The sequence below is a fragment of the Mya arenaria genome, chromosome 9 (assembly GCF_026914265.1).
Source record: "Mya arenaria isolate MELC-2E11 chromosome 9, ASM2691426v1".
Classification (NCBI taxonomy): Eukaryota; Metazoa; Mollusca; class Bivalvia; order Myida; family Myidae; genus Mya; species Mya arenaria.
The window spans coordinates 24,200,631-24,313,293 of record NC_069130.1 but is presented as its reverse complement, the minus strand read 5'-3'; the positions used below and the strand labels follow the sequence as shown (position 1 = coordinate 24,313,293).

The 112,663-nt window shown below is 34.7% G+C and overlaps 5 protein-coding genes and 4 non-coding genes across 17 annotated transcripts; 6 read left to right on the top strand and 3 right to left on the bottom strand.

Annotated features, from left to right (window-relative positions):
* The first annotated feature begins 5,820 nt into the window (after positions 1 to 5,820).
* On the top strand, positions 5,821 to 37,872 carry LOC128203162 (uncharacterized). Of its 4 annotated transcripts, none has more exons than XM_052904457.1 (6): positions 5,821 to 5,837; positions 31,820 to 31,904; positions 32,355 to 32,609; positions 32,916 to 33,180; positions 33,945 to 34,225; positions 34,707 to 37,872. In XM_052904457.1, exons 2-6 carry the CDS (start codon positions 31,839 to 31,841, stop codon positions 34,926 to 34,928), a joined length of 1,089 nt encoding a protein of 362 aa, XP_052760417.1. In that variant the 5' UTR covers positions 5,821 to 5,837; positions 31,820 to 31,838; the 3' UTR covers positions 34,929 to 37,872. The 4 variants fall into 4 exon arrangements, with proteins under 4 accessions (XP_052760417.1, XP_052760416.1, XP_052760413.1 ...); XM_052904456.1 differs by lacking the exon at positions 5,821 to 5,837 and adding an exon at positions 15,081 to 15,178 and having other exon boundaries at positions 31,822 to 31,904; XM_052904453.1 differs by lacking the exon at positions 5,821 to 5,837 and adding an exon at positions 15,227 to 15,398.
* Positions 37,873 to 42,306: 4,434 nt separating this feature from the next.
* LOC128203161 (uncharacterized) lies at positions 42,307 to 50,857 on the top strand. 4 transcript variants are annotated; one of them, XM_052904450.1, is made up of 6 exons: positions 42,307 to 42,456; positions 46,874 to 46,956; positions 47,564 to 47,818; positions 48,123 to 48,387; positions 48,739 to 49,019; positions 49,508 to 50,857. In XM_052904450.1, the coding sequence occupies exons 2-6, from the start codon at positions 46,891 to 46,893 to the stop codon at positions 49,727 to 49,729; spliced, it is 1,089 nt and encodes a 362-aa protein (XP_052760410.1). In that variant the 5' UTR covers positions 42,307 to 42,456; positions 46,874 to 46,890; the 3' UTR covers positions 49,730 to 50,857. The 4 variants fall into 4 exon arrangements, with proteins under 4 accessions (XP_052760410.1, XP_052760411.1, XP_052760409.1 ...); XM_052904451.1 differs by lacking the exon at positions 42,307 to 42,456 and adding an exon at positions 44,478 to 44,644; XM_052904449.1 differs by lacking the exon at positions 42,307 to 42,456 and having other exon boundaries at positions 46,580 to 46,956.
* A 555-nt stretch (positions 50,858 to 51,412) lies between these two features.
* On the top strand, positions 51,413 to 64,025 carry LOC128203518 (uncharacterized). Of its 3 annotated transcripts, none has more exons than XM_052904964.1 (6): positions 51,413 to 51,521; positions 60,193 to 60,275; positions 60,892 to 61,146; positions 61,970 to 62,234; positions 62,893 to 63,173; positions 63,614 to 64,025. In XM_052904964.1, exons 2-6 carry the CDS (start codon positions 60,210 to 60,212, stop codon positions 63,833 to 63,835), a joined length of 1,089 nt encoding a protein of 362 aa, XP_052760924.1. In that variant the 5' UTR covers positions 51,413 to 51,521; positions 60,193 to 60,209; the 3' UTR covers positions 63,836 to 64,025. The 3 variants fall into 3 exon arrangements, with proteins under 3 accessions (XP_052760924.1, XP_052760922.1, XP_052760923.1); XM_052904962.1 differs by lacking the exon at positions 51,413 to 51,521 and adding an exon at positions 55,802 to 56,116; XM_052904963.1 differs by lacking the exon at positions 51,413 to 51,521 and having other exon boundaries at positions 59,836 to 60,275.
* Positions 64,026 to 66,578: 2,553 nt separating this feature from the next.
* On the top strand, positions 66,579 to 77,597 carry LOC128203744 (uncharacterized). Its single transcript, XM_052905273.1, has 4 exons — positions 66,579 to 66,893; positions 68,777 to 68,836; positions 75,432 to 75,575; positions 76,129 to 77,597. The coding sequence occupies exons 1-4, from the start codon at positions 66,677 to 66,679 to the stop codon at positions 76,449 to 76,451; spliced, it is 744 nt and encodes a 247-aa protein (XP_052761233.1). The 5' UTR covers positions 66,579 to 66,676; the 3' UTR covers positions 76,452 to 77,597.
* An 834-nt stretch (positions 77,598 to 78,431) lies between these two features.
* Positions 78,432 to 78,513, bottom strand: Trnal-uag (transfer RNA leucine (anticodon UAG)). The gene has a single exon. It is a non-coding gene; the product is annotated as a tRNA-Leu (tRNA).
* A 131-nt stretch (positions 78,514 to 78,644) lies between these two features.
* On the top strand, positions 78,645 to 78,726 carry Trnal-aag (transfer RNA leucine (anticodon AAG)). The gene has a single exon. It is a non-coding gene; the product is annotated as a tRNA-Leu (tRNA).
* A 1,856-nt stretch (positions 78,727 to 80,582) lies between these two features.
* Trnal-uag (transfer RNA leucine (anticodon UAG)) lies at positions 80,583 to 80,664 on the bottom strand. Its single transcript has one exon. It is a non-coding gene; the product is annotated as a tRNA-Leu (tRNA).
* Positions 80,665 to 82,595: 1,931 nt separating this feature from the next.
* Positions 82,596 to 82,677, top strand: Trnal-aag (transfer RNA leucine (anticodon AAG)). Its single transcript has one exon. It is a non-coding gene; the product is annotated as a tRNA-Leu (tRNA).
* A 12,008-nt stretch (positions 82,678 to 94,685) lies between these two features.
* Positions 94,686 to 105,151, bottom strand: LOC128245870 (potassium voltage-gated channel subfamily B member 2-like). Its single transcript, XM_052964091.1, has 4 exons — positions 104,894 to 105,151; positions 103,905 to 104,053; positions 99,241 to 99,400; positions 94,686 to 95,921 (listed from the first exon to the last, which is right to left on the bottom strand). Exons 1-4 carry the CDS (start codon positions 105,149 to 105,151, stop codon positions 94,686 to 94,688), a joined length of 1,803 nt encoding a protein of 600 aa, XP_052820051.1.
* Between the last annotated feature and the right edge of the window lie 7,512 nt (positions 105,152 to 112,663).

Here is a 112,663-nt window from a genome sequence, read left to right as displayed (position 1 = left end):
GGGGTTCCAGCTAGAAACAGCACCCTGAGAAATATACAAGTCATCGGTCTGAAGCTCAACTGAGGACCAAGAATGTCGGAGGCTCAACCAATGACTTTGTAGTTTTCCAGAATCTTCCTCTACCAGACCAAGAGCATCATCTAATCATCTTGCTAGTCTCAGGTTATTGTATATCTCGAAGCTGCTTTATGCCAGTACATCATAGACCTGTTTGTGATACAAAAGTCTTGTATATCAGCCTTCAGGTAGACAGGTCCAGAGCCAAATCGCTGATATGTACTGAGCTGTGTGTCTCATAACACACACGTTCGAAGCTATATCTCTCTCCCTCGGAACAATAATAGGAGACAAGTCTCCGATCTATGGCTAGTCCCTTTCTGTGAAAGGTCTTGAGATCATACTATACTCCCAAACCGTACTACATTATATTCAGTTAAGTGATTCTTTTGTAAGAAGCCAAGCAGCTAGCTTTGGCTAATCATTTTATTTTGATTGATCACCATCCACCCATAGTAGCGGATCAATATCCACCCATAGTAGTGGATCACCATCCACCCATAGTAGTGGATTATCTACCACTGACAGTGGCTCATACCACATCGACATATTTTATTTATATTCAATGCCCAATCATGTGTCTAATCACCAGCAGAAAGCAGCTACCAAAGGAATATTCATATATCATTATTATTCAGTTCTGTGCGTCTTAAGCAACAAGACGTAACATCCAGATTAAAAGTCTATATATAACTGTCATATAACTGTCACATATTTACCACGTATTATGCATAATGCTATTCCAGAAGTAGTTGAATTGAACATACGCTTTAATGCTACAGTCACAAATAAAACGGGCGCCGTCCGATTTTTACAAGCAGCTTTGGGGATCGGAAAGGCGCCGGACGATTTTGAAGCTCTTTGTTGACGCGGTCACACATCGGACGGGCACCGAACGGCCTTCTTTGATGGATATGCCGTGCGGGCAGTTTTCAAATATGACAGGCGCCGGACAGTGATCACGCGGCGCCCGTTCGGAACAAAAAGAAAACCGGACGGACATGTTTCAAGTCTGGTGGCACCCGGCCGATTACCGGGCGATGACCGGACGATCGCAATGACGGCTATAAATCTTACTGCCATCGCAACAACTGCTTCCATCACATGTTAAACCACAGAATTACCACCACCATCATCATCTATAACATGCCACAATTCGGTCAATTAGTCAGTTTCAAAACAATAGATGAAATGGTTTCGATGAAAAATGGACAACCGGATTATGGATAATTTCGAGGTCAAAAAGGGACATAAAATTTTCAGACAAATTCGTTGACAAGTGCTATGTACTTTGTCTGCATATGTAAGTATTGATGGTAAAGAAGTGAAGTTTCCAAGCCAGATGTGAACTGAGGACTGGTGTGAAAAACCGAACTCAAATTCAGGATAAATTCTAAGTTGAAAATGGCCCTAATTCAGCAAGAATCCTTAAAGGAGGTATGCTTTTTTGCCTACTGATCGAGGTCATGACGGTTATCCAATTGTCAAAGTTTGTTTCGATATCCGAAATGGTTTTAACCAGCTATCCCTCTGGATAACTAACCTGCTCCAAGGAGGAGACCCCAAGTGCATATCAATTACTCTTTGGTTTGGGTAGGGGTGTCTTTGTGTATGTGTGTGCTCCTTTTTCTTTGTGTTGTCTTGCCTGTATATGTGTGTGTTTCAGGTCTGGGGTGGTGGTATGCCTCGTGTCTGTGATTTTCCTGTAGCTGACTGTTTTTGTTGTAGCTGTCGATGGGTGTCATAATAGTGAACAAGTACTCAAAGCTTTAATGCCATGTCTTTAAAATTAAAGAGATACATTGGACTGGTATGAACAACTTAATCATGATGTGACGGAAAAGCTGACACCGACACCAATGCCGACGCCGTGGTAAACAGGATACCTTTCCTTATTCTTCGAATGGTCATAAGCGCAAACATTATATGTGAAAGTAGGAGAAATAAATTTACACTGTAAAACACACAAATAAAAATATATCAATGCTGCCACTTGTTATGAAATAACAGTACAAAAATGTATCAGGGAACATATCAAATCGTAGCATAATATAATGCATATATCATGCAACTAGTTTTAAGTAAATTACCTTTAGTACAGAGGCCAGTTACCTTTGGTGCAGATGTAAATTGTGTTACCTTTGGTGTCGCGGATTGTTACCTTTAGTGCAGGTTGTAACCTTTGGTGTCGCAAAAGTGTTACCTTTTGTGCAGGGTGTTACCTTTAGTGCAGGTGTTACCTTTAGGGTTGCTACAATCGTAACGTCATTGACTTTCTCCTTATGTTTACATTATGCAGACATGTATACAACATGTAAACGGCTTAGAAAGTACGTGATATATGCGTGCAGTTCAACTACGCCTTGATCATTAGATGTATAGATGTATAACTTAACCTTAAAATAATATTTTGTTTAACTTCTAGGAAGGTCAGCGTTTCAGTTAATGACAAACCGGCTGAAAAGTACTCCCTGATACGCGAGTCTAATTCGTCTTCCATGTTTACGCATGTCCAAACGGAAGGCGAAAGTGCGATATTAAAATATCGTGTTTTCGCCGTCGAGGTCAGTAGGGCGAAAACGCGAAAACACGATACAAGATCGCGAAAACACGATGCGAAAAATATCGCGATTAATATCGTGTTTTCGCGTTTTCGCCCTACTGACCGCGAATGCGAAAACACGAAAACACGATGGGAGATCGAGGGCGAAAACGCGAAACCACGATATTAATAGCGCGAAAACGCGATATTTTTCGCATCGTGTTTTCGCGATATTGTAACGTGTTTTCGCGTCAATGCATCGTGTTTTCGCGATTTCGCCCTTACGGCGACAGCGCGAAACCACGATGGCCCTAACGGAATTCCGTATGGAAAAGACTTTAGGCAGGCGGCTCCAATCTTGGGCTAAAAAACATCGAAATCGTCTGGCAGACACTCGGACGAATATCCATTAAACAATTTATACATGCAATGTCTTCTTGCTAAACGATGGGGTTCACCAGCACTACCTTCTCGCACATTGCGGGCCTATGATATAGGTCGGGGTTAAATTTTCGATATTATTTCCGAGCTTGATAAACTGTTGGAATTAAAAAAATAGCAGCTGCCCAGAACTTTTAAGACATGGAGTCCGTCCGCAAAAGGCAATGGCTATGCTGTAAAAATTTTCATTGGAATCTGGTGGCCATTGTTTAAAACGCACAGAATTTAAAGTTAACATCCCTCTCATTACCCTAAGGACAGAGTCCATCTGACCAATCTAGGTTAAGACTTGCTGTTAATGAAATTTTAGCAGCTTTGTACAAAGTCATACGTATTGGTTCGCCTGTTTGCCTTTAATTGTGAGAAGTATTTGAAACGTTACCAAATTCATCTATGGCTACACTAATCTTAGCTGTTTTTTATTTTATATTATTCAATGCACGGCATCTTTCGGCATAACGACCGCCCACCAAGGTATATTAGAGGGCGTTCAGGGATCCCATTACGGCATTAACCATGGCAGTTTCGATATGCCAATATATTTTACATAAATGAGAAACCGGAAAGTCCGGTACCGATGATTACCAAGGTCCGCTGCGGACGGTGATTCTTAGTTTAAATATGTTTGTTATATTGTGATCGGTTGTGTACTGTTGTAAATGCATTTTTTCAATGTGTTTTAATTTCTACAAACGTTGTTTTTTCCTATACCGGCTGTTTTTCGTGCTCCATTTTCTTGACGATTTATGACAACTCTTGTTTCCATAGCAACCACTACTTGCGCCCTAACTGCATTCATAGTGCCTGTTTCAAATCACCCGATCGTTGAAAAATATAAAGCAACAAACTGTTTTGCATTTGTTTAACATAAATATTTTGTGATAAAATAAACATTGTGTGTGGACGGGGGTGCTTGCGTGCGTGAGTGCGAGCTTACGTTATTCCTTGCGTGCGTGTGTGCGTGCGTGTGTGCGTGCGTGCGTGCGTGCGTGCGTGCGTGCGTGCGTGCGTGCGTGCGTGCGTGCGTGCGTGTTCTTTAATCAGCCTAATTATATACGAAAAAAGGAAATGTTTTTAAATTGATATAAAACATTAACAATTTACCCGTATGCATGATATATGTATTTAAAATAAGAGTATTAATCTTAAATTAATAACTTCATATAATAGCCGGGTATCTTTGCACCCAGTTTATATTAAACGTGAATACGACCAGGTGGAAATCCTCAAATGCATACCATTGTTAACAATGCTAAACCCTTTAAATTCAGACAGACAATTTTTTGAAAATAACGTGTTATTAAACCAATGATTCGTACTTAAACCCGGAACTAATACAATGAATACCAATCACCACAAAGTGATTATTTTCAATGGAAAAGAGCAACCGCCACGCGACCCATCTCTATAATTGACCCACAGCTGTCTATCGTAAAGACTTTTTGGTTAAATAAGGGACAGTTCAGATGTGCTTATTAGCTCAATTCACCGTCGTAATTACAATAACCGGGGACAACATAATTTTACAAGTCGTATTCATAATATGGTCTGGTTTGTATGGGAAGCTAATACTTGTCAGGATGGGTTTTAAATATAATACCAAGGTTTAACTTAGTGAAATGCCAAATGAAACCCAAAATGAAAACTTCAATAAAAGTTCAATAGCGATATGGTACATAAAACAAATACAATATTATGATGAATTCAATCATGTTGTATGTTGTGCATTTACACATCGTTAATTTTAAAATATATTAGCAAGTACGAACTGACATTACATATTAACGACTTGGGTTAATATCTTTAATAAACTTACCTCTTAAAACAAATGATTTTATTAAATGTTTTGATACTAATTATTACATTGTTTAATTGAGTTTGACATCAACTCTTAGAATATATAATACCAAATGTGTGCATTTTACTGATATTATACCAGGAAATTTCCAATACGAATTCTCTAATAATTGAATGATCTTTTATAATGCGAAAAAACGGCACGTTTAAATTTTAACCTCAAGTGCATTGTTTACTCTCGTACTCACTTATATTAACAAGTTAACCATTGAAATCGTAAACTTTAAACACGTTAATGGTTTTTACGATATTCTGCTGAAACTCGTATGCTGTAACACTCACTTCCTTGAACAATTCTAGTAAAATGTATTGACTGAATTATGATATTTCGTTCAAATGAAATGTTTCAATTTAAGCCTCTAGGGCATATCTCACGCTCGATTAAATTATTAACAAGTTAAGCATTGAAGTCGCAAACCATAAACACGGAAAATGCCATAAAACAAAGATGATTGTGCTAAATTCAGTATGCTGTAACCCGCAACAACTTGAACAGTCTAGTAATAATAATTGACTATATTCCCAAAACGCGTCAACAAAATTTTGGCTGAATTCTAATATTTCGTTAACAAAGACATGTTTCCTTTTAAATCGCAAGGACATTGTAAATCTCACGCTGTTTTAAATTATAAACCAGTTAAGCCTCCTTAAATACCGGCAGCTGAAGTCATTTTCACTGTGACAGATGGCAAACGTGATTATGTTCCGCAATTATTGGCAATGCTTCGGTGATCGCCGCTTCACTTTGGTACAATTACGAGATAGGCTTCGTGAATGGTCGTTTATCCTCGGAAAAAAGGACAATTGTACTCCCTGGGAAACGGATTGTTCATGTTTTGATTTCGTCTGCAGAAGAAAGCAATGGTTTAGATAGAGGACTTGTTTTGATAAAATATCATCCACTGAGGATATCTGTTTATCGGATATATGTAAATTAAATGTAAGTTGTTGTATATTTTATTTTTAAATTTCTTCAGAGCATTTTAAAGTTTTGTTTACTTTTGAAGCAGTGTCTGTGTATAATTTGTACAAAAAAAGGTTTTGCAAATAAATTATCGATAAGGACAAAGATGTTTAGTTTAATTGGACTGTTTTTCATTGAATTCATGTCATAGTTTATTTCAATATGTAGTCAGTATCAGTCAGGGATTGTCAAATATTCTTAAAATTTATAACTCAGATATGATTTTTTTTTCATTAGAGAAGTAAGCCAAAGAATTTAATGAAGTATTTGCTAAGGGTATATTCGCTTTTGAAGGAAGTGTGTTAAATTCATTTTATTGTGAAAGAATTAATACAGTATTACTTATACATTAAGTATTTGTGTAAAAACCGGCCCTGGTTTCAGGTGCAGGACTTGTTTTTGGTGTTTCTTTTGCATAATAGAAAGGTTGCATTAGAACGTGGTTCTTTGTTTGACGTCAATGGGCAGGGAGTTTTGGTCACTCACCCTTCTCATTCCCTTACAACAACCACAACAAAAGCAAAAATAACAAAATCAAAACTACAAAACACAACTTAAGAAACAAATCATTGCTACGATAATTTGATTGCGGCACTAAAGTGATTATGTAACAGGTTAAGAAGCCTTAAAAAAACATTAAAAAATAGTTATTAATGAACGTTAGAGTTGATATAATTCGCATTGTCGTATTACGTTTTCAAGTGTCTGCTGTTCCATCTTTATAAAATCGATTGAAATAAGTATGATACAATGGTTTATTTCTCGACATTTGAATTTGTTCTGCCTGCAAGGTTGGTTCTAAAATATGACAATGACGCTAAACTAACAAATTAATTTCGTAATGCCTCATTGAAAAAAAATCATGGTATTTGTATACAGCAATAAAACAAGTTTGAACTATACTTTAACAAAATTAAAGCATGTTCTTGTTTAATAACACAAGTTCAAATTCAGGTGAGTGCTGCAGACGTCGGAACTTTTTTTGCATATAAATAGAATCGTTTTGGACGTTGTGTTTTCTTCTTTATTATTCATAGCATCTAAATATGAAGAAGTCCAGCACCGATCCCATTAAAATACGAGACACGTTTCCTAGAGGCTTTATATTATTAATGGCTCATATTGGGTTATTTCATTTTCCCCTAAAACTTCCAATTTCTCTCCGGAGCGTAATCAAGTTAGAAATAAATGGATTATGTCTGATTAAAGGGATCTTTTTTCTGGGAGAAATGAGATGTTCTTAGTCTGGCAGGACTGGCTGCTTTTCCGCTCGAACAATCATCGCTGAATATAAAGGTGATGAATTATAGTTGTACCGAATCATACAGACGACATATTAAGAAGAAACGATAGTTACTTGACGCGCCTCGGTGATTCCGGGAATGAGCGTAAATTGTATTAATTGTGTTAAGCATGTTAGAAAATCATTTGCTTGAGAGCGATAACATACAAACTGTTCGTGCCGCAATGCTTATGTTGTATTTATAACGAACCTTTTTTCTAGCCAAGTAAGGACATCAAATAGTATAAGAAAAATATAGTGCACCTACAAAAGGAGTTGGTGGAATCGAGGATAATTTCAATCACGTGAATAGAGGACAAATTTACTGGTTTTTACCTTGTTGTCATATACAACATTTAATAACTAGCGTGCGTATCAGTGATTAGCGTTTTAATGTATCTACACGATTGTTATAGCACAGTGTAGCTCCGCCTTCGTGTTACCGTTCCGATATAGGAGTTTATGTAAAGGTATAAAACGAAAACTGTCTTGAACAACTTAGAACAATGAACTTCTAGTTTATCAATTAATCAACATCATATGTTTAAACACGTTTAGAAAGAACAGTGTTCTACTGCAAAAACATATAATTTGACTGATGGTGACCTCATTAAACAGCAAACGTGTCTGAACGTGTACCGCATTCAAAATACTTCATTACTACCATAGGTGGGGTGAATATGTACAAGTTCTGAATGACGAGACAATCGGATTAATGAATGTTGTGCGTAGTATTTGGGCCTGCATGACTCAATCGATTCATTGATCGGAACGTGACATAATACTTCAAACTTGGATATCTTATTTTAACGAGATCCTATACGTCGCAATCGCTTGCTTTGATTCTATTCGTTTAATGTTTGGCCTATATGATAACACACAGTTAGAGCTAGTGTGCTTTCTCATCTCGTTATGTAAGATTTGTTCCTGCTGTTAAAGACCAGTCTGGTCCGATCAATAAAATAGGCAAATAATTTTGAGAGAGCACGCGGTATGATTCAGAAAATGTGCAATAAACTTATTCCGTCAGATGAAATGCGTGTACTTGTAAAAAACGATATTTTACTCCCTGGAGAGATATATGATTTAGCGAAGATCCCTTGGGTGATATTGATTGATAATTATACTGAAAGTTATATACCGTATTTTAGTATAATTTATAATAACAAAAAACATGAAAGCGAGAAGTATTTAAGTACACCCTCAAACATTAAATTACACTTCTCTAAAATCAAGTGCAAATCCGTTATACTATCTTATAAAATTACTTTAATCTTATACTTCAGTATCAAGTACTTTCTGAAAGATTGTACTAACGTTTCCAGCAATGAACCTGTCCAAATATTCTAGGGTATATAGCTGTTACGCAAATTAAACAAGAATGTTTTTTTAGAGATAAGGTTAGTTAACATGTGGGAAGAAACTTTTAATAAAATTATATAAATAACCGCTATCGGCCGACTGCCAGTTCTTGATGGTGTCCGGAAAACGTCATCAAACTGGATAGAGTCCGCGGTTCCCCAGACTCTCGCGCAACATCGTGCCAACGAGCTTGGTGTTAAATAACTTAGTTTAACTTTCTTAACACTCGTTGATAAATAAACAAAACATAACTAATTGTCCTAATTAATATTGAAAATAAACATGACCTGCTCACAAACATTGACATACTGGATAGCGAATCCTTGAACTACAGTTTTATAAATAGTAAGTCCGAAGGACGTGAATTTTGCTATTTGTGCTCTACTTTTTAGTATTTGTAGCGTTCATAAAGCGAAAAGGGCTGTGAAAGCTTTTGAAGAAAACATCGCAATCGGCGGGCTTAAAACTACGTATACCTTAGTTTGCTTGTGGTATGTATTTAAATTAATTTATGTGAAAATAGCAACCTAGCAACCGTTGTAAACAGAAGAAAGCAATGCCAATTTAATCGTGATGTTGGTGTGCGTTCTTTATTCAGGCCAAATACATACGAAAAAGGGAAATGCTTTTATATTAATATAAACACTGTGCCTATGATATGTATCTGATACATGTATTTAATATGAGAGAATAAATTTAAAATCATACTGGAATATTAAAGCCGGGTGTCTTTTTCCCAGTTGTTATTGAACGTACATATGGCCAGGTGGTTATCGTGAAATGCATGCCAATTTTTGAACAATGTTAAACGCTTTAAATTCAAACAAATCATTTTTGAAATGATAACTGAACGTGATATTAAACCAACAATTTCTACTTTAAACCGGAACTAATGGGTTGAATAGCAATACCGCACAATGATTATTTTCAATAGATAAAAGCAATCGCCACGCGACCAAGATATCTGTAATTGATCCCCAGCTGTCAATCATAAAGATCTTTTGGTTAAATAAGGAACCGTTTAGATGTGTTTATTATCTCTATTCACCGTCGTTATTACATCACTCGGGGCAGCATAATTATACAGGTCATTATGCAGAGCCGCGTATTCTCAATACGGCCTGGTTTGTATGAATGCACAAAGCTTATTCTCGCCCGGATGGGTTTACAGCATTATAATGGGTTTAACGCAGTGAAAGTCTTCCAACCCCAAATTAAATTTCAATTAAAAATCAATAGCGATATATATAACACATGCAAAAATGATAAATGTTGTTTGTTTACTTATCTTTGCGTTTAAAAATAAAAGATATTTAATTTAGAATACATCTTTACAGCAATATATTAATAACTTTAATTTACTGGTTTCCTAATCCAAGTGCTTTTGATGGATGTTTAGATATACCAGATATGCATTTTTTAACTACGCTTGTCATCATTTCATAGAATATATCATAACAAATATTTTCATTTATACGGATATAAATTCCATGAGGAAACAAAAAAAAAATCTCTTTTTATTGACTGATGTCTTACAATGCGTAAAAACGACATGTTTAAGTTTGAACCTTAAAGGTGAACTGAAATGTAATTTCTACTTCCTTATTTTATTCATTCTTTCTACTAAACGCGCTCAAATTTAATATTCAAAGCGTAAATTTTGCTTCTACGGTCTACCGTTTCCACGGAATCTGGCCTCTGTTCTGCCCATTATATGGTTGCTAGATGAATTAATGCCCTTGAAATGAGTGGAGACTGTGTTGTCTCCCTTTGTTTTAAGTGCGCATGCCCAGCAAGTACCACAATGCATTGCACCATTTATCACAATGCATTGCTTTAATTTCCCGGAAAATGTTAGATATTTCTGGGTTTCTGATATCGCCAACATATTGATATAAGAATTATATCTAAAGAATCTACGATGTCGGTTTGAATAGCGACACGAAGTGTTTTATATGAAGTCAGTCTGTATCCTTGCGATAAATATAAACGTGTTACTTCCCTTGGATTAAAATAAGCCATTTAAAATGGAGGCCATGGCAGCACTACTTTCAGAAACCGTCAATGACAGACAAGTCAGTGGCACAAAATAAGGTCGCGATAATGAAATGCAGACGATCTTAAAATTCTACGACCGTGCTCGTATGTTGGAACAGCTGGTTAAAACGGATTGATTTACCAAACAATAATTGCAGTGTCATTTAATTGTACTTGTGAGGACTTGGACAGGTTATAAAAATTGGATATTTTTTGACACAAGGAAATTGGATCAACCAACACTCCATAATATTGCTTTACATTTGGCTGTTTTACGGGAACCTGGTCAAATAGCCCGCAAGTCAAATAGCCCCCAAGTCAAATAGCCCCCATTTTGGTCAAATAGCCCCCACACATTTGGTCAAATAGCCCCCACTGCGAAAAAAAATGTCAAAACGTCCCCAATTTGGTCAAAACGCCCCCATTTTGGTCGAATAGCCCGTAGGTCGAAGGTAAGTTGTAATATTTCTAATAGTTGAATGTAAGTTGTAATATGTTTAAGATATCTGAATGTATATTTGAAGGTAAGGCCAAAAAAAAGTTGTTTCTGGTCACCCGACCGACCGTACTTGTTTTGCCCCAAAATCGATTTTTGTAGACCCGTGTCCCGGAAGAACGATATTGGATACGAAAACAACAACATGCATCCGACAAGGATATTTAAACAGGGCTTTCAATGGACCCTAGCTCTCGTGAGATATCGTCAGTGACCCGAAGTTCGGAAGTAAGTGTCACCTTTGACCCGAGAAAATTTCAGTGCAAGAGTCGTTAGTCCTGAAACTGAAGATCAATGGGGCCGCAAACCATGTGCTGAATATTTGTTTATTCAATTATTTGACACCGGCTTGCTAAAAAACATTTCATCTACATATGTGCACACCGTCCCAAAAACAAAGAAACAGAAGCATAGTGACAACTGCATAAGGATAATAAATTTGGAACATGCCGATTTTTGCGAAAATGCATGGAAACCAGTTATATAAGAATGCTGACCAAAAAATAGATCGCAGATTTTTATATTCAAGTTAAAAAATTGATGTTTTAAGCATTTCGGTTTTAGCCATAAAATGTTAATTTTCGAACTGAAAAATGAAAATCTGCAACCTGATCTTTTGTCACCAATATTTTAGCACTGGTTTGCAGATATTTACGCAAAATTGCTCTTTCTAAGACAAAAAATAAAAAAAAAGTTTTCAAAACGGTAAATCTGTGAGAGTGCAGCTTTAAGTTTGATGCTTAATCAATATTAAATGAAAGAAAAAAAAAACAAAAACCAAATACCTTATGACTTAAAAAGTTTAACAATCAAAATGTAGATTTGATGTTATAATATATTATTTATAAGTGATATTTTAAAACGTTTGTTATTCTTACTTGGTAAAATTTTCAGATTTATTAATATATACAAAAAATAATAATGTTAATTGCACTTCAATTTGTAAAAATAAAGGTTAAAAAGTGTTTTGAAATGATATAAGTATGCAAACATACATATAATTTTTTTATAAAAAGTGGGGGGCATTTTTTGTGGGCTATTTGACCAATTTCAAAATGTGAGTGGGGGCTATTTGACCTTAGGAAGATAAAATTGTGAGTGATAAAGGTGAGTGATTTGATAATTACTTACGTACATTTGTATTTTATCAAAGAATGACCTCCACAATTACAGTTAACAGTAAATCTTTCAGGAAAAGTGGGCCCAATGATGGGCTCGAACCTATGGTCACTAAAACACTAACTGATGCCCCATGTTCGTATGGGATTACCCACAAACTTCACCCCTCTCCCTTTTATCTAAAGACTTATCATGACACCCTTGCATTTAACAAAGTAAACCTTGGATGAACAGTGCATCCGGTGTTGGACCCAATAATGGGTTTTTTCAAGACATTATCTAAATCTGCGCTAAAAGTAGTAATAGAAGAAATTTATTATCATATCATAAAATTAAAACTGCACTATCACAGATCCAACGTTTTGACAACTTTTTATTTTTTTCTTGAAACAAACCAATTTTTGTGAAAATGGCCTGAAACTAATTATATAAAACGGCTGACAAAAAAATATACTCAGATTTTTATATTTAAGTTCAAAAATTGATGTATTATGAATTTTTCTTAAACCGTTAGTAACCATTTAAGCCATAAAACATGATTTTTCAAATGGAAATATGAAGTTCTATGATCTGATCTTTTGTCAGCAATCTTTTATCATATATTTGCAGATACTTACGCAAAAATTTGCTCTTTCCAAGACAAAGAATTAAAAAGTTGTTAAAACGCTGTGTGAGAGTTCAGCTTTAACATCAGTCTTAACCACTTTGTTGTTTAGACTCTAGACTTGCAAGTTTGTCCTTAATCTTCCAACATGACTTCATTCTTTGAAATCGTATTACACTTACCATAATTTATCTAGTATTTGTATAACTCTGTCAGATTCCGTGAATGGCAGATTGTGACTAAGCATCCCATAGACTATAAATGCACTGCTTTTTGCCAGTGCATAGTACATTCATGGCAATTTCCTATGTAGAGAATACATGTCTTTGGTCAAAACCAGCGTGAACCATGATGAAGTTATCTCACCTTTAGAATGAACAACATTATGCATGCGCTTCTTTCCATATTTCACAATAGATAGTTTTGCAAAATTAATGTCATAAATAGATGCATACATTTGAAGTTTCTGCTAAATGATTTAACATTTTGTGCAGGTTTTATCTAGCTAACCTTCATGTAAAATTTGGTTGACATTTGAGAACTTCTTCTTAGCAAATCATCTATTCCATGGCTAATTTAAATAAAAGGGATGTTACTCTTTAGTCAAGCCTACGGTTAGAAACGGCCTTTTTTTAAATACAAACTTTGTCTTTGATAGTACTCGATTGATAAATACCTAGGTTTTTGAAGCTACTTTTGTTGTAACATAGCACGACAAGTAGACATTCCTTTTGTCAGTCAAATGACTGCCACTAAATCAGCTTGGCATTGCCATTGTTTTGTGTGTCACTACTGTTATGCCAAGTTTTTCATGAGCATTTAAGTGACTAAATTTTTGATGGCAAGCAATGTTTTTCTTGTTCTTTTCAACATCACATCTGCTCAAGGGAGTGGATTGGACAGAGGCAAAGCTGTTGCCTATTTGGGGTACATAGGGGTAACACACCTAGCCCCAATTGAAATTCTAGAACTGCCCCTGCATATTAGACTGATACTGGTACACTAAATTATTCACAGATTCAGACTTCCGGCGGTTCAGGAACACATGATTTATCGTCAGTTTGAAACTGTTTCAAACTTTCAGTGTAAGACTTGGTTGAACTTATTGATTTGTTCCATTTCCTTCTGTTAACTTTCAAATTAAAAGCGTCTACTTCGGAAGATTTAAGCAGAATCCATATGTTTTACTCGTTATTTTGGTGATAAAACCATGTTAGTGGACTGGAAACCTCGAAAAGTCCATGTTTTTTTACTGAAGTTTCGCGGACGCGGAAGTTGACGTGTCGTTTGACTGGCTCCCGTTTCATCTTCATTCTCTATCAAAACCGAGAGACAGTACCAAGGGAAGCAACTACGCGCGTAAAGCAACAAACGTTAAGCATCAAATCGCAAACTATCAACACGGAAATGCTTTTAACGATAATCTGCTGAAATCCATATGCTGTAACACTCACTTGAATAATTCTAGTAAAATTTACTGGCTGAATTATGTTATTTCGTTAATAAGACAAGTTTCAATATAAGCCTCTAGTGCATTGTATTTCTCGAACTCGCTTTAATTATTAACAAGGTAAGCATTAAAAAAAACATGGACACGGAAAATGCTTCAACATTTAATAATCGTGTGCTAAAATGATGGAAGTAACACCATTTACTGGTATAACTTTAGTGAAATTTATTGGCTGAATTCTCATATTTCGTTAAAAAGACATATATTGATTTAAACCACTAGTGAATTGTATATCTCACGCTCGCTTCAACTTAAAACAAATTAAGCATTGAAACCAAAGACCAATAACACAGAAGATGCCTTAATAAAAATGTGCTAAAATCAGTATGCTGCAACATTCACTTACTTGCAAATCACTTGTAAAAATAATTGCCTGATTTCTCATATGGCATAAGAAAAGACGAGTTCGTTTTAAATCTCAAGGACTTAGTATATCTCATGTTCGCTTAAACTATAAATAAGTATAGCATTAGTATCGAAAACCATTAACGCTAAAATGATTGTAACGAAAATTGCTAAAATCAGCACTAACAACACCCACTAACTTCAAAATTCTAGTAAAATACCTTGCTTTAATTCCTATAACGCGTAAAAAGACATGTTTACTTTTAAACCGCAAGGGCATTGTACATCTCACGCTGGTTTAAATAAAAAACAAGTTAAGCATTGAAAACCATGATATCGGAAAATTCTTTTATCGATAATAAGCGATCATCTGCTTGAAATGTAGTAAAATTGTTCCACATTTAACCGTGAAAGCTGTCAATACTCAACAGACACTGTTTTGAAAACCCCACACGAAGAAATGCAATTTCCCTGAGTTTCTAGTCAGATCTCTTGAAATACCGGCAGCTGAAATCCTTTCACTGTGACAGATGGCATACGGATATATGTTCGGCATTTATCGGTAATGCTTCGTTTAATTCCGTTTTACTTGGTACAATAACGAGATAGGCTTCGTAAACGGTCGTTAATCCTCGGAAATAATGATAATTGCACTCCCTGGGAAACGGATATTCTAATGTTTTGATTTCGTCTGCTGAAGAAAGAAGTGGATTAGGTGGAAGACTTTCTGATAGTAAATCATCCACTGAGGATATCTGTTCATAGGATATATGTAAAGTAAAGTAAGTTGTTATTTATTTCAATTTGAAATTTCTTCTGAGCGTTTAAAAAGTATGGTTAGCTTTTGAAAATAGTGTCTGTGTAATTCATATTAAAATCAAATGTAGCAAGAGTTTGCAAATGAAACGTTTCCAGTACTCTCGAGAAATTGCGCTTTCGTCATGATAGTATTGTACAGTCGCGTTATCATCATCGTACTATCTTGTTTTCGTTATCGTTATGTCGTGATTTAGCATTTTCATCATTGTTCTATCGAGGATCACGTTTCAGATCAACATCATTTCATTCTATATTCTAGAGCAAGGAAATTGCTTAATTATTAATTAGACTGTTAAAAGATTGTTGCTGAGGATGTTTTTTTTTTCAAAAGAAAACTGGCCAAATAAATTTGTGAATATATGCGAGGAGGAGTAAACTTGTTTGTGAAATAAATGAAACAAAATCATGCATTGAGATTAATTCAGTTGAGATTGAGATTGGGAAATGACTAAAGTATTGGTGTAATATGAGTGCTTGGTTTTGGGTGCTGGGCGTATTCATGTAGTTTCTATTGCATGTTAATCCGATTCTATTTTTAACGTCATCGGAATGGAAGGTTTTGGGGTTTTACCCTTCCCCTTTTGGGGGGCATAAGAAGAAGAACAACATCAACCACAACAACAACATCTACCACAACAACAAAATAGGCCACCAAAACAACAACAACATCGACCAAACAACTTCAAAAACACTGTTTTAGAATTGAAAAGATTGCAAACAATAGATATAGACGCAAATCTAGTAAATCCACTGGGTAGGAAGTGCATAACAAACAATAAAACACAGATACCAAAGGCATTTATAAATTTGCAGGTGCTGCTGGTGTTTAGTTTGCCGTATTGCTTTTCTAAGCGCCAGCTGTTTCATCTCAGAAATCGGTTGAATTAAGTATGTTTGATGGGTTTCGTTTCTCGACACTATTTTGATCGGTTTTGTTTCTTGTAGGAAGGTTTTCAAATTGGAACCTTATTTTTAAATCACTGTAGTTGTATGATGTTATAAAGCAAGCTCGAAATATACTTAAAGCATGCACTTGTTTTTAAAAACACGAGTTCAAATTTAGATTGTTGCCGTAGACGTGTGAACCTTTCCTGAATATTTTTATTATCCTTTTGGACTTCTTTACTATTCATAGTATTTACATATAAAGAAGTTTAGCACCGGTCCCCTTGATATAAGAGACGCGCATTCTAGAGCCTTAATATAAATGCAATGGCTTATGTTTGGTTTATGTGATTTTCCCCTAAAACTTTCCATTTCTCTCCTGCGTATAATCAAGTTAGAAATGAATGTATTGAGTCTAATTATAGCGATATTCCTCTCTCAGAAATAAGACGTTCCTAGTAAGTGTAAAAGGACTGGCAGCTTTGCCGCCAGGAAAATCGTCGCTGGATAATAATGTGATAACTTATAGTTGTACCGAATCATAAAGATAACATATTATGCAGACACGATAGCTACTGAACGTGCCTCGGTGGTAATGGAAATACCTATCTAATCAGTGAATAGCGTTTTAATATATATACACGATTGTTATGGCATGGTTCGTCTCAGCCTTTATGTTACCGTTCCGATAAGGCAAAAGGAATAGTGTTCTGTTGCAACAGCATATAGTTACTTTGAGTGGTAGACAGGTCGGTGTTCTAGGGCGTTCAGTTTATCATCGTTTCTGTTAAAGTTATTTCAATGTATTTTTGACATCATTACACGGCAAAGGACTTCAAATTAGTGCCGAATTTTAATCATAACGACAATATGAAGGATGAAAACGGTCAGGTTCCAGACGACAAGCCAATCACAGTAAAGTATGTCGTGCATGGCATTCGGGTAATTGGCCGTCATGGCTTACATGAATTTCAACGATAAACTGTACGTCGCTGTTGCTTCCATAGGTTAAATTTTTTTTATACTATGTAATATTTATACTGTCAAACAAATAAACCCAGTTTGCTATCAAATCTCGTTATGTAAGATTATTCTTGCTGTTAAAGACCAGTCTGGTCTGATCAATAAAGTTGGAAGATCATTTTTACAGATACATTTAATACTTGGACGTGGAATGGTTCAGGAAATGTGCAATAAACTTGTTCCGTCAGATAAAATGCTTGCACTTTTATAGAACGAGTTGATATTCCCCACAAAGATAATTTGATTTAGCAAGGATTTCATGAGTGATACTGTTGTTAATTATACTGGAAATTAGGCCAGTATAAATAAATTGCTAGATTTTCATCTCTGCATGCCCCCTCTTTTTCGGCGCCCCTGACATTGTATTGACTCAATTAAAACAGTTAAACTATGGGCGTTTCGGTTCGGTACTGTACTCGAACGGTGTTTATTCATACCTATGGTGTCGATGTATAAGATTAGAATGTAAACAGAGATAATTATTTAGCTCATAACGTCGTTCGTCTAAAAACATACTATGCACGACATACTTTACTTTGATTGGCTTGTCATTTTGGACAAGCGTTTTCTGTGCATTATTTTCAAAAGGAAAAATGAATTGTTGAACTGATGAAGGTAAACAATTGAAGAAAATTGGTCAAATTCAAAATGCTTGTGTATACATGTACGCGGTAAAAGTTTGTAGGAAGAAATGATCTATCAACTCTATTACTAGCACATGTGGCCAAGTAAATATTCAACCGATACCTACCAAGAGGCCACAGAAATCAAACAAAATTTACTCCAGCGGGGATATATTGAAAAAACACGATATATGCATGAAATAAAAAGAAAATTTGTTGAATTCAGTGTAAGATCGTATTTTATTTCACGAATGGTACGCCACTCGTGAAATACAATACGATCTTACACTGAATTCAACAAATATCCTCTTTATCATTCATCACACAGTGAATAATTGTCAATGGATAAAAGCACGCGCCACGCGACCCAGATCATTGTTATTGATACACAGCTGTCAATAATAACGACTTTTCTGCTAAATAAGGGACCGTTAAGATGTGCTTATTAGCTTAGTTTAGGTTTTCAGTATATTATCATGGTTTAACGCAGTGACAGGGATCCGGCCCAAAATGAAAAGCGATATGGTATATCAAACAAATAAAATACTATTATGCATTCAATGATGTTGTATGTTGTAAAATTACACTTCAACATTTAAACAACAAGGGTTTATAACTTGAATGAACTCGCTTCTTAATCCAAATGTTTTATAGATATATCATTGAAACTTTATTTAACTGAGCTTGACATCAAGTCATAGAATATATCATAACAAGTATTTGCATTTATACGGATATAAATACCATGAGAAAACCAAAACAAGTTATCTAATTATTGACTGAGTGTTTATAATGCGTAAAAACGACATGTTAAATTTAAATCTCAATTTTTCATGTTTCGTTAAGAAGACATGTTTCAATTTAAGCCGCTAGTGCGTTATATATCTCGAACTCGGTTTAATTATTAACAAGGTAAGCATTGAAATCGAAAACCATGGCCACGGAAAATGCTTTAACATTTAGCAATCGTCTGCTAAAATGATGGTTGTTACACTATTTTCTTGTATAACTCTAGTGAAATTTATTGGCTGAATTCTCATATTTCGTTAAAAAGACATGTTTTAAATAAAACCACTAGTGAATTGTATATCTCACGCTCACTTCAACTTTAAACAAGTTAAGCACAAGTAAAAAATACTTGATCTTTTTAAATCGCAAGGACATAGTATATATCATGCTCTCTTATACTATAAATAAGTGGAGCATTGGTATCGAAAACCATTAACGCAAAAAATGCTTCTAACGAAATGTGCTAAAATCAATATGGTGTATTGCTTTAATTCCTGTAATGCGTAAAAAAAGCGTTTAATTTTAAACCACAAGGGCATTGGAAAGCTCACGCTGGTTCAAATTATCAACAAGTTCAGCAATGAAAACTATGATAACGGAAAACGCTCGATAATAAGCAAAACATTAAGCTCAGGCGATCATCTGCATGAACTGTAGTGAAATTGTTACACATTTTAACAGGAAAGCTGTCAATAGTCCACAGACACTGTCCTAAAAATCACACACAAAGCAAAGCAATTTCCCTGAGTTTAACGTCAGATCTCTTAAAATACCGGCAGCTGGAATCCTTTCACTGTGACAGATGTCATACGTGGTTATGTTCGGCATTTATCGGTAATGCTTCGGTGATTTCCGTTTGACTTCGGCTCAATAACGAGATAGGCTTCGTAAATGGTCATTGATCCTCGGAAATAATGATAATTGCACTCCTTGGGAAACGGATATTTAAATGTTTTGATTTCGCCCGCCGAAGAAAGAAGTGGATTAGGTAAAAGACTTTCTGATAATAAATCATGCACTGAAGATATCTGTTTATGGGATATATGTAATTTAAAGAAAGTTGTTATTTATTTCAATTTGAAATTTGTTATGAGAGTTTAAAAGTTTTGGAGGAGTTTTGCAAATGAAACGTTTTCAGTTATTTCGTGATATCGCATTTTCGTAATCATAATACTGTATTGTCGCGTTATCATCATCGTACTATCGCGTTTTCGTTATCGTGTGTTTCATGATTTAGCGTTTTCATCATCGTTCTATCGAGGATCGCGTTTTAGATGAACATCATTACTTTCTATGCTCTAGAGCAAAGAAATAACTTCAATAATAGTAACAAAATAAAATAATTAAACTGTTGAACGATATTTGCTGAGGATGATTTTTTTTATAAGAAAATAGTTTTGAGAATACATGCGAGGAGTAGTAAATATTTAAATAAATGAAAAAATAATAATCATGCATTGAGGTTAATTCAGTTGAGATTGAGAATGGGAAATGACTAAAGTATTTGTGTAATATATGTGGGCTTGGTTTCGGGTGCTGGGCGTGTTCATGTATTTTTAATTGCACGACAGGAATGTAAACCCGATGCCATGTTTAACGTCATCGAAATGGTAGGTTTAGGGTTTCCACCCTTCCGCTTGGGGGCAGAACAAGAACAATACAACAACAACCACAAAAACAACTTCTACAACAACAACAAACTAAGTCACCAAAACAACAACAACATCGACAAAACAACTTCAAAAACACAGTGTTAGAATTAAAAAGATTGCCAAAAAATAGATATAGACGCTAATCTAATAAAAACGCAGGTTAAGAAGTGCATAACAAACTATGAAATGGAGATACCAAAGGCATACGTGTGAACCTTTCCTGGATATTTATAAAATCTTTTTAGACGTTGAGTTTACTCCTTTACTATTCATAGTATCTACATATAAAGACGTCTAGCACCGATCTCATTAATATACCTGACACACATCTTAGAGCCTATATATTAATGCAATGGCTCATTTTTGGTAATGTCATTTCCCCCTAAAACGTTCCATTTCTCTACTGCGTATAATTAATTTAGAAATGAATGTATTAAGTCTGATTATAGCGATTTTTCTCTCTGAGAAATAAGAAGTTCTTAGAAAAGTGTGACAGGACTGGCAGCTTTGCCGCCAGGAAAATCGTCTCTGAATATTAATGTGATAAATTATAATTGTACCGAATCGTACAGACAACAAATTATGCAGACATAATAGCTACTGAACGTGCCTCGGTGGTATTGGAAATATCGTTAGATGATTTGAATTTTCTAGACAAAATACAGCATATCTTCTTCATTTTGGATGTTAAAGGGCGTGTTTACATCGCATGAACCATTTACCGCATGAGCGTGGGTTTGAATTTGATGAGAGATCATTGCGACAGAGCGATAAATACCGCAGTGGCATGCGATAATGCTAGTTGAATTCGTAACGAACCTTGTTTCTAGTTAAATAAGGAAATAACCTATTAAGAAGTAAACGTCTAAGTAATAGATACTGCACCAACAGCCCATCTTGGTGGAAAAGAAGCGCTCAAGTTTATTATTTCAATCACGAGGGTTGAGGCCGAAGTAAATGTTTTGTACCCTGTTGTCATTGACAGCATTTAATAACTAGCTAGCGTATAAATGAACAGCGCTTTCATATTAATACATGAAGTTATTCTTTTGAGTTTTAGACAGATCGGTGTTCAGTTTATTATCGTTTCTGTCAAATAACTTTAATGTATAATGATTTGGTGCAAAGATGTTCGAATGAGTGCCTTATTCTAATCATTTCCACAATATGAGGGATGAAAACGGTCAGGTTCCAGATTACAAGCCAATCGGAGTAAAGTATGTTGTGCATAGTATTTGAGTAAGGGGCCTTCATGGCTTACATGAATTTCAACGATATACTGTGCGTCGATATTGCTCTCTTGGGTTAAATTTGTTTAATAATATGTCACATTTATACTCACAAACGAATAAAGCCAGTTTGCTATCACATCTCGTGATGTAAGATTATTCTTGCTGTTAAAGACCAGTCTGGTCCGATCAATAAACGAGGAAATTCATTTTGACAGATGCATTTAATACTTGCACGCGGAATGATTCAGGAAATGTGCAATAAACTTGTTCCGTCAGATAAAATGCTTGCACTTTTAAAGGACGAGTTGATACTCCCTACAAAGTATATTTGACTTAGGAAGGATTTCATGGTGATGCTGTTGTTAATTATACTGGAAGTTAGGCGAGTATAAATTAATTGCTAGATTTTCATCGCCGCCTGCCCCCTCTTTTTTCTTCGCCCTTGAATTTGTATTGACTAAATTAAAAATGTTGAAAACATTTGTTTAATAATATGTAATATTTATACTTACAAACGAATAAAGCCAGTTTGCTATCACATTTCGGTATGTAAGATCGTTTTGCTGTAAACGATCAGTCTGGTCCGTTCAATAAACGAGGAAACTCATTTTGACAGATACATTTAATTCTTGCACGCGGAATGGTTCAGGAAATGTGCAATAAACTTGTTCCGTCAGATAAAATGCATGCACTTTTAAAGGAATAGTTGATACTCCCTTCAAAGATGATTTGATTTCATGAGTGATACTGTTGTTACTTATACTGGGAGTTAGGCGAATTATATAAATTGATTGCTAGATTTTCTTTCCCGCCTGTCCCCTCTTTTTCAGCGCCCCTGAAATTGTATTGATTCAATTAAAATAATGAACTATATTCCTTATTTGGGTACCGGTCCGGTATTGTACGGGAACGGTGTTTATTCATACCGATGATGTCGATGTATAACATTCAAAAGTAAATAAGGAGAATTGTTAATATCGTTACGTCGTTCGTCTAGAAACACATATGGCTTGGAACAATTAATCAAATCACCAACAAGAATTTCAAAAAATAACTCTACTATAATAGATCATTTATATACGAATATGAGTAATCATGTAACTGAATGGTGTGTGTTTCACTTATCACTAAGTGACCACTTTCCCGTTTGTTTCACACATTCTATTACAGACAAATTACCAAAATTGGCCCCTAATAGCCATACAGTTATACAATATAGATCTTTTAAGAAATTTGAAAAAGAAGCTTTTCAGGCAGAATTGATGTTTTCAGGACTGGATGAAATAGACTCATTGTCAAATTCCAATGATGCACTGAAAAGATTTTATGAAATTCTAAATGGCATTTTATCTAAACATGCCCCAGTCAAAGATAAACGTGTGAAACGCGAGAATCAGCCTGATTGGTTTACTGAGGAAATTATATCTATAATAAATCACAGGGATAAATGCCGAAAAACTGGCAACATAGACCAGTATAAAATACTTAGAAATAAAGTCACTTCTATGATAAAGAAAAGTAAAAAGAATTTTTTCAACAATGCAATAAAAGACAATAAAAATCCGACATATTTATGGAAAAATCTAAAAGATATTTCACATTTGAATCAATCAACTGTGACAGCATTACCTCATAAAATGACATTTAATGAATTTCCGGTTGAAGATCCGTCAAATATTGTAAACGAATTAAACAGTCATTTTGTAAGCATTTCAAACATTATAAATAAAACAAAGTTTTTGAATACAAATTTTAGAAACTTAAAACATATTCTAGATACAAAACTAGGTACAAATAGGTTTGAGATTAAACATATTACCCCTTATGAAGTCCATACTATTATTGATAATTTAAATGTTGGAAAGGCCACAGGCATAGATCGAGTAGGCCCCAAAATTTTGAAGCAATGTGGTGATACTATTACACCTTGTATAGCATCAATTATCAACAGTAGTATAGCGCATGGAGTTTTCCCTGATAAACTGAAAGAAGCACGAGTAATACCAATTTTCAAGTCGGGCAACAAAGAGGACCCCAATAATTACCGCCCCATTTCAATACTCCCAACTATATCAAAAATCTTTGAAAGGCATATAGCGACACAGGTACAGTTGTACTTTGAGAAAACCGATGTCATACACAAAACACAATCTGGATTTAGAAAACACCATTCATGTAACACTGCTCTAATAAGACTTATAGATACTTGGCTTAAAGATGTTGACAGTGGTAAACTAGTTGGTGCGATATTTTTGGATTTGAGAAAAGCTTTCGATTTAGTTGATCATGAAATTCTTCTTTATAAATTGAAACTGTATCATTTTTCTGAAATAGCATTGAATTTGTTTAAATCATATCTTGAAAATAGAAACCAAATTGTAAAGATTGGCAAAATTAAATCGCAAAAACTCACTGTTACATCTGGGGTACCCCAGGGATCCATACTGGGACCCTTGCTTTTTATTTTATACATAAATGATATTGCAGTTATGCATCCAACATTAAATATAGATCTATATGCAGATGACTCAACACTTTATGAATCTGGATATCAGTTGACGGATATTCAAAATAAATTACAACATCATTTAAATTATGTTAATAAGTGGTGTCAACTAAATAATATGTCATTGCATCCTTCCAAGACTAAATGCATGTTAATAGGGTCTGCAAATAAATTAAAAAACACTGGGAATCTTGAACTTTGTATTAATGATGTTCAAATCGTTAATGTTGTTGTGCAAAAGTTATTAGGGTTGTATATAGATAATACACTAAACTGGCATGTGCAAATCGATTATGTTTGTAAAAATCTGAATAAGAAAATTGCACTTCTAAAAAATATAATATATTTCCTCACACCTGATACAAAACGAATGTTTTACAATGCATATATTCTGCCAAATTTTGATTACGGCTGCTTGGTCTGGGGCAAGGGAACCAATTCATATGTGAATAAAATAAATAACTTACAAAAACGAATTGCAAAAATCATACTTGGTAAATCTAAACGAGATTCATCAACAAATCTATTTAAAGAACTAAAATGGCTAAACTTCTCGGATAGATGTAAATACCACGCAGCAGTATTAGTTTACAAGACGTTGAATAGCATGGCTCCATCATATATGTCAGAATTAGTAACAGTTTCAGACAATAATGTATATATGCTAAGATCAATGGCACACAAAGATATTGTTTTACAAACTAGACCTCGTACTAATTATATGAAAGCATCGTTTACATATTACAGCAGAATTGTTTGGAATAATATACCTTTGGAAATACGAGAATCAAAAAACTTTAATACGTATAAAATAAAGGTCAAACAGTACCTCATAGGAAACTTGTGATTATACAAATTGTGATGTTTTATTCATAATTATATTTAACTGAGAGTATCTGTCTTATATTGATTCAACATCATCATCATGTCATCATATGCATCATTATCGTCAGCATCAACAGCATACTTATAATCATCATCATCATCGTCATCGTTGTTAGCATCGTCTTCATGTTTGTCTTATGATTATTTTGCCATATTTTCATTCTGTTTCAGAGGGCCATATCGAAAATAAAATTCTGTAGTTTTGTACATGATCTTAATATGTCACCTTCTTAAAATAAAGATATTATTATTATTATTATTATTATTATTATTATGTCTTTTGAGCATGAACACATATTAAACAGTCATCTAAGAAAAAAGAAAAAAATGGTACCCCTGTTCATATTTAAAAAGAAAATTTGATGAAAATCTAGCAATTAATTTGTATTGTCCTTATATACCGTGTTTGAGCTTTTCAACCTACACAAACATGAAACCGAGAAGTATTCAAGTATGCCCTCATGCATTATATTACATTTCTCCACTATCTAGTGATAACATTTTATGTGATAATGATAATGATAATCCTATTTTTCACTATCAAGTACTTTCCGAAAATTTGTAATTACGTTTGCCTCAAATGAACCTGTCGAAATGTAATAGGTTATGTAGATGTTAGGCAGTTACAGCCACTAGTTTCATAAAAGTTTAAGTAAGTAAACATGTGGGAAGAAACATTAAATTGAAATTGATAAACAAAGGCTTTGCGTAGAGAATGGCTCTTTGTACTGTAGGAAAACAGCTGATTAAACTAATGCTTTTATGACATCGTATACTCAAATTTGAATAGAAATTATTAAATCTTGTATCTTGAAGTAGGACATTTGTATAACTATGTTCACTTGTATCAATGCATAGTTAGATACAAGAATCTTTATTTAATGTTTGGTATATTTAAACCAAAATTATTAGGTCAATGAGCTATTTTCCGACATGAATAACAAACATACATAATATGGCAAAACATAAGAAAGAACTAATGACCTGGAGATAAAAACATATACTTAGTTTGAAATAGGTACACTATTGAAAAAAGTATTCACAAAGTCGTATCTTAATACATTCATGCATAATATTTCAAAATGCAAGATGTATACAGTCATCCAGTTTTCCCGGCTGTTCGGTCAATCCAAACGCGCATGCTTCCTCTAGTTGACAGTACAACGTTTAGTTCTTCCAAGACTATAATTTCGGGATTAACAGCAAAATTGCAAGAAGCATTAAGTTCATGGGAATAACAGCATGCTACACTGGCGTGTAGTTGGTAAAAAAATGTTAATTAATTCGGGTTGTTATATTAAATATCTTAAGAAATATTTGCCAAGAGGAGGTACATAATTAAGCATGTAACTTAAATACTACCAGACTGGTTAATAATCTACCTACAGGTCACCACCCAGATCTCTGCCCGGCCAACGTACTGACAATATCAGCACTTACAACTTTGTAAGGAAGTTAATTGAAGATGCCAATCGTTATTCATTATCAAATACTTGCTGAAAACCCCACATGTAGATGTATGCATTCGACAGATTTTAATGATATATAAATACGAAAATAGAAAATGTTTTAAATTTATTATAAACACTTGACTTATATCTCTGGTATATTTGTTCGAAATAAGAAAATGAATCTTACATAGTTTAATATAAGAGCCCGGTGTCTGTTTCCAGTTGTCAGTTAATGTCAAAATGGCCAGGTGGAATTCGTAAACTTCATGCATATTTTAAATAATGCTAAACCGTTTAAATTCAAACATATCGTTTTTGTAAATGATAACGTGTTATAAAACCAATAAATCTTACTTGTAAATGAAACTAATGCAATGATATCATTCATAACACAGTGAATAATATTCAATGGATAAAAGCAGTCGTCATGCGACTCAGATCATTGTAATTGATACGCAGCTGTCAATTATGAAGACTTTTCGGTTAAATAAGGGACCGTTAAGATGTGCTTATTAGCTCTATTCATCGTCGTAAGAACATCAATCCTGAACAGCATAATTATACAAGTCATTATGCACAGCCACGTATTCACAATATGGTCTGGTTTGTATGGGAAGCTTATGCTTGTCTGGATGGGTTTTCAATGTAATATCACTGTTTAACGCAATTGAAGGAATTCAGAATACATTTTAACAACAAGGCTTTATAACTTGAATTAACTCGTTTCTTAAAGCAACTGATTTTGATAAATGTTTAGATATAGCAGCTTGACATCGATTCATAGAATAACAAAGATTTGCATTTATACGGATATGAATACCATGAGAAAACTAAAACAATTTCTCTATTTATTTAAAAAAAATTATAATGCGTAAAAACGACATGTTAAAATTTAAATCTCAAGTGCATTGTTTACTTTCGCACTCGCTTAAAATATCTACAGGTTAAGCAATGAAATCGCAAACAATAAACATGTAAATGCTATTAACGATATTCTGATGAAATTCGTATGCTGTAACACTCACTAACTTAAACAATTCTAGTAAAAATGTATTGACTGAATTCTGATGTTTCGTTAAAAAGAAATATTTCAATTTAAGCTTCTACTGCATTGCATATCTCACGCTCGATTAAATTATTAACACGTTAAGCATTGAAATCGCAAACCATAAACACGGAACATGCTTATAACAAAAATGTGCTTAATTCAGTATGCTGTAACCCGCACTTACTTGAAAATTTCTAGTAATAATTATTGACTTTATTCCCAAAATGCGTCAACAAATGTTTGGCTCAATTCTGATATTTTGTTAAAAAAGACATATTTCCTTTTAAATTGCAAGGACGTTGTTAAACTCACGCTGTTCTTTGAATTATAAACAAGTTAAGCATTGAAATCGAAAACCATGGAAAAAAGGACAATTGGTCTCCCTGGAAAAAGGATCGTTCAAGTGTTTTATTTCGTCTGCACATGAAAGCAGTGGTTATGATAGAGGTCTTGTTTTGATAATAAAGCATCCATTAAGAATATATGTTTATAGTTATATGGTTTATAGGATATATGTTAATTAAAGAAAGCTGTGTTTTTTATTTCATTTTAAAATTTCTTCAGAGCGAATGGATTACTTTTGAAAGGACTACAAATCACCACTTTAAAAACAAAACATTGCAAAGAAAACTTGATTTCGGTGCTAAAATGATTATGTAACAGGTTTGGAAGCCATTAAAAACCATTTAAAAATAGTTATTAATGAATGCGCAGGTGTAACAGTTGTTATGTTTCTCATTGTCGTATTGCTTTTTCAAGTGTTCCACCTTTATTAAAACGCTTGAACTAAGTTAGATTCCTTTTTATAACACGAGTTCAAATTCAGTTGAATGCTGCAGACGTCGGAACATTTTCTTCATATTAATATAATCGTTTTAAAAGTTGTTTTTACTACTTTACTATTCGTAGCATCTACATATAGAAGGAGTTTAGCACCGATCCCATTAATATACGAGACACATTTCCTAGAGCCTATATATTAAAGCAATGGCTTTTTTGGGGCAATGCCATTTCCCCTAAACCTTCCAATTTCTCTCCTGTGTATAATCAAGTTAGAAAATAATGTATTTTATCTGATAATATGGATTTTTCTCTAGGAGAAATAAGATGTTTTCAAGTCTGGCAGGACTGTTTGCTTGACGGCCTTGAAAATCTTTGCTGAATAGTTAAATTATGTTGTACCGGATCATACAGACAACATAATATGAAGATACGATAGATACTGTACGCGCCTCGGTGGTACTACAAATATCGTTAAATCATTCATATTTGCTATACAAAATGTAGAAATTCATCTTTGCTTGGTTGTTAAAAGGCTTTTTAACATCGCAGCGGACATTGACCGAATGAGCGTACTAGGTTGTATTAAATGTATTTCGCATGTTAAACAAGAGAGAATGAAAACGATCACAGGGGTTATGCGGCAATGCGATCATACAATCGTTGAATTTGTAACGAACCTTGTTTCTAGGCAAGTAGAGAAATCAGATATTATGACGTCGCCGTCTAAGTAAATTATATTGTACCAACAACCCGAGGTGGTGAATTAAAGTGCTCGAGTTTATAATTTCATTTATGAGGGAAGTACGCGAAGTAATTGTTTGTACCTTGTTGATAATAAATAGCGTGTGTATCAGTTAATAGCGCTGTTATGTGTCTACTCAGTTGTGTTTGCACGGCTCAGCTACACCTTTATGTGGAAGTTAATGTACAGGTACAACTTATAAATCAACATTATCGCATACGTAGAAAACACGTATAAAAATAACAATGTCCTATTGCAACAGCATATAATGTGAATGGTAGACAGATCGGTGTTCTGAGGTATTCATTTTATTATCGTTTCTTTTACTTCGAAATCTATTGATGACTTCATTAAACAGCAAAGTCGTTTGAACGTGTGGTGCATTCAAAATACCCAATTACTACCATATGTGGGATGAAAACGGACAATTTCTTGATGACAAGTCAATAGGAGTTAAGTATGTTGTGCATAGTAGTTAGGTTATTGGCTCTTAGGGCTAAGTCGATTCATTGATCGGAACATGGCGTCATATTTAATTATTGGCTAGCATGAATTTCAACGATAAACTATACATTGCTGTCACTGCTTTGGATTAAACTTGTTTAATATGTAACGCATATACCAACAAACGGATAGAGCCAGTTTGCTTTCAAATCTTGATATGTGATTGCATTCCTGCTGTTAAAGACCAGCCTGGTCCGATCAATAAAGTAGGAAGAACATTTTGACAAATACATTTAGTTATTGAGATTGCACGCTGTATAGTTCAGAAAATGTGCAATAAACTTGTTCCGTCAGATAACATGCTTGCACTGTTAAATGACGAGTGTATAGCCCAGCAAGGGGATTTTCATTTAGAAAGGATTTAATGAGTGGTATTATTGTTACATAATTTTAGTGGAAGTTATTAACTGTGATTTAGACGTAATATCAACAAAAACAAAGCATTCAAGTTCAACCTCAAACAACTCCATGATCAGGCCGTAATGAGTTATACTACTTCATCATCTAATACTACACTATCAAGTACTTTCTGAAAACTGGTAACCACGCTTCCAGAAAATGAACCTGTCGAAATATTCTTGGGCATAAGGTTGTTATGCAGTTTCAACCACAATAATTTTAAGAGGTTAAGTAAGTAAACATGTGTGAAGGAACATTTAATTAAACATCGGCTACGAGTAAAGAATGGGGCTTTCTGATTTAGGAAAAAAGCTCATTAAGCTAACGCCTTTTTATTAACATATAACCTATTTTCAATAGTGATTCTTGAATCTTGTATCATGCAGTAGGACATTTATATAACTAATAAAGAATATGTTTTTGTTAACTTGTATCAATGGATATTACGTGTAGACAAGACAAGAAACAATAACGCATGCGACAGTTAAAATGACTTTCATAGTGAAATGTAGTTTGCTAAGGTATGTGTTAAATACACATTTATCAACACAAATTTGCAGGGCATGCTTAGTGTACTATTATTCTGTAATTCAAGTTTGTTTGTTTTTAAATGGTGATCTATAAAATTCCCAGCTTGAACAGAAAAATTGAAAAATTGTGTTGTGTATTCAAAGATTATCAGTCTAAGACCTGACGTCAACCTTATGAGTGTACGAAGGTTTGACTATCATTTGACAGGTTTAAAGCGTTTAAATAGCCCTTCATCAAATTTGGCGTTGTATATTTCATATTTAAATGTTGAGATGAATTATGACTAATATGTGAATCCCTTGGAGAGAAGATCCATTTATGTGCGCAATACAAAATCAGGAAATGGCAGAAATCATCCACCATAACTTTCAGGTTAAACACTTAATACCTAATGCACCAGCACTTGTTGTTAGCGGTTTTTGCAAGGTTGAAACATACGATTAGTGGTGTACCAGATCTTAGATATCTGAGCGTGTGTTTTCTTCTTTGATTGGAAAACATGTGGCAGTGGTATTTTGCTGTTTATAGATTTCAATTAAGATTTATTAGCTAAGTTGATTTTTTCATTAAAAACTAACCGCTTGTGGTGCTTTCTGTCTAGAATATTTGTTTGGAAAAGACGACTGTGTTGTTATGTTGTATAGAGAACTTGAGCGCAATTGCATTTGTGTCGTAAACAGACTCGATTAGAAATAACTTAAGCACGTGCGTTGTTTGTTGTTTACATACATGGATTAAATCTCAATTAAGCACCTGCACTTAATGGTGTTTTTTTAACAAATTCAGATTAAAATGTACTTAAGCGCCATCCTTTTTTTACTTTTTGAGATCTCGAGAACCCCTTTTATTTGCCCCGTAATAGGGACCATGGGGTCGGGGCCATCCCCATGGGCCCTTACAACATTCAAAAACAGTAATTTTCAAAGTGCATGCAGTTATCAAGTTACAATTTTGACAAAAATGTTTAGATATTTAGAACAGCAGTACTATATATTGCATATGTTTAATAAATCTGTGTTTGAAATGTTTTTACCTTCGAAAGCAAAAGAGGTAAAAGCATAGCAGCAGATACAAAGCACTACAAAAGTGCCTTTTTAATGATTGAGACCATTATAAAAAGTTACATTGTACTCGTATGATTTTGTTTTTCTTATCCTTAATAAGATATTATTTTACTCTCGAAAGCAAAATAAGTAAAATAAAGCAACGGATGTTTATCAGCAATATATAAATAAATAACAGCTAAAGCTTTAAGCGCCATTGTTGTTTTGTTGTTAAAATACTAATTGGATTAAACCTAAACTTAAGTAATGTGGATAATTGCTGTTTAGAGACTGAGGTAGCGTGGACATGGAGGATCAGGAGACAACAGGGACTACAAACGACAACACTGACGTCAAATATACGCAAATGGAGGTACGATAATCTTGTCAGATATACTGTTTAACTGTTTGCAAAATGCTGAAAGACATTTATAAATACTAGGTCGAGTGGGATAAGGTTAGGGAGTGGCTTATATTATATTTGACAGCATTTACTCGTTTAAATTCACAACTTGGTATACCATTTCATGAGACTTAAACGGATTTATGTAGGTTGCTTTGCCACTAGTTTTGTATTGGTTTGGTTATATGTTGCTTACGACTTTTATTGAAACGTTCCCTAGGACTAAATCTCATGTATGAATTTCAGCTACCTGATGCGCGAATGAGTATGATGTTGTTCCATTGAGTTCTAAATATGGGTACGCCGATAAATTATATGTATTCCCAAAATATGTCGACGTACCAACTTGCAACGATAAAATACTGGCTTACATTTCGACCCGTTTGTACTCCATAAACAATTTATCTATTCGTTTATCAGAGAGGATCAGTTCAGACAACTGGAAGTTACTTCAGCATGTCATCAGGTTCGCTCCCCTCCCACATCCGGTCTGTGAGCCCGCGACAACAAATGGAATTTACGCTGGAGAAAGATGTTCGAAAACCACAGACGTGTTGTAACGCGCGTACAGTCTACATAGCGTTAATCACGATATTTGTGTTGACGTCATCAGTTGCTGTGGCGATTGCGGTCTACGAAATAAGGGTCATACAGACATCTTCGAGATCTCAAAAGGTAAGATTGAAGAACATGATATAATATATAGATAACATTGAAAAACATGTATGAATCGATGGTGAAAGTGTTCTAGTGATATATGTACCTGCCTTTCATCCAAGAGGGCGTATGTGTAAGCCAGCCATAAACATTTTATCATGCTCTCTCAGAATGCCCACCGATACTAGTTTCTATCCTGCAAATTGTGTAAGATTCATATAGTAAAGCCAAAATGTGTCTTCATAGTCGATCTAATGCATATATATATATCCTGTATAAATGCCATTTTGCTGCTCAATTCAGTGAATTATATTTCCTTTGAAGCTGAAGAACCATGTCCTTCCATTTCAATCAGTGGCGGAAGTCGGACACTCCCCACCCTCTTCTGTCGCCCATATGAAAGCCGCAACACTGTCGCCACTACCTTCGATCACTTCCGGTCTCCACTCCGAAAAACCTGCGGAACAGGGTGGACGGACGCCTTGTAATCAAATATGTTCAACCTACCGCAACGATCGATTTCAGGCCACGTGTCAAAATGGTTATTGCAATTGTTTTGGAGAGGATTATCAAGGGGACACGTGCTTACGTAAGGATGTTTTAAATACGCCCTTGAAAATGAATGTAGGCAGTATGAGTATAAGCAGTATAATTTAGAGTTGGTGAACGAATATGTTTTGGATATAATACAATTGTCTTCAAGACAGCTGTCGCACCTTGCCTGATACACCAGAAACCCTGAACATTCAGATTGTGTGGGCAAGTGAAGATATCTTTTATTAATATTATGTGACCCAATCTGTTAAAACCAGGTCTCATGCGACAATAACTTAGCGTTAGATTTTTTTTATCCGTGACGGTTTTTTTATTTTTGTTGTAATTTAACAGTAATTTGCTGACACCAAAAATATAAAAACTTTTGAAAGTCAAAATGAATCCCACTGTCACGCTTTAAATATCAGCGTGTTGGAAAAAGGGTAATTTCCCACAATAATTATTGCCTGGTTTTCTCAGATTGCGTAACATATACATAATACTATCAATCTCAAAATCCAAATGCCACCTTTTTCTGAATAATGTTATCAACTTTATGTTTCCGTTAGCGTCAATGTCGTTATATCATCATCATCTCGTCGACGAGCATCAGCATCATCGTCTACAATTATCATCAATCAAAATACATATAGTAATATCAGCTTTATTACGATGCTATCGATTTGCACCGATCTCAGATAAAAAGTCACTTATGAACCAGTGTCTCGATTATAAAATAGTTAAACTATAACAGTTGCTGTTGATAACTTGAAATAATTGTAAATATAGTGATTATGTAGGCATCTTCTCATATTTCAGCTGACGTTGACGGTTGCAAAATCCAGGTGTCTCCAAGTTCTAAAATGATTTCCATATGGGGTTCCCCAGCAGACAAGTTTTCATGTAGAAACGTTTTATCACCAATAACGTCATCAGACTCAATTTACGTAGTCGGGATATATGGAAATCATTTCTCAGACAAAACTGACGTCCATATAGGCGGGAGCTCTGAGAAACCCATTACTCTTGTACTGGCCAGCCATTACCCCGTTCGGTGGGGCTTAGACACTGGGAGGATAAAGGTTGCACGAGTTATTCTGGTAATATCATATTTTCATTCTTCTACAAAGATCATAGGGGACAGTATCACTCAGAGATGGTGATTTTCTTTGTTGTTTTTTTTTGGGGGGGAGGATATTATATTGTATATGATTATCATATAATTAAAGCCAAATCATTTGTTTCACTAAGCCACCTATGAAGTAGTTTTGCTAAAGATTTGCGCTATAACATGCATTATTAATATGTTTTTGACATTCCACAATTACTTTAAGCTATTCAATAAATCATTCTCGAGTGCTAAACAGTCGAGTATTTGTAACGACTTGAAGTCGTCCGAAAAGTTGCTTTTGGCAAACGTTCTCTCGGATTTTTGACATAAATAATACAATAAGCGAATGTACAAAAGTCCATTAGAATGCAACAAGGTTTAAATACTGAATCGTGGAAAACTTTCCCATTATTCTTTCAACAGCAAACAGAACATTTCCATCAATTTGTTTTCTTTTTTGTCGTTTACAGCTTGCGGAAGACAAACTATCATTCAGTAAATTGGACAGATTTGAAGACAAATCGTCCAATCAAACAAACATTGAAACATATATACAACCGATCGGCTACGGAGATGATCGACACCACTCGAATACTACCGAAATGTTACGAAAAATTACGGAAACATTAGGGCCTGTGAAACATTTTACTGGAGCTTCATATGCGGACACGATACATATAAATGTCATATGATAAGTCATTATTCAGATGTGTTATTATTTATTAACATCATTTATTTCGTTATTCAAGTTTAGCTCTTCATGGTGCAAGAGACGATACGGGCAATTATAGCAGGGCCCGAAACTCTGGCCTTCTTCATCGTCGCGTTATTTTTTTGTTATTTTCATTACAAACACCCCTGTAATGATTGTTATGCAGTTTTAATGTAAAAGAATACACATTTGTATGACCAGTCATTTCTTTTATTGAACCTCGGTATTTTGTTTCCGAATGTTTTAAATAATAAAATTCCTAAAGCAAATTTTGGCGCTTATTTTGAAAACAAATTATGATTTTGATTCGTTTTTATTTGCTCTGATATTTGATCACTGTTTTATTATCACTTGTTTCATGTTTATTGTTTGTATAATATGTTATATTTTTAATATATTCTAGTCACATTTTAGCTCACCAGAGCATGACGTGCTCAAGGTGAGCTATTGTGATCGGTCTTTGTCCGGCGTCCGTCCGTCAGTCCGTCCGTCCGTCCGTCAACAATTGCTTAAAAAACTTATCCCCTGAAACTACTTGGCCAAATTCAATGAAACTTCCCAGGAAGCTTCCTTGTGTGACCCTCTACAAAAATACAACAAGGGGTCACGATTGATCAACACAACAACAACAAAATGGCCGACTTCCTGTTTTGCTTTAAAAAACATCTCCTCTGAAACTACTGCTCCAAATTCAATGAAACTTTACAGGAAGCTTCCTTGGGTGACCCTTTACAAAAATACAACAAGGGGTCACGATTTATCAACAACAACAACAACAGCAACAACAACAAAATGGCCACCTTCCTATTTTGCTTTTAAAAAACATCACCTCTTAAAATACCAGTTCAATTCAATTAAACTTTACAGAAAGCTTCCTTGGGTGACCCTCTACAAAAATACAACAAGGGGTCGTGATTGATCAACAACAACAACAACAACAACATCAAAATGGCCAAAATGTTAAAATCTGATAGATATGTAAAGTTTACTCTTTAAGCAAGGGCAGCAAGTCTTGCTATATGGTCTCTCTTTTTGTTGGAGATTCCACTACCTTCTATTTTTAGTAACAAGGGAATAGATTTTAAATTTTATTAAGTCTTCAACATTGTAACTTCTAAGGTAATTATTGTTATTTTCTTAGGTTCATAGATTTAAATAATTATTATACACTTTATTCTTAAGAAGACATTTCATTTTAACTTAATGATAAATTTAATAATCAGACTTTTCCATTGAACTTCATGTAGTTTATTGTAAACTTCATATTGATTATTCTAAGCTACAATCTTATCTTCTGTGTGGATAGTGAATAAGTCTTAATGTATATGAAGACCAATTTGATTACAACCATGTCAAGGAAGGTGATGTAGACCTAGATGGAAGATGTGATAATATTAGTGGAAGGTGCTGCATGTATTCCAATTGTTGAATTTTAGAGCTTTAGGCAGTATATTGATTTTATTGGACGGTGCTCTTTTTGTTGTTTGTGTATCTATACTAAAGGTTCTTTCAGTGTGCAAGCAATTTAACATAGTTCAGTCTGTGTGCAAGCAACTTAACAAACTCCTGTCAGTGTGCAGTCAATCACCAAGTCCTGTCAGTGTGCAGGAAACTGTGACAATTCCTGTCAGTGTGCAGGCAACTGTGACAAGTCCTGTCAGTGATTATCCAGGCAACTTGTTTGACATGTATGTTTTATGCCCCCGAAGTTGGGCCTATTAAAATCACACCGTCCGTCCGTCAGTCCGTCCGTGTGTCCGGCTCAATACTTTGTGTCCGGGCTGTAACTTTCCCTTGTATGGACAGATAACTTGCCACATGTGTTCGACATACCAAGAAGACATGTCGCATGCAAGACCCATGTCCCTACCTCTAAGGTCAAGGTCACACTTAGATGTTTATTCACAATGGAATGCTGCATATAAGGACATAGAGTATAGGTTGTCGTGTCCGGGCTGAAACTTTCTCTTGAATCGACATATTTTAAAATGACTTGCCACATGTGTTAGACATACCAAGACGACGTGTCCCGCGCAAGACCCGTTTCCCTATCTCTAATGTCAAGGTCACACTTAGGTTTTTATTCACAATGGAATGTTGCATACAAGGACATAGAGTATAGGTTGTCATGTTTTATAAATTAGACCGCAGGACGACTTTTGTTGAGGATGTTTCTTCATTAGAATAAAATCCAAAGAATTTAAATAAAATATGATGAAGAGGAGTAAATTCGCCATGTAGTTACTATTGCAATAAGAAATGTAAACCTGGTTCTATATAAAACATGATCAGAGTGGGTTTTGGGATTTCACCCTTCCCCTATGTTGGTGGGCAAGAACAGCAACAACAACAATAACAACCACAACAATAACAACCACAACAAAAATAACAACAACAAAAAAAAACACAACAACTACAAAACCCCCTTTGAAAATCAAATTATTGCAAAGAATCTTGAAATGGACGCCAATGTTACAATAAAACAGGTTAAGGGGAACATAACAAACAATAAAACGCAGATACCAAAGGCATTTATCATTTTGCAGGTGTTTAGTTTATTGCCGTATACTTTTTTTAGCGCCAGCTGTTTCATCTCAGAAATGGGTTGAATTAAGAATGAAATGATGGGATATGTTTCTCGACATTCATTTTAATCTGTTTTGTTTCTTGTATGATGGTTTTCAAATTGGAACCTGACGCTTAAAGAAAATTAAATACGCATGTCTTATTGAAAATCACGATATTGTATAAAGTTATAAAGCAAGCTAGAAATAGGATGCACTAATTTTGAATAACGCAAGTTCCAATTCCGGTTAGTGTTGCAGTCGTTGAAACATTTCCTGGATATTAATCAAATATTTTTGGACGTCTTGTTTACCTCTTCACTATTCATATCATCTTGAATTCATCTAAAGAAGTCTAGGACCGAACCCATAAATCTACGAGCCACGATTACGAAAGCCAATATATTAATGCAATTAAGGCTCATTTTTTGGTAATGCCAATTCCCCCTTAAACTTCCCATTTCTCTCCGGAGAATACTCAAGCTAGAAATGAACGTTTTATGTCTGATTAAAGGGATTTTTCTGAAGGTGAAATTAGATGTTTTCAGGAACGTCTTGCAGGACTGGCTGCTTTACTGCGCGGACAATCTTCGCTGAATGTAAATGTGATAATTTAAAGTTGTACCGAATCATAACAACACATTATGACGATACGATAGTAACTGAACGCGCCTTGGCGGTACTGAAAACATCGTTGAATTATTATTTACTATTATCTAGACAAAAGAAGCTTGGTTGTTTAAAGGCGCGTTTACATTACAGCAAACATTGACCACATGATTGAACTTTGTTTAAAGCCAAGTAAGGAAATCAAATGTTATGACATCACCGTCTAAGTAATATAGAACAGAACATAACTTTAATTTAAAATAGGTCAATGACCCATCTGGCGAAGCATGTACATTTACAATAGCGACAAAAACATATAAATATAAGACTGCACGAACATCCTGAGTTGGTGAAACTGTGGAGCTCGAGTTTATAATTTCAATAACGAGGGTATTGTGTGAAGTAACTGCTTTGTACCATGTTGTTAATGACAACGTTGAATAACTAGCGTGCGTATTTATAAGTGAATATCGCTGTAATGTACATTATCTACAGTGTTATAGCACGGTTTAATCTTCATGTAACCGTTCCGATAAGGGGGTACATTTACAGACCAAAACAAAAAGAAAACAGTCTCTAACAAGGAACAACTAATGAATCAAGGTATTGCGTATATGTTTTACATGTATGAAAAGAACAGTTATAATTCGAATGGCAGACAAATCAATCTCCCGGGTGTTCAGTAAATCATCGGTTCTGTTAAGGTAACGAAATGTGTTGGTGACCTCATTAAACGGGAATGGCTTTAGAATGTGTGCCGCATTCCAAATACTTTACTACTACCATATGTAGGAAGAAGACGTACAATTTCTAAATGACAGGCCAATCGGATTAAAGTATGTTGTGCGTAGTATTTTGGATATTGACCTGAATGGCTAAGTCCATTCATGTATTGGAAAGTGACGTAATACTTAAAACTTGGATTTCATTATTTCAACGAAATACGTCAAAATTGCGCGCTTTGATTGTTTAATGTGTAGCCTATACAATAGCAAACGAATAGAGCTAGTTTGTTTTCTCATCTCGTTATGTAAGATTTTTTCCTGCTGTTAAAGACCAGTCCGGTCAATAAAGTAGGAATATCCTTTTGAGTGATACATTTAATACTTGGGATTGCATGCGGTATGATTCAGAAAATGTGCAATAAACTTCGTCAGATAAAATGCTTGCACTTTTAAAAACGAGCTTATACTCCCCACAGAGATATTTGATTTAGCAAAGATTCCTTGGGTGATACTGTTGTTAATTGATTCTGGAAGGTAAATACCATATTTTAGCCTTTATAACAACAAAAAATCATGAAAAAGTATTTAAATTCACTACAAATCTAATGCTTCATTATCAAGTACTTGAACAATTGTAATTATGTTTCCAGCAAATGAACCTGTCGAATTATTCTAGAGCATATAGCTGATACGCAGTTACAACCAGAATATTTTTAAGAGGTTAAATTAGTTTACACTTGGGATAAAACTTCTTATTAAAATCTTTACAAAACAGTAATCGCCCGGCTGCCAGTTCTTGAAGGTATCCGGAAAACGTCATAAAACTGGATAGAGTCCGCCGTTTCCCCTTAAAACACCAGACTCTCGCGCAACATCGTGCCAACGAGTATGATGTCAAATAAGTTAGTATAACCTTCTTAATACTTGCTATAAAATAAAAATTAAAAATGTGAACATCAGGTTTTACAAGACTAGTTATGATATGCTATTCGTCTACACATAAATACATGAACTAATTGATATTGAAAATAAACATTACCTTCTATTTACAAACATTGACAATCTGGATTAATTAACCTTGAACTACAGTTTTAAAAATATTTATATTCCATTTTTTTTGCTACATGTGCTCCACGTTTTATTATTTGTAGCGTTCATAAAGCAAAAAGGGCAGTGAAAGAAATCATCGCAATAAGCAGGCTTCTAACAACTAAAACCGAAATTTTGCTTGTGGTTTATATATTTGATGTTACAATTTCAACCTTGCAACCGTTGTAAACCGAGAAAGCAATGCTAATTTAATCGTGGCGTTGGTGTTTGTTCTTTAATCAGGTCATTGTATACGAATCAAAGAAATGTGTTTAAATTAATATAAACCCTTTACCTAGGATATGTGTCTGATACATGTGTTTTATATGAGATAATAAATCTTATATTCACAATTGAATATCATAGCGGAGTGTCCTTTACCAGTTGTTATTAAACGCGAATATAACCAGTTGGTATTTGTGAAATGCAAGCTAATTTTAAACAATGAGTGTTTAACTCTTTTAATTCAGACAGATCTTTTTTGAAATGATAACGTCTTATTAAACAAATAATTATTATTCAAAACCGGAACTAATGCAATGAATATCAATAACCACACAGTGAATAATTTTCAATGGATAAAAGCAGTCGCCACGCACCCAGATCTCAATACTTGATACACAGCTGTCAATCATAAAGGCTTTTGAATAAGGGACCGTTAACACGTGCTTATTAGCTCAATTTGCCGTCATAATTACATTAATCGAGGACAGCATAATTACACAGGTCATAATGCAAAGCCGCGTATTCACAATACGGTCTGGTTTGTATTGCAAGTTAAACAAGTCTGGAGGGGTTTTCAATATAATATCAAGGTTTAAGCAGTGACAGGGATCCGGCCCAAAATGAAAACTTCAATAAAAATCCAATAGCGATATGGTGCATAGAACAAATAAAATATCATTATGCATTCAATAATGTTGTAATATTACACATCGTTGATTTCAAAATATACTAGAAAGTAGGAATTGAGAATACATTTTAACGACATGGGTTTATCATCTTAAATTAACTCGCTTCTTGAAAAAAATGCTTTTGATAAATGAATAGTTATGGCATTAAAACATTATTCAACTGATCTTGACATCAGCTAATAGAATATATATCATAACGAATATTTGCATTTATACTTATATAAATACAATGAGAAAATCAAAACAAATTCTCTAATTATTGACTGATTTTTTTATAATGCGTAAAAACGGCATGTTTAAATTTAAATCTCAAATGCATTGTTTACTTTCGCACTCGCTTAAGTATTTAACAAGTTAAGCATTGAAATCGCAATCCACAAACACGGAAATGCTTTTAACGATTATCTGAAGAAATTCGTATACTGTAACACTCACTTACTTGAATAATTCTAGTAAAATTTACTGTCCAAATTCTGATTTTTCGCTCAAAAAGACATGTTTAAATTTAAGCCTCTAGGGCATTATATTTCTCGAACTGGCTTTAAATTAACAAGGTAATCATTTAAATCGAAAACCATGGACACGGAAAAAGGCTTTAACATTTAACATTCGTGTGCTAAAATGATGGTTGTAACACCATTTACTTGTATAATTCTAGTGAAATTTATTGGCTCAATTCCCATATTTCGTTAAAAAGACATGTTTTAATTTAAACCACTAATGCATTGTCTATCTCACGCTCGCTTCAACTTTTAACAAGTTAAGCGTTGAAACCGAATACCATTAACACGGAAGATGTATTTACGAAAATGTGCTAAAATCAGTATGCTGCAACACTCACTTACTTTCTCATATCGCGTAAACACGTAGACGTTTTTAAATCGCAAGGACATAGTATATCTCATGATCGCTTATACTATAAATAAGTTGAGCATTGGTATCAAAAACCATTAACGCCAAAATGCTTGTAACGAAAATGCGCTAAACTCAGAATGGTGTAACACTAACTTACTTGTAAATTCTAGAAAAATGAATTGCTTTAATTCCTATAACGCGTAAAAAGTCATATTAACTTTTAAACCGCAAGGGCATTGGATACCTCACGCCGGTTCGAAATTATCAACATGTTCAGCATTGAAAACCATGATAACGGAAAATGCTTTTATCGATAATAATCAAACCATTTCGCTCTAGTCAGATCATCTGCTTAAACTGTAGTAACATTGTTACACATTTAACCAGGAAAGCTGTCAATACTCCACATACACTGTTCAGAAATTTACACACAAAGCAAGGCAATTTCCCTGAGTTTCTAGTCAGATCTCTTTAAATATCGGCAGCTGGAATCTTTTACTGTGACAGATGGCATACGGAGATATGTTCGGCATTAATCGGTAATGCTTCGGTGATTACCGTTTCACTTTGAAACATTAACGAGATAGGTTTCGGAAATGGTCGTTAATCCTCGGAAATAATGCTAATTGCACCCCTGGAAACTGATATTTTAATGTTTTGATTTTGTCAGCAGAGGAAAAAGTGGTTTAGGTAGAATACTTTTTGATAATAAATCATCAACTGAGGATATCTGTTCGTAGGATATATGTAAAGTAAGTTGTTATTCATTTCATTTTTTTTTAATTTCTTCTGAGCGTTTAAAAAGTATGGTTTGCCTTTGAAAGCAGTGTCTGTATATTTTATGTGTACATCAAATGTAGCAAGAGTTTTGCAAATCAAACGTTTTCAGTAATTTCGTGATATTGCGTATTCGTTATCATAGTATTGTACTGTCGCGTTATCATCATCGCACTATCGCGTTTTCGTTATCGTAACTTTATGATTTAGCGTTTTCATCATCGTTCTATCGAGGATCGCGTTTCAGATCAACATCATTACTTTATATGATCTAGAGCAAAGAAATTCCTTCAGTGATAATTAGAAAATAATTAAATAGACTGCTGAACGATTTTTGCTGAGGGTGTCCATTCATTAGAAAATTGGCCAAATAATTTTGTGAATATATGCGAGGAGGAGTAAATTTGTTTTTGAATTAAATGAAAAATGTTGAATCATGCACTGAGGTTAATTCAGTTGAGATTAACAATGGGAAATGACTAAAGTATGTGTGTTGGTTTTACTAAAGTATGTTGAGGGCCTGGTTTGGGGTGCTGGGCGTGTTCATGTAGTTTCTTATGCATGAAATGATTGTAAACCCGATTCTATGTTAAACGTCATCGGAATGGTAGGTTTTGGGTTTTCACCCTTCCTCTTTGGGGGGGGGGGGCAGAAGAAGAACAACAACAACAACCACAACAACAACGTCTACAGCAACAACAACACAAACCACCAAAACAACAACAACATCGACAAAGCAACTTCAAAAACACTCTTAAAGTCAAAATATTGCAAAAAACTAGATATTGTTGACGCTTATCTAATAATAACACAGGTTAGGAAGTGCATAACCAACAAGAAAATGGAGATACCAAAGGCATTTATAAATTTGCAGGTGCTGCTGGTGTTTTTGTTTTCCATTGCTGTATTGCATTTCTAAGCGCCAGCTGTTTCATATCAGAAATGGGTTGAATTAAGTTATGTGTGATGGGTTTTGTTTCTCGCCATCTTTTCGATCGGTTTTGTTTCTTGTAGGGAGGTTTTAAAATTGAAACCTGACGCTTAAAGAATAAATTAAATACGCATGTTGTTTTTTTTAAATCACCGTATGAAGTTTTAAAACAAGCTCAAAATATACTAAAAGCATGCACTTGTTGTTCAAATTTAGGTTGGTGCCGCAGACGTGTGAACCTTTCCTGATTATTTATATAATCCTTTTGGACGTTGTGTTTCCTTGATATATTCATAGCATCTACATATAAAGAAGTCTAGCACCGATCCCATTAATATACGAAACACGCATCCTAGAGCCTTAATATTAATGCAATGGCTCATTTTTGGGTAATGTTATTTTCCCCTAAAATTTTCCATTCCTCTCCTGGGTATAATCAAGTTAGGAAAGAATGTATTAAGTCTGATTATAGCGATTTTCCTCTCTGAGAAATAAGACGTTCTTAGAAAAGTGTGACAGGACTGGCAACTTTGCCGCCAGGAAATCGTCGCTGAATATTGATGGTATAAATCATAGTTGTACCGAATAATACAGACAACATATTATGCAGACACGATAGTTACTGAACGTGCCTCGTTGGTATTGGAAATACCGTTAGATGATTGGAATTTTGTAGACAAATTTCAACATATCTTCTTCATTTTGGATGTTGAAGGGCTTGTTTAGATCGCAAGAACCGTTGACCGCATCAGCGTTGGTGGTTTTTAATGTGTTACGGATGTTAAATAATTTCATGGCGACAGAGCGTTAACGACCGCAGTGGCATGCGGTAATGCTAGTTGAATGCGTAACGAACTTTGTGTCTAGTTAAATAAGGAGATAACATATTAAGTAAACGTCTAAGTAATAGATACTGCACCAACAGCCCAAGTTGGTGGAAATGAAGCGCCCAAGATTATAATTACAATTATGAGGTTGGAGCCCGTAGTAACTACATTGTACGCTGTTGTAATTGACAACGTTTAATAACTAGCTAGCTTATAAGTGAATAGCGCTTTAATGTATCTACACGATTGTTATAGCACGGTTCATCTCATCCTTTATGTTACAGTAAATTATAGAGAACAGTGTTCTATTGCAAACAACAAGGAGTGCCGAATTTTAATCATTCAATACGACAATATGAAGGATGAAAACGGTCAGGTTCCAGATGACAAGCCAATCGGAGTAAAGTATGTTATGCATAGTATTCGGGTAATTGGCCGTCATGGCTTACATGAATTTAAACGATAAACTATACGTCGCTGTTGCTTCATTGCGTTATTTCCTTTGGGTTATTTTTTTATTAATAATATGTTATGTGTATAGTCACAAGCGCATAAAACCAGTTTGTTTTCACAACTTGAGTTGCGGGAGTATGCACATTATTAGAGACCAGTCTGGTCCGATCAATAAAGTAGGAAGATCATTTAATTCCTGGGATTGCACGCGGTATGATTCAGAAAATGTGCAATAAATTGGTTCTTTCAAATTAAAAGGACGAGTTGGTTCCTCTACAAAGATAATTTGATTTAGCAAGGCTTCCATGAGTGATACTGTTGATAATTATACTGGAAGTCATATACCGTGGTTTAGCATTTATATCAACAAAAACATGAAACCGAAAAGTATTCAAGTACAACCTCAAACATTTAATTACATTTCATTCCATAATCAAGTGGAAGTTAGTGGTACTTATACAAACATGATAATCTAATACTTAACTATCAAGTACGTTCTGAAAATTGGTAATTACCATTATGTGTATACCTCGTCATAAATTACGCTGCAACTGCTATGTCGAAAGACAACATTTTGCTTCCATAGATGACTTGAAACAAAAATAACTTTTATTTTTCTTTACCACTTTAAATGAAACAAAGAGCTTAAAGATCCGCACCTTCGTTTTATTACCGGAGTTTGATTAGGTGAATATTTTCCTCAAACACTTCGACAAACCTGTTTCCAAAATAATGTTTTGACAGTGATACATCAAGCGGCGGTTTTGTGAAAAGGCTTGTCAAAGCGTTTTAAGAAACTAAACTCTCATTCAAACTTTAATAAAAGAAAGAAGGCATGGCTATGTTAGCTTCGTAGACTGCGCCATGTTTCATTTAATATATTGGATAAATAGTAAAGTTATCTTTGATTAAAGTCTTCATTAGGAGCAAAATATTGCCTTCCGTAGTAGCATTTATGAAGTAATTTATCACGTGGTATACACATACTGATTACGCTCCCAGCAAATAAACCTTTCGAAATATTGTTGGGCATAAGGTTGTTATGCAGTTACAACCACAAAAATTAAGTAATCAAACATGTAATTAACTTTTAAATAATCTATAAACATTAGCTACGAGTAGAGAATAGCGATATATGGTGTGGGAAATAACTCATTGAGCTCATGTTTATTGTTAACAAATGCCCGACTTTAAATAGAGATACTTGAATCTTGTATCTTTCAGTAGGGCATTTGTATAACATAAAAAACCTACGTTTTTGTTTACTTGTAATCAAGGTTAATAAACATTATTTTGCACGACCTGCTTAGTGTACTATTTTTCTATAATTCAAGTTTGTTTGTTTTTAAATGGTGATAAAAATACCAGCTTGAACAGAGTGCGGATATGAAAAATTGTGTTGTGTATTCAAAGATTATCAGTGTAAGACCTGACGTCAACCTTATGAGTGTACGAAAGTTTGACGACTATCATTTGACGTGTGTTAAGTATTTAAATAGCCCAATATGGCGTTGTATAGTTCATATTAAAGTGTTAAGAATATTGCAATAAATCTTCAACAGCAGAACAAATACGACTAATCTTTTAACCCATCGGACAAAAGATTCACTTTTGTGCGAAATGCAATACCAAGAAATGGCAGAAATCATCCACCATAACATTAAGGTTGAACACTTTATACGTACTTAATGCACCAGCAGCTGTTCTTAGCGGTTTTTGCAAGATTGAAACATACGATTCGTGGTTTACCAGATCTCAGATATTAGAGCGTGTGATTTCTTCCTTGATAAAAAAATTGTGGCAGTGGTATTTTGCTGTTTACAGATTTCCATTAAGATTTATTACCTTAGTTGAGTTTTTGCATTAAAAACTAAGTGCTTGTGGTGCTTTCTGTCTAGAATATTGGTTTGGAAAAGACGACTGTGTTGTTATGTTGCTAAGAGAACTCACTGACATAGCATCATTGGATTTGTGTTGTTAACAGACTAGATTAGAAATAACTTAAGCACGTGCGTTGTTTGTTGTTTACAGACTTGGATTCAAGCTGAATTAAACACCTGTGGATTATTGTCTTTTTACAGATTTTATTAAAATGAACGTCAGCGCCGTTGACGTTTTGTTGTTTAAATTCTAATTGAATTAAATCTGAACAAACGTAATGTGGATGATTGCTGTTTACAGACTGAGGTAGACTGGAAATGGAGGATCCAGAGACAACAGGTACTACAGAAAACAACACTGACGTCAAATATACACAAATGGAGGTACGATAATCTTGTCATATATACTGTTAAACGGTTTGCAAAATGCTGAAAGACATTTACAAATTCGAGGTTGAGTGAGATTAGGTAAGGGAATGGCTTATATTATATTTAACTATATTTACTCGTTTAAATTCACAAATGGGTATACCATTTCATGAGACTTATAAGAATTTATGTAGGTTGCTTTACCACTAGTTTTAATTAGTTTGGTTATTTGTTGCTTACGACTTTTATTGAAACCTCCCCTAGGACTAAATCTCATGTATGAATTTCAGCTATTATGTCTGAACTATTTTCTCAGTTGTCGACTTTAAATTGTCTTGTTCGTTTTACATCGGTTAAGTAAAGAAATTGCTGTCAACAATTTGTTAAAGGATTTCAAAGTAATATGCTTTAAATATGAACTTCTATGAGTGCGTGCCTGGAAACATATTGCGCTAATGAATATGATGTTGTTCCTTTGAGTTCTAAATATCGGTACGCCGATAAATTATATGTATTCCCAAAAAATGTCGACGCATCAACTTGCAACGATAAAATGCTGGCTTACTATTTGACCCGTTTGTACTCCATACTCAATATAGTGAATGTACCTATCCGTTTTCAGAGAGGATCAGTTCAGACAACTGGAAGTTACTTCAGCATGTCTTCCGGTTCGCTCCCTTCACATATCCGGTCTGTGAGCCCGCGACAGCAAATGGAACTTACGCTTGAGAAAGATGTTTGCAAGCCACAGACATGTTGTAACGCGCGTACAGTCTACATAGCACTATTCACAATATTTGTGTTGACATCATCAGTTGCTGTGACGATTGCGGTCTACGAAATAAGGGTCATACAGACATCGTCGAGGTCTCAAAAGGTAAAATTGAAGAAAACGATTTAGTATATCGATAACATTTAAAAACATATATGAATCGATGATGAAAGTGTTCTAGTGATTTAAATGTTTGCCTTTTATCCAAGAGGGCGTGTGCGTAGGCCAACCATTAACATTTTCTCATTCTCTTTCAGAATACATCTGATACTAGTTTTCATCATGTAAATTGAGTTAGATTCATATATTAAATCCAAAATGTGTATTCACAGTCAATTTATTGCATGTACATCCTGTATCGATGCCATTATGCTGCTCATTTCAGTAGTAAAGTATATTTCCTTTCAAGCTGAAGAACCTAGTCCTTCCATTTCAATCAGAACCGGAAGTCGGACACTCTCAACCCTCATCTGTCGCGCATATGGAAGCCGCAACACTGTCGCCAATACCTTCGATCACTTCCGGTCTCTACTTTGGAAACACTGCGGAACAGGGTGGACGGACACCTTGTAATCAAATATGTTCAACCTACCGCAGCGATCGATTCCAAGCAACGTGTAACAATGGTTATTGCGAATGTTTTGGAAAGGATTATCAACGGAATACTTGCTTACGTAAGGATTGCTGAGACATTGCTATTATAGGACATTTAGTTGATAACAATAATAAAATGTGGCATATCAGTAAGGGATGGTGAACAATTATTTTTGGATAAAAACATCATCATCATCATCATCATCATCATCATCATCATCATCATCATCATCATCATCATCATCATCATCATCATCATCATCATCATCATCATTATCATCGTAATCGAATACTCTCAAATAAAACAAACTTCTAAATATGGAGTCACTAATTTTCAACCAGTGTCTTGACTATCAAATAATATGTATATAACGGATTGCTGTTGACATCCAGGTTAATCTACTGACACTGAACGTACTTATATATTTCAGCTGACGTTGACGGATGCAAAATCCAGATAACTCCCAGTTCAAAACAGATATTCATTTGGGGTTCCCCAGCAGACAAGTTTTCATGTAGAAACGTGACGTCACCAATGACCTCATCAGACTCAATTTACGTAATCGGAATATATGGAAATCATTTCTCAGAAAAAACTAACATTTATCTAGGCGGGAGCTCTGTGAAACCCATAACCCTTATATTGGCCAGCCATTACCCCGTTAGGTGGGGCTTGGACACTGAGAGGATAAAGGTGGCACGAGTTATTCTGGTAAGATCAAATTTTCAATCTTCTACAAAGATCGTAAGGGACAGTATCACTCAGAGATGATGATGTTCTCTTTTTAGGGGGATATAATAGTATATATCATATAATTAAAGCCAAATCATTTGTTTCACTATGCCACCTATGAAGTATTTTTGCTAAAGACTTGCGCTATAACATGCAGTATTAAAATATTTTTGACATTCCACATTTACTTTAAGCCATTCAATAAATCATTCTCGAATGCTAGACAGTCGAATATTTATTACGACATGAAACGAAGTCGTCAGGAAAATTGCTTTTGGCATTTCTTTTCTATTATTATTATGTTCTCTCGGATTTTTGACCTAAAACTATGATACAAACAAAAGTACCAATTTCCATAAGAATGCAATAGTAAGCAGGGTTATATACCGAATCATTGAAATCTTTCCCATGGTTATTTGAACAGCAAACAGAACATTTTCATTTTTCTTTTCTTTTTGCGATTACAGCTTGCAGAGGACAAACTATCATTCAGTAAATTGGACAGATTGGAAGGAAAATCGTCCCATCAAACAAATATTGAAACACATATACAACCGATCGGCTACGGAGATGACCGACACCACTCGAATACTCCCGAAATGTTACGAAAAATTACGGAAACATTCGGGCCTGTGAAACATTTTACTGGAGCTTCATATGCGGACACGATACATATAAATGTCATGTGATATATTATCATTCGAAATGCGGTATATTTATTAACATTAATTATTACGCGGCTACATTTTAGCTCTTCATGTTGCATAGACGATACGGGCAATCATAGCAGGGCACGTAACCCTTGTCTGTTTTATTACCGAGTTATTCTCGATTTTCAATTAACACAACTCGTGTTGTTTGTTATTCAGTGATATTGTATAACAAGGGAGATTACCTATATACAGATTTGTATGATTAGTCCTTTTTGTAATTGACCCTCGGTATTTTGATTCTGAATGTTTTAAAAAAGGATATTGTTAAAGCATATTTTGACACGTAATTTTAAGAACAGATTATGATTTCATTTGTTTTAACTTTTTTGTCAAACATACTCTGTCATTTTTGATCGCTGTTTTATTATCATTTGATCATGTATATTGTTTGTACAATATATTACATTTGTAGCCCATCCTATGATACACTGGATCACCATCATTTATGCAATTATAAAACATATGATGGTGTACGCCTCTCACACAAGCGATTGTCGGTTCGATTCCACAAGGAGTACAATCTAAATGCATCTCAAAATGGACACTTATGCTGATTTTTTACCCTAGAAACGGAATCGAAGATGATTCTATGAGCTCCCAATTTTCATTACAATCGCGCTAAAACAAGTACATTTTTTTTTCGCTATGTCGACCTCGTTTTTCAGCCCCAGTGGTCGAATTTCACACATTTCCTATGTTCTTTATGTCGAACTGTAGATCGAGACCTAGGTGTGAAAATATTCATGACGGTTTGCGGCATGTCGCAAAATACGTGCGTGTCAATATAACAAACTGTCATAACTGGGGGATACAAAAATGTAACTGGTAAGTGCGAATAATTAAAGTTGTTTGTTTATGCATTCAATTAAAGAGACATTTATTGCTCATGCTCTTTGGTATTGTTTAAAACATGAACATTTTATTGATTAGATATCAATCCCGAATGGGAACAGAAAGAATAACTTCAAAATGTCAAATGTTAGTTCCACTGATCTGGTCGACCAATTCAGAGAAGAACCCGGTATAAACTCTTACAATGTACAAATGTATGCAAGTGTGGTATTATATGTGTTTTGAGTGATCCATAAACGCAAAAGAAATCAATTTGACACAAATAATTCTTCTTTTGTTTCACTTTATTTTCCAATAATAAGTTTGCTGTTTTCACGACGAAAATATTTAACAAGACCGTTCAATTGTGGATGTAAGCATCGGACAATCGTGTTGGGATTGGTGATATTTTTTGTAATTCGGATGAGTCGACTTTTCGTTATATCGACTTTTTTCACTAGGTCCCGAAAAAGTCGACATAACGAGATTCGACTGTATAAACTAAAACTAAATTAAAATGTCATGCGATCTATTGCTCACGCACGCTGAACTAAAAAAGTAAAGCATTTTAATCGCAAACCAAGAACACAAAACCACAGACACTGTTCTGAATACCACAAACAAAGCAATGTAATTGGACAGAGTTTCTAGTTAAATCTCTTTAAATACCGGAAGCTGGAGTCATTTCACTCTAACATATGGCATACGAGGTTATGTTCGGCAATTATCGGTAATGCTTCGGTAATTTCCGTTTCACTGTGGTACAATAACGAGAAAGGCTTCGGACATGGTCGTTTTATCTCGGAAATAATGACAATTATACTCTTTAATGTTTTCATTTCTTCTGCAGAAAAAAGAAGTGGTTAAGCTAGAGGACTTTTTTTGATAATGAATCATCCACTGAGGATATCTGCTCATAGGATACATGTTAAGTAAAGTAAGTTGTGTTTTTCTTTCAATTTGAAATTTCTTCAGAGCATTTAAAAAGTATGGTTTGCTTTTGGAAGCAGTGCCTGCGTATTTGATATGATCATCAAATGCATCAAGAGTTTTGCAAATGAAACGTTGTCAGAAATACCGTGATATCGCGGGTTCGTTATCGTAGTATTGTTATGTCGCGTTATCATCATCGTACTGTAGCGTTTCCGTTATCGTAGTTTCGTGATTTCTTTTATTATCGTACTCTCTAACACCGCGTTATAGATCAACAGCATTATCGGAGTGGGTTTTGGGATTGTACCTTCTCTATGTGGGGGGGGGGCAAGAATACGAACAACAACAGCAACAACTACAACCATAACAACCACAACAATAATTACAACAATAAAAACAAAACAACAACAAGAAAACGTCCTTTGAAAAGTCAAGAAATTGCAAAAAAAAATACTTGAAATGGACGCTAATGTAATACTAAAACAGGTTAAGGAGTACATAACAAACAATACAATAGAGATATCAAAGGCATTTATCATTTAGTAGGTGTTTAGTTCATTGTCGTATTACTTTTCCAAGCGCCAGCTGTTTCATCTCACAAATGGGTTGAGTTAAGAATGATATAAGGGGTTTTGTGTCTCGACATTCATTTTAATATATTTTCAGGTATGTAGAAAGGTTTTCAAATTGAAACCTGACGCTTAAAGAAAATTAAATACAGTTTCATCCCGGCAAATATTGTCCACACGATTTTAGGTTGTATTTAATGTTCTACGCATGTTTTATTAACACATTAATTGCGAGAGAGCGATAACGACCACAGTTATGTGGTAATACTAGTGTTGAATTTATAACGAACCTTGTTTACAGCCAAGTTAGGAAATCAAATATTATAACATCACCGTCTAAGTAATACAGAACATAACATAACTTTAATTTAAAAGAGGTCAATGACCCATCTGGCGAAACATGTACAAATAGAATGGCGACAAAAACAAATAATTATAATGCTGCACGAACATCCTGAGTTGGTGATACTGTGGAGCTCGAGTTAATAATTTAAATCACGAGGGTATAGGGTGAAGTAACTGGTGTGTACCATGTTGTTAAGGACAACGTTGAATAACTAGCGAGCGTATTTATAAGTGAATATCGCTGTAATGTACATTATCTACAGTATTATAGCACGGTTTAACCTTCATGTAACCGTTCCGATAATGGAGTACATGTACATACCAAAACAAAAAGAAAACAGTCTCTAACAAGGAACAACTAATGAATCAAAAGTATCACGTATATATTTTACATGTATGAAAAGAACAGTTATAATAAGAATGGCAGACGGATCACTCTCCCGGGGTGTTCAGTAAATCATCGTTTCTGTTAAGGTAACGAAATGTGTTGGCGACTTCATTAAACAGGAATGGCTTTCGAACTTGTGCCGCATTCCAAATACTTTATTAATACCATATGTGGGATGAAACCGTACAATTTCTAAATGACAGGCGAATCGCATTAAAGTATTATGTGCATAGAATTTGGGTTATTGACTTGCACTTGAAGTCGATTGATTTATCGGAAAGTGACGTAATACTTAAAACTTGGATTTCATTATTTCAACAAAACAATATACGTCAAAATCGCGCGCTTTGATTGTATTCGTTTAATGTGTAGCCTTTACAATAACAAACGGATAGAGCAAGTATGCTTCCTCATCTCGTTATGTAAGATTTTTTTCCTGCTGTTAAAGACCAGTCTGGTCCGATCAATAAAGTAGGAAGATGGGTCTTACAAATACATTTAATTCTTGGATTGTGAGTGAAATGATTTAGAAAATATGCAATAAACTTATTCCGTCAGATAAAATGCTTGCACTTTTAAAATGAGATTATACTCCCCACAGAGATATTTTATTTAGCAAAGAGTCATTGGTGACACTGTTATTAATTAAATGGAAAGATGAATACCGTATTATAGCCTTTATAACAAAAACAAATTAACACGAGAAGTATTTAAGTACACCCTCAAACATTAATTTGCATATTTCTAAAATCAAGTGCAAATTAGTGATTACATCGTATACAATAAGGATAATGATAATCTAATATTTCACGATCAAGTTCTTTCTGAAAAATTGTAATTATGTTTCCAACAAATGAACCTGTCGAAATATTCTAGAGCATATAGCTGCTATGCAGTTACAACCCGAAGGTTTTTAAGAGGTTAAGTTTGTAAACATGTGGGAAGAAACTTTTAATGAAAATCTATAAACAACAGCTTTCGACCGACTCCCAGTTCTTCATGGTATCCGGAAAATGTCGTCAAACTGGATAGAGTCCGCGGTTCCCGCACAACACCGTGTCAACGAGCGTAATGTAGAATAAGTTAGTATACACGCTGTTAAATAAATAACGTGTGCACATGAGGTTTATCAAGACCAGTAATCATAAGGCATTCGTCTAAACATAAATATATTAATATTTAAAAAAACAAACATTGCCTGCTCACAAACATTAACATACTGGATTGTGAAACCTTGAACTACAGTTTTATAAATATTTGTATTACATTGGAATGTCCGAAGGACGTGCTTTTTGCGCTCTTCTTTTTTAATATATGTAGTGTTCATCAAGCAAAAAGCATTTGGAAGAAAACATCGCAACAGGCGGGGTTGTAATTTCGTTTACCTTAGTTTTGCTTGTGGTTTGTATTTAAATTAATTTTCTTTAGTCAGGTCAATAATATACCAAGCAAGGAAATGTATTTAAATCAATATAACACTTTACCTAGGATATGTGCCTGATACATGTGTTTTATATGAGAGAATAAATTCATAATTTAATATCTTAACCGGGTGTCTTTTTTCCAGTTTTAAATTCAGACAGATCATTTTTGAAATGATACCTTAACGTCTTATTAAACAAATAATTCTTATTCAAAACCAGAAGTAATGCAATGAATATCAATCACCACACAGTGAATAATTTTCAATGGATAAAAGCAGTCGCCACGCGACCCAGATCTCTATAATTCATCCACAGCTGTCAATCATAAAGGCTTTTTGGATAAATAAGGGACCGTTAAGATGTGCTTATAAGCTCAATTCGCCGTCGTAATTACATGAATCAGGTGCAGCATATTTATAGAGGTTATAATGCACAGCCGCGTATTCACAATATGGTCCGGTTTGTATGGCAGGCTTATAATTGTCTGGATGGGTTTTCAATATAATATCAAGGTTTAACGCAGTGAAAGGATCCGACCCAAAGTGAACACTTCAACAAAAGTTCAATAGCGATATGGTAAATAAAAAAAATATCATTATGCATTCAATAATGTTGTATGCTGTGCAATTACACATCGTTGATTGTAAAATATATTAGCAAGTAGAAACTGAGATTAAATTTTAACAACAAGGGTTAATATCATTATCCATAACTTGCTTCTTAAAACAAATGATTTTAATAAATGTTTAGATGAAAAATTTATACATGATTCAACTGAGCTTGACATCAACTCATAGAATATATCATAACAAATATTTGCATATTTACTGATATAAATACAATGAGAAAACTAAAGCAACAAATCCTCTAATTATTGAATGATTTTTTATAACGCGTAATAATGGAACGTTTAAATATTTAACTCAATTGCATTGTCTTCTCTCGCACTCGCTTAAATAATTAACAAGGCAAATATTGAAATCGCAAACCATAAACACGAACATGCTTTTAACGATAATCTGCTGAATTCCATATGCTGTAACACTCACTTACTTGAATAATTCTAGTAAAATGAATTGACTGAATTCTGGTATTTCGTTAAAAAAAATGTTTCAATTGAAGCCTAGGGCATTGCATACCTCAGGATCGATTAAATTATTAATAAGTTAAGCATTAAAATCGCAAACCATAAACACGGAAAATACTTATAACAAAAATGTGCTCAATTTAGTACGCTGTAACCCGCACTAACTTGTAATAATTATTGACTATATTTCCAAAACGCGTCAACAAATGTTTGGTTCAATTCTCATATTTCGGTAAAAATAGACATATTTCCTTTTAAATCGCAAGGACATTGTAAAACTCACGCTGTTTTAAATTATAAACAAGTTGAAATTGAAAACCATGATAACGGAAAATGCTTTTAACTAAAATGAGCAAAAACCATTATGCTGTAGCGATCCTCTACTTGAAATATTGCAATCTTTGTACACATTAAACCGGGAAAGCTGTCGATACTCCACAGACACTGTTCCGAAAATCCCACACAAAACAAGGCAATTTCCGTGAGCTGATAGTGAGATATCTTTAAATACCGGCATCTTGAATCATTTCACTGTGACAGATGGCATACGAGTTTATGTACGGCAATTATCGGTGATTTCCGTTTTACTTTGGTGTAGTAACGAGATAGTCTTCGGAAATGGTCGTTTATCCTCGGAAAATAACATTAATTGTTCTCACTGGGAAACGGATATTTTAATGTTTTGATTTCGTCTGCAAAAGAAAGAAGTGGTTTAGATAGAAGACTTGTTTTTATAAATAAATCACCCATTGAGGATACTTGTTCATAGGATGTATGTTAAGCAAAGTAAGTTGTTTTTATTCCAATTTGAAATGCTTTAAACGTTCTCATTAAGGAGGATGCTGATATATATTTCATTAGAATGTTTTTCATTCAACTTATGTCAAAGAATAATTTTAATTAATGTATGTCGTATCCATAGGTGGCAGTGTCAGTCAGAAATGGTTATCAAAAAGATTTTTTCTGATTCTGCCACCTATGGTTTTATCACGTATCTCTTGTTAATTGTTCATTTTATTTCAATTGATGTATGGGTTATGTATACGTGTCATTATCAGTCAGAGATGGTGAAAATCGGTTTAAGGATATAATTACCATACAAGTATTATATATAAATTGATAAAATCCCCAATTCTGACTGATACTGATGCATATGGTTGTATCGCGTATCTCTTGTTGATTGTCAATTTGATTTCAAATGGTAAATTATGTATCCATAGGGGGCAATTTAAGTAAAAATGGTGAGAATAATGTTTTGGGTATAATTATATTATCGGGCCCAAATATCAAATAGTTGAGCTTTAAGTCAGGGAACATACTAGCGAGTGATTTATGTCAGCTTGTAGCTGTCTATTAAAGATATCTAAAACAGAATTACCACTGGGCAGCATGGCGTGATTCAGCGTGATAATAATATATAAAGTTTGTAATGTTTATCCCTATTTAAACTGCATTATTTCATGTAAAGAGACAGTACCATAACGATAACTCGACAGAACGATAATGGATAACTCGACAGTACGATCATGATAACGCAACACTACTATAATTATAACGTAACAGTAATATAGTGAATACGCGACAGTAATATTGTAATAATGTGCGATATGCTAGTGCTTTTTAAACTGGGTAATTGTTGGCCACGTTGCAATTAATTGAAAACAGCATTTACAAATGTGATCTTGTTTAAGTATGCTCTTATCATACGCTTGCTTTTTATCATTAAAGTCAAATGAGTTTAACTTAATAATGCATTAAAATTAAGAAACAAATCATCAACACTTTTTTCATCAACCTTTATTGTGCCCCTTTTAAAGCAATGACAACATGGTTCTATGTTTAACATCATCGGGCAATCTGGAATTGAGTCTACACCCACTTCCCACCCCAAAAAACAACAACAAAACGACTACAAAAAAGATTAAAATCAATTATTGCAAAGAAAACTAAAATAAGAGTTGTATTTATATAATAAATGCAGGTCTAGAAGAATATCATAAAACATAAAATAGAGATACCAATGGCATTTATAAATGATCAGGTGTTGCATGTGTTTCTTTCATTGCCGTTTTGCTTTTCGATGCGCCAGCTGCATCAACTCTGGAATGGGTTGAATTAAATTGGATATGAAGCGTTTTGTTTCTCGACACGTTTTATCTGTTTTCAATTGTGTCTGGTAGGTAGCTTTTCAAATTGGAACCTGACGCTAAAAGAATTAATCAAATACGTATGGCATAATTGAAATTCATTGTAGTTGTAAACAGTAATGACACAAGCTACTACTATACTTTAACAAAATTATAGTATGTTCTTGTTAATTTATAACACAAGTTTCAATTTAGGTTGATGCCTCAGACGTGTGAAACTTTCATGAATATTTACATTTATAGCATCTACATATAAAGAAGTCTAGCACCGATCCCATTAATAAACGAGACAAGCATCCTAGAGCCTATATATTAAAGCAATGGCTCATTTTTGGTAATGCCATTTCACCCCAAAACTTCCCATTTCTCTCCGGAGAATAGTCAAATAAGAAATAAATGGATTATGTCTGATTAGAGGGATATTTCTCTCTGAGAAAAGTCTGGCAGGACTGGCTAGAAAATCGTCGCTGAATATTTATTTGATAAATCAAAGTTGTATCGAATCATACATGCAACATATTATGAAGACATGGTATTTACTAAACGCGGCTTGGCGGTACTGTAAAAATTGTTAAATAATTTTAATTATCTAGACAAAATGTAGTAATTCATCTTCATGCCTCAGGTTTACCACAGAACAAGGAACAACTAAGAATCAACAGTATGACATATATTTTATACACGTTTAGAAAGAACAGTGTTTCCTTTGCAACAACATATAATTTGAGTTGTAGACAGATGGGTGTTCTAGGGTGATCAGTTTATCATTGTTTCTGTTAAAATTACTTCAAAATGTGTTGGTGATTTCATTAAACAGCAAAGGCATTCGAACGTGTGCCGCATTCTAAATACTGTATTACTACCATATGTGGGATAAAAACGGATACGTTCTAGATGACTTGCCAATTGGAGTGAAGTATGTTGTGCATAGAATTTGGGTTATTGATCTTCATGATTAATTCGATTCATTTATCGAAATATGACGTCATTCTTAATAATTGCCAAACATGAATTTCAACGATTAACTATACATCGCTGTTGCCCCCTTGGGGTATATTTCTTTTATAATATGTAACATACATTCTAACAAACGGATAGAGCCAGTTTCCTGACATCCTCAAAATGTGAGATCATGCCTACTGTTAAAGACCAGTCTGGTCCAATCAATAAAGTAGGAAGATCATTTTGACAGATACATTTAATAGTTGGGATTGTGAGCAAAATGATTCAGAAAATATGCCAAAAAACTTGTTCCGTCAGATAAAATGCTTGCACTTGTTAAGGACAAGTTGATACACCTTACAAATATAGTTAGGTTTAGCCAGGATTCCATGTGTGATACTGTTGTTAATTAGACTGGAAGTAACATACCATATGTTAGCCTTTATATCAACAAAAAGTATTCAAGAACACCCTCATACGTTTTATCGCATCACTCAAGTGCAAATCAGTGATACTATCTTATAAAATAATGATAATCTAATACTTCACTTTCAAGTGCTTCCTTAAACATATAATATAATATCGTGTCCAGCAAATGAACCTGCCGACATATATAGTTGTTAAAATGTAGGCATAACTGCACGTAGCTGCAACAACACGTTTTTAAAGAGGTTAAGTAAGTTAACATATTTGAAGAAACCTATAATAAACAGCTCCCGGTATGGAATGGGTCTTTGTGTTGTAACAAATTAACCTATTGTTTTTTGTTAACATATACCCGACTTTAAATAGAGGCTCTTTTATATTGTATCTTGCAGTAGGAAATTTATATAACTCATATATATAGGTTTGTCGAGTTCAATGAAAGATCATATTTAATTACATGAATGGTCATAAAAGAAACAGTTCAACGAGTGGTACATATCATAAGAAAATACTTTTCCAAAAGTTGTGAGGCGAATAAGCAGTTTTCGCCATGCCAATTGGGCCATTTTCGCCATGCTAATTTTGCATTTTCGCATCGTCGCATTTTTGCTCTTTCGCCCTGCCAATTGGCAATTTTTGCAATAGGGCATTTTTTTTGCATTTTGCACCCTGTCATTTGAGCCATTTTCGCATTATTGCATTGTCGCATTTTTCGTCATGGCATTTTGGCAATTTTAACCCTGGTAGCTGAGCCATTTTCGCATTGTTGCATTTTCGACCTTTCGCCGATACAGTGTAAAACCTAGAAGTGACAGAAATCAGCCACCATAACATTAAGGTTTACTGAATGCACCAGCACTTGTTGTTAATGGTTTTTGCAAGGTTGAAACATACGATTAGTGGTTTTCAATATTTCAGATATTTGAGCGTGTGTATTCTTCATTGATCAAAAAATTGTGGCAGTGGTATTTTGCTGTTTACAGATTTCCGTTAAGATTTATTACCTTAGTTGAGTTTTGCATTAAAAACTAACCGCTTGTGGTGCTTTCTGCCTAGAATATTGGTTTGGAAAAGACGACTGTGTTGTTATGTGGTTTAGAGAACTCACTGACTTAGCGCAAGTGGAATTGTGTCGTTAACAGACTCGATTAGAACTAACTTAAGAAACTGCGTTGTTGTTTAGAGACTTGGATTCAATCTGAATTAAACACCTGTGGATTATTGTTTTGTTTTTTTGTTTTTACACATTTCAATTTAAATGTACTTAAGCGCCGTTGCTGTTTTGTTGTTAAAATACTAATTGTATGAAATCTTAACTTAAGAAATGTGGATGAATGCTGTTTACAGACTGAGGTAGACTGGAAATGGAGGATCCAGAAACAACAGGGACTACAGACGACAACACTGACGTCAGATATACAAAAATGGAGGTACGATAATCTTGTCAGATATACTGTTTAGCGGTTTGCAAAATGCTGAAAGACATTTATAAAATATTAAGTTGCGTGTGATAAGGTACGAGAGTGGCTTATATTATATTTAACTTAATTTACTCGTTTAAATTCACAAATGGGTATACCATTTCATCAGACATAAAAGGATTTATGTAGGTTGCTTTGCCACTAGTTTTAATTGGTTTGGTTATTTGTTGCTTACGACTTTTATTGAAAAGTCCCCTAGGACTAAATCTCATGTATGAATTTCAGCTTTTATGTCTGAACTATTTTCTCAGTTGTCGAGTGTAATTTGTCTTGTTCGTTTTAAAACGGTTAAGTAAGGAAATTGCTGTCTGTTCATCGCGGGTGTCAACAATTTGTTAAAGGATTTCAAAGTAATATGCTACAAATATGAACTTCTATGAGTGCGTGTCTGGAAACCTTATGCGCAAATGAGTATGGTGCTCTTCCTTTACGTTCTAAATATAGGTACTCCGATAAATTATGTGTTTTTCAAAAAAATATCGACACACCGAATTGCAACGATTAAATGCTAGCATACATTTTGACCCGTTTGTACTCCATATACAATACACCTACTCGTTTTCAGAGAGGACTAGTTCAGACAACTGGAAGTTACTTCAGCATGTCTTCCGGTTCGCTCCCCTCCCACATTCGATCTGTGAGCCCGCGACAGCAAATGGAACTTACGCTGGAGAAAGATGTTCGCAAACCACGGACGTGTTGTAACGCGCGTACAGTCTACATAGCGTTAATCACAATATTTGTGTTGACGTCATCCGTTGTTGTGGCGATTGCGGTCTACGAAATAAGGGTCATACAGACATCGTCGAGGTCTCAAAAGGTGAAATTAAAAAACACGATTTAAAGGGACTGTACTCCGTATGATAAACCAGCGAAAAAAAACCCCAGAAAATTGTCGAAAACTGACATAAACTTGGTATCGATATGTACAATGCATTAGAACTTACAAGCTGAAATACTACATAGTTTACAATTAATTTGTTTTTTCGCAGTTTTATCGCATTTTTCCATTAAAAAGTATTATTAGGTATGTCTACCTAGTAGAATTCATTCCTTATGCGTGATTGGCTAGTCGATTTTATCACGTGATATGACCATGTTAGGTATATAGCTTTAATATTCCAACTGTGTAGAGTAAGCCTTGGTTGCACAGTGGATACAGCACTGGACTGCAATTTTGGCAACACCGGTTCGAGCCCGGTCTCCGACTCGATTTTTTTTCAATTTTGGTATGTTTTTTTGTCAATTATGATATCAAAGAGTGAAACATTTCATTAAATAATTGTCCTGAAATTCGTTATAGAAAAAAACTTTTTTGGTGCCAATCTGGTGTACAGTCCCTTTAATATATAGATAACATTTAAAAAATACATAACAATCGATGGTGAAAGTGTTCTAGTTATATAGGTGTCTGCCTTTCATTAAAGAGGGCGTATGTGTAAGCCAGCCATTACCCTTTTCTCATGCTCTCTCAGAATGCACACCGATACTAGTTTCTATTCAATAAATTGAATTAACTGAATATGAGATACACATATCAAAGCCGAAATGCGAAATGTGTCTTCACATTCAATCTAATGCACATACATCCTGTATAAATGTCATTATGCTGCTCAATTCAGTAAAGTATAATTCCTTTCAAGCTGAAGAACCATGTCCTTCCATTTCAATCAGAACCAGAAGTCGGACACTCTCCACCCACAGATGTTGCGCATGTGGAAGCCGCAGCACTGTCGCCACTACCTTCGATCACTTCCGGTCTCCATTTCGGAAAAACTGCGGAACAGGGTGGACGGACGCCTTGTAATCAAATATGTTCATCTTATCGCAGCGATCGGTTCCAGGCGACGTGTCACAATGGTCATTGCGAGTGTTTTGGAGAGGATTATCAACGGGACACGTGCTTACGTAAGGATGTTTTTAATACGCTCTTGAGAGTCAATGTAGGCAGTATAAGTATAAGCAGTATAATTCAGAGTTGGTGAATAGATATGTTGATAACCTGCTGGAACCAGGTCTCATGCGACAATAACTTGAGCAAGAGTTTTTAACCGAGGCAGGCTTTCTTTGTTGCTGTAATTTGACAGTGATCTGTTGACAGGAGAAATATAAAAAAAAAACTTTGAAAGTCAAAATAAATCCCACGGTCGAGCTTTAGAAATCAGCGTGTTGGAAAAAGGGGGATTTCCCACAAGAAATAGCTTCATCCTAAGGCCTGGTTTTATCAGATTGCGTCACATTTACGTATTACTATCTAAATTTCTTACAGGTAATGCAATCTTTTTCGAAATAATCTTCTTTGTGTTTCTCTTAAGCGTCCATGTCGTAATATCATCAGCATCTCGTCGACAAGCATCAGCATCATCGTCTACAAATATCACCAATCAATATACATATAGTCATATCAGCTGTATTACGATACTATCTATTTGCACCGATTTCTAAATATACAGTATCTTATGAACCAGTGTCTCGATTATTAAAGAATCAAAACATAACGGTTGCTGTTGATAACTTGAAATCATGGTAAATATAGTGAGTCTGTAGGCATTTTCTTATATTTCAGCTGACGTTGACGGATGCAAAATCCAGATGTCTCCAAGTTCTAAAATGATTTCCATATGGGGTTCCCCAGCAGATAAGTTGTCATGTACAAATGTGACGTCACCAAATACGTCATCAGACTCAATTTACGTAATCGGGATATATGGAAACCATTTCTCAGACAAAACTGACATTCATATAAGCGGGAGCTCTGAGAAACCCATAACTCTTGTATTGGCCAGCCATTACCCGGTAAGGTGGGGCTTGGACACTGGGAGGATTAAGGTTGCACGAGTTATTCTGGTAAGATTATATTGTCCATCAGGATCGTAAGGGGCAGACTCATTCAGAGATGGTGATTTTCTCTTCTTTTTTTAGGGGGCGGGGGATTTAATAATATGTATTATACAATTACAGCCAAATCATTTGTTTCACTATCTCTGACTTTAACTGCCACCTATAAAGCAGTTTTGCTGAAAGACTTGCGCTGATACATGCAGCGTTAAAATGTTTGTGATAATCCGCATTAACTTAAAGCCATTCAATAAATCATCCTCGAATGCTAAACAGTCGAATATATTCGTAACGAAAAAAATACGTTTTACAAACTATATTTTCTCAGACTTTTTATATAAATTATACTTAGAAACAAGAAATTGTACCAAATTATATTAGATTGCTACAATTAGCAGATCTTTTCAGCAACATTTCCATAATATTGTTTTGCTTTTTTTCATTTACAGCTTGCAGAGGACAAACTATCATTCAGTAAATTAGACAGATTTGAAGAAAAGTCGTCCCATCAAACACGCATTGAAACATATATACAACCGATCGGCTACGGAGATGACCGACACCACTCGAACACTCCCGAAATGTTACGGAAAATTACGGAAACATTCGGGCCTGTGAAACATTTTACTGGAGCTTTATATGCGGACACGATTCATATAAACGTCATGTGATATATTATCATATAGAATGGGTTATTATTTATTAACATTAAGTATTATATTTTAGCTCTTCATGTTGCAAGAGACGATACAGGCAATTATAGCAGGGCCCGTAACTCTGGCCTTTTTCATAGTAGCGTTCTTCTCGATTTTCAATATAAACACATCCGTATTGCTTGTTATGCAGTGATATTGTATAAGAAGGGAGATTACCTAAATAAACAGTTGTATGACTAGTCATTTCTGTTATTAAACCTTGGTGGTATTATGAATCCGAATTGCCTACCTTCCATCTGTATTGGTTTTGAAGCTGAATGGTTTGTGATTTCAAAAACAGGCTAAACGTGCTGAATCTAATTGATCTACTTTTTATTGTTTACATTTTGTCCTCGTGCAACGGATATTGTCATTTTACCGAAAACACAGCGGTTACATTCAACCAATTTTCTAACGAGAAACGTAACTTCTATAGTTTATATTTAGTACAAAAGTGGAGATTTCTCTCTATTTATAGTGTTGAGGGCCCGTGAAGCACTAGAAATCTTGCATGCAAATTGTCAAAAAAAATACTGGAAATTTATTTAGTTGCGTCTTACCAATAGATCCCTACCTATGATAAACTGGTTCATCATCATTTCTTTAAGTATTAAACGTAGCCAATTAAATAATGTGTCCGCCTTTCACACAAGCGGTTGAGGGTTCATCCCCACAAGGGGTACAATCTCATGGCCCCTCAAAATGACATAAGTACTGGTTTCTTTCCAGAAAAAAGACTTGAAAGTGGTTCTTTAAGCTATCAGCATTCGTCACAATCGAGCTTAAAGAAAGTAGAATAAACTAAACTAAACCTGTTTTGGTTACACGTAGTTCGTATTCAACATAGATACATTGTCGGTCATGGTACTTTTATATACATGTAGTTCTAAACATAAAAACGGATGACAATACAGATTGGAATGTGTACATACTATATAACCATAATTATGTAAAAAAAAATCACCACACCTGGATGATTTGCATTGACATGTCTTAAATAAGGACATTTTCAAATTCAAAAACAATTGTTTGATGAAGTTATTTAAGCATCAGTGGATAAATAATCAAAGTAATAGGAGTGCGTTTACTGAGAATTTGAACAGCGTAACCTGTACGTGTAGATGTATGTATACAGCAACAGAAGGAATGGTCGGTAGAGAAAGTTCTGTTTAAGCTCACTAGTGTTCACAAGAAGTACTCTCACTTCAATTGATCAGTCGCCACTAGTCAAACAATCCGTTGACCATCTATAGGATTATATATTTTAAATTAATACAATCACATAGCTGCATTAGCCAATTCATGATCTCGATACGTCGCAATATTTGCTTTGGCGATTGGTCCATTAACGATGTTTCCCATTCCGTGTAAGTGACCCGCGAGGGCGCTTGAATAATGAAATATTATCACATTTAAACTTTAAAGTGTGTCAAATATATTACCCCCGGCGCTTGTATATTCACCTGCAATGTACTTCCGAAAGCATGCATTCGTAATTAAGTCATTGGCAAGTGTCAAACCTTATGTAATTTTTGATTATCACTATCACGAATTTTGAAAGGGCGAACTGAAGAATAATAATCAAATAATTACTCAGCTACATATATAAGAACACGTGCACTTTGTGTTTCGCATCATCTCTTGCAAATCAACTTTTCCATGTATGTATCTAAACACACGCAGACACATACAGTTTAACATGCACGTTCACATACACGTACACGTTAACATTAATATACAGCTATATTCACTCGTACACTTAACCGTACAAAATTAATACACTTCAGATACACTAAAACGTATACAAACTCTTACACAAACACATTAACGTACACATTCACTAACACATAAATAAACGTGCACGTACACATACACATACACCTACACATACACGTACACATAAACGTGCAAATACAAGTACACAAACTCTTACACTTACACATACGCATACACATACATGTACACTTATACATACACATACACATGCACTTACACACACCCTTAGACGTTCACATACACATGAACCATTGTTATTTTCTCCCTTTGATATAAAATGCATTATTCTATACCTCATTTATACGTCCAATCGTAGAGTCTTATTTTCAACACGTGACCGTACAATATAGTTCTATTTCGTGAAGCACGCGCATACAAACACACCTGTATTTTTTCCGTATTGTACGATCCCCTGGTCCCATGTCAACCATAAGAAAAAGACCGAAACGATCCGAATAAGATTCAGGATTGACAGACGATCTAAAGTTTGAGTGATATAAATCTTTTAAATGACCATGATGAATTCTCGTGTATTTACAAACTAAAAGTTAAAATTTTGTCAAAATCTGATATCAACGTCATTATAATTAAATATTTGGAAATATGAAGGTATAGAATAAATAAGTTATTTAACAATAACTCTTGAGACACATATATTCTACAAAATGAATCATCCCTTGTCAAATTAAATGACTATTGACATCTTAATTTATTTTCAAAACACGATGTATTCATCTAAAAATACGGAAGCAAGGAAAATATTAGACATCCAATTTTGCCTGAGGGCCGAAAGGATTGTGTATTTGATTTGTGGTTGTTCTAATAAGTGTAACCACTATCTTAGTAATTTATGTTTAAATATCTACTTTACATTTATCATTTCTATTAATAGTGCATCACTGGATATTATGTATTGATAAAACTTTTGTGAATTATGTGAGCTTTAGTGTTTGAATATGAAAACGAAAAACAAAACGTTAGCGAGTTAGGTGTCCGGAATATCGTCTACATGTGTTCAAATGCAATGCTGTTTGTTTCAATATGCTGATTGTGTCTGTTTTAAATGTTGTGGTCACTCTAATTGCCCTAGTGGGTGGGGAAAGTTTTGATGGAAAATTCCATGATGACACACGGTCCTTTGTGGCTCCTGATATAGACACCATTGGTGATTTGGATATAGACGGGTTTGGCATTGGTGATATACAGCTGGAAGACACACCGCAATTGGCTGAGTTTAATTATGATGATAATTACGGAGGTAAAATAAATAGCTGACATACATAAAGGGGCGTAGCTAGCCCTCTATTCATGTGGATTCATAATTGTAGTAGGTGGATCCTGCCCCCCCCCCCCGGACAACTTTGAAAACCACGGTGCAATCTGATGCATTCTGGGTGTTCTGAGCTGCTTTATTTGGTACTGGAAAATGAACAGTTTTATGATCATGTAGTCTAGTACGCATACTGCGACTGATTTTTCTTGTAAGAATCATGCGGATTCAGCCGCGTACTCGCCTATAGGCAGCTACGCGCCTGGCATACATGTATTTACGTTTGACTTTCTTAGAGGCGGTCCGAATAACTTTAAAGTTTTATTAAAAGTGAAAAGTTAGCATTTACAGATTCCTTTCATCTTTCCTTAAACTATGCTGTACATGAATCATTTTTATTCTCGACACAGCCTTTTTTAGTAACGCTTTTCAACATTGTGGACTTCAAAGACAATTTTTGAGCATATAACAGCATCTGTTTAAGGATTCAAGCCTTCAGTATCTTAATGTTAACTTTCTTAATGATATGCCATACTTTTTTTCGTAAATAAAATGCATTTTAATAAACCATGAACGAGTCCCTACAACGCGTGCGTGCCCATTAATATAATTCATTTATCTGTCTGTCGTTTCACCTTGTCCAAATAAGGTAATATTACTATGAGTACTATAGGGACAAGCCTAGTATTTACCATAATATTTACGTCTTAAAGCTGCACCCTCACAGATAAAATGTTTTGACATTTTTTATTGTTTGTCTTCGAACGAGCCAATTTATGCGAAAGTGTATGGAAACCAGTGATATAAAGACTGCACATTTTCATATTTAAATTCAAAAATTGATGTTTTATGCATAAATCTTAGCTGTAAGTAACGTTTTTAGCCATAAAATATTAATTTTCGAATGGAAATATGAAATCTGCGATCTGATCCTTTGTCAGCATTCTAATATCACTGGTTTGCAGACATTACGCAGAAATTGGCTCATTCCAAAACAAACAAAAAAGAAGTCGTCAAAATGGTAAATCTGTGAGAGTGCAGCTTTAAGATGTTAATATTAATCAATGCATGAGTTCCCGTCTTACTTGAAGCGGTCAGCGGAACTGGAACCTACGTTTGAGTTCTTTTTAGGGGCAGGGGATGGGGGGGGGGGGGGGGTGATTGGTAAATATTTATTAAATAATAACTGCTGACCAATCAAATTGCTTTTATGTACAAACTTACCAAAACTTCGCAATTATATGTTGGTATTTATCCAGTTTTATACAATGGGCCGCTGGTGGCTTTTGTATGTGTGCGTCTACGGTGTGCTTTCGAAGGGTATTGTACCACGACTCTTTGTTTGTCTACTAAAAGCAGCGTTGTTGCCCTTTACGCCTTCTCAAAGAAGCACATGATGATGGTATCTTTAAATATTAAAGAGATTACTAGCTATGGATGATATGGTGGCATATTACTGCCGTAAGATGACCTGTTAATGTTCGCGAATTGTTTCGTGTTAACCACTAAATTTTCGCGATGATTATCTAGCTATCTAGTTAATATTCGCGAAACATTTTCGGTAATATAAATATCATGAGACTAAAAAATGGCTTGCAAGTGCCGACAACTGCCACCTGTTACCTTTTTAGCTGTACAACATTAATAGGCTAACAAAAGTAACATAAGAACTGATTAACTAGTTAAAATTCGTGTAAGGTGGCATTTATCACTAAGCTTACCGGACAACCGGTTTCAATTAAGACCCTACTGTTTGTATGACTTAAACGATAAGAACATAGCATTTTGATTACGATTATAGCGAATGGCATTTTCGGGAATTGCAGGATTTTAAGAATATTTCAAAACTTAATGTTTTCGTCTCATTTCAGCCCATAAATGGCTGCTCTCATCTCTTCGGGAGGATATCATGATGTGGAATTTTCAACAAAGTAAGTAGATTGAAGGCTTTTCGATAAAGATGCACTCTTACTCTCAAATAAGATTTACAAAATTTAATACAGCTGTTTTCATATTCTAAAAAGGATGAATAAATGTCGAAAATAATGGTTCTTATGAAGGATGCCGAGTTTAATTTGTAAGAAATGTGCAGACAACACGGTAATTCTATCTTATGAGACTATAGTAAATTACCGTAAATATGTTAGCGCTCACTAATCATTTAATATGTTGGCGTTTTCAGCTAGTAAATAGACGGTTACAATCTTGTTATCAGTAATTGATATTTTCCATGAATGCTTTTTTATATAAGTAGTTAAAGGTTTAACATTCAAACCTAATGTTTGTTAAACGTGTGTATGTATTGATTTGGAATAAGAGTGTCACTTAGTTAAAAGTTTTGAATCTTGTATCTTAAAGAAAATAATACAAAAATACGGGGCCTAGACAAGCAATCAATATTCAAAACTTAACCCTATTAAGGGACACAAGGCAGATACCCGGGCGAAAATAAAATATAGACACAATCATTTTAACATCGCGTACTCAAAAACCAAAAACAATCTTACACCACATACACAGATTCAAACGCCACAAACAAACCGTACTCTCATCGAAATTACTTTTCCGTTGAATTATGGGTTAACCGCCTTGTGACAGTCAGTGAATCAAGAGCTCACTGGAACTCCTGTCTACTGGGCATTCATCATACAGTCGAACCCCGTTAGCTCGAACTCGCTTGGCTTGAATTCCTCGTTGGCTCGATATGAATGTAAGTACCGATATCTTTATACTGAATGTAAGCATTCCCGCTATGCTCGAATTTTCCGAGGCTTGAGGTATTTTCGCCGGTCCGTCGGAGTTCGAGCCAACGGGATTCGACTATTGTTAGCAACATAAAGTGTAATGTTAATGCAAACACCTAAGAACTCATCCCGGGTAAGCTTAAACTTTCGATTCACTTTCTTTCTTATTTAATACATATTCGTGTTATTATTTATAAATGAATTTTCATTATGATCCTCGAACGTGTGCAGTGAAAACTAGTTATCCACTATGTACTTAGATAAGTTAAAGATGCACTCTTACTCCCAAATAATATTAACCATAATTAATATAATTATTTCCATTTTCCGAAAAGGATGAATAAATGTCTAAACAGTGTTCTTATGAAGGATACCTTGTTAAATTTAAAAGAAATATGCAGAAAACACGGTATTTCTACGTTAAGCTATATTTTTTATTCACTTTCTTTCTTATTATTAGTCGGCGCCCAGAAGGGCGACGACTATATTTGATTTTACTTTAGAAATATTCCAACATAGGGACTAGTTCATAAATTGCAGAACAATGCTTTCAATAGTTTTCACGTTGCATGATAAAATATGAAGTTTAGAATGTTTTATAAAACTTAACACTTTAATTGATAATGAAACCTTAAATTATAATAGCCCTGCTTATCATTTTGAAAACTTTGATTTTAAATACCAACTCAATCATAACAACCCGGCCATCTCCGAGATAGATACAGGCCGAGGTGTTATGATTGATATCAACTTCCGCCCAAATAGAAGAAGGTTACACGGTACTATTACAATATCCTTTATGTTTGTAAACTTCGCAGTAATCTCCCTTGGTGACAGCAAAAATGCCGAGTTTTGAAAAATTAACCTAGCGCTTAATTGTTTGTTTTGAAAATGTCATTCGAAAGAATGATCTCCAGATAATTCCGTCTTGATGTATGGTATTTTTATCCCCGTTCTATATACTCATATGGGTGAAATGTGTTACAAAAACTTATACAAAATATATTTTGATATATATTCGTGTTATTATTTATAAATGAATTTTATTGTAAAAGTTTATATAAAGTGTGACATAGTTTCATTATGATCCTGGAACTTGTGCAGTGAAAATTACTTATCCACTATGTACTTGGATAAGTTAAAGATGCGCTTTTATTCTGAAATAAGATTAACCATAATTAATACAATTATTTCAATTTACCGAAAAGGATGACTAAATGTCAAAACAGTGTTCTTATGAAGGATACTGTGTTAAATCTGAAGGAAATGTACAAAAAACACGGTATTTCTACCTAATGAGACTATGGTAGATCACAGTAAATATTTAAGCACTCACCAATCATTTAAATATAGTAATTAATATTTTCCATAAATGCATAATTACGTAAGTAGTTTAAGGTTTATCACTCAAAATGTATTTTTGTTATGCATGTGCATGTATTGATTTTGAATAAGACTGTCACTTTAAAGATTTCTAGTAGTAAAGATGTCCAACTCTAACCCAAGAGGTCATGGGTTCAAGCCCACCGGGGTCATTTTTCATGGCCGCTCAAAATTGGACACCAGTTCCTGTTTCTAGCCAGGTAACCGACCTGAGAGTGATTCTATAAGCTAGCAGCTTTCATTGCAATTGAATTAAAATTAAAAATATGCACTAATCTATGTGTACATTGATTCATAAGATAAAAAAAAATTCACAGCTGTATGCCTTTATGCTTTTTTGTCATTTGCAAGAAAATGACTTCAATTTTGCACGATAGGATCGGAAAGAGCTTCTGACGAAAACGGGTCACCTGGGAACTAGCTTTATAAACTGGCAATATCATTTAGATCGTAAAATCTTTTAATTCGTAAACAAAATCATTACGCGATCACTAGAATTTTCTCTCTCCGTCTAACTCATAGTAATGCAAACCTCAAGATATTTTTATTTTACATTAGGTGTTTCAAGATAAGGCTAATATAAATTAATTGCTAGATTTTATTTTCAAATATGTTTTTAAATGGGGGCGGGGTGATATTCTATTTGTTTTTCTTATGTGACTGTAAACTCGTCGAATATGTATGTGTTCACACTCTTTCTCAAAGATGCACAATTACCCCCAAATGAATAATGGCACAATTAAAACAATTGTTTTAATTCACCGAAAATAATGCATTAGTATCGAAAATAATGGTTCTTATATAAAAGGTACCATGTTGAATTTGAAGGACATGTGTAGAAAACCCCGTATTTTGCCTCATGAGCCTCACTGTAATTATTTAAGCATTCACCAATCATTTAAATTTAGTTAAAAAAGTGTAACATATATGTATATGTTAGGATTTGTGTATGAAAAGTAGAGTAGCCAGACGTCAAAATTGTGCAATATATAACCAGTCCGGGAACTTTTGCCTGCACCTCGTATACATTTGTAAGACTCAAATAAAAGAGATGTGGCAGCGGTGGGATTCGAACCCACGCCTCCGAAGAGATTAGTGCCTAAAACCAGCGACTTAGACCGCTCGGCCACGCTACCTTAACATATCAAACATTTGTTTATATTTATTTTTATATCTTCGCTAAAGTATCTAAAACAACGCGATTGTAACACACGTATTGTAAATAGATGGATTACCACATACATTCAATCACAGTCTGCGTCATATTACGCGTAGCGTGGCCGAGCGGTCGAAGGCACTGGTTTAAGGCACCAGTCTCTTCGGAGGCGAGTGTTCGAATCCCACCGCTGCCACTTTTCATTTTATCAACAGCAAACAACCCCGTTATTAGTACGTACTATTTCATCGATATCACCAGCCATATAAGTAACATGTAAATAAGTTTTAAAATAATAAATAGATTGCCATCAGGTAATTCAAAAAAAAAAAAGTTTGTTTTAGAATGAGTTATCTTTACGTAAATATGTGAGAACCAGTGATATAAGACTGCTGACAAAGAATCAGATCACAGTTTTTCATATAACGTTCAAAAATTGATGTTTTATATCAAACAACTCGTTTTTCTTACCATAAAATCTTTAAAGTTCGCACGTAAATATAAAAACAACTGCGAACTGATCATTTTTCACCACTCTTATATTACTGGTTTTCACATATTTACGCAAAAATTGGTTCATTCCAAAACAAAAACAAAACTTATCGAAACATCATGAACACGTTTGATACAAATTTTATAGGCGGATAGGCATCGTGGTTTGGCCAATTACAAATGTTAAATAATAGTTATATTGCCAAGACAATAACGAATTGTTAGTTCTTTGGTTAGGATAAAGTTAGCAAAAATATTGGTTAATACTTGACCAATGTGTTTTATTAACCAATCAAATTGTTTTATTATGCAAACTACACAAACGATAATCTACGAATATTGTTTCTTGGTTTTAAATATATCTTAGACATGATTAAGTAATAATTTTAAATAAGAGTGTCAGTTAAAGCCAATTTTTACTTTTCAAAACGCTCTAACGTACTGGGGAAGGGTGATGGGGGTCCCATTTTCCATGTAAGGTTTAAGTCTATATCGTATGGTTATCTAATCAAATCAAACAAAAGAGCATTTTCAAATCATCCCCCTGTTCACATTTAAACCATTTATATTTTGGATTAGGATGAGAGTCCAATGGTTTGCCCTTAAGTTGCGCTCCCGCTTGCGCCAAATTATGGGGCCACCTCTGCATCAAGTCGGAAAGATACACAATACAATAGCTGAAAATGGAGCTAATTTTCATGTGAATATATATTAATAGTTTTTTTCCATGGAAACGTTTATAACACCAGCATTTATCAGACTTTGATTTTTCATATTTCTCCACAATAGACATTAGCTGGCCTGAAACTCCTTCAAAGATTTATATGATATTAAATTTCGCTATGATGCAGATAATTATTTCCGCTAGTCAGCTAGTCAGTGTCAGATAATGTTGATACCATTATCAAATATCATTAGTCGGAAAAAGGGATGATGTGTTTTAGGTAAACATCCGTTTAAACTTGAAATAGTCAACCTGTAATAAGTTTAATGACATAAACTCGCGTTGAACGACATAGGAGAGAATGCAAAATACTACTTGTTCTCCCTAAACACTGACAGATTCAGCAATACCAAATAAAGTTTGGTGATTTTTTTATTTTATTTTTTCGGGGGGGGGGGGGTGCTTTTTGGGGGGCTCTTTGTGGCGTTGAACGCCTTTCTTGTCGCTTCTTGAATGGTGTTTCCTCTCTATGTGATTTGTCATACCTCATGAGAACAGAGATGGCATTTCCTCTTTTCGTATGACAAACGATAAGAACAAGTTCCTATTTTTGTTTTAGAAGACATGAATGTTATAATGTATCGTGTTTATTCCGCGGCGTAAAATGGACATCCGAGTTCTCGTTTCTAACAATTCACATGTACGCGTTCAAGTAGCGTTACGCAAACTTAAGTTTTAGTCATATGTAAAAAAAAACATTGAAACTTGGACTGTATATAAGCAACACTAATATTGTGGATATTTTCCCTCCCTTTCTATTTGATCGTAGGAATCAATTTTCGAAAAAAAAACAGCTATAAAAATGTATGAATTTAAAATGCTCTTTTTATGAATGGTCTCTGAAATCCGCACCGTGATTGTAATACTTTTAGACGTAATTATAAAATTATTTTTGACATTGACAACAATTAAGGTGAATTTGGGGACAAAACACGATCAGAATGTGTTTACATACTTACATGAGTGCGAGTTCAGTTTGTAATTCTAATCTCGCTCTCATGTAAAGGACTGACATCTTGTCCGTTTGTTGTGACATGTGGTTGGAATATGAGGTCTAACTATAATTAAAAGGCGGAGTTTACACCGACATCAAAATAGACTAGCCAAATTATAATGGTCAAATAAAACTATAAAATGTGTTTGATTATAAAAAAACACTTCACCAACAATCAATTGAATAAACTGTGAAAGAAACTGGAAACATCAAGATCGAGAAAAAGTATGTTTCATACCGTTCGTATAAACCTTTGGTCACAATTAATGGGTATGTAATAACTTGCCCCCAAATTCGAATGCTACGTTTTCTTACAGCTTGGTTTACTAACCATCAAACCCGATTCATCATCAATCCTCAGGAAAAAAGTTTCTGAGGATATTTTGCTTACTTAAAATAATCTGATTTTTAATAAATTGGTATACTTGAAACATCAATTTATAACATATAACAGTATCAATGATAAAATGTAGGAACTGTACGTTACCCGGCAATTACATACATGTAGGCTCACACGATAACCCGTCAGCCAATTAAATCGCAGAAATAGTAGAAAAGATACTTCCTGGGTAGTGCCTAAACCGGTAAATTGTATCGATAATGGGGAAAGCCGGTATCAGAGTTAATGGTACCGGACTATGTTGATATCGGGTTGTTCGTCACAGTAGGTACCGGGTAATATATTACTCTCTTAGGAAATCCCGGTAACGATAGGCCCGGTGTCAATGTCCACAATAATCTACTATGACTTTGAATTTGTTGAAAAAAACATCATAAGCATGTATCAGTAGGTAGACCGTCCGGTTAAAATTACACATTTTTAAATGTTTTCTGTTGTTGTTTTTTTTATTGTTCTTTTGTTCTTTTCCTTTTTCGGGGTGGGGGAGGGGGGGGGGGCAGGGGTATAATGTAATAATTCGAGAATAGATTTGAAAAGAAAAATAATATCATAGCACTCAATGTTTTTTTATGCATGTATATTAATCTTGTGAATCGCTTGCATACAATTTTTTTTTTTTTTTTGTATCTTTAGACTCGGCGGTTACAAGCGCTATGCAGGAAGCTTGCCGGAAGTGCCAGGTTTCCGGTAACATTGAGTGTGTACGCCACATGTGCCGGATTGAAGTCGATATCACAGTGGCAAACGTGCAAGGCCGGAAACAAGAAGATAAAACAGGTGTGTATGTGTTGATGTTTCCAAAGATTATTTTCCAAACATTTTTGCCTTTGTGAGATCGTAGTCATTCGTTGGCTGCTGGCCTTGCGTCTGGGGCCGTTTCAAAATCTAACTTCATTTTGAGTCTTGAATTGAAATTGTCTTAGTGTCAAAGTTTCGCCATTTTTCTTCATATTTTGGTGAATTGACAGTATTAAAATTGATCAATTTCACAAAGTTGTTGAGATACAAATAATCAATGTGTTGCCATTTGTGACGTGTATGCAGGATGAAGAGTATTGAAACTACGACTAAATCCTTTATTGTAACGGCCACTGTAGTTAACATTTTGTTAAAACATTCACTTATAGAAACTTTTGCTCACAAAAATGAACGTTATATTAAATAAAAACATTCTATAGAACGCAAAAATGTTAAAAAGCGGACAACATTTGATGAAGTCCTTCAATAACAACCATAAATACAATGTCATCATAAACCAATAGAATCACTTACTAAATGAGTATTGCATTTGCAAAAAAAAATAAAATAATAATATATGCTCACTTTTAAGCTGCCTTTGCCACCGGGAGAGCACTACACAGCGACATTCTTTGTTCCTTGTGTAAACACACGAATGACGTCATGTGTACAATGAAGATGTGCATTGATCCGGAACGAGGTCAGAACGCAATCGACACTGGAGTAGAGTGCATGTCGGGATTTTGCCGCTGGGAGAAGGAAACTGTCGCAAACAAGGGATTTAACAACTATTACCATGCTTGGTGGATGCCACGAAACCTTGTTCCTTTCTTTGGTCATGTTAGTAATGAAATATATTCAGCGTATGGCGAATTCATCTCGGGGACAACTAAAGCAATACACAGTCTTGGATAAACCGACAAAATTAATAACTATATGTATATGTGAATGTATCTTTGTCTTAAATAAACCGAAATAGGTGACTCTTTAAAAAGTTAATTCAATATTACATTACATCTTGCAATTAAAAATACGAAGCACGTCCACGAACTTTACGATTTTAGCCCCCAAACATGAGCGAGCATCGTTTAGACTTAAATGGCTCACATAAGCTAACTGTTAAACTCTGTACATCAGGATGTGATGTGTTGAGGAATAATTTGTGCACAGTATACCGATCAATTACGGCAAACATTGAAAACGGTCATTTCACTTCTGATTTCAGTTGTAATCGATCAAGATTACATCGGATTTTATATATTTGTAATCAGACAACAATACCACTTTAAAGTTTTTCAAAATTACATTGGGTCACTAGGAATCCATATTTAACATTATTGAAAATGGTTAGTTTAAATTATATTTATTTTACAACGACTGTAAATAAAGTTAATTTATACTTAGTTGCTCTCCTTGGCGCGATGTTGCGCGAGAGAGTGGTCTTGTGTTGTGGGGGAAACCCGGAAACACACGGTGAAAACCCGCTTGTGCTGCTTGGTTACTACCAACCAAACTCACACGCGCCCATGCTAGAAATCGAACCCAGTTCACCTTGGAGAGAAGCAAGTGTTCTAACAGGACAATCTGGTTCAAACAATTGAAAAACATATTTTTATATTTGAAACATTTAAACTACTGTCCATTTCGGTTAAAGCTGTTTTACGCTATGCTATTCGACTTTCAATGAATGGTCCCGCAAGTTTCAAGCACAATGAGGGAGGAAGTTTAAAACAAATAGGAAATAGCATATGTTAACTTCACATAAACATAGGTATTCGAAAGTATTCAAGGTATTACAATGTTTCTTTGAAATCTCGTATTATTGTTATTCATTTCCAATCTTCTACTGTGTTTACACAATTGATTCATACTACATCAAACCGACGAAAAATCTAGATTATATATTGGCTGTGTATTTTATTTCAATTGAATCAACAATACAGTTTATGCAAACATGTGACATTACAAATGTTTATGAATTTTATGTCAATGTAATTCCAGGCACATCTACCAATATGCAAAACACGCTTGTACGTACAAAAGCTACCCAAAAAGTATAAAAAAAATAGCCACCTCTTCTCTCTGGTTTGTTTTATTTATCTCCAATAAACTCTCTCCTGTCTATTTCCCTCTCTCTGCTGTTTTTTTTTTCTTTATTTTTTCTATATCAGCCCCCACCCCTCTCCCTCTCTGTCTATCCGTCCATCCCTCTCCCGCTCTGTGGTTTGTCTTCATTCATCTCCCATCCACTCTCTACCTCTATCTCCCTCTCTCCGCTGTTTTGTTGTTATTGCTATATATCATCATTCCTCCCTCTCTTACTTAAGTCAGTTAGCTAATAATATGCGACATATCAGCTATTCTTTAATACAAACGTATGTTATCAGTTACACTTCTTTCATTTATAGTAGCTACAGCTTACTTGTAATCGTAATGAATCTTTTCGCAAATGTAAATTTAATTAATGATCACATTTTTTCTTGCATTTATGCTGTATGAACGCAATAGTGCAAACGAGCAAATGCCCAAGAAGCGCTAGCTGGCTTCATGGAATTTGCTCGCTTGCCCTACTGTATTCATCAGCATCAACGCAAGAAAAAAACGACCAAACCATAAATTGCCCGTATCTTGTTGCATTATGGTCGAAGATAAATAATTCTTTTAAACAATTTAATATATATGAACATCATAAAATCTATTATAATTGGCTATACAATGATATACAAAGAATATAATATTATCAACAATATTATGTGTCAAATAGGCTAATGCATTTACAATTAGTCTTAATTTCTAACATATGTAAGACTCAAATACGTACGGACCAACAACCGAACCCATGAAATAGGCTTCCAAAACTGTGGCCTATCTTTTAAGACTATGTTAAAAAAATTGTGGCAGCGGTGGGATTCGAACCCACGCCTCCGAAGAGACTGGTGCCTAAAACCAGCGCCTTAGACCGCTCGGCCACGCTACCTTAACATACAAACAAATTGTTTATATTTTTATTTTATCTTATTCGGTAAAGTATCTAACAAGACGATTGTAACATCCGTATTGTAAATATAGATTCTATATACCTTCAATAACAGTAAAGTCATGATAACAGGTAGCGTGGCCGAGCGGTCTAAGGCGCTGGTTTAAGGCACCAGTCTCTTCGGAGGCGTGGGTTCGAATCCCACCGCTGCCACTAATTATTTTATCGACGGAAAACAGCCCCGTTATTGATACATACTAATTCATCAATATCAATATCAGGTTGATTCTTTGATTAAGTATTTGCATCTTAAGCCAATTTGTACTTTCTTGGGGGAGGGCGTTGGGGCTCCCTAACATTGTCCATGTAAAGTTTATGTCTATATCGGTTAGCTTTATAATCAAATCACACAGCAAAAGGATCATTGCAAACTAAACATTTTCCAAATTATACTCCCCCTGCCCAAATTAAACCATTTCAATTTCGGATTAGAATGAGAGACAGTCCAATGTCGAAAGGTGTGCCCTAAGTTGCGCCCTACTAGCGCCAAATTCAGGAGCCTCATCTGCAAAATGTAGGAATGATACCAGATATAATAGGAGGAAATGGAATGCTGTGAAAATGTCATCCTATATGATTTATTTAGTTGTTTCCATGGAAACGCGTATATTACCAGCATTTATCAGACTTTGATTTCTCATATTTCTCTAGAATGGAAATCGGCTTTCCTAAAAAGCTTTTCCTTTTAAAAATGAAATGATATTAAAGTTCGCTATAATGCAGATATTTCCCGCTAGTCATTACCTGATAAATGTGATATCATTATTAAATATCATTTAAACGGAAAAAGGGATGACGTGTATTCAGGAAAACATCCGTTTATACTTGAAACATTCACCCTGTCTTAAGTTTAACGGCATAAACTCGCGTTGAACAATATAAGAGAGAATGCGAAAAACGACTTGTCAATCCTAGAGCAAGAACGTGTACTCGGGTACCCTCGGGCGGTAAACGTTTGGCGCATTAAAATGTTCGCACCCAGCTCCCAACGAATACAGTAATACAATATAATGTTTGGTGCTTTTGGAGGTATTTAACGTTTTCCTTGCCGTCAAATGCATGGTGTTTCTTCTTATACCTCAGAGACGGCATTTCGTCTTTCGTATGACAAACGATAAAAAAGATCCAAACTGTACCTATCTTTGTTCTAGGCGTCATGAATGCTATTATACATCGTGTTTATTACGCGGATTAAATTGTAAATCCGACTACTCGTTGCTAACAGAATGTCGGGTGCCTAGGTCCAAAATTAATAAAGTCCACGCCCTAGAATGTTTTCCACATGTACTTGAATGTGTAACTACCCGTTTAAGTGAAAGTAGCAGTTAGGCGTTTTATGTCATATTTGAATCTCTCTGTCCACGACTCTCGTATAAAATGTTTCCCTCGTGATTTTGAACGATCCTCTATTCATAGCAGTACGACCTGAATCAAAAAGTGTACACGAATCCTGTATATCTACTACGCTTTTACTTTACAAGGTACCAATGTCATGGATAGAGTAGTACTCCAATAAACAGTTCACTCGTACACGTTTAAGTGGCGTTTCTCAAACTCTCAGTTGCACTTACAGCTAAAAAGAATGGAAACAATCGATCGATTGTTCAGAACTTTGTAAAAGTTAACAACGTGATTAACGACATCGTTGTCAACGTATATATGAAATAGTTGACGTTGTGCTCATATATCTATAAAAACAGGTACAGCTGAAACTGTTGTCTTCAATCCTGTTAGAAATACATCATATCACAAGTTTTCCATTACAATCCCAGAGCAGTGACGATTTAAAAAGTAACAAAGACTGAGTTAACAGTAATAATATTGGTATTTTGCTGCGTTCAAAAAACATTATGTTATTAACACTATTTATTATCTGTCAATTAGGCTAATGCATTTACTATTAGCCTAGCCTTAATTCTTTATTGTATATTGACATTTAGTTTTTCAAACACTACAAATACCGTGACCCAAACCGTGGACTATCTTTTAAGACTATGTTAAAAGAAATGTGGCAGCGGTGGGATTCGAACCCACGCCTCCGAAGAGACTGGTGCCTAAAAGCAGCGCCTTAGACCGCTCGGCCACGCTACCTTTTAACACCCATATTGTAAACATATATATACATTCAATAACAGTCCTATGATAACAGGTAGGGTGGCTGAGCGGTCTTAGGTGCTGTAAAAAATAATAATACAAACCTTAAAGCTGCACTCTCACTGATGGACTGTTTAACAACCTTTTATTGTTTTGTCTTAGAATGAGTTATCTTTACGTAAATATCTGAGAACTAGTGATATAAAACTGCTGACAAAGAATCAGACCACAGTTTTTTCAGATTACCTTCGAAAATTTATCTTTTGTGTCACACAACTCGTTTTTCTTACAACAAAATTTGAAAGTTCGCACGTAAATATAAAAAAACAACAACTGCGAACTGCTCATTTATCACCACTCTTATATCACTGGTTTTCACATATTTACGCAAATATTGGCTCAATCCAAGACAAAAAAATGTCAAAACGGTCAACCAGTGAGAGTGCAGCCTTAAATAAACTAAGTAATTGTCAAAGTGGAATACGTCCTTCATGAATACATTTGTACATTCGCCATTTTTGTTACTAGTTTTATTGGCAAATCGGCATCTTGTCTTTGACCATTGTCAAATGGTATAAATAGTTATATGGACAAGACACTTACGAATAGCTTTTTGTTTTGTTTTTTTGGTTAGGATGAAGAAAGTCAAGCTATTGGTTAATAGTTTTCCAATATGTTCTATTAACCAATCAACGTGTTTTATTATGCAAACTACACAAACGATAGCCTACATGTATTGTTTCTAGTTTTAATACAATAGGCTGATCCTTGATTTAAGTATCTGCATCTTAAAGGTGCACTTTTAGTCCACTATCAGGTGTACCACTATTAAAAAAAAATTGTTTTAATTTACCCCAAAGGATGAATAAATATCGGAAACAGTGGTTGTTATGTGGTTTACTGTGTTTTAAATTGAAAGAAAGGTGCAGAAAACATGGTATTTCTATCCTATGAGACGATAAGTGATCACTTTAAATCTTTTAGCACTCACCAGTCATATAATATTTGAGCGTTTTCAGCTATTAGATACACGGTTAGAATCTTGTTATCAGTAATGAATATTTACCATAAAATCATTATTTAGTAAGTAGTTAAAGGTTTATCATTCAAAATTTAATATTGTTATCAATGTGTATGTATTGATTTTAAATACGAGTGTCACTTTAATGCAAAAGGGACCATATACATGTGTTTATAGACGAATAACGAACATGGTCGTAACAATTCTCATTTCTTTCATTTAGTACATCGACACCGTAGGTATGAATAAAAGCCGTTCCCGGAGAGAACCTGACCGATTCGCAAATACAAAACCTAGTTCAGCATATCATTTTAAGTAAACAAAATGAGGAGCGTAGGAAAAAAGAGGGGGTAGGCTGGGATGAAAATCTAGCAAATACTTTATAGTCGCCTACTTAGTTGTTGTTCTAAGTATAATACACTTCATAGAAAGACTATACTCATTTTCTTATAGGTGCTCTCTTTTGATCAATTCTGCTCGAAGATAATTTAAATATACATAAACGCATAAACAACATCTCTTATAATTAGCCATGCAATGTAATACGAAGTACACTTATACATCTTTTACTTTGCCTCTCCTTCTTTTCTTCTTCGTTCTTTCTCATACTATATTTTTTCTACTTCAATACAGTTGATTTATTTAGAATAAAGTTGTTTCTTTCTACAATAAAGGTTATTGCATTTAACGTGGGATTCGAACCCACGCCTGCGAAGAGACTGGTGCCTAATATCAGCGCATTAAACCGCTCGGCAACGCTACTTGAACATTACAAGATGTATGTTTTTAGTTTTATCTTCGGTAAACTATCTAAAACAACGCGATTGTAACATCCGTATTGTAAACTATATACTACACGGATTCAAAAGTCTGAGTATGATTCAATAACTGTCTCAGTATGATAAAAGGTAGCGTGGCCGAGCGGTCTAAAGCGCTGGTTTAAGGCACCAGTCTCTTCGGAGGCGTGGGTTTGAATCCCACCGCTGCTACTAAATATTTTACGAACGGAAATCAGCCCCGTTATTGATACGTACTATTTAAGGAATGAATTGCGGGCTTAATGTCATTATCGGGGTATGAACGCAATTTGGCTGGTCAAAGTGTGTGGAAGGAAGGACACCACGCGTACTTTGACCAGCCCAATTGCGTTCATATCCCCGATAATGACATCAAGCCTGCAATTCATTACTTATATTTACACCAATAGTTCATTATTTCATTCAATAATTGTTAAAGAAATACTTCATTTCATTTAAGAAAACATTTCAGTAACTCTTTCCTACCCATTCTGTAAATAGAATGACCCGACTGTAACCGGAAGCATTTTTTCAAATGACGTCATAATAATGCGGGAAAAGATCAGCCACTTGAAATCACTTTTAAACGTAAAATGCAAACACTTAAGGCAACTATTCATTTAAAATTTAAAAAACAATACTTTCTAAAATGTTGATTTATTTTTTACGGGACCTGCTGACACAATACAAACAATAACAGTATCAATATTTTTCATGTATATTGTTATGCAATAAACTGCGATCCGAATATATCCGAAGATGTTGCGTTCATCGATTGATGAACGCAATTGCCGAAAGGCAGTTCATTTAAGAAATGGAAATATTTCAATATAACCAGTCATATAAGTAACAAATATTTGTGTTTAAAAGCAATAAATGGATTGCTATAAGGTTACCCCTTGCCACACTCAAACCATTTATATTTCGGATTAGGATGAGAGTCGTAAGGTCAAACGGTTTGCCCCTAAGTTGCACCCGCGCTAGCGCCAAATTCAGGAGCCGCCTCTGCAACAAGTCAGGGAGATGCACAATACAATAGGAGAAAATGGAGAGCGAATTTTCATGTGGAAACTTATGAATAGTCGTTTCCATGGAAACGATTATGACACCAGCATTTATCAGATTTCTCCACAATAGAAATAAGATTGCTTGAAACTCCTTAAAGATTCAAATTATATTGAATTTCGCTATGATGCAGAAAATAATTTCCGCTAGTCAGCGTCTAATAAAGGTGATACCATAATCAAATATCATTAAATCGGAAAAGGAATGACGTCTTTTCCAGAAAACATCCGTTTATACTTGAAACATTCACCCTGTCTAAAGTTTAACGTCATAAACTCGCGTTGAACGAAATTAGAGAGAATGCGTAACACAATTTATTCTTTCTAAACATTGACGAAAACCCGGGTACCCGGGCGGGTCCTTTTTGGCGAATTACAATTTTAGCACCCGGTTCCCGACGAATAAAGCTGTTTGGTGATTTTAGTTTTTATTTTCATTTTCGTTGGCTAAAAAGCGAATGAGCTATCAAATGAGCTTACCGAACAACCTGATTCAATGAAATAAGGCATATTTGCATATCGGATACATTAAAACGACAATCCATCTCGGTTGCTGTATGACTTTAATTAATCTGATCTGTAAGTATCAAGTACAAAGATGTTTCAAGTTCAAAACAAATAGGAAAATAACATTATGTATTGTTAACATAATAGAATACCATGTTTAGGTGTTTGAAACAGTCGTAAACCAGCTGATGTAATGACTGTGTTCCACAGATGTGCCGTATAAAATATTTGCATGAACTTTTGTATTACAGTTATGTAGTTCCAATCCTCTGCTGAGTTCACACGATTGATTTATACTAAATCAAATCGAAGAAAAATCACGATTAGATCTTGGATGTGTGTTTTATTTCATTTGAAACAACAATACAATTTATGCAAACATATGACGTTACTAATGTGTATAAATTTTATTTTAATGTTATTTCAGGCACAACTACCAATACGAATAAAACGCTTTTGCGTACAAAACGTCCGCAAAACGAATACAAACTGTCTAAATAAAAATAAAACAAAATAAAAATATGCAACAAAAATAACCATCCTCGAAACCAAGCAACGCCGGTTCCCTTACATCTCTCTCTCTCTCTCTCTCTCTCTCTCTCTCTCTCTCTCTCTCTCTCTCTCTCCGCCCATCCGCTTCCTCTGTATGGTTTGTCTTATTTATCTTCCATCCACTCTCTCCCGTCTATTTTCCTCTCTCTTTGCTCTCTATAACAGCCTCCATCCCCCCTATCCCTGTTTTTGCCAACCCGCTTCCTATCGATGGTTTGTATTATTTATCACCTATCAACTCTCTCCCGTCTATTTCTCTCTCTCTCTCTCTCTCTCTCTCTCTCTCTCTCTCTATTCGTCCAACCCTCTCCCGCTCTGTGGTGTATATATGTTCATCTCCCATTCACTCCCTTCCTCTATCTCCCTCTCTCTCTGTTTTGTTTTTTATAACTCTCTCTCTCTCCCCATACCCTAAAAAATGATCTTGGTTAGCACTATGATAAATATATATAATTAAAAGTTCATCATGCTCATTAAAAAGTTAAATACATTATAAAATACAACTATACAATTGATTTATATTAAATAGATGTCGTAAATAAACCTTGCACTTATTCGTTTTTAAACATGATACCTTTCTGAGAGAGAATAACAACAATATATTTCAAAACAGCTTGCCTTTCTTGCTAGGTTTGATTAAGATGGCTATAATGCAGCCAACAACACATGGTGTATACTTTTATTACATTTAACTCAGACAATTGTCATCAAGTGAAACACCTACAAGGTAATGTATCCATTAATATTGATTTCAATCGTATGAGATAGAGCGAACAACAAAATACCATGAAAATTAATTTGGTTTGAAAGGAGATTTACCTGGAACGCTTCCGTCAATAGTACGCAAAAATACAACAAAGAAACAATATTTCACCCAGTATGTTTTTTTAATCATAGGCGTTAAATGAATGATGTACATTGAGGTAACAAAAGACCAAAATGGCAAATGAGTATGGCTGGTGACCCTATGTCTTTTTGTTAACATTTAAAAGAGTTTGATGAGGGGGGAGAAAATACAACAGTTTTATCCAAAATGATATAGGTCATTTCACGTCCGATTTCAGTCGAAATAAAGAGCAAATATACAAAGGGAAATAACTGTATGTATACTTTTATGTCATTCATTTTTCAAGCAATTTCTTTCAATTGGTAACAACATTTTGTAAGGTCATAAGGCATCAACGTCTATCATTACCGTAAAACTAGCTCCAAGGAAAGGAGCTTATTTGTGGGTCAGATTTCATAATACGTGATCAACAGAAATAACACCTTGACATGTAAAGGATATTATTAACTAATTACTAGTAGTTATTTTAAGGTAAGACATCCTTCCTTAGGTACAAAGTTGTGTTAGTGCATTTTAGATATTAACATCGATATTATTTTTAATTTAATATATTGATTAACCATTATATTAATATTGAATGGATAATAATGCTTTATAACATATTAACGACTCTACTAGCTTGATATGGTAATTTAAAGGGAGGTAATAGGACAAAATTTTAAAATGTTGATATAGCAATTGTATAAGTTTGTTTCTTAAATAACATAATATCTGTTTAAGACAAACATTCCGTGAAAACTTAATGAAATCATCATTTTGTTACTTTAAATTAAAACATCACCAGTAGCACTTCCTTGTTTCAATGGTGGATGATTTGCCTTAAATGAACTGCCTTTCGGCAATTGCGTTCATCAATCGATGAACGCAACATTTTCGGATATGTTCGGATCGTAATTCATTGCATAACAATATACATGAAAGCTATTGATCTTGTTATTGTCTAGTTTTAATACAATAGGCTGATCCTTGATTTAAGTATCTGCATCTTAAAGGTGCACTTTTAGTCCACTATTGTTTTAATTTACCCCAAAGGATGAATAAATATCGGAAACAATGGTTGTTATGTGGTTTACTGTCTTTTAAATTGAAAGAAAGGTGCAGAATATAAGTATCTTCCATGGCCGAGAGTGTAAGATAGGTTCATTCCGACCCGAGCGTATGGTGGTTTGCGGAAACGAGGTTTACCGAGTTTCCGCAAAACACCCTGCGCGAGGGTCGGCCGACGATGAACCTATCTTACACGAGCGGCTATGGTAGATGCTTTTTCTCCCACCTCAGTTAAACACAATTAAGTAAAAATGTATTTTTTTGCCGGAACACTTTTGTTCTTAGTGAAAATAATTGCGTACGGATATGCAATAATTCATGGTTGTCATGGATATTCGCGCAGTGATTGATTCAGAGTATGTAAATGGTCTGATCGGTCATTAAATAGTTCTAAGAAGAGTGAAGCATTATTTCCTGAAAGGTGCGTGAAAACTGTTTTCTGGTGACATTTGAAGCGAAAAATAATTAACTCGCGTTCTAAATATTGCCACCAGACAAGGTTTCCATGATGCGCTACAGACGACAGTCTTCAACAAGGGAGGTAATTACAATGTGATGACCATTAAAAGAAGTTCCATACGGGCATTTTATCTTCGCCCGTGGGCAAGATAAGAATTTCTAGCATGGTTAAATTAAATGATCTACTTATCTGAGGTGGGAGAAAACATGGTATTTTTATCTTATATGACGATAAGTGATCAATTTAAATCTTTTAGCACTCACCAGTCATATAATATTTGAGCGTTTTCAGCTATTAGATACACGGTTAGAATCTTGTTATCATTAACGAATATTTACCATAAAATCATTATTTAGTAAGTAGTTAAAGGTTTATCATTCAAAATTTATTATTGTTATAAATGTGTATGTATTGATTTTAAATACGAGTGTCACTTTAATGCAAAAGGGACCATATGCATGTGTTTATAGACGAATAACGAACATGGTCGTAACAATTCTCATTTCTTTCATTTAGTACAACGACACTTAAGGTATGAATAAACGCCGTTCCCGGAGAGTACCTGACCGATTCGCAAGTACAAAACCTAGTTCAGCATATCATTTTAAGTAAACAAAATGAGGGGCGTAGGATAAAAAGGGGGGCGTGCGGGGATGAAAATCTTGCAAATACTTTAAAAGCGCCTACTGAGTTGTTTTTCTAAGTATAATATACTTCATAGAAAGACTATACTCATTTTCTTAGGTGCCCCCTTTTGATCAATTCTGGTCGAAGATAATTTAAATAAACATAAACGCATGAACAACATCCCTTACAATTCGCCATGTAATGGAGTACAAAGTACCCTAACACATCTTTTACTTTGCCTTTCCTTCTGTTCTTCTTCGTTCTTTCTCATACTATATTTTTTCTACTTCAATACAGTTGATTTATTTAGAATAAAGTTGTCGTTTTTTCTACAATAAAGGTTATTGCATTTAATGTCTATCATTCAATTGCCTAAAATTTAAACATTATTTAATATGAGCTTGTATTCTTCTATTAGTTTATTTCTACCGTTCCAATCCTGAAATTTGATTATGTATTTGTATTGGAATGTTGATAAAATTTGCTCAATAACATTTTATGTTAATTACACTATCATTTTTCAATTAGGCTAATGCATTTACAATTAGTCTTACTTCTTATCTAAAACTGAAAAAAGGGTAAAAAATAAAGACATTCCTTATTTATATGCTGACCTTCTAGTTATTCAAACACTACATATATGTATATGTTAGGATTTATGTGTGACGAGTATCGTCATAGTCAGACGTCAAAATTGTGAAATATATAACCAGTCCAGGAAATTTTTGACTGCAATTTGTAAAATATTTGTAAGACTCAAATAAATGGCCGTGCCCACAATCGAACCCATCAATGTAGGCTTCCAAAACCGTTGCCTATCTTTCTAAGACAATTTAAAAAAAATGTGGGAGCGGTTGGATTCGAACCCACGACTGCGAAGAGACTGTTGCCTAAAATCAGCGCATTAAACCGCTCGGCAACGCTACCTTAACATTACAAGATGTATGTTTTTAGTTTTATCTTCGGTAAACTATCTAAAACAACGCGATTGTAACATCCGTATTGTAAACTATATACTACACGGATTCAAAAGTCTGAGTATGATTCAATAACTGTCTCAGTATGATAAAAGGTAGCGTGGTCGAGCGGTCTAAGGCGCTGGTTTAAGGCACCAGTCTCTTCGGAGGCGTGGGTCCGAATCCCACCGCTGCTACTAAATATTTTACCAACGGAAATCAGCCCCGTTATTGATACGTACTATTTAAGGAATGAATTGCGGGCTTAATGTCATTATCGGGGTATGAACGCAATTTGGCTGATCAAAGTATGTGGAGTCCGAAGGACACCACGCGTACTTTGACCAGCCTAATTGCGTTCATATCCCCGATAATGACATCAAGCCCGCAATTCATTACTTATATTTACACCAATAGTTCATTATTTCATTCAATAATTGTTAAAGAAATACTTCATTTTATATAAGAAAACATTTCAGTAACTCTTTCCTACCCATTCTGTAAATAGAATGACCCGACTGTAACCGGAAGCATTTTTTCAAATGACGTCACAATAATGCGGGAAAAGATCAGCCACTTAAAATCACTTTTAAACGTAAAATTCAAACACTTAAGGCAACTATTCATTTAAAATTTAAAAAATAATACTTTCTAAAATGTTGATATATTTTTTACGGGACCTGCTGACACAATACAAATAATAACAGTATCAATATTTTTCATGTATATTGTTATGCAATAAATTGCGATCCGAACATATCCGAAGATGTTGCGTTCATCGATTGATGAACGCAATTGACGAAAGGCAGTTCATTTAAGGAATGGAAGTTGAGGTGTAAATATTTCAATATAACCAGTCATATAAGTAACAAATATTTGTGTTTTAAAGCAATAAATGGATTGCTATAAGGTTACCCCTTGCCACACTTAAACCATTTATATTTCGGATTAGGATGAGAGTCGTAAAGTCAAACGGTTCGCCCGCGCTAGCGCCAAATTCAGGAGCCGCCTATGCAACAAGTCAGGGAGATGCACAATACAATAGGAGAAAATGGAGAGAGAATTTTTATGTGGAAACTTATGAATAATCATTTCCATGGAAACGATTATAACACCAGCATTTATCAGACTTTGCTTTCTCATATTTCTCCACAATAGAAATAAGATTGCTTGAAACTCCTTTAAAGATTCAAATGATATTGAATTTCGCTTTGATGCAGAAAATAATTTCCGCTAGTCAGCGTCTAATAAAGTTGATACCATAATCAAATATTATTTAATCGGAACAGGAATGACATCTTTTCCAGAAAACATCCATTTATACTTGAAACATTCACCCTGTCTTAAGTTTAACGGCATAAACTCGCGTTGAATGACATTAGAGAGAATGCGTAACACAATCTATTCTTTATAAACATTGACGAAAACCCGGGTACCCGGGCGGGTCCTTTTTGCCGAATTACAATTTTAGCACCCGGTTCCCGACGAATAAAGCTGTTTGGTGATTTTGTTTCTATTTTCATTTTCGTTGGCTAAAAAGCGAATGGGCTATCAAATGCGCTAACCGGACAACCTGATTAAATGAAATAAGGCATATTTGCATATCGGATACATTAAAACGACAATCCATCTCGGTTTAATTAATCTGATCTGTAAGTATCAAGTACAAAGATGTTTCAAGTTCAAAACAAATAGGAAAATAACATTATGTATTGTTAACATAATAGAATACCATGTTTAGGTGTTTGAAACAATTGTACACCAGCTGATGCAATGATGTGTTCCACAGATGTGCCGTATAAAATATTTGCATGAACTTTTGTATTACAGTTATGTAGTTCCAATCCTCTGCTGAGTTCACACGATTGATTTATACTAAATCAAATCGAAGAAAAATCACGATTAGATCTTGGATGTGTGTTTTATTTCATTTGAAACAACAATACAATTTATGAAAACATATGACGTTACTAATGTGTATAAATTTTATGTCAATGTTATTTCAGGCACAACTACCAATACGAATAAAACGCTTGTGCGTACAAAACCTCCGCAAAACGAATACAAACTGTCTAAATAAAAATAAAACAAAATAAAAATATGCAACAAAAATAACCATCCTCGAAACCAAGCAACGCCGGTTCCCTTACATCTCTCTCCCTCTCTCTCTCTCTCTCTCTCTCTCTCTCTCTCTCTCTCTCTCTCTCCGCCCATCCGCTTCCTCTGTATGGTTTGTCTTATTTATCTTCCATCCACTCTCTCCCGTCTATTTTCCTCTCTCTTTGCTCTCTATAACAGCCTCCATCCCCCCTATCCCTGTTTTTGCCAACCCGCTTCCTATCGATGTATTGTATTATTTATCACCTATCAACTCTCTCCCGTCTATTTCTCTCTCTCTCTCTCTCTCTCTCTCTCTCTCTCTCTCTCTCTCTCTCTATTCGTCCAACCCTCTCCCGCTCTGTGATGTATATGTGTTCATCTCCCATTCACTCCCTTCCTCTATCTCCCTCTCTCTCTGTTTTGTCTTTATAACTCTCTCTCTCCCCATACCCTAAAAAATGATCTTGGTTAGCACTATGAAAATATATATAATTAAAAGTTCATCATGCTCATTAAAATGTTCAATACATTATAAAATACAACTATACAATTGATTTATATTAAATAGATGTCGTAAATAAACCTTGCACTTATTTGTAAACGTTTTTAAACTTGATACCTTTCTGAGAGAGAATAACAACAATATATTTCAAAACAGCTTGCCTTTCTTGCTAGGTTTGATTAAGATGGCTATAATGCAGCCAACAACACATGGTGTATACTTTTATTACATTTAACTCAGACAATTGTCATCAAGTGAAACACCTACAAGGTAATTTATCCATCAATAGTACGCAAAAATACAACAAAGAAACAATTTTTCACCCAGTATGTTTCTTAATCAGTGGCGTTAAATGAATGATGTACATTAAGGTAACAAAAGACCAAAATGGCAAATGATTATGGCTGGTGACCCTTGTCTTTTTGTTAACATTTAAAAGAGTTTTATGAGGGGGGAGAAAATACAACAGTTTTATCCAAAATGATATAGGTCATTTCACGTCCGATTTCAGTCGAAATAAAGAGCAAATATACAAAGGGAAATAACTGTATGTATACTTTTATGTCATTCATTTTCAAGCAATTTCTTTCAATTGGTAACAACATTTTGTAAGGTCATAAGGCATCAACGTCTATCATTACCGTAAAACTAGCTCCAAGGAAAGGAGCTTATTTGTGGGTCAGATTTCATAATACGTGATCAATAGAAATAACACATTGACATGTATAGGATATTAATAACTAATTACTAGTAGTTAGTTTAAGGTAAGACATCCTTCCTTAGGTACAAAAGTGTTAGTGCATTTTAGATATTAACATCGATATTATTTTTAATTTAATATATTGATTAACCATTATATTAATATTGAATGGATAATAATGCTTTATAACATATTAACGACCCTTCTAGCTTGAGGTAATAGAACAAAATTTTAAAATGTTAATATAGCAATTGTATAAGTTTGTTTCTTAAATAGCATAATATCTGTGAAAACTTAAACAAATCATCATTTTGTTACTTTAAATTAATACATCACCAGTAGCATTTCCTTGTTTTAATGGTGGATGATTTGCCTTTACTCCGATATGCATCATATATCACTTGCTTTATGTTACATCATTGGAACTATGGTAAAGAAAACCTCATCATAGCCTACTTAAATAGTTTAAATACAGGTCATCTTATATACGAAATAGAGAAAATGCAAATATGGCTGAAGAGCAATAAGCAATCCATAAAATAAGTAATAAAGCGGTGATCGTAGTGCATCTAAAATGCCATGGAAAATCGCATTTCATCGAGTGAAATATGTTTATCGATATTTTCACCGCTATTTAACATTACCTTAGCCTGATTACGTTAACAAGCATTTTATCATGTCATACAATATTTGTATCAGTTTTTTACAGTAGCTATGACTCTGCTAAAAATTTCCCGGGCAATTTGAAACTTATTAAAACTGGGAAGAACAACGCGACGCGCTAACAGAACACTAGACCTGATACGTGTGTGTTTATTCGACAATACCGACTCATATAAACACATTCTACTATCCAGTGATTTAAAGAGATTTATCAGTGAAATAAAAATGGTATCAAACATTTACCCTTTATTGTCAGTTTTCACTGTAGGCGAATGGACTCAGTGAATGTTCAAGCCGAGTTCAATTTGAGCTTTCGCCAAATTATGTTTTTAGTTTTTACGGAAAGAACATTAGAACGAGTGTCTGTGCATATATCCGCATTGATTCCTTGCGGAACCAATGAAACAGGCTCATGACCTATACATGATTACGAGATTTTCCTAGCCACGGGACATAACGATACACAGCGCAGCAGTGTATCGGGTGAATCCAACGATAAATTCATATATAATAGGTGTAATGAAAAAACCTTTGAACACCAGTTACATGACATATCCATCTAGCCAATAAAGGTATACGATGTACAATTAAGCTTGTCGTTTCATCATTCCATTGTTGATATTGTTAAATATTGCCGCGTGTTGACCACATACAAGGTAAGTATAATTTGAATGGGTGTTGCTTTCTGATTATAAGCATGTAAAATAAATGACTGAAAAATAAAATCATAGGTAAGTAAATAGACTATGACAGCTTGATCTCGATTAATGATGTTCTTGTATATGTGTATAGTTATCTAACCTCTACGTATTAAACTCTCAAATAAAAAAGAAGCATGAGGTAACTGTGTGTTCGATTTTCTCTCAATTGTACATCTGATACCTAAAATAACATGAACGCTTTATAAACAAAGCTATGTACAACACAATAAAGTTAAAATAAAACAGTAAAACAATAAGAACTCTTGTTTCACTGACTGTTCCAGGACGATATTTTCATCATTAAATCATTAAGCAATTTCGATATGGCTATGGTCTGCTTTTGGTGATTGTATTTGTGTATGTGATGATAATATGTTTTATCCATAGTGCATCGTCGCTTGAGTTCTTGCCGTGTTCCTCTTGAACAGGGTTTATTTATTTTTTATGTTCGACTACTGAGCTTGTACCTGTAGCTTTCATCGTAATTTTGCTTATAGGCAAAAAGAAGGTGCGATGCACAAACGGACCTAAACGCGAGACACAAAAGTTCAAACACAACAAACTGACCACACTCGCATTAAGAGAGTATTGTCAATACATGATTGCATTATTGCATTGGAAGGGTCAGTTTAGTCTTATACAGTAACTCAACCTACGTATTGATCAACACGCTTATGCATTTTCAATATATAGCATCTAAACGATGTGACCTTGAATTCAATAACCCCAGCCTTTCTCCAGCTGCGTTCCTATCCCCGATACTGACATCAAAACTGCAATTCATTACTTTAATCTACACGAATATTTATTTTTTTCTTTCCAAAATGGTTATGAAAACAATTAATTTAATTTAGGAAAACATTACAGTTATTAGTTCGCACCCATTCTGGAAATAGTATGACGCGACCGTAACCGGACACCGTTGATAATATAACGTCATGGTAACGCGTTTAAATATTGTTCATTGTTGATAGTTAAATCATTATTTTACTTAAACCTTGACATGCAAATGTCAACAATAAAGGTAACAAATATTAAATTGACACTTTTTAACATGTCATTTAAAAACTTTGAGGCCTGCTGACAAAATTCAAACAATAACAACATTCAAACTAATTTTCAATTCATATTTTACGCGATGATTCGCGATCCGAACAATTCCGAAGAAGTTGCGTCCATCGGAAAATATCCGATATTGTCGAAATCCATGAAACTTCGTCTTAGATTTTATTTATGGATTGAAACTAATGTTTAAATATTTGGAAATAGTACCATACAAATGATCATATATGTACAGAAATACAAGCAGGATAGCGATAAAAACGCTAGATGCTGCTTTATGACGTCATCATTACTTATTTTAATAGTTATTGATTATAATGAGTTAACGTTTGTGCTAAAAGCATAAGTCAGACGCGCATACTAATTTTAACAAATTATCTGACGACAGCATCAATTACATCTGAAAATCGGACTAAATATTGGAATTGTTCAATTGCTTCTGTAGAGCAGCGGCGTTTTGGCGACCGATACGGTGAATATAGCGATGTGTGTCTTCCGGTTTATGAAGAGACTTCTTATACAAAACGGCATACGCGTAAAGCAACATGAAGGTTTTCACGAAAACGGGAATCGAGATTGCCATAACAACCACGCCGGAAACCGCACAAATTCCGCCAATCAGACGTCCGTATAAAGTAGTAGGCGTAACATCACCGTACCCGACCGTCGTTAGCGTGCTTATGGCCCACCACCAACCCGTCGGAATGCTATCGATTGCCTGCTCACTCTCAACAAAGAAGATGAAATTTGCAAAGATCGTCATCCCGAGAATCATGTAGAGGAACAGAACGAACAAATCTTTAGACGAATGTCGCAGCGAAAACGATAAAACCTTAAACCCAATCACATCTCGAACAATTCTCAATAAACGAACGACGCGTAGGACTTGGAAAATCTCCAGAATGTCGAAATTGGAAAATTCGTATTGTTCATTCTTGCGCAAAATATTCACGGTCAAATGTGCGTATGAAGAAAGAACGGCAAGCGCATCGATGACGTTGATTGTCGAAAGAAAATATTTTTTGATATTTGGACAAGAGAAAATGCGCAACAATAAATCCAGAGTGAAAAATCCGAGAGCGATGGTGTCTAGATAAACTAATGTTTTGATTCGAACCGTTTTCTTTTCGATACCGACATTTGGCCTTAAAGCTTGAAAAACATGCTCGATAAATTCACTATCCTCAACCGTATCTGCCAAATTGAACCGAAAATCAAACGCTGAACGCACAAGAGCCGGAACAAAAGTTGAGTTCTCCGAGTTGTCATTTTCAGAGACGTTTCCTTTTCTTTGAAAATCATTCTTAGCAAAATCGTTTGTAGTCTCAGTTGGTTTCAGTCCTGAATCCGTCACATTAACTTTCCTTTCAAACTCTTTCACAATAACGTCGTCTTCAGTTAATTCCGATTTATCTTTGACTTCGATTTCCTCAAAATCTGTAATTACTCCAGAATACACGTCATCCGCCAGCGGCTCCTCGCACGAGTCGTCAGCGTTGGCGGTTGCTCTTGAAACCATTTGCATCTCTTTGCCGAGGTAATCTTCCAATTCACATTTGGTCAGGTTCCTTTTGAATTGCGGGAGACTACTCAAGGCGAGGGTCATTACGCTCAGAATTACCATCAGCGTGCACAGCCAGAAATAGATCTGAAATAACGGTATATATTGAGGTTCAAGGACCATGCAAACATTGCGCTAAAGCCAGAAACAGATCTTAAAAGGAAAGAATAAATTGGGTTACAGGGACCGTTCTAACATCGCTTCAAATGACCAACAGCGTGCAAAGCCAGTAATTGATCTGAAAAAGACGGTATATATTGTGGTCAAGGGCCGCTCCAACATTGCTCTAAATGAGCATCAGCAAGCACAGCCTGAAATATTTTTAAAAGGGGCAGTATATATTGGGGTCACGGGACCGTTCCTACATCTCTCAAAAAGACAATCAACGTTCACAGCCAGAAACATATCAGAACAGCACGGTATAAATTGGGTTCGGGGACCGTTCAAACATCGCTTTAAATGACTGACAGCATGCACAGCCAGAACTATATCTGTAAAGGACACTATAAATTGGGAACCATGGACCGTTCCAAAATCGCCCAATATGACCATCGGCGTGTAAAGTTGAAGTATAATAGTGTCAAATTATTCTTGTATTTGCTATTTTTTGAGGGAATCAAATTGAATTAAAGGTTTAAAAAATGGTAACGTTGACACCATAAATCATGTAGTCAAATAAAACAAAAAATGGGAGGACGTACTCGTATTTCTATTATATAGCGCATATGTAAATGCATACCGTTATACCTCGGACACTGTTTAGGATATGCCATCATTTTAAACTCATTTCATAACGTATGTTATCGCGTTAACATTGGGGAAGTAAACAAAAATGGTGTACTTTTCATTAATGCAATAGGATTAATGGCAATTTTAACTCTTTAACCTATGCAAGCTTCAAACTACATGTTAAGTCTGCGGATAAACAATAAACAGGAATAATTTTCATCAGTTACTGAATAAAAGGACCTTCAAAATTGACTCGAGTATGCCAAGTATTCTAACTAAAAAGTATACTAATGATCTTTAAATACAATGGGCAGTCCTCGGTTTATTCGGTTTAGAAAAAAATATGATGATATACTTACATTTCACAGGTGCAATCAAACACATTTCTACAGTTGCAATGCAGTAAACTGTTTGGTCATTCTAATATGTGGTTAAAATGCCGCTTAGAATTAGCAACCGCAACGCTGTATTGTGATGGTTTTGGATCAAACAACACCATGTTAAACTCATGTTTGAAGTTGTTTTAGTAGAGCTTTTTCACTTATAATTTGTTTTAACCTGAGCTAAATTGTAATTGTTACTTCATTTTATTTTTAAGTTTGTTAAAGGTAGGGTTTTAACAAAAGAGTTATTGAAAAGTGCTGCACCCTGTCCAATTATGTAAGCGCCCTTCTGCCCTGATGGAAACCAGAATGTTCACCATCCTGCCTTAATAGAAAACACTATTCAATACAATCAGATATGATTCATTAAAGCTTATGCTATGGCTATAAATACAAACATATTTGGCAGTTAAAACTTAATATTACTTCAATTAAACATTATTTCTAAAACAAATTGTCATTTTCATAATTTTAGAGCCCTTTTCTACCTCAGTACCTTGTCTGCAGCAACCTGTCCATTTTAAAACCTGGCTAAATCCTAATTATTCGTAATAAAATGTGAAACATCATTCGGCTGTTTCGTTTATAAATACTTCATTTTAGCAAGCAATTTCATTTTGTTTTTATATACCCTTTTTAAGCTATAGCAACGTCAAAATTTGAGATATTCTGCTTTCCTTTCCACTGAAATGTTCCCAAGATAGTACTGCTTCAAGTAAAGTTAAAACTTTAACCATCTTTGGTATCCTTTTTAGAGGCTATTTCACATATGATACAACACACCAGCAAAAGAAACATGAGAATATGACAAATTGCATTTAATCATTTGCTTGTAGTCGTGAACAAACGTTGTACTTTAAAGAGATAATGAAGCTCAGATGACAAAAAAAAACAGATTAAGTTCATTCTTCTTTATTAAAAAACACTATAGTTTCAAGTAAAGCATAAAGAATCTTTTTAAAAATAAATTGATTTTCCTTTGGACAACATATTTTTAAACAATAAACAGCTCGCGGCATTATAAAAATCGACATTAATAAACCAAGCTTTAACAGGTATAAGATTGATAGAAATTGCAAGTGCGCTCAGGTGCGCCAGGTGTCAGGAAATTCACTGACAGTTGTAAATTGCCTATGATAAAGTATATGCATTGTCTAAAATGTGGCTGTAACACTATAACGCATTACTGAATTAGTTTACAACTATAATTATTTCTTACAAATGAAAAAACAACAACACTTTCTCAAACAATTAATACATTTACGATTTCAAGGGAACTTTTATTGCTTTTATGACCGTTAAGTTTCATCTAATATTTCATAATGATATTTTTATTTAAGCCAAACTAATTTGTATGAGGTTGTTTCATTCAACAGAGAGAGAGGGTAGATGTGTCAGAACAAATCATTTGCAAGTATACTCAAGTATCATTCCAAGATAATATTGAGTTTATGTTTCTATACACAGATATTTATAAGGTAAGCCTTTACCTTATAGCATTTACCGTATAGCTTGTATTTTAAAAAAGTAATTTAGGAATTAAAGTCACTTTTTTGTTTGTTTACATCGGTTTTGACCCGTGGTGACGCATGTGAAAACCCCGTTTAAGTCACGTGATTTCTCATTCTGATAATCTGGGATGAATAAAACAATTCATTGGCCTTGATCTTATTCTGAACATACCCCTTTATTGCTCATTTTGGATAGCACATACCAATGGATGTATTGTGATATTAAAAACAAAATTAAATCAGGAAATGAAAATGTCTATGGTTTCTTAAACTGTTTGATGCTGCCTGTGTAAAACATGCTAACAATTCATTTTTTAACTATCCAAAATCAATTATAATAAATGTCTAAAAGAAAATACAGTTGAAATGATGTTGAAGTGATTCAGGTTGATATTTTTTCAAACCTTCATCACCTAACATAACATGTTATACTATACTATAATGTTATACTTATTTCTTAGAAATTGGGTTTATCCATACACTGTTCTTTCTTAAAATGGATGAATAAATAGTATGTACATTAGGTCAATGTCAACAAATTCTATTGAAATGGGTTAAAGTGCAGTTATAGTGAGCAAGCTTACTTTTTTATATTGAGAATAAAAAACAAAATCGACCATCGCTCACTTTCTTTTGAAAAAAAATGACGAAAAATAATGTGTTTTTTCGCTCGCTATAAGGGCAAAATCCAAGGAACAAAATATCAATTTGGTGTGGCTTTACAGACCGCTGTATTAACGCATCAATGGTGCTTAATTGTGTTGCTTTTTGGAAACCACTTACCGTCGTGATGATATTTTTATCATTGAAGTCGATGATGTTCCACAGTTTCTGCCGGAGGTTGGGCAGCAAAGTTCGCTTCCGTTTTCGCACAACATCGTCAGGAAACAGGTGCCTGTGAAAATGGTCGATGGTTTCCATGTCATCCTCGTGCGACAGGTATCTGCAAAATAGCAATACTTTTGCAAAATGGTATTGATATTTCTCCATTGTATCATATTCAATAGGCTGTAATCCCACTCTCTTTCCCAATCACTTGAAATTCGCTGTTTTTAAATTGATGGATTTTAAACATGGTTTTGGCATTTAGCCAACAAACAAATATAACAGTATCCGGATTAAGTTTGGCTATCCGGATTTTCCTCGTTGTTTACGGAATGTTTGTACTTATAAAATGGGTTCGGTATGTCAATTGTTCCAATGGGAATCCAATCGGAAAACGGTCTGCCCGTTGGCAATTTGGCTTTACCAATTTGAGTATCAGCCCAACAATTTGTGTTGGAAATTCCTACCCCTTCCTAGCCCCCAACCTCTCACCCTCCCCCCCCCCCACACACACACACCACTGACAATATAAAAGTGATAATATTATAAGCATTGTTATCATCAATGGTTGGAGAGCTAATTTAAAAAAAGCGTTATGTTTTATTGATAATTCTCTGAAAATAAGAACACCGTCAGGTAATCTTATAAAGAACACCATCTGTAAATAGTGTCAACAGGTTGGCCTTTATTGTGTGTTATTTTATACATTCGTATTAATTCTGAAATATTTGTTTGTTTTTTCCTCGGGTAGTTCACCATTATAAACAGAAGTTATGACTTTTTAATTTCTATGATATCGTTTGAACGCATTTTTTATTGCTGTAACTCAATTTAATGCGCAATAATTTATATGTTTCTTGTTTTTCGAACCATTAATGATTTCTCCGTTTAGATAAAATACTTATAAGTTTCTCTAAACCGTTATTTAAACAGGAATCAAAATGATTTATTTCAGTAAATTGTTAACGATATCGAATTGGTCCACTTAGCGCAGTGATAATTCAGCTAATCGCAGTCAGCTTCATCACATTTTCGTTTATCTTAGAGCCTATTGACGAGTTACATCCCGAAGCTTGTCCTATATGGCAGAGTTGTAAACATTGGAACATGTTCTGCGGTAGAGCGCTCTAGTGGCAGTTTTAAAGTGACTCGCTTATATTTTTGGACCATTCATTTCTTTTTTTCTGTTTGCATCTGAAAACAGGTACCTATTTTATAATTATTTTGCTCTTTGTTTACGAATTCGCAAACAAACACAAACAATTTAAGTATAAAAACGAAAACAAAGAAAGTCCACACTGGTACAGTCGAAAAAAACTAAACTCTAAACCACGCGGTCCCACGGACTACATTTCACGCTTGATATTTAAATATTTATTATGTACATTAAATCTATTACGTAATAAGAACAATCAAACAATTACCCTACAGCCTTTTGCTAAATTGCGTAGGCAACGGTCTCGGAAATTGTGGGCTTTAAAGATAATATTTGAGCATATTTAATCATTTGTTGAAGGGTTCCAGCTGTCAGTACTTTAGTTTTAACACTCGTGATAAATTGACACACATAATTTCGTTTTTAAAAACAAAATCCGAAAAAAGTACGTTTTACAAACTATGAACGAGTCCCCTTCAATGTGAATATTGCATTCAGACATAGATTTACGGAAACAATTGCATAATTTGTTTTTGGCCTGAACAAATTATCACAAAACGTTCATTGCAAATGAATTTCCCATTTATGACGGCAATGCAAACTTATCTGCTCCGATCTTATGCAATATCCAATCATAAAATGAATCATATTGGACTGGAGCTGATATGATACAAAATAGGTCACGATTATCACAAACTAAATCCCACTATTATCCCATTAAGTGTTTGTTTCAATCAACTTAATTGTTTTACTAAATCGATAGCGTCAATACCATAATGCCTATATCATTTAGACACCCCGAAGGACTTTGCACTAGCAGTTTAAGGGATGAGTTTACAGATTTCATGTTGGAAACTTTTTTTAGTTAGTTGAAATCCATTTATTTAAAAAGGACTAAGCAGTGGCTGGCAGATCCTCATTTTGAGAAGAATTCGTTAAATCTAAAACTGGTTCGTTTCCAAAAGCGCTTCTAACGCAAACCAACACACAAACAAACCTGGCATGAAAATCAATTATAGTCTATCTACGCCACTGGCATTAACAACAAAATCATTTAGTGTTAAACCCCTTTAGATTTTGTCAACAAAACAATTGAAGGTTATACCTAATTGGTACTGCCAAACTATTTAGGGTTATACCTAATTGGTATTGTCAACAAAACCATTTAGGGTTATACCTAATTGGTATTGTCAACAAAACCATTTAGGGTGAAACCGAATTGGCGTTGTCTACAAAACCATTTAGGGTTAAACCAGTTGCCATTGCCAACAAAACCATTTAGGGTTAAACCAGTTGCCATTGCCAACAAAACCATTTAGGGTTACACCAGGTTTAAAGTACTCAACGCTATACTGGATACTTACAAGAAGGCTATATCAAATTGTTTTATGTTAAGCGTCAACCCATAGTTCAAAAAGGCATCTTACGACTCAGAAATAAAACGAACACCCGAAAAAACGAATACTAAATAAGTGATATCCTATGTAGAATATACACCAGAGTCTACTTGTAAAGTGTTGGTCGACAGCTGAACCTTTGTAGAGCACTGTTGGATTTTACAGATTAACATTAGTAAAGCATTGTTCGACCTTACAGCTGTACTATTCGAAATGCTTTGGTCGACCTTACAGTTCATCCTAGTAATGCATTGGTTGACCTTACAGTTCATCCTAGTAATGCCAGTTCATCCTAGTAATGCATTGGTCGACCTTACAGTTCATCCTAGTAATGCATTGGTCGACCTTACAGTTCATCCTAGTAATGCATTGGCTGACCTTACAGTTCATCCTAGTAATGCATTGGTTGACCTTACAGTTCATTCTAGTAATGCATTGGTCAACCTTACAGTTCATCCTAGTAATGCATTGGTTGACCTTACAGTTCATCCTAATAATGCATTGGTCGACCTTACACTTCATCCTAGTAATGCATTGGTCAACCTTACAGTTCATCCTAGTAATGCATTGATCAACCTTACAGTTCATCCCAGTAATGCATTGGTCGACCTTACAGTTCATCCTAGTAATGCATTGGTCGACCTTACAGTTCATTCTAGTAATGCATTGGTCAACCTTACAGTTCATCCTAGTAATGCATTGGTCGACCTTACAGTTCATCCTAGTAATGCATTGGTCGTCATAACAGTTCATCCTAGTAATGCATTGGTCAACCTTACAGTTCATCCTAGTAATGCATTTGGTCGACCTTACAGTTCATCCTAGTAAAGCATTGGTCGACCTTACAGTTCATTCTAGTAAAGCATTGGTCGACCTTACAGTTCATACTAGTAAAGCATTGGTCGACTATAGAGTTCATCCTAGTAATGCATTGGTCAACCTTACAGTTCATCCTAGTAACGCATTGGTCAACCTTACAGTTCATCCTAGTAACGCATTGGTCGACCATACAGTTCATCCTAATAATGCACATTTCGACCTAACTGCTGATTGTGTTCTTCTTTCCGTATAAACTTTTGAACCTGCATCATTAGCAGATTCCGAATGTAAGAAAATATAAATAATGAATTCCCTAACTGGCCATTAACGCCAGTAAGGAAAGTTTTTAATTCCATGACAATATCTTTGTAGGTCTGAGACTATCAAAGCTACTTTGATGATTATTTTAAGTCCTATCCATTTCACCTTATATGACGTCATCAGCAAAAATAAGCCCTGTGGAGGCATCCAAGTTTTAGAAAAAAAACTTGAATTCTCTACGTGAATTGATTAAAAAATGACCACCCTATATTTAATTAATTTGAGATGGTTTAAAAGGGTAATTGCAACTAGCAATGAATGGTTGCTTTAAGTCAAAATTATCGTTATAGTTCATGAAAATGAACAGTCACTTTAACCTTCCATCCTTCCATACACATCCGAGGTTGTTTTCGATGGAAAATTACCGAAGTGCTCCGATTGTGACAAACAGGTATTTGGGGACATTCGGGCGCCTTTATATTTGAATAAACAAAATCAGAATAAATCAAATATAAATTAAAGTTCCTGTGCATGAGTTACCTGAGATTGACGTTGAGCTGAGTAACGCTAGGTTAGCTGCAATGAATAATTTCGTTGCGCTGAATTTTTAAAACTGAGATGCTCTGAATTTTAAACCTGCGGTGCGCTTCATTGTAAACCTATTGTGCACAACAATGTCAAATTGCGTTGCACTACAATGTCAAATCGAGATGCACTACAATTGCAGATATATCTATGTTGTGCTTAAACATTAAATTGTCTAACACTACAAAGTTTCCCGCATTTTGCTACAATACTTAACCGTACAACACATTTCTCAACAGCACAGTTTGAAATTGTGTTGTAATTTAATCTAAAACTGCTTTGCTCTTTATAACAAAACTGCGTTAAGCTACAACATCATCTGCAAGCGCTACAAAATAAAGAAACTGCGTGGATATGCATTATGAAACTGCGTTGAGCTACAATATCAAACTAAGTTTTCATACCTGTAGTAGCAGCATTTCATCATAATTTGGGGATCGAGTTCCCAGAAGTCTAGCTCAGACTTGAAGGCACTGGGGCAGACGGACAGCGGCATGTGTAGCTCTCCTGTCTGGTAATAGGCGAGCACAGCTTCGAAACTCGAGATAGGCCTCTAAAATAATGTTTATGGTGTTTTTGCTAAGTCGCTGTTAACAGTATTCACACGTTTTCAACCGATGGTGTTTCTTACAGTAGACAGGTGGACGTCCGTTTGGTTTCAAAACTACATGTACATTTGATATATTTGCGTTTTTGCCAGATACATTTCTGACATGTTTCATTCTATTAATTATAACGAAATATTTTCCTTGCGTAATGGTTAGCAATATTAGTTGTCTTTGAGACTAGAGACTGGAATATGATAAATGTCTGTTGCTTCATAGTATTTCTGTGATATATCTTGCAAACTTGAGTTCGTAATATGATACCTCGATTTCCGAGCATAACAGCCTAGAGTACATTTAAAATAAAATTCTTCTGACAAAGTTGAAACATTTTAATAGTGCGTATTAATTATAAATTAGTTACTGCAAGCACAACCTGAGTTATTGGAACCATACAAAAGCGCTTCAGCGTGAGTCACAAGTTTGGAATGTGTCGCAAATGTCTTTTGTGTCGTGTTGACCATTACAAAGTCCAATTATTGGAATGCGGTATCAGTAAATAGCATTGTCATTTATTCGCACAATACTAATAGAACGGTCACTACCATTATTCTTGTTACCTCAGAATAGATAATATAAAAGATTTTGAACTGATGAAAGCAGTTATAATGAGCTTCAAATAAATTAATTGATTCAGTCACGTGGTCCAATCAGCGGAAAAGATTGCGCGAAATACTTTCCTTTGATTGGCTAGTACAGAACGATAAAATATACAGTCAGTTGTGGCTGCTAATAAATCGCGGTGTTTAGCTTTTGAACTCAATAATAATGTAAGATGAGTTTCTTACCTTAAAGTCCATAGCCGCTTGTTTGCCGCTAAAAGCATATCGGTGCAAACGCGATGAAGGAGCTCTTCGAATGTCATCAATCTCAATCTCATACGTATGACCGCTTATGTTGATTGTTACAAAGTCGTGTGCGGTATTGTTATTTTCCGTTCTATTTTTAGTATTTTTATTGATGGCGTCATTATAAATTTCATCAAAAGCATCATTATTTTCGCCTTCTTCTGCAGATTTGGAATCGGATGGACTATTTCCGATCATGTTTTCCCTGAAAAAAGGATCTCATGTGCTAGGGTAATGTTTGATTTTTTTTTATCAAAAAGTGATATTTAATAAGTTACATTATAAAAACAAATTCTTGAAAAGGAACATATTTTTTTTTTAATTGTTATAAGATTGTCTTCTTTGTGCTTACTGTGGTTAGATTTTATTAATAGAAAGTACAACATCCACAAATCCAATTCAAACACAAATTGGTTCTTTAATTGAAATTTAACATCTTAAACTTATAACGTATTTTATCAGAATTAAAATATGACATTATTATCATGGCTAGATTCTTATTTGAGTGAATATAAAATGGCCAAACAAGTCATTATTGATGTATTCTAACTTAAAAACAACCGGATAGAAAATGCAATGCTTGCAAATAAGCCTTAAACAATCTCACTTAATAATCAATCCTGCAGTAAAAAATAAAATTATAATCTCTAAGCCACACATTAAATTCACACAAGGTTTAACCCACACTTGTATTAAAAACGAAACCGAACATTATTGCATTTTATCAATAGTCGACAGAAAACATTATAACATACCTTTCAACAAAGCCGCTGTTTCTGTTGGAACTGAATCACTGGTGTTTCGTTCTTCGATAATGTTTGCGCATGCGCCTTAGTGGTGGAAAAAGGCTTGATTATCGGTTACGAACGGAATCCTATTAGCCCTCGCGATCGAGACCTTTGCCTTTTGTAAATGTCGAAGAAAAAAATCGCGATATTTATTTGTTTAAATGTCGCATCTTTTGTTGTCAATTTATACAGTACTTTATGAGGTAAAACAAATAGGGGGTCACTGAAAAAGATGCGTCGATGTAACAATAAATGCAGATTTTTCTCCCCAGACAGATTTATTAAAAAAGGTGCATAGAAGTAAATGTCAAATCTCGAATATTGTTTTAATTGTTCGGTTCTTTCTCCTGACCGGCGTTCATCTTCTTAATGAGGCCATCTGTCTTGGTCAGCTAACCCTGCTCTGCCAGGTCTGTGAAGAGGGCAACTTTTAAAGTGACACTCTTATTCATAATCAATACATACACATGTATAAGAAACATCAATTTTGACTGATAAACATTTAACTACTAACTAAATAATGTATTTATGGAAAATATTAAGTACTGATAACCAGATAGTAATCGTGTATTTAATAGCAGAGAGCGCAAAAATATTAAATGCTTGGTGAATGCTAAAATATTTACTGTGGTCTACTACAGTCTCATAAGGTAGAAATACCGTGTTTTATGCTCATTTCATTCAAATTGAACTCGGTATTCTTCATAAGAACTATTGTTTTAGACATTATTCACCTTTTTGGAATATAAAACAATATTTGTTAATTGTGGTAAATATTATCTAGGAGTAAGTGTGCTTCTTTAATGATTCTGTGTAATACTTTAATCCAAGGCACCAGTGTACATTCATACTTCATCGCAACGGGAGACACCTATTGATGTAGGAAACGTTTAAAACGTTAAATTTGTCATGAAAAGTACCAGGCCCCAATATAACGAAAGACTTAAGTCAAAATTCAAAATCAATTTTAAATCATTTTTCCACATTTAAGTATGACATTTTTAAAAAAAATATTAATGTTTTACTTTTTTAGAAAGCCCATTCTAACAGGCGTTATGTTGATTAACATGATTGCTCAATATTCTAAAAATATATTTCTACAACGCAAAATGTACTTGAGTAAAACTAAAAAAATATTCAATTGAACGCAATCTTTGCTCTCATTTTGTATCCTTTAAATATTGACCAAATTCTTATCAGCATAATGAATGAGAAAATGTGATTTTAAAAAGGGTTAAACATTTACAATTATGAAATATATGATGTTGTTATTTGATCAAATGAGTTGAGATTGAGATTTGACTTGAGTACTTTCGTGATATTGGGGCTAGGTACATTTTGTATTCCAGTGATGTTCAGTTTAATGTGCACGTGCTGTAAATCCAGACAATAAGGTTTGTATATGTGACCCAATCTACATTCTCAATGCAATTCGTTTATAATCTTAAAATAAAATGCTGTTTAACATAGCATTTACTATAAATGATACATAACATCAGTATCATAAGCCTTTGAAATGCAACTACTTACGTGTATTGATGAAAAACACTATTATTTCAGACTGATTACTCTACTGTACAAATCTTCTCACGGACAGTGCTTTTCGTTTGGGACAACAGAGCCTAGCCTGTCCAATAGTAATGACCAGCCTTGCCCTCATCATCCTCATCTTCCGGTAGATGTGCGAGATGCGGTGGACAGACCTGGCGATACAATGCTGATGGCATAATAATGCATCAACTGTTCACATCAACCTTCCGGGCCTGTGGTGCAATTAAAAAAGTAATATAATGGAACGCTCACTAACAGTAGATTTTCATTGCAGACTTTAGATGGAAGGTATGGCAAAATATAAGTATCTTTCATGTGTTTCCGGTACGAGGTTTGCCACGCAGCGTACCCGAGGGTCTGACTTTTCGATCCGGACCGGAAAACATGACTAATATTTTTTCTTGCATATCTAAATTTATCATTTTGTAGAAAAATTGACGTAGAAAACGCACTTTTGTACATTTCACCAAAAACCGCGTGTGACGTTGTTTACTGACGTCATAAAGCGCAGTAATTTTAAATCACTATTGACGTCAAATAGTGCCTCTAAAAATAGCGTTTTATGATTATTTATTTTCATTTTTTATTAAAAGTCTTGCATACTTATATATTTTATTGCGTAATATTGGAATGGCATAATATACTTTTCATTAACCTTACAATAAAAGAAATAAGAAGTGGCGCGTTGTTGCGCGTGACTCATCTTACATGGGGGATGTCAGACGGGTTTTTCCAGCACTGTTCACATGACCGAAATCACAGGTCTGGTAAGCAAAAATGAACATTTCGTGCTTAGTAATCGATGACGACATCCGTTTGTGATGAAGTTAAATATAAATTAGTTTTTCAACAAAAACCTTAAAAACGGTTCATACTTTAAGTAAGGCCTTCTCGGACCGCAGCGAACATTATGTTTATGGTAACAGGGAAGAGGTGACTGATATCACCTTCATTTTCCAAACATAATATTAAATCATTTCATTGTGTCTGATTTTCTAGTGTTTTCCAAAAAAATGTGTGATTTTTTCATCGGTCTGGCAGACGTATATAAAGAATAAAACACCTGCAGAATAAAGAATTATATACATTTTTATATATTACTCAACAAACAACTTATTAAGACTAAGGTAATTGTTACAATATATTGAAACATTTGAAATGGGAGATTGTATCTTAAATTTTCAAAAAATAAAAAAATGAAAATATCAAGTCAATGTGAAGCATGGCCGAAATAACAAATTGTAAATAAGTAAAACGTTTTTCTTCTGGATCCATGCCTTTGAGATTTGTTTGTTAATTAATCTATACAGCTAACTCGGTGATATCACGTGATAACACCGACTAGCCAATCACGAATACGGAATGAATAACTGCTTAACTCAAATAAATTGTAAACTATGTGGTACTTAAGTTAGTAAGTTTCAATGCATTGTACACATTAATACCAAGTTTATGACTGTTTTCGACAATTTTCTTTTTTTCTTGCAAATTGATAATCTGATGCACAGTTGCTTCAATAAAAAATTATGTTTCTTAAGAGAATACCAAAATATTATGTGAAAAATAATACACCAATAATTCTTCTTGTGTATGAATTCGTATGATCAAGTGAAACAATCTTACCCCATTGTTTCTAGTCAACACTAACAAAAGCAGTTTAACATTTATTTTGCTGAGTTCTATATTTATGCTGAAATTAATTTACATTGTGCAGGTGCAATCAACCAAATGTATGCAGTGTGGATATAATAAATCTTAAAATTAACATAACCGCAACACTGTAAAAACTGTTCATGATTTAAGATGCAAAAGTAAAGCTTCATCACCGATATATTTTGTTTTTTTACCTGAGCTTAAATGTAAATGTTACTATACTTGAATTTGTGGTATGTTAGGTTTGTTAAGTGTGTATTAGATAGTGTTTTAACTACAGAGTTATGAAAGAATGCTGCAACATGTCCTCTTTTAGTAGCACACTTCTGACCTCATGGAAAGCAGCATGTTCATCGATCTTCCTTCGTGAAATAAAATGCTACAGATAATCATACATAACATAATTTTTATTAAACATATTTTTAACACATAGATACTAAAATTTATCTGCCGAAGCACGCTCTATTAATAAATGGTATTTAAATGTTAGAACAACAACAAAATCTACAGTCAAAAGTCCCAGTCTATTTCAGTAATGTTTTTTATGTATATTTAAATGACTTTTATTAACCTTTTTTGATATTTTTGTACCCTCATGATTTAAAAAAAATCCATTTATTGCAACTACGAAATGCAACAAAGCCGAACACAATAATAATCAAAATTTAGAGCGCACAACGTCATTATGAAATTTACATCTCACATGACTTTCTTAATGAAAAACAAATTGTTTTATTATATACTAAAGGTTTCCATTTTTAACAAAGAAGTTTATAGTAAAGCTGTTTAAATGAGTATACAAAATAATCATACTTATAATTCTTTATTGACTTATGAGCCTCATGAGTTTCTTTTCAAAATTAGCAAGGCCGGGGATTGTCTGGCAATCAAAGAATCTCGGATAGAATGACACGAGAAGTCAAAACAATCTAAGAATCTGTTGATATTTCCCGGCACCGGGTTAAAACATTGGTAGATTCAGAATATATCATAATTACAGCTTAAAACGTTAAGAATCTATTTGATAGGGCTTTGATACTCTAAATAATGGCAATTTTTTAAATGTATTTTAAAGTCAATACATATTTTCGATTCACAGGGGCGAAGCTTCCTATAGGCCGTGTAGGCCGCGGCCTACACATTTCCCCAGAAAGTCGAAAAATAAAAATGCCAAAAATGCAATAAAAATTGGAGGGGGTAGGACGGTAGGGGTAAATAGAACACCAGAAACAAAATTTGCCAAGAACAGACCGTGCTTGATTTGTCGGAATCTACACGTATGAAATGATTTATATACACCCCAAGAAAGAGTTCGAACGACTGTAGCCCGCATATTGTAAAGTTTGGACCGGCCGCGTTTTGTTAAGTTCCGTCTTCTGAACTTTTCAAACAATGCTTGGTAGGCGCTTTTTTGTAAACAGACCAAGAGCTTGACAGAGGTCATCATGGCCGAAAACGTTCCTGAAGTATCCGGATATCGGATGTCGTACCTTATCCCCTGTAGACGAAGACACAAAACAAAAATTATTAAATGGAACCTGGCCATCGTGTCTTCAGTTCCCATTTCAAACACGGTCAGTCTTTTTCTTTAGTCTTAATAAATTGTATTAAATTGTGTGCTTAGTACAATAACTCACATACCAGTATATTGTTAAAGTGGATTTGTCCTGTCAGTAAGAAACTAAAATGTAAACCAATTTAGATAGATTTACTATGTAAAAAATCAGTAAATCAGTTATTTTTGTACACGTATTGTTTCCAAATAGTAGAGTTTAATTGATTGGTTTAAATTATATAATACACTTAAATTTAATGCTGTACTGAGACAAAAGCGCTGGGAATCAGTGCTCGCATCCGAACATATCGGGTTAGATTCCCCGTCCGGCTGATTTTTTTAAACTTATTCTTTGTCTTGTAACAATTTTAATTTTAAATACAATTATTTATTATTGCAGTTTTTTTTCCAGGGCATTTGAAACAAGTAGTAAGCTGCGAAAACTCAGTGGAAAATGGTTAATGGAAACACCATGGTTGAGGTACTCCATGACAAAGGATGCTGTCTTTTGTGTGAACTGCTGTTTGTTCGGAGGCATAGACGGATGAGAGAAAGCCTTTACGGCCGTCACATGGGATTGGAAGAATATTTCCATGCTAATTAAACGTCATGCAGTTGAAAAATCCCATCTTGATGCGTCTGTTCGTGGCGAAGGCTATATGCATATCTTGTCCGGAAAATGTGAATCGATAAACAAAACCGTATCAAAATAATCGGTAAACAAAAATCGACATATTGTCCAGAATTATTGAAGTAATTGTGCTTTGTGCAAAGCAAAAATATACCATTACGCGGACACACCGAAAATAACGGCAATTTCATGGTCATACTGAGGAACTTTGCACAAAATGATCAAATCCTAGCAAATCATCTAGACAACGCACACTTTAACAGTAAATACACTTCAACAGAAATCCAAAACGAATTATTGGCATTTGCGCAAGTCAGGTGAAGAAACAACTTTTGGAAGACTGTCTGTCGTGACCCTATTATGCCATCATGGTTGATAAAGTAACAGACAAATCGACAAAAGAACAATTATCTTTTTGCGTGCGTCTCGTCGATGGGAGTTGCGTAATCCGAGAAGAACTTCTTGGATTCATCGAGTGTGAATCGATCAAGGGAGTCGCACTTTGCGCAAACATTGTGGAGTTCTTGCAAGAAGCAAATCTCGATCTACTTAAGATTATACCTCAGTGCTATGACGGTGCGTCAAACATGTCTGGGCAATTTCGAGGACTTCAAGCTCTTATCCGTAAACGCTAACCACATGCAAATTACGTGCATTGCAAATCGCATTGTTTGGACCTGTTTTTCGCCCATAGTTCAAACATTCCTTGTGTCAGAACCGTCATGTCGACTGTTCAGGACATAAGCTTCCTGTTGGATAATTCTGCTAAACGGTTGTTCGCATTCCGGAACGAGCTGTCACACGATTTTGCTACCCAAGAGGAAATGAACCAGCGCACTAAGCTCCGTACTCTGTGTGAAACACGTTGGTCCAGTCGGGCAGACGCTCTTGAAACATTCAAGAATGCGTTCCCTGTAGTTGTTCACGCATTTGAGACATTACAGGCAGATGGCGATGAAAAGACAGGGCAATATCTTGCCGCCATTTTGCGTTTCGAATTTACAATTGCGCTCCTTGTGGTGGAACACACAACGTTCCCCTGACATATCTACAAAAGCAGGACAACGACTTGTTGCATGCTGTGAGTGAAACACGCGTAGTTATTAAGCTTTGCAACGATGAAAGAGTTGATAAGTATGTTTGGGATGCTCTATACGACAACGTCGTAGACGTAAGCGCTGATTTTGACATTCAACCATCAATGCCGAGAAGTGCTGGTCGACAGCAGAACAGAGCTAACCCTGATGTCCAAACGGTGTCCGATTACTATAGGGTCACTTTGTATAATGTATTCCTGCACCATTTAGTTCAAGTAATTGAAACTCGTATTCTGTGTAATGAAGATCGGCACTGTGTGCAACACTTATTGCCTTTCAAACTGGCTGACCTGCGGGATAATATGCTGTCGACAATATATGCCGCCTTTGCCCCCGACCTTCCTCAAACATAAGAGACATTCAAGTCGGAATTGCTAGATGGAGTATGACAGACATTAAGGATTCAATACTCCAAGACGCCCTTCAGCAGACGTG

Coding starts and splice junctions, on each gene's coding strand:
- LOC128245870 (XM_052964091.1), bottom strand. CDS start 105,151: ATGATCGGAAATAGTCCATCCGATTCCAAATCTGCAGAAGAAGGCGAA. Junction 104,054..104,893: donor AAGCGGCTATGGACTTTAAG/GTAAGAAACTCA, acceptor ACATTATTTTAG/AGGCCTATCTCGAGTTTCGA. Junction 95,922..99,240: donor ATAAAAATATCATCACGACG/GTAAGTGGTTTC, acceptor CCGTTATTTCAG/ATCTATTTCTGGCTGTGCAC.
- LOC128203744 (XM_052905273.1), top strand. CDS start 66,677: ATGCTGATTGTGTCTGTTTTAAATGTTGTGGTCACTCTAATTGCCCTA. Junction 68,837..75,431: donor GATGTGGAATTTTCAACAAA/GTAAGTAGATTG, acceptor TTGTATCTTTAG/ACTCGGCGGTTACAAGCGCT. Junction 75,576..76,128: donor GAAACAAGAAGATAAAACAG/GTGTGTATGTGT, acceptor CTCACTTTTAAG/CTGCCTTTGCCACCGGGAGA.
- LOC128203161 (XM_052904450.1), top strand. CDS start 46,891: ATGGAGGATCCAGAGACAACAGGTACTACAGAAAACAACACTGACGTC. Junction 46,957..47,563: donor TCAAATATACACAAATGGAG/GTACGATAATCT, acceptor ATCCGTTTTCAG/AGAGGATCAGTTCAGACAAC. Junction 48,388..48,738: donor TCAACGGAATACTTGCTTAC/GTAAGGATTGCT, acceptor TATATATTTCAG/CTGACGTTGACGGATGCAAA.
- LOC128203162 (XM_052904457.1), top strand. CDS start 31,839: ATGGAGGATCAGGAGACAACAGGGACTACAAACGACAACACTGACGTC. Junction 31,905..32,354: donor TCAAATATACGCAAATGGAG/GTACGATAATCT, acceptor TTCGTTTATCAG/AGAGGATCAGTTCAGACAAC. Junction 34,226..34,706: donor AGGTTGCACGAGTTATTCTG/GTAATATCATAT, acceptor TGTCGTTTACAG/CTTGCGGAAGACAAACTATC.
- LOC128203518 (XM_052904964.1), top strand. CDS start 60,210: ATGGAGGATCCAGAAACAACAGGGACTACAGACGACAACACTGACGTC. Junction 61,147..61,969: donor CATCGTCGAGGTCTCAAAAG/GTGAAATTAAAA, acceptor ATTCCTTTCAAG/CTGAAGAACCATGTCCTTCC. Junction 63,174..63,613: donor AGGTTGCACGAGTTATTCTG/GTAAGATTATAT, acceptor TTTCATTTACAG/CTTGCAGAGGACAAACTATC.